Source organism: Malaya genurostris, chromosome 2, assembly GCF_030247185.1.
Source record: "Malaya genurostris strain Urasoe2022 chromosome 2, Malgen_1.1, whole genome shotgun sequence".
NCBI lineage: Eukaryota > Metazoa > Arthropoda > Insecta > Diptera > Culicidae > Malaya > Malaya genurostris.
In genome coordinates this window covers 10,753,495-10,897,673 of record NC_080571.1, presented here as the reverse complement: position 1 = coordinate 10,897,673, position 144,179 = coordinate 10,753,495, and the positions used below count along the sequence as shown (strand labels likewise).

The window sequence follows — 144,179 nt, the reverse complement described above, 5'->3', positions numbered from 1 at the left end:
TTTTCATGACATTATTCTAATGTCCGTCGTTTTAAGTGGCAATTTGAGATTTTAATCACTCATTATTCGGTAATGTCGAAACTGCAAATCGGATCGAATGTGAATCTAAAAGTGTAACAATCAATTAAACATTCCATGATATGTCGAAGTGATTTCCACTTTAGAGTTTAGGGCAGTGTTGGTGATTGCCGATAATTTGACAGAAGCTGCTACATTGCTATCTATATTGTAAACAACATTTTCAATCCTGTAGAAGATGCTACAAGAACTCGAGTCTCTCAATGCATGAGCCGTGAGAGAATTTTGCTACATTTCTTCGCTCCACTTCATACTCTGAGTATTTCACGCCCTTAATAAAAATTACAGTCTATACAGGTCAACTGCCTGTATAGAATCGGATCGCGAAACGAGAATGAGCGACCGTTTGTTGCTTCAGAGAGAATCTCCACAGCAGCGTGCTAACCTTTGATTCTCAGAAATGTCATCGAGAGAAATTCGCTCTCGCACTGGTGTCGATTCTATGTTAAATGAGCCATGCCGGGTTTTCGTTGTTGCGATGATTTCCGTCTCTCTTTGATGGCACTGATTCAATCGTGTGAAGAGTTGCCAGTGAACGTTCTTTGATACGATAAAAGCTATCCTTGGTTTAGGGTAATTTAAAGTACTTCTAGAGCCGGTATTCAGGAACCAGCGTAACCCAAACCGATTCGTATGGCCATATGACGAATAAATTGCAATATTTTTGAGTCCAACTTTAACGCTTTTCGGGATTGTCATCTTCTATATCGCTTTGAATTTTAAAAATTCATCATTCTACAATTCCAGAATCGGAAGTCAGAATTGGATAAAATTGGATTTATTTTAATTTAAACTTTTGTTTCTAAAATTCGATTTGGCTTTTTTTTTGAGAAAACGATTGAGCTTTGAGAAACGATTCGATACTGGAACCGGAATTCGAAATTCCGTGTAGCCGAAGGCAGATAAATTCACCTGAGTAGCTGTATAGTTTACATTTGTTTCAAAATGTTTGAAAATTAGTGTAGACATCATTTAGAAATCGTAGTGCGAATTAAATCCGAATCGGAAAATGATTACCACTAAAAATGGAATAAGTTTATTTGGTTATCGACTATCCAAATCTGCTAACCCGATAAACCTGATTAATTTATGTAAAATAGTCATTTTTATACTATCTCCGAAACCGGAAGTTGGATCTGATTGAAAAACAAGATGTTTTATAGAATCTTAAAACTTTTCATTTGAATCTTAGATCGGTTCAGCCATCTACGAGAAAAATGAGTTACACAGTTTTAATTTCGTTTTACATATAATCCTGTAGTTCCGGAACCAGAGGTCGGAGCCCAACATAATTCAGGAACCTTATTTGGGAGTATACAACTTTTCATATTAATCTGAGTTCGTAGAAAACGGTTGAGTCATCTCCGAAAAAAATTGAATGAAATTATTTGTCACACACGCATTTGCTGATCTCGACGAACTGATTCGAATGGTATATGGGTGTTATGTTCTTCCAGCATTTATTGCTGTAAGTAGCTTGAATCAATATAATTATGGAATTGCTTTCAACTCGAAAATTCTGCCATCGTCTGGTTTACAAATGGCATATTCGAACGATTATGTTGCCATAAACAAACCGTGCTAAAATCGGTCCGAGGCAAAATATCATGCTGTATACAGTCTTTTGGGTACTTAGAAACAAATGTATGTTACAGTATAAAAAATCGTGTTTTATGTTGCTCCCAAGCATTTCTTTGTCAGACAGCGCTCAAAACTTCTACTGCTGGAATAGGGGAAAAAGTCGCTTACACAAAAAATTTCGATATCTCCGTTAAAATGGACGAATTTTAACAATCTATGGCTTGTTGGATAGGTATTACCGTGCGTAATCTAAGTCTGAAAATATATTCTGTTTCAAGGTCAATTGTGACAGATACTGTCAAAAAACTAGAAATTTTGGCATAAAACTTCGTATAACTCAAAAAGTAAACATCCGATCCAAAATCCATTAAATAGCGTTCTGGGTGACGGGGAGACCTTTCATTTGCGACTAGTTTGATCAAAATCGGTCCAGCCATCTCTGAGATCTCGACCTCTTAATTGACAACACACATACAGACACACACACACACACACACACACACATACACACACGGACATTTGCTCAGTTCGTCGAGCAGAATCGATTGGTATATGACATTCGGCCCTCCGGGCTTCGGAAAAATTTTCTTTAGTTTGTGCGAATTCTATACCTATTTTTTATATTTATAAAAAAGGTAAAAAACAGCTGCCGAAATGGTTTGAAAGCAACAATTTTGATTTCGAAGACGAAGAACGAGCTGGATTGTCAACAAACATTAAAGATAAAGAATTTTTCGACCCAGACTCGTTGAAAACGAAAAAAGAACTTGCAAAATTACTCGAACTTACTCAGTCAGCTATTTGTCAACGTTGAGAAGTAATGGAAAATATGCGAACGGTAGACAATTTGATGCCGTATGAATTGAAGCCAAGGGACGTCGAACGCCGTCTCTACTCGTGAGAACAATTGCACTGCAATAATTTCGTATTCGCTTTTCTAGCTAATGCGTGAGAACTTGATTGATTAATAAACAAACTAAAAACGCGTATAAACCCATATATGTACTGGAATTTCTACCATAACCACTTTGTCCGAACAAACCCATCTACATCATTCTGAACATTTATGATTCTTTTCCTCATAAGCTTTTGCACGCTTTCGCACGTAAGTGGTTCGTCGAAAACAATTTCACCTTGGTTCCTTTTATCCACTTTTTGTCACGATAAGCGTCTTATAACCGTTTCCGTTTTTTTTTCATTTCTATCTCATGCACATACACGCTTGAAAGAATCGGGAATCCCTTAAAGTGCATAACGGTTTTTTCACTAGCTAGACAATCATATTTCCTTATTGGAAAACTCCCTTAAGTGTTCTCTTTTCTCCGGCGAAAACATTTTCTACTTGCTTTTACTCAACTTGCACATCCTACCAGGAAGGTGGCCAGCTTCGAGCACCAGCAACCGATCTGGCGATGAGAAGACGTACCAGGATAAGGAGAAAAAAAGAAAAAAAATCCCTTTTCGCTTCGACATGATTCGAGTATGATTCATGCCTCGATTGAGCAACCAGAGCAAGGAAGCATAGTGCACACTATGTACTGGCAGCTACAGAATAAGCGGTTTCGATATGGCAAAAGCAGCAGCAGCAGCGGCAGCGGCAGCTCAGTGTCAGGTGTTGCATTGCAATGCATAAGAGTACCTGTCCTGGCTGCATGCCTGCCTGTCTGCCTGCCTGCCACAGTGCGCTCATAGCCATCCGCTTTCGGCGAGTCAGCTTGTTTACTTTTGAAAGAATTATTGAATATACGATTTCTGCATTTTCAGCGGGATTCTTTCTCCTTGTTCTGGCCGTGTTTTCTTTCGCAGGACCGAACCGTGTGGTGCTCGTGAAACCGCTCACGTGCTGGTGGCGGCGGACGAAGGGCTGACGGAGACTATAGGGGATCAAAATGCATTATTCCTGTGTCATGGAGTAGACTCCGGTGTTTGTTAGAGTGTTATTATTGAGCAACCAGAGATTAAATTTATCGATGCTCGGTGAGGGGATTGAAGTTACAATATTTTCTTTTTTCTGATGGATCAGGATGTAGGCAGGCGATGGCGTCGATGATACTTGGTATGATACGATCTTAGATTAACGAATGTGTTCTGTTGGATATCAGCCTTTACTCGCTTCGCAGAAGGATGCAATAAAGTGAGCTGGTGTAAGTTTTTTTTCCGTGGATTATGATTGTCATATTTGTTAAATTTCATTGTTGAATTAATGAAGTAGAGATAGGAAAAAAAATATTTTTTTTTATAAAAAGTTTAACGACAAAAGGAAGCGATCTTAGTTTAAGCAAATTAGGGTGATCATAACAATTTTAAATTGTTTCTATATCTCCGCTACGCGACAGGTCGAGATTAGGGTTATTCTCTTGACGTGTCTCGTTTCGTGAGGGTTGTGTATGTTAACGATACCGTAATTGAAGAAACGGCCTTTGATCTTGTCACTGATTGGCTGCATCTTGCCCAGCACTTCTAGAACGGTGGATTGTTCATGCCTCTGACAGAAACTATTCGTTCGATGTCCGCTTCACTGCACTTATGACACAGTTTCTCTAGTGATATGACACCGAAACTGAGAATTTCGAGTACATCTTGCCGTGTTCGATCATTTTCTTGGAAGCCAAGTGTTTGACAGTTCATTGAGTTAAGTTTCTATTTGTAGTGCTTTTTTGTCGCTTAGGTTGTAGCTGATTATTCCAAGTTTGTTAATTTCCCATAAAAAAATGTTTTCTAGTTGACTAAAAGACAGGAAGAAGAGAAGACTAGAAGACAGGGATACTAGAAGAGTAGCAAACAGGAGGAATTGAAGACAAGAAGACTGGAAGACTAGCAGACTAGAAGACTAGAGGACTAGAAGACTAGAAGACCAGACGACTTAAAGTTTAGATGACTAGAATGCAGGAAGGCTATGCAATAAGACGATTAGAAGATCAGGAGACTAGAAAACTCAGGAATAGAAGACTAGCAGACTAGAAGACTAGAGGATTAGAAGACCAGAACTTAAAGTCTAGATGACTAGAATGCAGGGAGACTAGAAGGCTAGGCAATTAGAAGATTAGAAGATCAGGAGACTAGAAGACTCAGGAATAGAAGACTAGCAGACTAGAAGACTAGAAGACTAGAAGACTAGAAGACTAGAAGACTAGAAGACTAGAAGACCAGAAGACTTAAAGTCTAGATGACTAGAATGCAGGAAGACTAGAAAGCCAGGCAACCAGAAGATTAGAAGATCAGGAGACTAGAAGACTCAGGAATAGAAGACTAGCAGACTAGAAGACTAGAGGATTAGAAGACCAGAACTTAAAGTCTAGATGACTAGAATGCAGGAAGACTAGAAAGCCAGGCAACTAGAAGATTAGAAGATCAGGAGACTAGAAGACTCAGGAATAGAAGACTAGCAGACTAGAAGACTAGAGGATTAGAAGACCAGAACTTAAAATCTAGATGACTAGAATGCAGGGAGACTAGAAAGCTAGGCAATTAGAAGATTAGAAGATCAGGAGACTAGAAGACTCAGGAATAGAAGACTAGCAGACTAGAAGACTAGAAGACCAGAAGACTTAAAGTCTAGATGACTAGAATGCAGGAAGACTAGAAAGCCAGGCAACTAGAAGATTAGAAGATCAGGAGACTAGAAGACTGAGAAGTCTAGAAGACTAATGCTTGCTTCGTCGCTCTGGTTGTAGCTGATTATTTCAAGTTTAATTTTTATGTTACTTTTCCATAAAAAAAGGTAGCGAGGTTGGACAGCACATGAACCAAATCGATGTGGCGAAGCCGCATTGGATATTCTTTCAATTAGTTCACCACATACATTTGCCTGGTAGATACACCTATGCAATTGCTTTGATGCTTAGTAGCTAATAGTTAACAAGTTTTCTTGGAAACTCCGTTCTGAAGTTCATGAATCAATCTTTTTTCGAGAAGTACAATTATAGGTTAACAAAACGGACGTTAACGCTATCATCTTTCATTTGTCTATATTTTAAATCCATTTTAATTACGATTTTAAGACGATTTCAGGATTTGGCGAAATGACCCTTTCGGCAAAATGGCTTTCGGCGAAATGGCATTCGGCGAAATGGCATTCGGCAAAATGGCATTCGGCGAAATGGCTTTCGGCGAAATGGCTTTCGGCGAAATGGCATTCGGCGAAATGGCTTTCCGTCAAACGGTTTTCGGTGCAATGGCTTTCGGCGAAATTACCCTGATTCGTTCATTATAACCATAATTTGTTCTTGAAATAGGTAATCTGAGAAAGGAGTGGTAACGTATATTACGTCGATGATTGTCGAGATTATTCAACTGCAGAAGCTCGGGACAGTCGATACGTGATTGAAGTAAATCAGCTCTATGTCCGTTTGATAATGAAGTGACCAGACAACAGCTGAATATTCAAGTGTCGAGCGGACTAGAGAACTTGGTGATGCGAAAACACCAAACCTAAAAACTTAGAAATCACATAATCGATATGACTTTTTAGATCCAGCTTCATATCAAGAATGATACCTAAATCTTTAACGATAGACTCACGTTCAAGTATGTTCTGCAAAATGTTATAGCCGTACCTAATAAACGAGTGTTTGCGAGTAAACGACATAACGGAACATTTCGAGGCATTTAAAACCATTCAATTGCTAATACACCGGTTCACGAATAGATCAAGCTGTGACTGCAAAAATATGGTGTCGTTAGGTGATTTTATTAGATAATATAGTTTAAATTCATCTGCGAAAGATAGTTTGTGGCATTTCAATATAACATTGAGATCATTGAGGTAGAGCAAGAATAAAAACGGTCTCAAGTGACTGCCTTGAGGGACTCCAGAGCAGACTGCGTAAGGTGTTGTAACGCAGTCTCCGATTTTTACTGACATTTCACGACCAATTAGATAAGACTGTAGCCATTTAAGTAGTGATCCGCCGAATCCAAGTTTGTTAAGTTTTGCAACTGTTATTGTCGTCTTTTCTCAATTCGTCAGCATTACTATTATGGAAAGTGTTCCATTGAGTTGTTGTTTGTAGCTTTCATCGATAATTTGTATAAAATTATCATTTAGTTTTCTAATGCGTATTTAATGTTGTTTGTAGCAAGATTTCGAATATGACAAACTGCGTTTATTCTTTTCTTAGTGTTGGTGAGATCAATTATAAACTGTCCCAAAACTGCGAGAAGTTACACAATATTTTGGCTGGGTAAATCTGGGAAGTTACACAATATTTTGGCTGGGTAAATCTCAACAATAGTGCCAAGACTCAATATGATTGGAGGCATATGGTTACTTGAGTTTGGTTAGATTATTGGTATGAAAATTCATTAGACGCTGTGAACACCGTTAGTGAAATATTTGCTTCTAACATGTTTTTTGTTTTCTCAGCCAAAAACTGACAAATTAGACACTGTTCCATTGTCCTGATGAATATAAGAATGAAAACCAACGCTGAGTGGCTGTCAATGAAAAGATTAAATAATACCGAGAATACATCGGCAATGCGAAATATGAATTCAAAACCACCCGGCGAAGGCACTCCTCAAATGCGACGAGAAACGATGGTAGGTGAGAAAATCCTTTTCGCTAATATTTATTTTCGACGCCATCGAAAATCGTTCATTCAGCGTCGAAGCTCCAGGTACTGAATTAATTTTTGCCACTCTGCTACTACATCCCCCCATCGCTCTCAACCCTATCACGAGTCATTATTTCAGCAGCTCGTTTGTGGTTAGAAAAATAATTCCTCTCCAACCGTTGCGTCGGTTCAGTTCCGTCCCCGGGCTGCAGGTGGCATACGAAGCATTGAATCATCGCACAAACGAATTAATCCATATTGGAAATATTTGCTCTCGACAAAATTGTGCACTTTGAAAGAAATGACTCGGTTGGTTTTTGACGCCTAGCTTTTCCTCGGTTCGATAGCATTTCACAACGGTGACAATATGACGGGAGCTGTCGGTGAAAAATCGGAAAAAAGAGTCTAGAACCGCCCTGATGACGAGTGGAAAATGCGTTAAAACAATCTAGTGCAGGATTTAGGTTTCTGCTGAGCGTTGAAAAAGTTGTTCAAGGCCGGCCAATGAATTGCGAATTTCCGAAATGAAAAGAGACGCACGGTTTATTTCATTGATTTTGGAGTTTCGTTCTGTGTTGATTTAGGCTTTGTTGAAATTTTGATATGAAATTCTGATTCCTGAAAGATTTGTTATTAAAGTTTCAAATCATATGTTCAGTTGTTTTAGTAAGGTAAAATCGAAAGAAGGATTACAGTTTTCGAAGATTATAAGAACCCTCTCAAAACTTTCGAGAGCGTCTTTTGAATCAGAATTCGATTCGTTAGATGAAAAGGCTATATGCGGAACTTGGAAACACTTGTTCTAGGTGGTAACAAAATTTCAACAAAAAAACTGTAAAAATAAACTTCTCTGTTGTGTATAAGTTTTGAACTTTATTCAACTCCGTAAAGCCGGAAAATTACTCCCGTCTCGTTACTGGAAAAAGATACACTATTTGGCGGTTTCCGACTCCTCTCTTCTCCTACAAAACCGTTCCTGAAACGAAAACAAAAGTCCGATCCCCATTCGTTCCTCCGAACGAACTTTTCCCATACAGCGAGATGAAGCTGTTTTAAGTTTGTTTTAGGCTAAGGTATTCGCTAGAAAAGAATCCTGCCGAACGGTGCGAAAAGGAGAGGCACAGAGGCATAAGAAAATGGTTTTGCCACAGGATGTATGACTTCGCTACTCGGAACCGGGAAGCATCAACTGCGGAAGAAAATTACTCTATATGTCTTTCGGAGCACTTTAAAAATAGCTGGGAATCGTGCTGCCACGTGCTTCCCCGTGTAAATCTCCCACATGTCTCAAACGGTGTTCTCCACTCCATGCGAATTTTTTTTTGTTCTAAGAAAGTAGATACATTTCGGAAGATTTTCACTTTGCTTTCCCTTATGCTTGGTTTTGGAGGTAGAGCAGCGGACAGAAGATAATGTGTCATTCGGATTGCAAAAGAACGGCATGATTGGTCGAATTGAATTTGGTCGAATGATCATGAGTAAGCCGAGTCAGTTTAGTAGGCCGAGTTAGCGGAGTTAGCAGAGTAATCAAAAAAAAAAACGAGTAACCGAGAAAAGTAAGTAGCTGAAAAATAGTAATCAAGGAAAACGAGTAATCGAAAAAGTGAGTAACCGTAAAAAGCGAGTGACTTTGAAAAACGAGTTACCAAAAGAAAAAAACACCAACAAAAAAAAAAGGTATCAAAAGAAAAAAGTAAAGAAACAAGTAACCGAGAAAAAGGAACAACCGAGAAAAGTGAGTTGCCGAGAAGAGCAAGTAATCGAGAAAAGCTAGTAACCGGGTAAAGTGAGTAACTGAGACGAACGAGTAGCCAAGAAAAGTGAGTAACCGAAAAAAAGAGTAATCGTGAAGAGCGAGTAACCGAGAAGAGAAAGTAATCGAGCATAGTGAGCAACCGAGAAAAACAAATAAACGAAAATTCGAGTAGCCGAGAAAAACGAGTAACCGAGGAAAACTAGTAGCCGAGAAAAGCGAGTAACTGAGAAGAGTGAGTGACAGAAAAGAGCGAGTGGACGAAAAAAACGATTAGCAGAGAAAACGAGTAACCGAAAAATGCGAAAATAACCTAGAAAAACGAGATTGAAAAGAACGATTAGCGGAGCAAAACGAGTAACCGAGAAAAGCGAGTAACAGAGAAGGGCGAATAATCGAGGAAAGCGAGTAACCGAGAAAAGTTAGTAACATAGAAAAGCGAATTACAGAGAAGAGCGAGAAAACGATTAGAGGAGAAAAACGATTGACCGAGAAATGCGAATAACCGAGATTCACGAGTAAAAAAAAAACGATTATCGGAGAAAAACGAGTAATGGAAAAAAATTAGTAGCCGAGAAAAACGTGTAACTGAGAAGAGTGAGTAGCCGAGAATAGTGAGTAATCGAAAAAATTGTGTGACCAAGAAAAACGAGTAAACGAAAATACGAGTAGCCGAGAAAACCTTGGAAAATGCGCTCCAAAAAAAAACAAGTAACCAAAGAAACAAGTAACCGAGATAAACGAACAACCGAGAATAGTTAATGACCTGGTAAAAAAAAGTAACCGGGAAAACCTAGTAGCCGAGAAAAGCGAGTAATCGAGAAGAGAGAGTAACCGAGAATAGCGAAACACTGAAAATAACGAGTAGCGGAGAAAAACGAGTTGCCGAAAAAAGGGTGCAATCGTGAAAAGATAGGAACCAAGAAAAACGAGTAGCCGAGAAAAGCGAGTAACCGAGAAGAACGAGGAACTGAGTGAAGCTAGTGATCGAGATTAGAAAAGAACCAACTGAAGCGGATAATTGAGAAAGACGAGTAACCGAGAAAAACGAGTAAACGAAAAAAAACGAGTAGCGGAGAAAAACGAGTAATCGAGAAATGCGCATATCCGACAAAAACGAGTAATCATAAAAAACGACTAGCGGAGAAAAACGAGTAATAGAAAAAGAAAGCGAGTAAACGAAAAAAACGAGTAATCGAGAAATGCAAATAACCGAGAAAAACGAGTAACCAAAAAGAATGATTATCGGAAAAAACAAGTAACCGAGAAAAGCGAGTAACAGAGAAGAGCAAATAATCGAGGAAAATGAGTAATCGGGAAAAGCGAGTAACCGAGTACTGACGTGACAGAGAAGAGCGAATAATCGAGAAAAGCGAGTAAACGAAAAAAAGGAGAAAAACAAGTAATGCAAAAAAGCGAGTAGCCGAGAAAAACGTGTAACTGAGAAGAGTGTGTAATCGAGAAAACCGAGTAACCAAGAATAGCGAGAAACTGAGAAGAGCGAGTAACCAAAAGAAGCGAGTAACCGAGATAAGCGATTGAACAACTGAAACGAGTTATCGAGAAAAGTGATTAACCGAGAAAAACGAACAAACGAAAATAAACGATTAGCGGAGAAAAACGAGTAACCGAGAAATGCAAATAACAGAGAAAAACGAGTAACCAAAAAATAAAAAAAGTATTAAACGAGTAATCGAGAAAAGTGAATAATCGAGAAAAGTGAATAACCGAGAAGAGCGAGTAACCAAGAAAAGCGAGTAACCGAGATTAGCGAATAACCAACTGAAACGAGTAATCGAGAAAAGCGAGAAGTGCGAGTAACCGAGACAAGCGAATTACTGAGAAAGGCAAATAACCAACTCACGCGAATAACCGAGAAGAGCAAGTAATCGAGCAAAGTGAGCAGCCGAGAAAAACGAATAAACGAAAATTGGAGTAGCCGAGAAAAACGAGTAACCGAGAAAAACTAGTAGCAAGTGAATTACTGAGAAAGGCGAATAACCGAGTAGAGCAAGTAATCGAGTAAAAAGAGCAACCGAGAAAAACGAATAAACGAAAATTCGAGTAGCCGAGAGAAACGAGGAACCGAAAAAAACTAGTAGCCGAGAAAAGTGAGTAATCGAGAAGAGCGAGTAAACGAAAAAAAATGAGCTGTGAAAACGAGTAACCAATAAACGCGAAAATATCATAGAAAAAGGGGTAACCAAAAAAAACGATTATCGCAGCAAAACGAGTAACCGAGAAAAGCGAGTAACAGAGAAGGGAGAATAATCGAGGAAAGCGAGTAACCGAGAAAAGTGAGTAACATAGATAAGCGAATTACAGAGAAGAGCGAGTAATCGAGAAAAACCAGTAAACGATTAGAGGAATAACTGAGAAAAACGAGTAACTAAAAAGAACGATTATCGGAGCAAAACGAGTAATGGAAAAAAGCGAGTAGCCGAGAAAAACGTGTAACTGAGAATGTTGGGTAATCGAGAAAAGCAATTAACCGAGAAAAACGAATAAACGAAAAAGAAACGAGTAATGGTGCGAGATGAGTATCCGAGAAATGCAAATAACCGAGAAAAACGAGTCACAAAAAAAACGATTAGCGGAGAAAAATGAGTAACCGAGAAATGCGAATAACCGAGAAAAACGGGTAACGAATTAAGAAAAAAAACGATTAAACGAGTAATCGAGAAAAGCGAATAATCGAGAAAAGTGAATAACCAAGAAGAGCGAGTAACCAAGAAAAGCGAGTAGCCGAGAACAGCGAGAAACTGAGAAGAGCGAGTAACCAAAACACTTTATCATTCGAGTCTTCTGTCGCTATATCACGTCTGACTCCAGCTCGTCCTGTGATCCTGAAAAACGCTGCAATTGGACAAAAGTTATTTTGTTGATTTAGAAACTTTTCGGGCGTGGGTTGAAATGTGTTTGGTCTACAACCAATGAAAGATGGCTTCTCCTACGGTGCTCTACAAAGCAGTAGCAGTTTATTTTAAACTCTTCATGCAGCCTCGCGGTTCAACATATGCTACTGCATAAAGTAAATGCAAATCATATTTTGCAACGAAGTGCAATGTTTCCAAAGTTTTCCAAAGCCAACCAATGATCCCAATTGATCGTCAATATTACGGGCAATTGGAGTAATTTGACGTAAAAAAGGCAGTCATTTCCTTCACGATTTGAAGCAGTTGTCACACAAAATTACGCCTAGTACCTGCTAAGTAGTCCTGCCAACCGTTCGACCAAATCATCTCAACCCCAACGAGGACATCTCATCGCACGTTTTTCTTTCTCAAATAGTTTCTATAGTTTCCGGTTGAAGCTGAATACGAACAAAAAAAAACGCTTTTCCAACTTTTATCGCACAGCAAACGTATTTTTCTTGGCTCGGTCTGTTCCAACGAAAGGAAAGCATCGCTCACAAATTCCTGGCAATCGGAACAGCACCGAACCAAGCATGGATTCAAGGCGGCAAAAAAAAGTTGAAACAATTCAGCCGGGAATGTTGTCTTCATCATTGGCCTCTTTTCCATTTGAGTTTTTTTTTCCTTTTTCTATACACTCTGTCTAAGATATTCGGATGCTGCCGTAGTGCTGTGCTGGAAGATGTTTACTTGCTCGTGAAGAAACACGAACAACTCTGTTTCAACTCTGAATGAAGAGATTCGATTTTCGGTTCCGGGTGTAAGAGCAAATATATGCGCTGGGAACGATTTGTTAACAATATCGCCACGAACGGAGTGTGGGAGAGTTGGTTTTGTATGGAAGGAGCTTGGGTTTGGCAACCGTAAACTGAGCCACGGTACGGTAGATAACGAAAGAAAGCAATCGATTTTACTCGCTTTGAGAAACTGTTTACATGTTGAAGGTTCATTTGAAATTGTAAATTGATGCTTTATGTCCTCTTCAAAGGATTTTCTCTGTGGTTGATTGGTGGATTTAAAAGTATGGATGATTTTCTCAGCACATGAATCGCTTTCGTGAAAAAAACATATACGGCGGTTATCAAGTTGTTCTTTGTTTTTTTTATAACTATTGTAGGTCGGATTTTCATTGTAAACAAACGTTGACCGAACCAGGACACAATATGAAGAGATAATTGAATTGGATTTGATGACGCTTCCAAGGGATCCTAACAATTGAACGTTTGCTGGAGTTTCGAATCGTTCTGTTTATGTCGCACCGTGAACAATGTATATCCAAATGCTTTTGTAGAAGTTGGGCATCGGTCCAGTTTCGTATCTGATTGAGGAAGAGGCTTAAGATAAATAGATATAATAGATAAATGTCATTGAAATAAAAGAAGAAAATAACTGGACCAAGGTGACCTCCTTGGGTAATTATTTTCAAATTCATTTGTAAAACCGTCATTGTGAACGCAAGTAGGTTAGTCATCGTTACACGTTTTGACATGAAACTGTTCTGTTAGTTGGCGTTATAGTTTATGCAGAAGAAGAAAAAATATTTCGAAGCAAAGGAAATGTTCCGTTATCAAGAGATGTATTAGATATGCGTCAAAGAGATTCGAGAAGAACAACACAAAAAGAGGAAGATTTGATACTGCTTCATATTGACATGTACAGTGAGGAAGAGCAAGAAAGTTGAAATAAATCAATTCGCAAGTATAAGGAGTTCCATTCGCGGAAATCCAATCGTTCAGTGAATCTGGATGATGTATTCAAACGATTGCGTTTAACGTCAGATCCCGTAATAGAATTATCAAATAGAGTAACAACCAACGTGATTATGCAGCTGAATTAGTTTTAACACTCAAGGAGACAAAAATACTTTATTTTCATATATGGCTAAAAATGCCTTACCTGATAGAGCATTTGTCAATGATAAAAACCCAACTTTGAACACAATTAAAAAAATTAAAAAATATCAAGCAATTTAAAAATAACCTGTTTTGGAAAAAGTTTTGCTCATAACTTCGGTTCAGAAAACGCTGTTACCTGAATGCGCCAGTCATCAAAAATAGGTTTCAAAAAACTCTAAAAGATGTTCAAAGATACCAACTACGAGAAGTGAAAAATAAAAAAGCTGGAGAAAAAAAATCTGATTTTTTTGCTCTCTTAAAATAGCTGTAACACTAAAAGCGTTAGATATACCACAATAGTGTCTTCAGTAAAGCTGTTTGATATAAGTTTTTCGTCAATTTTGCCGAACGATACAGTCCTCTATTTCAACACATACGGAAAATAATTTTTGGAGCATCCTTATAATAAGAGGCACCCCAATACGACTATAAGTATAAAGCCACAAATGTTTTGTCCCCATAAATTTTTTATCCGGAGAACTGTGCAGTGGATTCAATCGATACTAAAAGTCCACCCGAAACCACATCAGCCTAGTTAAATATGATTTCGAAGTGACCATGCGTTCGTTTTATAATAATTTTGAAACTTGCATTTTAAACATGCGCAGGATGACGGGTGTGCAGATTTTTTTCCAATGCACGATAAAAATTTATTTGGATCCACTTACAGGTGTAATGGTGCCTCTTTTATATTATTCATATTCTCATATATATTACTGTATAATTCATTAAAACACTTTTTTTTCATTTTTCATAGAAACATGAAAGTTTCTTTCGGCATCAGTAATCAGTTTCTCAGATAAATGATAGTAAACTAAAGATTAAGCAATCAAAGGAGATGAAAAAAGACTAATGAGATAACAAATCTTTACGTAACGTTTGTTATATTTAATGAAAGTGTAGCGACGTGATCAGAGCCGTAGTGAGCATTTTTGGCACCCGAGGCGAACTTAAAAAGCGTCGCCCCCGTCAGTTTTTTAACAAAACACCATGAAGAAGGCTTCGGTTATGTGGCTGTGCAACATCAGTTATACAGGAGGCATGATAACACAAAAAAATAATAATATTCGGCGAAATGTCCCTTTTGGCGAAATGACCCTTTCAGCGAAATGACTTTCGGCGAAATGACCTATTCGGCGAAACGACTTTTGGAGAAATGGCGTTCGGCGAAACGACTTTCGGCGAAATGGCTTTCGGCGAAGTGACCCGATTCCCTTTAAACTACACATTGACATGAAAGTAGCTTGTGAGAAAATTGAATTGACAATGTTTAATTCAGTTTTGCAATGACTGAGCGGAAACATATATTGGAGAAGCCAAATGAATGAAAAACTAGCGAAGCCAAATGAATGAAAAACTACGCTCAGAGACAGGACTCGAACCTGCGTTCTTATGTATTCGGGTGACGGCCAGGATGTAGACCATGTTCTACCATACCATGGCGTTTTAGAGTGACTAAAAGAAGATTCAGAGTGGCGAAACGGGAGCGCGTATGCACGGAATGCATAAGAACGCAAGTCCTGTCTCTGAGCGTATCTTTTTCCAATAAATCATCTTTTCTGTTAGTTTTTCATTCATTTGGCTTCTCCAATATATGTTTCCGCTCAGTCATTGCAAAACTGAATTTAGTTATGGCGGTTTTACGTCAAAGCAACTAAAAATTAATAAATCGTTAAAATGTTTAATTGTTTAATTCTCGTTCTAGTTATTTTATTTTCGGTGAGTTGGTCTTGCTAAGTTTTTAGACCATGCAAAATTTTTATGAAAGCTTCAAAATGACCTACAAACTATTATATTACGTGTAAAAACAGGAATTGATTATAGCTGTAATGACCATGAAATTTCCGAAATCAAAATTAAATTTGATTTGATGACAAATGTCTTAGATTTGTTATTTAGCGGTTCTGTACCGCATGGATACCCGATTTGTGCTAAATGCACATAACTATTTTCATTTTTTACGTTTCGCTTTCAGCTCATCAGTGCGTCAGCAGTTTATGTTGAACTGCTAACGCCATCTAACGGTTAAACATAAACCGCTGAGCAGACGTAAAGTTCATGCTATTTACATATACACTTATCACACCGAAGTGCTATGTCTTTACTGACGTGCCGAAAGAAACGAAACTATGTCTTAGAATTGCCTGAAATTTCGAGATCTAAAATTTCAAAAATAGTTTTTTTTTTTACTCTGCAACTTCGAAATCGATTTTGTTTGAATCCAAAGTGTCTTAGAATTGAATAAAATGTCGAGATCTGGTGTTATCTCGACGTTTAAGGAAATTTTAAGATATTTGGCATCAAAAATAAATTTACAATCTCGGAAATTTCAAAATTCCCAGAGTTGATTTTTTAAAAAATAAATTTTCCGAAATGACACTAGATCTCGACGTTTCAGACAATTCGAAGACATTTGGCACCAGAAAAATATCTCTCACGCCTTATTGTGATTTTTCAAGATCAAAAAATTTAAAACTTTTATCCGATTTAGCTCAAATTTTGCGTAAGAAATTTTTTAGGTGCTTCAACTTCTGAACACTACCACTTTACGAAATTAGAAATGACCCTAAAATATTGGAATTTTAATGTACATAGCATGAAACACTACAAGGGCTGTTCGAACTATTGACGTAGGACTACACAACTATAGCCAAAATCACTGTTACTACATGGAATGAAAAGTCCCGGACCTTTCGCAGTAAAAACGTCAATAGTTTCGAACGATGTATATTTTTGTTGAGAACATCAGATGGTCAAATACCAAATTTCATGATAATCTATCCGTTAGTGTTTGAATAGCAGCTGATCGTATCAGACGAGCTTTAGTTTTCATCAAGCTATCAAAAAAGACGAGTTTCAGCATTCAGAATAAAAGTGGTACGGATACCATCCCCCGTATTCTCCAGACCTGGCCCCCAGCGACTATTATTTATTTCCAAACCTTGATAAGATTTCTCCTGGGGAAGAAATTTTCGTCGAATGCTGAGGTCCTTACAGAAACGGAAGCCTATTTTGAAGGCCTTGACAAAACTTTTTTTCTTTCAAAGAGCATCAGAATGTTGGAGGGCCGATAGGTCAAGTCCAAGTGTATCGCTCTAGATGAAGATTATACTGAGGAATAGGAATGTTTTCACGGTAAAAAAAAAATGGTGACTAAAAAGCTTGATGGAGACTAGTTAGAAACTACTTGTGAAGACTGAAAATTTTTTTAAGGAACGAAGAGCGAATAGTAAGAAGACTATAGAGTAAATTGTGAAGAACGAATAGTTAAGAGTGCAGAACATGAAGAACAAAGAGCAAAGAGACAAATGTATGCTAGAGAGTAAAAAAAAAGTAAAGAATAAACGACGAAGAATAAATAATAGCCAATAAAGAATGAATGATAAAAGATAGAGTGCGAAGAATAGTACAAAGAAAAGGAGGGTTAAAAAAGAATACTAATTAGAGAAGAAAGAACTGTGAAGGGCAAAGATCGAAAAATAAAGAGTAAAGAATGAAGCCTTAAATGAAAAAAGTGTAGAGTAAAGAGTATGGGAAAGTGTGAAGAGCGAAGATAAGTGAAACTTCCAAAGCTGTTCCTGTATTCTTTAAAGAAAATAAGGAGCATTTCGAGTGCTGAAAGCCTTACTCGTTTACCTTGGTCTGATGTTCTTCGCATAGTTTCATACCGAGTTTTAAGGAGTTTTATTCCCTAGATAGGAAGGCGACAAGATAAGTCGACTGTGATGTAATTTATAGCATTGCATTTCATTCGAGTGATTGCGCTTAGATGCGCATCTGCGGCATGTCGGGCTCGTGTAAAGCGGTTTATGAATATGCGGATAAATTTGTATCTTTCAAGAGAAAAGTGGTTGAAGAAGGAAGATATTTGAGTACTCGACCTGTTTGGTAGAGAATCCCATGCTCTATACTTGGCGGTAAACGAAGTATACAAACATACTGGAATTGGAAAGCTTATAAAACACGACACACTACAGTACACTGGTTTGAAACGGGAAATTAGCGTGACAAAAATATTTTCACTATTTAATATTAGTTTCTTGTAGTTGGTGTCTTCACAAAAGTTGTTTGTTATCAAATGGCGCTCCTTTTGATATAAAAAATTACTAGGGTGGTCCTTATTTAGATTGAAATCTGAAATTTAACATTCTTAATTGAACTCAAAAACGATTTTATTGTACAATAAAGTTGTAGGAAATTTTGAGCAACTTTGCTGAAAAAAGCACCTCTCTAGCTTTTCATTTGACCGAGTGACATCAATTGTTCGCCAATTTTCGGATAGTAATACCATTCTCGCTTAGCCATGTGTCCAGAACCTTAATTTTCACTTCCTTTTCAATACGCGACATTTTCAAAATGCAGAATTTCAACCGCACAAACAAGTAAACGAAGGAAAGCTGACAGCCAAACGCACAGCATAGTGTGATCTGAGCATAAAAACCATCACAAATACATGCGTACAACACAAATGTATGTGGATAGCTTATTTTCGATACACTCCTTATGATTTGCGAAAATATACAAAGAAATTACACGTGATGAAAATGGGACGATACTACGATCAGCAAAAATACAACAAACAATGTTACAACTATTTTGTTTAGATTTACATACTCATTGGGAAAAAATCGCATAGTTCTTTGGTACTATTTTAATTATTCTAAATAGAACCGATTTGTGGAATTTTTTTAGATGTTTACAGCTGTTGAGTTCGTTTTGTCATCGTTCATTCATCTACACCATAACCTAAATTCGGGACAAGAATTCAGGAACGGAAACTGCATTCAAGTACTAAATTAACAGATCGGCTGAAAAGTTCGTATCGTTTCTATGAGAGGGCGCCACTAGAATCAAATCCATACCATTTTCAGTTAGTACCAACATTCAAAAGAAACGTGTATAAATTTGACAGCTGTTTAATTATTAGTTTGTGAGATATTGCATTTTGAGTGAAGCTACTTTTGTTATTGTGAAAAAAATGGAAAAAAGGAATTTCGTGTGTTGATGAAACACTACTTTTTGATGAAAAAAGGTGCCGCCGATACCAAAAAATGGCTTGATGAGTGTTATCCAGACTCTGCACCGGGCGAAGCAACAATTCGTAAGTGGTTTGCAAAATTTCGTACTGATCATATGAGCACCGAAGACGATGAACGCAGTGGACGTCCAAAAGAGGCTGTTACCGATGAAAACGTGAAAAAAATCCACAAAATGATTTTCAATGACCGTAAAGTGAAGTTGATCGAGATAGCTGACACCCTAAAGATATCAAAGGAACGTGTTGGACATATTATTCACGAATATTTGGATATGAGAAAGCTTTGTGCAAAATGGGTGCCGCGTGAGCTCACAATCGATCAAAAACAACAACGAATTTATGATTCTGAGCAGTGTTTGGAGCTGTTATATCGAAATAAAACCGATTTTTTTCGTCGATATATAACAATGGACGAAACATGGCTCCATCACTTCACTCCGGAGTCCAATCGACAGTCAGCTGAGTGGACTGCACGCGATGAACCGAACCCAAAGCGTGGAAAGACTCAACAATCGGCCGATAAGGTTATGGCGTCTATAGTTTGGGATTCGCATGGTATAATTTTCATCGACTACCTTAAAAAGGGAAAAACCATCAACAGTGACTATTATATAGCGTTATTTGAGCGTTTGAAGGACAAAATTTCAAAAAAACGGCCTCATTTGAAGAAGAAAAAGTTTTGTTTCATCAAGACAATGCACTGTGTCCCTCATCCACCGTATTCTCCAGATTTGGCCCCCAGTGACTTTTTCCTGTTCTCAGACCTCAAGAGAATGCTCGCTGGTAAAAAAATTAGAAGCAATGAAGAGGTAATCGCTGAAACTGAGGCCTATTTTGAGGCAAAGGACAAATCGTACTACAAAAATGGTATCGAAAAGTTGGAAGATCGCTATAATCGCTGTATCGCCTCTGATGGCAATTATGTTGAATAATCAAAACGAATTTTGACAAAAAAATGTGTGTTTCTATTAAACGATACGAACTTTACAGCCGAACTGTTATACTCAGTCAAAGACAGGTGACGCATTTTGTTCTCTCTCATTCTCCTATTCCCTGTTGAAGTAAAAAAATTCCATGAGAGTACTAACATATACATAAATTGATAAAGTTCATTGTTCTTTGTAAAAAGTCATCGGACTTCGGAGTTTATTGGTGTACATGAATTTAATTCAATGTTTATGCTGCTTGATTAATATTTAGTCACATCGTGATCAAGCAGTGACAGGAGAAATGAAGATAATATCAATCGCATCGGCAATCAATGAGCGTCCTGGTGAGTATAATATCAAGAGAATTTAAGTTATGACAGATAGGCTCTCAGACACTCAATATATGATGATTGGTAGAGCCTGGTTGGCAGCAGTCCATTGACATTAACTTTCCAATCTTCATCGTGCAAAGTTGCTCGTTGATAGTGACATTTAGCAGCTCTGTCTCCCATCTTTCCGGTAATTTTCGGATCCCAACTAGAAAAAAGGAGTCCTCTTTTGACGCTATCCATGAAGTAATCCATTTTTCCAACTCTTCGAAGGATTGAAAATGTCGATCTGCCAGGCCGTGTGCCATCGAACGGAATAGGTGGAAGTCAGAAGGGGCGACATCTGGGGAATACGGCGGGTGGGGCAAGACTTCCTATTTCAGCGTTTCCAGGTACTTTTTGACCACGTGAGGCCGAGCATTGTCGTGTTGGAGGATGACTTTGTCATGTCGCTCTTGATATTGTGGCGATCTCCTGTGATGGTTTCACCCGGTTTCAAGCAAAGCTTCTAGTTGTTCATCTTTGAAGGTTTTTTCTCTTCCCCCACCATGTTTGTTTTCGACATCGAAATCACTATTTTTAAATCGTTGAAACCACTCCCGACACGTTCTTTTACTCAGAGCAGCATCAGGGTAAGTTTCTGAGAGCATTCGATGCGCTTCAGCTGCATTTTTCTCGAATTGTAACAGAAAAGTAAAACTTCCCGCAAATAGAGAGAATTGGGCACATAAACAGACATTTTCGAGCGTAAATAATACGAAAACGAGAACAACTGTCACTGAAACGGCGATGACAATTCGTTAGGCACTGTACACACTCACTTTAAAAGCATTATCATCTATGTATTTTGACCAGCCTCAGCCGGTACGGCCACCTATCGGAAAGCTATTTTAATAATTCTAAAAGAACCGATTTGTGGAATTTTTTAGATGTTTACAGCTGTTGAGTTCGTTTTGTCATCGTTCATTTATCTACACCATAACCTTAAACGAAAACTGCATTCAAGTACTAAATTACTGAATTCATCGGAATCTAGATCAAGAATTCAGTTAATGAATTTCGTTCTAGAATTCCGGAACTGAACTCATTTTCAGAATTCAGGCTCAGAATTTAATTCTAGGACTGAATTTTAAACCTGAATTATGGAAATTATTTCAATTTCAAAATCTAGCTTCCGGGTCCAAGCTCTTGCATGCAGGTTCTGAACTTTACACCTGGATTCGGAAAATCAATTCAAGAATTGAATTCTGAAATGGAATTCAGGAATCAAATTTTGCAACTAAATGCAGGAATTCTGACAGTAAGTTTCAAAGTACAGGTTTGAAGTTTGGATTTAAAATGTAGTTCCAGAATTTACAAATATAGTTCCATTTTCTAAAATTCATATCTTGAACTTTGAAGTTGCATTCTTAAATCGGGTTCGGGTTGATTCTGGGTTTGAAATCTAAACATAAATTAAGAAACTAAATTCAGTTTCAAAATCTAGTCAAGAAACATGTTTCGGAAATCTAGTTTCAGAAGTAGAGTCTTAAAGAAACTCTGAAACTGAAACTCTGAAATTAAGTTCAGAATTTATGTGGACGAGTATCCAGGTTTTGAATTCAGTTCCAGAATACAATCCAAAATTCACTTTTCCGATCCACACTCAGTGTTCAGAAGCTGAATGAGATTAGAAAAGCGAAAGAGAGCGCCCCTAGTCGATTTCCCCAATACCCCGAATATTAAGAGAAAAACAAACCGTCGATCAGAGTCAGCAGAATTGGCAATAATTTTTAAAACAGACTGATAAACCTGAGCAGCACTTAACAAATAAACCAAGGGCATTGCTGATAGCTTAATCTCTGAAGGAAATCAATAGAGTGCTCAAACGATTAGGAAGGAACTGACCAGACTGCTTTCCGGCTGGTTTCGAGTTATCTCATATTGAATTGCAGTATCTATCATCAACTGAACGTCACACCACATCACATATATTCAATAAAATCATCCATATACTTCACATTTCGATAAGCCTCACTTTTCGCCCCCATTGATCCACCTCGTCATCATCGTCTTCTGGAGACGAACTTTCTACGCTGCAATCGACATTTTCGGCGGCATCGCACCGTTGCAATTCCTCACTGAAGTACTCTCCCGGATAGCAATACGACGGTCGTCCGTGTCCTCCGATACACTCGTAGTATCCAGCACAGTTGTACGGATTCCGTACCAACACGTAATCCTCGACGCCGTAGCACGGGCTGGGCGTAGGAACTGTAGTGACGACGGTGGCACATTCGGCTTCCTCCGCAGGAACACATTCCAACAGATTCTGATCGAACAGGGTATCTTCCGGACAAGGAGACCGATAGGGATTGCCTTCGATGCAGATGTAGAACCAGTCACATTCGAGTGGATTGGCTACCTTAGTGCCAGTCGGTTTACCAACGCAAATATTCTCGATTGGAGAGGGCGTTGATTCGATTCCGTGAGGACACTCGACGTCCGGCGGGGAGGAACAACTTTGTTGGTCTTGATCGAACCACAATCCGAATGGACATATCTGAGCGAAACCAATTTCATCGATGCAGACGTAAAATTGATTACAGAATCCAGGATGAAGCACTTGGCGGCCGTTTTCCAAACCGGTACAGATTCCTTCTGTTGGTGGAACAACTGGTGGTCGATTTTCTCCCTCACAAGTCACTTCATCGACCGTTAGGCATGCCTGACGTTCTTCCGAGAACCATAAATGACTGCCGCATATTAACGGATAAGAAACTCCATCCACACACTGATAGTAACGATAGCAGTAGACATCGTTGGAGAGGTACGACAAATCCGGTACTCCATAGCATCGTTCCTCCGGAATTGGCGGCGCTGTTGAAGCGCCCAGAGGGCAGTAGACATTCTCTGGCTGATCGCATGTCTGACGATGATCATCGAACCACAAACCATCCGGACATATCTGAGGATAAGCTTCCTCGTCAACGCACAGGTAGTATCTAGAAATGAGTTGGTTCATCATCTGGTTATGTTTAATTTAGGATAGCACAAACACTTACTGATTACAGAAGTTCCAGTTCCTTTCAAAGCTGCCGTCGTGAGATCCTACGCAAATATCGGGAGTAGGAATAATTGGGCCCGGACTTCCCGGTCTAAGCTCACAGTTTACGTTGAGACTCAAATCACACATCTGACGTTCTAAATCAAACCAAAAACCGGGTCGACAGATCATCGGATATGGGACATCATCGACACACTGGAAGTACCGGTAACAGTAGAAATCATTCCTGACCAACCCGAAATTGGGGATATCTTCACATCGTTCGTATGGCGACGGAGTCGTCAGAAGGGGGGCCAACGGACAGTAGGTGTATGACGGCAAGGAACAGATTTGCTGGAATGCATCGAACCATAGTCCATCAGGGCATACCACCGAATAACCGACTTCATCGACACAAACGTAGAATTGGTTGCATGCCCGTGGTCCCCGAACTTGGCGTCCGTTCGGAACGTCCGTACAGATGCCGGGTGTCGGTGGAACAACCGGAGGGTTTGGATTGACTATACAAGTTACTTCTTCGGAATCTGCGCAAATTTGCCGATCAGGATCGAACCACAAATTGCCGGAACAGGTCATGGGGAACGGGGCTCCATCAATACACTGGAAGAATCGGTAGCAATAATTGGGACTCGGAACATACGAATAATTTGGAACATCCTCACACAGCATCCACGGGTGGGGAGCATTGGTTGTCGTAGTGGGAGGTCCCAGTTCACAAACAGTCTCCGTTGGTTCCGAGCAAGTCTGTCGGATTTCATCGAACCAAAGTCCGAAGCCACAAACTTGTGGAAATGGAACTTCGTCGATACAGGTATAAAACTGATTGCAAGCTCTTCGATTCGGTACTTGGACAGTGTTTTCTACTCCAACACAAACTCCGACCGTCGGCGGTGGTCGTGTTTGATCACCTTCGATTGAACAGGTCACTTCGGTTGAATTACGGCAGCGTTGCTGGCGTTCATCGAACCACTGTTCCATTGGGCAGATCATTGGAAACGGAGATCCACTCACACATTTGAAATAGCGATAACAATATTCCGAGTTACGAACGTACGCATTTTCCGGAATACCTTTGCACAAAGCATACGGACTATCGGTCACGGGTGGACGCACCGGAGCTAGTTTGCAACCTACACGGCCAGCAAGAGAACACGTTTGCCGATCTTCGTCAAACCAAAGTCCAACGGGACAGATAATAGGCCATCCGATTTCGTGAACACACAGGAAATATTCATTGCAGAAAGTGTGATGAGCGGTCAGAACCCCATCATCGATTCCCTCGCAACTACCGGAATGATCTGGAGGTCGAACGATTGGCGGATGGATTCCGTCACATTCTACATACTCCGATCGATCGCACGTCTGTCGGTCTACATCGAACCACATCCCATCGTGGCACACAAGTGGAAACGGAGTTCCTCCGATACATTGGATATACTGATAGCAGTAGTCTTCGTTCCGTACGAACCGGTAGTCGAATATTCCGTTGCATACCGCAAATGGATCGGGAGCTGGAGTCGTGGGACCATGAGAACAATCTACGATCAGTGGATTGTTGCAGCTTTGATTGGGTTCATCGAACCAAAGCCCCATCGGACAAATGGCGGAGAATCCAATTTGACCTACACACAGATAGTATTGATTGCAGTGCAGGGGATGCTCAACCATCACCCCGTCTTCGATGTCCGAGCAGATTCCCGGAGTAGGGGTTACCGGCGGAGGTGAATCATCGAGTTCACATAATACGGCTTCCGGATCTTCACAACTCTGAGTTTCTTCCGAAAACCACCGGTTGTCCGAACAGATCAATGGGAATGGAACTCCACGGCGACATTGATAATACTGATAGCAGAATTCGTCTCCAGCAACGTACGACAAGTTGGGAACACCATCACAGCGACTAAATGGAGTGGTAGTCGTTTCCGGCGGTATCGGTGGTCCTAGTGGACAGTTCACTACCGCAGCACGAACACACGTTTGACCGACCGCATCGAACCATAAGTTCATGGGACAAACTTTCGGCCAACCAACTCCGTTGACACAGACATAGTATTTGTTGCACGCCGTAGGATTGGCCGTTAGGGCATTGTTGGGAATGAAATCACAGACGTTTGGTGTCGGGGGATCAGTCGGTTCTCCGGGATTCAAATCACACTCCACACTGCTTCGATGGTCACACACACCTCTTGTGGAATTGAACCACTGATTATCGGGACAGATCATCGGAAAGGGATACCCATTCACACATTGGTAATAGCGATTGCAGAACCGGTCACTTGGTACCAATGCAAAATTATCTTCCATTTGACAACTAACAACTCCTGCTGGACCATGCGGACAGTTGACGTCTGCAGGATCCCTGCAAGTCCGACTGTCGGTATCAAACCACGTTCCTGATGGACAAACAACCGCAGCTCCCACTTCACCAATACAGATAAAGTATGTATTGCAAAAGTATGGATGAAGCACCAGTTCATTATCTTCGATTTCGTTGCAAATTCCCGGCACTGGAGCCGGTTTGGTCGGCTCTTCTACATCACACGTCACCAGATTCGCGCTAAGACAGCTTTGGGTTTCCTCGTCGAACCAAAGATCTCCATTGCATCTCATCGGATATGCAAATCCTCCCACACATATAAAATACCGATAGCAGTAGTCTTCATCCTTCACAAGCGAAAATTCTGGACGGTCTGCACACAGCTCTTCATTTTCGGCAGCGATGCTTCGAACAATCACCAATACTAGAGTAGCCACCGTCCATGACACTATCAAGGAAAAAAGTTTTCTGATTACCAGTCTGTTCACCAAATAACCACTTACCTTTGATAACTCGATTCATGTCTGACCTACAAAACGAAACTGACCATTACCGCACAATCCAATCGTACTTAAATAGTCCCCCGAGCCAATGGCTATGGCTTATCGTGTGAACTGCAATTGATAGAAGATGACATAAAACAATCCAACCCAAAAAAAAAGATAAGCAGTTGGTCGTTGTAACCGAATCGTCCGGATGTACCACCTTCCCGTCGCATTACGTACCTTCGGAGCATTCAAACTTGATTTCCCCGTAGGGTTACCACCTCGGATGCATCCCTCATCCTGCGGCAGCGATTTTATTTGGGAATTCATTTGCTTTTCCGGTATATCGAATCAAACATGTTCCTCATTATTTATTAATTAGATCTTTCTACCGAAAACTCAACCAAGCGGAAGAGGTGCGCATTGTTTTGTCTGAGTGAGCTGATGCTTTGATTAGCAATAATGTTTCAGCCGATGAGTATTATGTGCTTATTAGTGGAGACTTGTGGTTTTCGAATTGTGGAATCTGTTTTCTCAATGGAAAGGAAACTCTACATAACAGATCGGCTGAAAAGTTCGTATCGTTTCTATGAGAGGGCGCCACTAGAATTAAATCCATATCATTTTCAGTTAGTACCAACCTTCAAAAGATACGTGTATAAATTTGACAGCTGTCTGATTATTAGTTTGTGAGATATTGCATTTTGAGTGAAGCTACTTTTGTTATTGTGAAAAAAATGGAAAAAAGGAATTTCGTGTGTTGATGAAACACTACTTTTTGATGAAAAAAAGGGCCGCCGATACCAAAAAATGGCTTGATGAGTGTTATCCAGACTCTGCACCGGGCGAAGCAACAATTCGTAAGTGGTTTGCAAAATTTCGTACTGGTCATATGAGCACCGAAGACGATGAACGCAGTGGACGTCCAAAAGAGGCTGTTACCGATGAAAACGTGAAAAAAATCCACAAAATGATTTTCAATGACCGTAAAGTGAAGTTGATCGAGATAGCTGACACCCTAAAGATATCAAAGGAACGTGTTGGACATATTATTCACGAATATTTGGATATGAGAAAGCTTTGTGCAAAATGGGTGCCGCGTGAGCTCAGAATCGATCAACAACAACGAATTGATGATTCTGAGCAGTGTTTGGAGCTGTTATATCGAAATAAAACCGATTTTTTCGTCGATATATAACAATGGACGAAACATGGCTCCATTTCCTCTCTTCCTTATCCTTTATTTATCTCTGTGAACGATGAAGATGGAGCGGCAGGCAATGGTGACTGTCAAGCTGTTGAAATGTTTAATTTGAGTTGGAATGGTATTAATTTCCAACACCATTTCCTAAGCAACTCTTATTGGTCAATCAGTAGAAAACATGCTGATATCAGACTTCAATTCACTAAGATCATCGTCACAACGCAACGTAACGCAAAAAAAGGCATGCAATCCATATTTGTGGAATATTAACTGGAACAATTATAGGGGAGATTGAAGCGAAAATGGCTGACATGGAATGTTATATGCTGTTCGGAAGCTACAATTTTCAGTTACAAGTTTTACATTTGGTTTGAGATACATTAATGTATTGCATCTAGAAAATATCATTTCATCTCAAAATTAAAATTGCGAGAAGTGCGGTTTTTGAACAAAATTGTTGGTACGTTCTCGAAAATAATTTTGAGCTTCATAAAATCAGTAAATTATTGTAAAAAACAACAATTTTACGACTCAGTCCGAGTCTAGTAACTAGTTTTACCCTACCAAAGAGTGGTCATTTCCATCCCAAATACCACTAGCACCATTCTATACAGCACATCTTAATTAGCTGAAAACATTCACCATATTTGTTCCTAGAAATATATTTTATGACCCAAAACTTCTGGAACTAGCAAATCCTTTTGACGAAAAAATCGACACGTTTGCACTCACCGATTACTGAGGCTGAAGTAAGTGGAAGAAATGTCAAATGAACATACGCTGATTGTAGTTAATGCTCGGGCCCACGTAGAGAGGGCCTATCCGAAGGGATGTGACATTTAGTGTTCGAATTATTGCGAGCGGCTAATTTAGCCCCGGTCTCCTCTATCCAAACAATGCTCTATATTTCGAAATCAATGCATCTGCTTAAGAAGCTCAAGTGTTCGGCATGATTTTTTGTAATAACATGGTCTACAATATTTTATGAGCCCAAGTCAGATCTTCATTCACGTTATTTGCATCGTCAGTCTAAATGACGATTCAAATACTTATCGTCCTGTATCTCCGGGACCGTAAGTCGGATCCTAATAAAATTCAGGAATTTTGCATGACATCATCAAACCCTTTTAATTTAAGTTTTTGAAACTTGTTTACATCATATAAGAGAATACGAATTGGATAAATTTTGAGCCTAATTTAAAAGTTTTTTGCCTACGATTTTTTGCACCGTCGTTCAAAACGACGGTTTGAAGTTTTGAACACCCATCACTCTGTAAGTATCATTTTAAGGCTTTTGAACTCCATTTCCAGTATTCTCAGAACCGGAAACTTTTAACAGATTTTCGATATAATAACTTTACTGCTTGGAAACATTGCCACGCATCGATTCAAAGTAGATGAAATTACATATTTTAGATAATTGGCGGTCGTCTATTCAATTAATAACGAGCAATATCCAAATTTCCCTGTTTTACAAACCATTATCGTAACTTCCCCTAATAGAAACGACGGTTTCGTATGTGTAAGCTTTCCGTTTTCATGGAAATTCCGCTCTGCAATGTGTGAGTGTGTTTCCATTTCAACAAAGCTCCCTCAAAAAAAAAAACAAGAATCAGTATCCAATCGACTTGCTGTTAATGCCGTAGAGAAGATTGCTATACACGTCAGCAAGGGGATCTTTGTTTTGTGTTCAACGTTCTGCTGTTTCTTAGCTTTCGATAAAATCGCAGTACGGCCTCGACATAAAATCAGCAAATGAACATTGAGCGTACGTTAGAAGAAAATTAGAAGAGCCGATTTGCGAGCTCTGCCTCGATGTATTCATACATCAACACATTACATCAGATTTCTACGATACTGTCTCGCTTGTATTCTCATCCACCAGAGTTGCCATGGACGGCCGATGTACGAAGTCAACAACTAAACACATGTTTCCGTATGCTGCACACCGTGTTCGGTTCAGCAGCCTGTTGTGTTTAGCTCGAGACATGAAGTTCAAACACGTATCCTATACACTATGTTACGCTACGGTTCGGGTTTAGGTTTCGTACATTGGTTCGCGTTCTCGTTTTAAAAACCAGCAAAAACACAACCGAAGCTAGGTTCTCAAGTAACATTTTTAATAGTAGTAAATACTTGTAGCTATCTACCATGCTACATCATAAATTTTGTATTAAAACTTTAAACTCCACGAAGGGCTACTGAAAAACTCAATGAAAGGATATTCCTGCCAAGTAGACCAGACATTCTTCATAAGGTCTATAAACCAAAGTAAAGAATCTGCATAAACCATCAAATTCAAGAAAATTTTGAAACCAGCTTTACGATCAACATTAAATTTTTTCGGATGAAATAAATTCCGCTTCTGTCATTTTGATAATATTTTTCTTGAATATATGTTTGTCATGTCGGTCTTGAAAGCAGAAAAAGTGTAAGTATAAAAAGAGCTCCGGCGAAACATAAACATAAACATAAAATGAAGTTTTCTCAAATTTTTGGAAAACTCACGATTGCTTGCCTCTCTCGTACCCGCGACGCCGGTTTTGACGTAGTCAGGAACATATCCGTCTCGATTTTCAACAGAACGGGATTAAAAGGTAAACCACAGTCGTAAATCGATCATCTCTTCTTGTGCTTTACACGGAACTGGACGTCGATGTGAGAACCTTCCACCAACTTCCACATAACAATGAACGGTATAAAGCCTCAAACGTCCATTTCGGTTCCTACGCAACCATCAGTAGCAACAACAGATTTTCAGTAATCACTTTCAACTTCTGAATACTGGGTCTGGGTCTTGTAAATTTACTCCCAAAATACAGATGCATAATTTAAAACCTACATGTAGGAAACAAATACGGAACTTCGATTCTGGAACTAGATTTGGAAACTGGATTCAGTTCCTTATTTCAGGTTCGGAATTCAGATTCTAGAATAAAATTCGGATATTGAGTTCAGTTCCAGAATTCTAGAACTGAGTTCTTGATTTAGATACCTATCCTAAATTTTGCAACTGAATTCTGATCATGTCCCAGGTTCCAAATGTAGTTCTTGAATTCAGTTCCAGTCCTGGAATTCTGGTTCTGATGTACATGTAAGTGATGACATTAAGTACTCAACAGTTGTAAACATCGGATAAATTACTAAATTTTTGTTTGAGCTGTTAGTAGAATGTTGTCACTAATAGTACTGTTGTTGTACCGTTGAATTCCACTATGTTATATCACGTCATTACACTCTCACAAAGTCACTATTTTCACAGTCACTATTTTTCCGAAAGTGTATAAAACGTTATAATACAGATACGTATTTCGGAGTGCTATTTGCATCCTTCTTCAGTGTATCGGTATTATTATAAAACCGATACACTGAAGAAGGATGCAAATAGCACTCCGAAATACGTATCTGTATTATAACGTTTTATACACTTTCGGAAAAATAGTGACTGTGAAAATAGTGACTTTGTGAGAGTGTAATGACGTGATATAACATAGTGGAATTCAACGGTACAACAACAGTACTATTAGTGATCGGATAAATTGCACCAATCGATTTTTGTCGTGAATACGACTTACGTTACTATGGAGCGCCTTTTCAAAATTTACCCTCTGAGAGAGTGATAAAGTTTTGATCGATTTATTTGCAGTTGCAGCTTGCAGTTGACTTAGCAGGAAGTAAAGTTGGTGCATCATTCCGGTTCGTTCAGATCCAGAGCTCAGTTCCAGTTTCAGTATAAAGAATTCAGTTCAGTACTGAATCAAATGTGAGACGCTTGCAGAGTCAATTTCTTCTCTGGTCGTTCGCTTTGGAGCAAAACACAACGAAAAGTGGACAACGATGGGGAACATTATGAAAAATTAGCCTTTCTAATGGCTCCAGATGTTATATAAAGAACTATAAAGATTGCTTCTTGGTAAATCGAAGATAAAAGTCATCAGTTTAGTGCAAATCTGGAATAATTTGATTAGCTTTGTGCATTTTTCGCAGAGCAAAATCGCACCAAACGAGTGCAAATAAAGCCATCATTTTACTGCTCGCTTTTTTTCACTGCAATATGCAAATCCGAAATAAAATAATCGACATCAAATTTTTTCATTATTTTTTTTACTATCATTTGTTTCGGGTTAGTCAATTGTGTGGTAAAAAATATTTGTCACCAGTGAGTCAATCTTTAGTATAAATACTCCGTCACAATTCAGGAAGCGAAGCAGTTAAAGTTGCGAAATTCGCACAATCAATTAAAACGAACGATTATCATTTTTAGTAGTATTCACGTCCTTCAGTTATGTCTGTAACATAACTCACCCACCTTTTTTTTTAGAACCATTAAACCATTTCCAAAGAACTACGCGAAGTTTTCCTGTTAACCAGCAAAAAATATTGTTGTATTTTTTGCTCATTCGCACCGCGTGGTAGAAAATGCTACACAGAAAGAAATGATGAAACTTACACGGCATGTAAATCGATAGTATTATGAAATAGACGTTAGTTGAAACGAAAATCTGATTTAAAACCATGATTGATGTAAAATTATATTATTACTCATTTAGTTTTTCACTGAACAAGACTGTATATTTACAAACCGCTTAGTATTGTAATGTAATTTTCCATTCAATTGCCTGCTCCAAATATGTGCATGAAAATAAATGTAAATTTACAAAATTTTTTAAGCTGTGTAGTAATCAACAAGTCAAACTTTAGTGTGGAAACTACTACTTAGTTCATATTCTGGAAGCGAAGTCGTAACGTCACAGTTATGTCACAGTCGTTCGTGACGTCTGTGACATAACTGATCTGACCTACTCGTCTTTAATTTTTATGATAATTATATGGGATGTAAAACTTCTGTGCATACGTTTTAAATCACATCTATGGATTGTGTTGTTATAAATTTTTCAAATGAGAACTCGTCGCTGTAACCCAATCTTTATCGATTGTTTTTCCGACTTCACGAGTTTGGAATTCCGTTTATTTCAAATATTGATCTACTCTCTGAAAAAATTTGAATTTTACAGGTGACTTAATCCCTCATACGATGTAATTCATAAAGACTTAATGTTAGATGAGCTTGGATTTGAATTCAGAAAAATTCCTGAACTCTGTTTTGTATTTACACAGAACTTAGAACCTTCATGCAGGAAACAAATACGGAACTTGAATTCTGGATCTAGATTTTGAGACTGGACTCAGTTCCTTAATTCAGGTTCGGAATTCAAGTTGTAGAATCAAATTCGAAAATTGAGTTCAGTTCTAGAATTGAATTCAAAAACTGAATTCTTGATTATGTTCCTTTTTCCACATGTAGTTATTGAATTCAGTTCCAGTTCTGGAATTTTTGTAAGTGATGACATTAAGTACTCAACAGTTGTAAACATCGGATAAATTGCACCAATCGATTTTTGTCGTGAATACGATTTACGTTACTATGGAGCGCCTTTTCAAAATTTACCCTCTGAGAGAGTGATAACTTTTTGATCGTGAATATTTCTTGTTGTATCTAACGCATCAACATAATTTTTGCTACATGCCATCAGAAATATGATCTTCAATTTATGATAACATTTTCAGTTGTTTGACATAATCACAAATATTAAAAAAAAATTTGAAATGTAGTATCATAGAAGAAAACTGATAACGCCTTTCTCGTACTTCGTTAGATATAAATGGTTAACACTCGATATATTTGCAGTTGCGGCTTGCAGTTGACTTAGCAGGAAGTAAAGTTGGTGCATCATTCCGGTTCGTTCAGATCCAGAGCTCAGTTTCAGTTTCAGTATAAAGAATTCAGTTCAGTATTGAATCAATTGTGGGACGCTTGCAGAGTCAATTTCTGCTCTGGTCGTTTGCATTGGAGCAAAATACAACGAAAAGTGGACAACGATGGGGAACATTATGCAAAATTGGCCTTTCTAATGGCTCCAGATGTTATATACAGAACTATAAAGATTGCTTCTTTGCAAATCGATGATAAAAATCATAAGTTTAGTGCAAATCTGGAATAATTTAATTAGCTTTGTGCACTTTTCTCAGTGCAAAATTCGCACCAAACGAATGCGAATAAAGCCAGCATTTTACTGCTCGCTTTTTTCACTGCAATATGCAAATCCGAAATAAAATAATCGTCATCAAATTTTTTCATTTTTTTATCATCATTTGTTTCTCGTTATTCAATTGTGTGGTAAAAAATATTTGTCATAAGTTAGTCAATATTTAGTATAAACACACCGTCACAATTCAGGAAGCGAAGCAGTCAAAGTTGCGAAATTCGAAATTTATTTTTATGAAATTTTTCTGGAATGCAAAACATCCATGCATAATTTTCAAATCACATCTATGGATTGTGCTGTTATACATTTTTCAAATAAGATTTCGTCGCTGTAACCCAATCTTTTCGATTGTTTTTCCGACCTCACGAGTTTGGAATTCCGTTTATTTTAAATATTGATCTAGAGTTAATATAGAGTGTCACATTTTTCTGTACATAAGCCGTAATATTTTTTCAAAACCGGGGTAGAACGACAGCATACCAAAGAAAAAAATTCCATTTTTGAACACACACTTCGAAAAACCCCTGTGATTTTACATTTTATTTTAAATTGATCACCAGACCATAGCTTTCTTAGCAAATTTTTCGACTTCAATCGATGTCACGGAGTGGTTTAACACTTGCCCTTCTCGCACCGTATAATATTGTGTTCCCGGAAAGGATTTGTAATCGAGTTTCACGTAGGTTTCGTCGTCCATGATTATGCAGTTCAAATTTCCAGCAAGAATCGTATTGTACACCTTTCGAACCCTCGGCCTGATCGATGCTTCTTGTTCCGGACTAAGTTTTGGTTGTTTCTGCTTCTTATAGGTTCGAAAATTCAAACGTTCTTTAGCACGAAGAACATTTGACTTCGAAGTGCCCACTTTTTTGGCCACATCCCGAACTGAAACCTCCTTCTTTTGCTCGAACGACTTCAGTATACGCTTATCCAGCTGATGGTTAGCAGGACCTTTTTTCGACCCGTTTTCGGTTTATTTTCAAAGGTGTTATCCTCACCGAACTCCTGATTGCATTTCGCACGGCATTTTCACTTACTCCTTCCATTTTTGATATCTTTCTCAGTGACAGTCTGAATACTGATAGTGACCGCCGCGACTGGAACCGAGAATCATTGGGTTACAAAGTACGTCTGTTAATCGACTGATCTACAGAAGCACACATCTGGTTGGTTGGTAAAAGGTGCATTTGAATTCATACAGTCGCACCTGCTAGCCGAATGCAAGTTACAGTCGAACCCAATAAAGTGTATGTTAATCTAACATTAACTCATTACAAATTATTATTATTATTTATTTATTTCGGTTTTAACCTATTTTAGGTCATTCGTCGAACTCATTACAAATGAAATTTTACGTCATTTGATGAATTAGGTCTTTATAAAATTCATCGTATTAGGGATTGAGTCACCTGTAAAATTCATTTTTTAATGTGCATGTTTGAATGAACAGTATCACGTAAACAGTTATATTTTTTATTCGGCAAGCAAATTGTATATTAGAATAAATTTGTAACGTATTCTGAAAAAAAAAACACTTCTTCCTCATTGCTGGTCTCTCGATAGTTTTGCTAAATTTGTTGCAAATATGAGACAATCAAACTTTACGTCATAACGAATGAGCGGAATTCGTCGGAAGCTACTTTTTGACCGGTGCAGGTGGCAACCCTATGCTCCCATTTACCCCAGGAGAACTGCAAATTTAGGGTGTTCCGCCAACAGCTGTTCGAGTTCATTATGTCACTGACCAAATCAAACGCAGGATTCGTTTTCGATCACCATGCACAAAAAACCGAGCCAACCGACTTCAACCGACGACGATAGATAGATGGATAGCTGGCGTGGGGAATTGGTTGAAGGCTTTATCTTTATGGTAGTGGTAATAATGCTGATTAACCCTCCCCCCATCCAATATCGGAACTGCACCTCATAAAGAACTGTCAGACAAACGAACCACTTGGATAATCCACATGTGCTGGAAGATATTTCAAATTTGCAATTAAACGATTGGACTCTCGTCGTTCCATTATGATTGGATCCTTAGTTTATCGGGATTGGAGTACATAAACTAGAATTGTTGCGTAAGTGAGTACCGTATCCCATCGGGGCACCCGTAATACTGTTTTATCGTTCTCGTTCAAGTCGAAGTCTCGATGTCTCATTCGTTTCTCCCACAGCTTTCCACGGAGGATGATGATGATGTGAAAATACCAGCACCATTCCGATCCGTACGGCAGCTAACGAAGCCAACTAATTACAAACTTTCCCTATAAAATTATCCCAGGGCTTTATTTTCCGAGTGCCCCGAATCAGTCCTGGGGTTTGGGTTCTACATTACGAGACCGGTTGTCGTGAGTGAGTATTCCCCTTTCCGGCCTGTGTGCGTGGATTTAATTACTAGGAAAACGGGTACTGAATAGGTACGCACAATAGATGTGGTGAACTTTCCTAATGCATTCTAATCCGGTGCCGTGAATAAATGATGGAACGTATCGGGATACGGCCGTAGATACTGGAACGAAGCAGCTAGCATGAGGAGTTAATCCGATGGTGAAATTTTGTTATGCTAAACATAAGCGATTTGTTATCCATGGCTTTGCTGCTGTGAGGTAGTGCCAGTCGTTCAACAATCGTTTAAATGTGGTACTTCTTCCAATCATTTGTTATCCTAGCACAGTTCTTCCGAGGGTAGTGGAATGGATGAATAAGCAACTCCTGGTTCTCTGAGAAACATTTCTCGAAAGTTAATGAACTGGTCCATTAGATTGGAGTCAGTTCGTTGCTAATGTGTATTGTACCTGTCTGGAGCTTGGTGAAATAATCGTTCGTTTTGCCAGATGTAATCAAAATTGTGGTGCTAGAGTGTGGTATTATTTTGTCTCTTGATTCTTCTTGCCGACTCTTGATAACTAATTAACTAGCTGAACTTGTTTCCCACACTATGTTTGGATGAGAAAGTTTGTTTGAACGAAATAGTATGATAAAGTTGGAGTTTTGTGTTTGAAAACACTTATTGTATAAGTTTGTGTTTTTTCTTTATATACACGTTTTTACATAACATATCAAAAAATTAACCAAGCGAAGTTTTGCATTTTTGAGTAATAATTTGAACTGCTCTGCACTGACGAGTTTAAGACGAAACGTAAAGAAAATCAAAAACGGTTATGTGCCCTAAACACAAACATAGCAAAGCAAAGCCTTGGTATTACATTCCTGTAGTTGAATTTGACCTTCTGTTTCAACAGACTTCGCTGCCGATTCAAAGAACAAAATAAGTATAAAGCGTGAAACGCGCAGGTCGTGCTTTCATTTGGACTTCGATCGTCGGGAGCAGCAGTTGCCAGTAATGAGAGCAAATCTTTTGCGTGGTACAACACCTCAAACGCTCAGGTCCTATAACCAGTTTCCCTTCAAAGAAAATCGATTGCATAATCCTGTTGCTGGTCGTTTGTATTGGAGCAAAATAAAACGAAAAATGGACAGCAATGGGGAACATTATGCAAAATCAGCCCTTCTAATGGCTCCAAATGTTATCTAAAGAACTATAAAGATTTCTTCGCAACAGTGTTTAATATCGTTTATATCCAAACAGTGTTTAATATCATAGAGAATTGCACAGTTTGGCTCTTCTGAATGCCAGAAATTAAACCCGTACAGGCTTTAGATAGTTTTTTTTCACTGAAATAATAGGTAATCGATATCAAAATTCTGTATGTTGCTATTTAGAACTATAATTGTATACTCAAAGAAATATGTGAAATTTTCCTTCACTATACTGTATACAGCCCATTTTTTAACCAGTTGTGGTTTGTAGTAGAACCTTCTGCTGATTTGCTATATAAAATGCATAGCATCGACTCAGAAGCCAAATTTGACTGTCGCCAACGTGTTGATTATGGCGCGATCAAGGCATCCCCAAGCAAAATACAAAGCTTGCTACCACAAGCGGAAGAAGCAGGAGACTCCAACGGAACACATATCAGTATCGCACCCATGGACAACAGGTCAGCTTGGAAATAGATGACGGAACTCAGCGGTATCCATCGAAGTTCGAACTCAACTCGTCACTCTCCATCACGAACGCCTTCATAAAAAGTTCTTTTAAGAACCACCATTGTTTTATCATAAATAACTGTACTGTTTATTGTGTAATATTCAATTGTTTGTCAGAATGTTTTATTGTAACTAATCTGTACTTCAGTTTAGGTGTATCGGTTCAAATTCTAGTCGTGAGAAAGAGGGAAGTTTGCAGGAAGAAAGAGTTTTTGCATGAATATACTTCGGTGTTTTAGTTCTCATATCATTATTTTAATAACCGTCGTTTCAATCAGCAGTTTAACCCTGTAATGTCGGAACTGAAAATCGGATCGAATTTGAATCTACACGTGTCACAATCAACTGGACATTCCATAAGATGTCGAAGTAATTTCCACTTTAGAGTTTTTCGTCATTATTTACGGTACTTCCAGAGCCGGTATTCATGGACCAGCATAACTCAGAACAGTTCGCATGACCATAAACTAATATGACGAATAAATTGCAATAGTTTTTAGTCCAATTTTAAAACTTTTTTGGGATGGTAATCTTCTATATCGGTTTGAATTTTGAAAGCTCATCACCCAGTAATTTCAGAATCACAAGTCGATATCGGATAAAATTAACCAATTTCGTATGGGACCATAGGTCTTTTAATTTGAGTTTTTGTTAATGAAATTCGATTTATTTTTTTTAAAAAGATTGAGCTTTGAGAAACGATTTCACACCGGAACCGGACTTCGAAAATCGGTGTTGTCAAAGTCTGATAAATTCACCTGAGGAGCTGTATAGTTTACATTTGATTCAAAATATTTGAAAATCAGATATCTTTGAGAAATCGCAGTGTGAATTTTTGGGTTCCTGAACACCGCTAAAACTGAAATTAGTTTATTTGGTTATCGACTATCCAAATCTGCAAATCCGATAAACCTGATAAATTTATGTGAAGTAGGCATTTTTATACTAATCACCCTGTATCCCCTAAACCGGAAGTTGGATCTGACTATAAAACTAGATGTTCTACAGGATCTTAAGACCTTTCATTTGAATCTTAGATCGGTTCAGCCATCTACGAGAAAAATGAGTTACACAATTTTAATTTCATTTCACGCATCATCCTATAGCTCCGGAACCAGAAGTCGGATCCGAATGACATTTAGAAACTTTGTTTGGGAGCTTACGATTTTTCATATGAATCTGAGTTTTTTGAAAACGGTTGAGCAGTCTTCAAGAAAATTGACTGAAATTATTTGTCACACACACTTGATTTGTTGATTTCTACGAACTGATTCGAATGGTGTATGGGTGTTATGTTCCTCGAGCATTGATTGCATTAATTATGGAATTGATTTCAATTCGAAAATACTGCCATCATCTGGTTTACATATGGCATATTCGAACGCCAAAAACGAACCGTGCTAAAAACGGTCCGAGGCAAAATGTCATGAAAAAAGATGATGTACACAGTCTTTTTGGTACTTAGGAACAATTGTTTGTAACAATATAAAAAATCGTGTCTTACGTTCCTCCTAAGAATCGATTTATCATACAGCGCTCGAAACTCCTTCTACTGGAATAGGGGGGATAGTCGATATCTCCGTTGAACGTAAACGGATTTCAACAAACTATGGCTTGTTGGAAAGCTATTACCGTTTAAAATCTAAATCTCAAAACTTATTTACTTTACAAGGACAATTGTGACAGATATTGTCTTAAAGACTGAAAATTTTGTCATAAAACTTCGTATAACTTAAAAAGAAAACATCCGATCTCAAAAATATTCAATAGCGTTCAGAGCGACGAGAAGACCTTTCATTTGCGACTAGTTTGATAAAAATCGGTCTAGTCATCTCTGAGATCACGACACACACATACACACACACGGACATTTGCTCAGCTCGTCGAGCTGAATCGATTGGTATATGACACTCGGCCCCAGGCTACGGAAACTTTTTCTAAACTTTGAGCGAATTCTTTACCTATCCGGATCCGGTTTATATGTATAAAACAAGTTAAAAATAATTATTGAGCTTTTAGGGAGTGTATCGAAAATAAGCTATCCAGATACATTTGTGTTGTACGCATGAATTTGTGATGGTTTTTTATGCTTAGATCACAGCATGCTGTGCGTTTGGCTGTCAGCTTTCGTTTGTTTACTTGTTTGTGCGGATCAAATTCGGCGTTTTCAAAATGTCGCGTATTGAAAAGAAAGTGAAAATTAAGGTTCTGGACACATGGCTAAGTGAGAAGGGTATTACTATGCGAAATTTGGCGAGGCGGTTTGGAATTCATCATGCCAGTGTTAAAACCATTATTAATAAGTTTGGGGAACACTATTCTTTGGATGAGCTACCAGGAAGAGGCAGAAAACCCGGTTCTTCCAATCCGAAACTGGACCAGAAAGTGGTATCTCTAATCATGAAGAACAAATCAATGTCGATACGTGATTTGGTCATAAAAGCAGGCACGAGTGTCGGAATGATCCAGCGTATCAAGAGGCGAAATCACCGGAAGATCTACAAGAAGCAGAAAATATCGAAACAAAGTGTAGAACAGAAGAAGCGCGCATAGACAAGGGTCCGAAAATGTTGCAGTGTCCGGATGCATGCGTTTTGATGGACGATGAGACTTATGTAAAGGAGAACTCGAAATCTATCGATCTGAGTGTCTACAGAAGAGATTGCTGCCTTTTTATAAGAAGCATAGTACACCTTCACTGTTTTGGGCGGATTTTGCGTCGACGCACTATGCCAAAATCATTATCTTGCGGAAAAGGGTATAAATTTCGTTGAGAAAAATATCAATCCATCAAATTGTCCTCAGATTCGACCCACCGAACGTTTCTGTGCATTCGTGAAGAGGGTCTTCGAGAAGACTGGTAAGGCAGACATGCAGGTGTTCAAAAAATTTGGGCTCAAGCGTCCAAAAAATGCGATGCAACACTTGTCCGGAACTTGATGAAGAACGTTCGATCAAAAGTTCGAAAATTCGTGAAGGAATAACTTAAATTTCATCCGGTTTTCATTATGCTCAAGTTTAACCTCGTACAATAAATGATCAATTTTTAGTTTGAATAAAATATCGTTTTTTATCATAATTTGAAAGAAAAATTTGTGGATAGCTTATTTTCGATACACTCCTTAAGCTTCTATTGCACCAAATGTTGAATACGTTAATATCATATTGGAATACTTCAGCATCAACAGCATTTTTTATTTGCATAACGAGCTTCATGTCATCTGTATATACAAGTACTTTTAGATGTTTGAGTAAGAAGGAAATGTCGTTTACGAACAAGATACAAAGAAGAGGGCCGAAATGTGAACCTTGGGGAACACCTGAAGTGACATTTATTGATTTGGAGTATGTGTTTTGAGAGCGTACAATTTATTTACGTTTGGTGAGATATGATTCAAGCCATTCCAAAAGTTTTTGTTCAATGCAATATTTTTTAATTTTGAATAGTATTAATGGTATGTCAATTCTATCGAGAGCTTTGCTGAAGTTAGTATAGAGAGTTTCTACCTGATTTCCATTGTCCATGGCTTCCAGTTATATTATCTGATGGTCCCGTACGGAATATCTGAATTTCATCCGGATCCGGTTTCCGGTTCCGGAATCACAAGGTGACGAATGTTAAAAATTTTCAAGCAGTCAAATAAGCGGCGACCTTAAAATGTAACTCTTGAAACTTTTTCGACATTCGAAATGGTTGATTACCGAGCTCATTTACAGATTGATAAATATAATCAGCTTGTAATGCTCAGTTCATCATTGATTCGATATACTGTGGAATGTCACCCGATACAAATAAAAAGTACGTTCAATCGGAGCACGAAAATGGTTATCATGAAACAATCAATTATTCCAATTATTTTTGTGCTCCGTTTGATGATAGTATTACAGTGACAATCGAAAGTGAAATCGTCGTTAAATGAAGTGTACTTTCAAGCTAGCACTACTCGCACATGAAACACACTTCATGGAAAAACCCATTTGGCAGTGGTCCAGTTGCTTGATGAAGTGCATGGGCAGTGGAAAACTTTTTTCTCTTCCGATTGTTCAGCAAAAGTTGTGATTTCTTTCTATTGCTCGAGAGTTTCCTCCTTAGATTTACAGTTTGTTTTTGGCACTATCTATTGCTTCTCGCGAAAAGATTTATGTGTTTCGCTTCAGCTGGCTTGACTCATCTCAATTAATAAAAGTTTTGGCAAAGGGAAACGATCGAAAACAAACTGGCGATGGACGGGTCTGCAGTTTAAAGTTCAAGTGGCTGGTATCTACTGTCAACCGGATGACACAGTCGGAACCGTTGACCGATATGACCACAATTTGTGGTCGATTCGTAATTTACGACCGTCACCGGTCACTTGAGAAAGTTGGATGTTGTCAGCGCGAGCGGAAAGTTCGTTGGTTCGTCGATGGTTATTGTTTTGTTTCGGTCTATTAGATTTTATACAGATTTTTTTATAGAAGTTGTACACTTGGACAGAAGAACGCAGAAAAGTTTTATCTGGCTTGTGCAAGGCAAACACGGGGTTGGTGATAGATACAATGGATAACAACAATTGATAGACATCTCATACTTATATGCTAGTCGCATTCGAAAATTCGTCATATTTTTTAAAAAGGCCCAAACTTAATCTATAAGATAGAGTAAGATCTGCTGTCTCTGCCTAATCGATTGACACTAAGATTTGATAAGGGTATTCGGTGATTTTTGACGAGAGCTCACGGTGAAGAAATTACTGATTTTCAGTACATTTATTTTAGATTACAATAATTACGCGAAATTTTAATCAGATAAACGGTTACCGCGAATTATGTTTTACAGAATTCTGTTAATAAACACATAATTTATACGGTAAATCTGCATAGTCACCGCAAGTACGAAAAAAATCCTTTTTACATATTTTCTATCAGTGTGGAGAAGTCATGTGGTTGTTATTCAATTCCTCTGAATAAGGCAAATAAAGATGGTTTTCAAGAGCTTACTGATTATGAAATTATAAAATGGTCAAATTTTTTGTAAATTTCTTGGCATTTAACATTTAAATATGATTTCGGACATATAGCCGCCCGCTATTTTTCACAAAAGTCATTCTGGAGGTTCAATTTCCAATCACTTTTTCAAGCATTTGAGGGCGTATTTCAGCAATGACACTTTGAATATGATGGTTTATCCATATAAACCAATGACATAATGTATTCTCACAAAAAATAATTGAGTGGCGTGAAATCACTCGCAGACGGAAACCAATTCACCAGTACATTTCTCGAAATAATGTTGACGTTGAATTGTTCTTTCAATAAGTCGATTGTTTTGGCCGCAGTATGACAAGTGGCACCATCCTGTTGAAACCACGTTTCGTCCACGTCCATATCTTGAAGGTTTGGTAACAAAAATTCATTGATCATGGCTCTGTGCCGATTTCCAATCACAGTAACGCATCGTTCTTCCAAACCGCACCAAACAGTACAGTTATTAGAGGTGTATCGGTAATTCTTGAACGGCGCACAGTGGTCCAAAACTGGAAGAAGACGATCAAAAGTCTGTACTGACTTCATTGATTTTTAAGAGCTAACGTGTCTTCGAAGAAGTTTTACAAGATTATATTACATTTCTTTTGAAAGTGGCACCTTAATTTTTGTGAAGGGGGTAGCACAAATTTCGAATAAAAATATTTTTTTTTTCACAAAAATTTCTTTTTCTATTTCTTTTTGAAGAAAAAAACATTGAAGTATTTTTGCCGTAGATATAAATAGTGCAAAAAAATTTTTTTTGAGATATATTCACTTTATTTTAAAAATATTTTTTTTATTTATCTACGTAGAATCTACCTCTATTACCTAAGTATCTACTACAAAGTGCGCGTAAACACGCATAAACATGATTATGCTTGCACGCGCAACTTAAGCAAATTGTTGGGATTTTTATTTTGTTTACTTTTTGACGAAAAGATTTTATTTTTAAACGTGTAAATAAATTGAGTTATCGCGAAGCAACACGTTATTAAGATGATATATTCTCATTTATAACTCACTCGCATTCAAGAGCCGAAAATCCGCTCAGCTTGTAGCTTGTTTCCACTTTACCAGCAGGGATGCGAGGTCATTTTTTAAATAAATCTGTGATCAAGCCAAAAACCTGTCTGTGCTAAATCTGTGCACGTGTCCCTGTTTCTAAATAACTAATCGGAATCATTTTGGTAAGCAAAAAAAAGGTCTCACTATTTCCTAACGCTCTGTAATTTTTGGTGCTAAACTGTGATCAATTTAAAAAATCTGTGATCGATTTCAGAATCTGCATAAATTTGTGACCATTTTCAGAAATCTGTGAAAATCTGTGCCATTTTTCAAATCTGTGAAAAAGGTTGAAAATCTGTGGAACACAGATTAATCTGTGAATCTGGCATCCCTGCTTACCAGTGCGGTTTGCTGGTGAGCTGTGGTTCTTTTAAAAAGAGCTGTGAGCTATCAGCTCTTTTTAAAGATTCGATTCACTGGAATAGCTCAGGAACGAATTGCCCATCTCTACGCTCACTGCAAAAGTAAGTTACAGAAATAGCAGATGCGTGACACCCTCCGTTTATTAATCATGCATGGTTTCAGCACGACCATAGTGAAAATGAGTTTTGTAAAAGTTTGCTGCATTAAGTTGCATATTGCGCTTCGGTACAAGGTTTCCTAGGTAAAAATAGGTAAAATAATGTATAACTTTTTCAAAAAAGAATAAACCTATACATCACCTTCTACAAAATTATGGAATTTTATATTTTCTACATTTATTCCAAACAAAATATGTAAAAAAATAACTTGAAACAAGTTATGATTAGAAAACTAGTTTTAAGGGGGTTGTCATAATTCAATAACCTAAACTAACTTTGGAATGGCCTAAAAAAAGTTCCATCGAGTTCCACTTAGAATATTTTTATAGTATTGGGCATATCTTTTCCTAAAAATTTTGTAAAAATCAGCTGCATAAAGTTGCATAATTCGCTTCGGTGTAAGGTTTTATCATAGGTAAAAAAAGGTAAAATGTTGTATAACTTTGCCAGAAAACAACAAACCTTCAAATATTCCAAACAAAGTATGCATAAAAAAATAACTTGAAACAAGTTATGAATAAAAATTGATTTTAAGAGGGTTGCCACAAAAAAGCTTTGTATATTCGAAACGGTGCGACCTACACTTTTGGTATATATGACAAAGTAAATTAGAACTATTGAAAGTTCTAAAAGTTTGTCGAAGAAAAAAAATTTCCATCTCTTCAGACAAAAAGGTAAGGTTTTATTTTTTGTCAAGGTACGCCATGAACAATTAATTGATTCGAACCACTGTGCGGCGTGTGCTTGTTTCCACGATTTGGAAGCATTGTTCTGAAGTTAACCTATTCATGATGATTTGCCAAACAATACTGAGTAGAGACGTCACTAGTCTTTGTTATAACAACTTTCAGACAATAGAGTAACCCCTATTGAAAAATTAAGCCCCCAAACATTATATAATAGTGAGTTTTACGATCAGGACAGTTCGGAAAATGATTTCGAAGAATTTTATTCAATCAACATTATAGAAAAATTCTGTTAATTCTGAACGTGAGCAGTTTTGCGCGTTTGTGACATTGTTAATGTGACGAGTTTGCAAGAATTGAGAAAAAACTATAGCTTTTTTGAAGTTTTTACTGTTGTTGTGAACGCGAAACAATTACGGAAAAACGAAAATATTTTATCTTGCGTCGTGTTGATTTCATGATGTTTACTGCTTTGAAACATAAGAACGTTGTATGTTAAATGTTAAATAAAAATCATTATTTCAAATTCACACATTATTATTTAAGGGATAGTCAATTCTCAATGCAAATATCATAGTAGATCTTAATATTTTCCGAATTTATGGAAATCAGAATCTGTAGAGAATGCATATGAGATTTTTATTTTCTTCTGTTTTTGTTCTTCTGCTATTAAAGGATTACACCACTAGAATTTTCAAAAAATCGGATTTCGGATTTTTTTTTCTTTGCAAAAACTTATGTATGATCTTTAAAATAATATTCCAAAAGATAAAAAGCGGGAAAAATTTCAAGACGTCTTAATTTAACTTTAAACGCATTAATCTCAGAACCACGTTTTTTGAGCTGGCCAAGTAAATCTTGACCTATCGATTCAAAAATTTTACAGAATATTCTCGATAGTTATTATCTCCACAGAGGTACGTAGGAGTTTTCGAAAATTATTATTATTTTTTTTTATGAACAATTTTATGATTAAAAAATGCGGTTTTATTTTCAAATGGCTGCCATTTTACAGATAATCAATCAATTAAAAGACCTCTACGTGCCTCTATGCACTCTGTAATATGAAATTAGAAAATGTTTTGTTTTTTGTTCTAGATCGAAAATTGCGGAAGCTAAATTTCCGGCTGTCAAAATGCAGCACTTTCGCGGAAATGCCACAAAATTTACCCTGGGGTAAATTTCTCAGGCGAAAACGACATAACATGGAATTTCATCCGAGCTTGCATGACACAAGATCAGAGCATACCAATTAAAGCTTCAAATCGTTTTATGGCACTTTTTGTCTTGCTGTCCAGCAACAACCTATGCTACTAGTAGGACTGAAACGTTAGCTATAATTTCGCTTCTATTTATAGATTCGCATGCTTCCAACAGCTTCGCTTTCGCATCGATTGACCAATCAGAGCGATGCTTTCCCTTTGATATATCGCTTACTCCTTCAAAACCGTCGTCTATGGCAGGGAAATCCGATATGTCGGAGATTTTTAGCAGACAAAATAGGACACTGCTCGCTACCAATAAAAATTTCAATAATTTAAAAAAAAATCGTGGGAATATTTCTAAAAAAATGAAGTCGTGTTCGAATGGATTGTCCGTTGGTTTCAACCTTGCGTGAGACATAATTCTGCCCACTGGGAATACATATAGGTACTGTCTCAAAACTTCACTTCACTATAAACTAAATTGATAATAAATCTAGTTTTTATAAGTGGCATGAAGTAGAATAGAAATATAGATATCAATATCTAGGTATGTTTAAAGAAACCGTTAAGAATATCAAGTCGAGAATTATGTGTCTGGGTGAGACCAAATATATTATATATCAACATGGATCACTTGAACGAATTCAATACAAATCGAAAAAGACATCACAGTAACAGCATCTCGTGACGGAAAAGGCTATTAGTTCAGTCATGTTTAATAGTTTGCGTTTAGCGTACACCCAGAAGTGAAATGTCAAAAATAATTGAGCTGATGCCTACATAGAGGTGTGAAAATTTTCATATTTAAAAATTTTTTCTGACGAAAATAAATATCGCCTATAAATAATATACAATTGCACAATTTTAGACCTATCGTCTTCACTTTCAAGAGTTATGAAGAAGTGTTTAACTTTATTCATGAATGTTATGGATAGTGCTGATAAGACGAAACCTATAGGCTGTGAAGGCAATGTTTTACAGATCACTTCTGATATGTAGAACAAAATTAAAATGAAATGAACGCCCAAATAACATTTTGTATATCAATAAATACTTGTAGCCGTCTTCAATGCTACATAATAAATCTTACATTAAAACTTTAAACTCCACGAAATCCTACCCAAGTAGCAATTCGCAACTAGTGTGTGTCATGTCTGCTTTAAATGCAATCAGTAAGAATATATTAGATTTTATTTACGAGTTTGAGGCTTTTTCCGAACGTAAAAACTTCATGCGCTTTTGTTTTTATCGCTTAATGTATGGATAAAAATGAGAATTTTAACTAATCACCTTGAAATAAATGTGGTTTTTGCGAAAGTCTCTATGATCTATGAAAATTCATCGTAATTTTTGTATAAAACTATTTCGTGGCGTTAAAACTTGTGCATACGTTCTGAAAATGAATCATATTTCCTCGTTTTTGCATTTCGAAGTTTATTTGATGTCAATTACACTTAACCTAAGACGCAATAAATCAAATAGCTCACAACAAATGTGTCATAAATGTACTTAAGAACCCTCAAATTTGCTCTGAGTGAAACTTTAGAAACTATGATATTACTTTTCAAAAGGGACACTTATTATAGTTGTCAGGTATTGATTGAAAAATCAATTACAAAACTCCTATAAATTAGAATCAAAATCATGAGGCATTCGATTTGTTACTTGGGCGGTGTATTACAAGTTACTTTGATTGCGATATATTTTCCATTGCGTTCATGACATTGAATTTAAATTAGCTACACATTATCTTTTCTCTCAAGGAAAGTTAGAGTGTAAAAGAAAATTGTCATTTTTATAAATTGTCTATGAATTAAAAGTGCATATACTAAGCGATCTTCCCCTTGCTGTGAACTGTTTTGCGAATAGTTCAAACTTTCAGGCAAAATTTGAAGTTTCGATATTTATTTTCTGAAAAGTAATTGAATTTCTTCCAACAGACAAACCATTCCAAACTTCGACAAATAGAAAGTTTGTTTAGCTCTGAAAAGATGTTAAGAAATAATATGATAAGTGCAATACAGTAAGCAAAATAACAAGTTATACATTTTTTACTTTTACTTCAACCGATAGCTCTCGTTGAGGCGTTTATTCATATACTAAATTGTTTTGTTTTGAAGCATTTATTTATTTATTAAATAACCTGATATTGTTTATTTCTATCACCGTAACCGTAATTTTTTAAAATCAAGAAATTGTAGTACATAATTCGGAAATGTTGGTAAAATTCTGGAACTAACATTAAGATTAATTTGTTTAGTTCTGCGTGCACATTTCACACATATTTATATAAATAGGGATTTTTATAAAGACAAAATGTTCTCATCCGAGTTAGTATCAGATTGCGATTCTAAGCCGTATTAACTGCTTTTCGTGCAGTGTATATCGAGAAATATTCCATATAAAGGGTGATTTTTTAAGAGCTTGAGAACTTTTTTAAACAATAAAACGCATAAAATTTGCAAAATCTCATCGGTTCTTTATTTTAAACGTTAGATTGGTACATGACATTTACTTTTTGAAGATAATTTCATTTAAATGTTGACCGCGGCTGCGTCTTAGGTGGTCCATTCGGAAAATCCGCTTTTTTATCGACAAATTTTGTTCAGCGATGAGGCTCATTTCTGGTTGAATGGCTACGTAAATAAGCAAAATTGCCGCATTTGGAGTGAAGAGCAACCAGAAGCCGTTCAAGAACTGCCCATGCATCCCGAAAAATGCACTGTTTGGTGTGGTTTGTACGCTGGTGGAATCATTGGACCGTATTTTTTCAAAGATGCTGTTGGACGCAACGTTACAGTGAATGGCGATCGCTATCGTTCGATGCTAACAAACTTTTTGTTGCCAAAAATGGAAGAACTGAACTTGGTTGACATGTGGTTTCAACAAGATGGCGCTACATGCCACACAGCTCGCGATTCTATGGCCATTTTGAGGGAAAACTTCGGAGAACAATTCATCTCAAGAAATGGACCGGTAAGTTGGCCACCAAGATCATGCGATTTGACGCCTTTAGACTATTTTTTGTGGGGCTACGTCAAGTCTAAAGTCTACAGAAATAAGCCAGTAACTATTCCAGCTTTGGAAGACAACATTTCCGAAGAAATTCGGGCTATTCCGGCCGAAATGCTCGAAAAAGTTGCCCAAAATTGGACTTTCCGAATGGATCACCTAAGACGCAGCCGCGGTCAACATTTAAATGAAATTATCTTCAAAAAGTAAATGTCATGTACCAATCTAACGTTTAAAATAAAGAACCGATGAGATTTTGCAAATTTTATGCGTTTTATTGTTTAAAAAAGTTCTCAAGCTCTTAAAAAATCACCCTTTATTTGAAGTTGTTTGGTTCAGTTTACTGATTGGGAAAACTGTCATATATGCATTTGCCACCGCACTTGACTGTGATGTACCTCGTGAATCGCAAGAGTGATCCATATTGATATATAATATATTTGGTGAGACCCACATTTTTGTCCGGTTTAGCCCCAAACAGACAATTCATTTTCGAGACGCAATAAAATTTTAATTTTCCACGTATTGGAAAGCACTCAATAATCACTAGATTCAGAACGATATGAACATTTGAAAACAATATAAATATAAACAATATCATATGTTATATATTCATAAAACTCGAAAAATTTCAACAAGAAATTTTCAGTAAAACACGTACACAATTTGCCACAAACGATTGACCTCCAACTGAATTGACTTAGTGCCATCCAGCTATCTGACGCCTGTCTGTCACATGAAAATATGTTCACAAAGTTAATCCTTGAATCGAAATAATTGCTGGTTAAATAAGATATTTAAGCTGTCCGGTTTAACCCCGTATCCGGTCTAGCCCCGGTCTCCCCTATTTTTCTCTTACATCTTCACAGTCGTGCATCAATTGTTTGAGCGTGTTCATAATACAAGTGGCATTAGTGAAACTGCCTTCGGCAAAATGGCCTTCGGCGAAATGACCTTCGGCGAAATGGCCATCGGCGAAATGGCCTTCGGCGAAATGGCCTTCGGCGAAATGGCCCTCGGCGAAATGGCCTTCGGCGAAATGGCCTTCGGCGAAATGGCCTTCGGCGAAATGGCCTTCGGCGAAATGGCCTTCGGCGAAATGGCCTTCGGCGAAATGGCCTTCGGCGAAATGGCCTTCGGCGAAATGGCCTTCGGCGAAATGGCTTTCGACGAAATGGCCTTCGGCGAAATGGCCTTCGGCGAAATGGCCTTCGGCGAAATGGCCTTCGGCGAAATGGTCTTCGGCGAAATGGTCTTCGGCGAAATAGCCTTCGGCGAAATGGCCTTCAGCGAAATGGCCTTCGGCGAAATGGCCTTCGACGAAATGGCCTTCGGCGAAATGGCCTTCGGCGAAATGGCCTTCGGCGAAATGGCCTTCGGCGAAATGGCCTTCGGCGAAATGGCCTTCGGCGAAATGGCCTTCGGCGAAATGGCCTTCGGCGAAATGGCCTTCGGCAAAATGGCCTTCGGCGAAATGGCCTTCGGCGAAATGGCCTTCGGCGAAATGGCCTTCGGCGAAATAACTTTCGGCTAATCATTCCATAATTTGACCATAAATTCAATACCCACGTGGAGAAATTACTAAACTTTGCGATGTATGAGCGAGTTTTTTATATCCAATCTGGTATGCGTTAATCGTCCCGCTGAACGACCACAATTACGTTTAATCTGGGGGTTAAATAATCGATATAAAAAATGTATTTTCATTGAATTTCTAATAGTTTAGTGATACTTTTTTATATCGTTCATATAAACCCGGCTTAAACCAATTATGGTCATTCGCAGGGTAGAGCCCGGAGTAATACGATACGAATACGATCGACATGCGAGTCACTTGCACTTTGCATGTTTGCATTAGTCTTCGGCAAGCTGAATTGATTTCAATACCTAAATGGAAAACAAACCCAAATCGTAAAGAAATAATTGAAAAAATGTCGAACTTTCATGGGACTAATATGCTAGTAACATATGACACAAATTGCATTGTGTATAACTTTCAATCGCTGCAATCACCTGTCAAGTACAGATTAGTACTTGAGTAACGGGTTTTACTAGCCCCTAGCAAAATGTTTAAAGTCATTATAGTTCATCCAAGAATAATGAACTTCTTCGATTTCCAGATTGCAGTCAATGTTATAACGATTGATTTCGTCCGGACAACCGCTTAAAGCGCCGGTTAAATATAATGTGTGTAGTTTCGTGCACGATCAACCGATTGCTCCGCCCAATCGATGAATTCGGTCCATCTCGCCGTCCGACCATCCACTTCAGCAAAATTGATTTCAAAATAAATTGAACAATGAATGCATTCGCTTGTTTTCAATGGTGTACTGTTGGCTGACTGCACCACGAGCATCGTCGGCACTCGAAATCAATTGCTCGGAACGGCATCCCATCGTTTTCCCGCTCAAGTATGACCACCGGTTTGGAAGTGGGCAGGGGGCAGGCAGCGGCATCGGAGAAGCTTTGCCGAATTCAGCATTAATACTTGTTCACTTTCTCATCGTAACATTGACTGGTGAAATTTATTTGGTCGGCACGTACCGCCTCAGCTCTTTTCCCTTCTGGACATCATCATAGCTAGTTTAGTGAGTGTGTAAAATTGGAAACAAAAACCCACCCAGTCCGGACTCCTGTCCGTAGCTTCGAATATCGATCGAGTGGATCAAAACTCAATATTTGTTGTAGTGGCAGCAGTACTGAGGGCAGAACTCGGATGCTCCTCTCTCATCTCCTTGTACGAGGGGTCCATCGATGGGGATAGCAATCCAAAACCAGCAAGATTCAAACGCGAGTGCCGTGGGACAGTGATAAACAAAATATAATACGATAACGAGATCTCCTCGGCGGTCGATGTTTATAGAAGGGAATCCTAGCCGCACCAAATGCATGTGGTGTCTTGTTTTCTACACTTGCCGCAACCGGTATCGGCTTCCTCGCGTTCTGCTCCGAAGAACAGCGATTTTTTCCCATTCGAATCAATAACGGTGCCCACGGAACCTTCGGTGGCGTCGTTCGTTGCAACATCCAATCGCAGCTGTAACATGAAACTATAACTAATGTGCGCGGGTGAGGAGAAAGGAGATTATCGAGGGGAACCATTTCGGTTTTCCCATGTTGCCGGTTTGGAATCCACCGAGCTTGAATATTGTTCCTTTTTTTCACGTTTGAAGTTGTGGAAATGATTTGATGAGGGATTTATAAGGTTAGTGATTACACTATTCGTATGGTGTGCGAAATTATTGGCATATATTTTGCAGATATACTGAATTTTAAATTTCTGTTAGCACTAATTAATATAAAATGGTGGAATAAGTAGAATCATTATAATTTTCAAAACCAATCGAGCTAGAATATGTTGTTTGAATATGCTACATGGAAAATCCCAATTCAACCACATTATTGGTTGATTTTCTGAATTCGATTGGCCAAAATTTGGTACTACTAATCGATTGTTGTTATTCCTAAGCTGTCATTTTTATTTTTAAACTAGTTTTAAAATATACTCAGGTCACATACTGTTCAATTTCTGGCTCACATACTGTTTGAAAAACTGGCGTTTCAATTGAAACTAAATTCTGTTAGTTGGAACACGAATCGGTTTTAGTTATTTCATTCATTGAAATTTGTTGAATCTATTCAAGCAATGTTATTGATTTGCGATGGTAATCAAAATTTACATACTTGTTGATATACGATATGATTTTTTCAAAGTTCGGTATGTTGAGATATATGGAATAAATGTCATCTGTCATCGCATTGTTTAATTTTTGTTACGAAATCATAATTTGTTTCAAATCGAATGTGCACAATTTTCACAAATACTATAACAATCGATGTCGTTTCAATTGACGTTTTCAAACAACGCGAAAAGATTTCAACTAAACAAATGATAGATTTTTCATTGCGATTCTTAATTTGCTTTCTGCTGTCTCCGGAATTTGACAGCATTCAAAACAACACATTCCTCAAAAACTTCAATATATGCAAACGAAACACCTTATTGGTTGAATAAAAAAACCTGTTTTAATCCACCTAGTGATGTAATGATACTTTTCTCATATTACTCATGTTCGCAATGTTTTGAAGGAAACCAAATAAAACCGTTTCTGTAGCAGCTGTTATTTTAGTATTCAGCAGCTCAAACTGAAATATATTTGTTTTGTGTAAGTAAGGTTTTTGATTTATAATTCACTTGACTTACAATAAGTGGTTTTACCCTAGGTTACCCAACTTTCTCACCGTTGCCATCACTCGATCTTATTTTCGTTTCCCTTCTTCAATTATAGTTTGCTACATTTCAAAACTATTATCGGTAAATAGACTACTTACAATTTTTACTGAAAACAGATCGTCAGCAGATTGTTTTTTATGTTTCTACTTTCTTTTCCTATGCTTTCTTCCTATCCTATTTCTATTCTTTATCTCTTTCCCTTTTAGGTGTAGCTGCAGGTAAGTTGAGAAGCGAATGTAAGTACAACGCGTTTCCACTAATAATTATTTCATTTTTACTTACAGATATCAACAACCTTGCGATCTTTTTATCATTACTTCAAATTAAATCAAATTATAATTCAATAATTCAATCTACTAAACTTTTCTACCGTCACGTAACAATATAATTGACACAGGCTCGCTTCACGGTTTAATTTTGTTTTTATTTTTTTTCTCTACCTATCAACGAAGCATAAACGTCAGTCGGGGATACGTTTAGCGCATCAACTTTGTTCCCTTAACGCTGCGTTTAGCGATTCTATCGCCAGTGTTGCCAGCGATGTTAACACCCAAAAATAGATTATTTTTGCTACCAACATACAATACCTGCAAAAAAGAAGAATTATATACTTTAGCCAAAGGATTTTGTTCATTTCTACATAATGTTTTCATTTTTATTGCACATTGTTGTATAGAAACACACTGTTTAAATCACCAGTGTAGAACATATTCCGGAATTGATAATCTGATTATGAGTTCTATGAGTTCGTGAAACCTTTCATTTGGATCTTAGTTTGAAAATCGGTTCTGCATCCTGACTCAAACGGAGTCAAACATTTCAAAAATCTTACAAATAATACAGATTACATCCAAAGTCCTATTTTGTAGTACAAATCAGTCAATTATAACCTCTAAATATAGTACGACATAGAACACATCGGAATATCATTCTTAGTACCATCAACTTATATAAAAAAAAACTAATACAATTAGTAACATTAATATAGACGAACAATTCACAAGAAATATTCTATTTTTTCCTGATGTTTTGCTGTGTGTGAGACACAAGCGTGCAGCTCGCTCCTTTCCAAAAGCGTGAGATCTTCAGCGTTTCTCTTCGACAACCGTTGCACAGATAAAGTTCTATAGTAGCAGATATTTTGTTCTCTTCTTCAGAATGCGTTCTGATTGGCTGGTGTTGACATGGGTCAAATCTGACAGGATTTACAATGCTCTTGCAATACATATTTAAGTTGAAAGAATTCGAATTTATTGCTAGTTAGATTATATTAACCATTCTACAAATTACTGAGCTATGAGTTTTCAAAATTATGATTGAAAGTCTAACGCGGAAGCTAAATGTCGCTTATAATATAAATACCGTCGACTCGGGTACGAGAAAAGCAAACACGCGTTATTATCTTTATTAGTCGTTGATACCAAACATTCCAAATACTTTAGTTTTGAATTATTTGTAATTATATCATACAACTGAAAATGTCCCCAGTTCGGTTTTACATCTCATCCAAGTCAGTCGATAAAACAAAACCGCTTACGTTGGGGACAGAAGAAACCAAGTACAGTATTGTGTAGTGAACAATAGACCTCGAAAATGAGTGAACCAAACGAACAAAAGCTACCACCGACACGAAAGAATACAATTGTTGTTGACTTCAGGCAGTGCAAAATTCGACCTGCGATACGAGAACTTGAAGGTTTGCTTAAGGAGCAAATGCATCTTGACATTAAACGTATGCATTTACTTCAATGCAATAAGACGAATAATGTTGTTTATATCCAGTTTTATAAAGAGTTGAATGCAATTCAATTCGCAAAAGACAATAACAATGTGCACTATGTGGAGCACGAGAACATTAAGTACAACATTTCAGTATATATGGGAGATAGTGCTATAGAAGTGCGTGTGCATGATCTTCCCACAAGCGTCATCGATCCTTATATTCGCCAAATTATGTCCCAATACGGAGAGATTCTGTCTATCGAAAAGGAAACGTGGAAGAACTTTTTCCCCGGTATTCTAAATGGCGTACGTTTATTACGCATTCACTTGAAGAGGCCTATACCTTCTTATGTGATTTTCGGTCAAGATACAAGAATTCCGTGCAAATCACTTGTTACCTATCACAATCAGATGGCCACATGTCAATATTGTCAAAAGCTGTTCACTACGATAAGCCATGTGATAAACTGGACAAGGAGACAACTATACCAAAGGACAACGGTGCTTCCTTCACACAAACCCAAAGCAACCCCAGTACACCTGTGACAGCCACCAACAACAATGAAGCATCCCCTTCAACGAAACCATCCAACGTATCCCCTATAGAACAAAGTACATTAGCTGCTGTTAACAACTTACCCTCCAACCAACCAGCAATTGCAACCAATATACAACAAGGTGCATCTACAGCAAGTAGCAAAGAAAAGAAGACGGAAATCGACAACAATACCATCAATGCGGCAATGGATGACGAGACGAACCACAAACGAAGTGCCCCTCAATCCTCGCAGGAGGGAAATAGAAGCTCCTCTCCCCCTAGAAAAAGGGTGACAACGAGATCCAACTAAAAAAAAAAAAAATTATTTAAAAAATCGGCTCAATCGGCCACGTAAAGCTTGGATGACGAGACGAACCACGAACGAAGTGCCCCTCAATCCTCGCAGGAGGGAAATGGAAGCTCCTCTCCCCCTAGAAAAAGGGTGACAACGAGATCCAACTAAAAAAAAAATTTAGTTAAAAAATCGGCTCAATCGGCCACGTAAAGCTTGTACGCAAATAGGCCTGAATAAAAAATATCTTTTAAATAAAAAAAAACTGAAAATGTTATATTTTCGATGGATGATGTTTGTACGATATATACAACAAGAGATATTCACGATCAAATACTTAACACTCTCTCAGAGGGTGAATCTTGATAAGGCGCCCCATGGTAATCCATGACAAAACCGGTTGAAAATTGAGTGCACTTTTTTCCTTTTTTTGCACATTTTACCCTGTTACTCCCGAGCTAAAAGTTTGATCTGGATAATATTCAATAACAGATTCTAATTTAAGATTATGAAAATCGGTTTAGCCGTTTCTAAGAAATTGGAGTGATTTCCGGTTTTGAGTACACGATCACTTTTTTAGACACTTCCGGCATTGTCAAAATGAACTAACCGAATCTCTTGATAGCGGCTTGAATGTATTTGATTGAATTGAAACACAAACCTGAGAATGAAATTTTTATGTCTGTAATTCCGGAAGTCGTATCCGGAAGAAACTTGGTAAGGTTATGTGGGGTTATAAGACACTTCATTTGAACCTACGCTTGTGAAAATTGGATGAGCGGTCTCTGAAAAAATCGATTGCACGTTTTTAGTTCATTTGCACATTTTACCCCGCAACTCCCGATCCGGAAGTCGGATCCAGATAAAATTCAACAACAACTCATGGGACTATAAGGCCTTTAGTTTGAAGCTTAGTTGAAGACAAAACCAAGAGACCTTTCATTTGAATGTAGGTTCGTGAAATTTGGTCCAGCCATCTCCGAGAACATCGAGTGCACATTTTTGTTACATACACACATACAGACACACACGCACAGCTATTTGCTCAGTTCGTCGAGCTGAATCGAATGGTATATGACATTCAGCCTTCCGGGTCTCGGTTAAAAAGTCGGGTTTCACAGTGATTGCATAGCCTTTCTATATGAGAAAGGAAAAAATAGTTTAATCATCGACAAAATCAAAGACTGCGACAAGGATTGTCGATAAATAAGCTATCCACGTACATTAATGCTGTACGCATGTATTTGTGATGGTTTTTATGCTCACATCACAGTATGCTGTGCGTTTGGCTGTCAGCTTTCGTTTGTTTACTTGTTTGTGCGGTTGAAAAATTGGCGAAGCGGTTTGAAATTCATCATGCCAATATTAAAACCATCATTAATAAGTTTGGGGAACACTATTCTTTGGATGAGCTAACAGGAGGAGGCAGAAAACCCGGCTCTTCCAAACCGAAACTGGACAAGAAAGTGGTATCTCTAATCATGAAGAACAAATCAATATCAATACGTGATTTATGGGGGTGTTTCCCGCGGACCCTCACGGACCGAAGAATGCGGCCAACATAGAAAATTACCATCGCCATCTGGAATCATCTCATCCTAAATTCAATTCACCGGCCACTACCGATCGCCAGATACTATATTACATAATGATACTACTCTAGTTTTAAGTTAGACGATAATTAAGATTAGTAAATACCCTTGGCATCTTAGAGCTTAAGCAGTGTGCCTTAATATTATATTATATTATTGAATAAAAAAATACGTGATTTGGCCAAAAATGCAGGAACAAGTGTCAATGATCCAGCGAATCAAGAGGCGAAATCACCTGAAGACCTACAAGAAGCAGAAAATCTCGAAACAAAGTGTAGAACAGAAGAAGCGAGCGGCAACAAGAGCCCGGAAATTGTATTCGCGTCTTTTGCAGTGCCCGGATGCATGCGTTTTAATGGACGATGAGAATTATGTAAAGGAGGACTCAAAAATCCTTCCATGCTCACAATACTTTACTGTCGTCGTTGGGGAGAATGTGAGCGATGCGGACAGATCAATTCGAAATTCGGTCAAAAGGTACTGGTATGGCAAGCAATATGTTCCTGTGGTTTAAAGTCAACCATTATTTACACTACCGGAACTATAAATGCAGAAATCTATCGATTTGAGTGTCGCCAGAAGAGATTTGTGCCTTTATATAAGAAGTATAGTACACCTCCACTGTTTTGGCCAGATTAAGCGTCGGTTCACTATGCCAAAAACAATCTCAATTGGCTTGCGGAAAAGGGTATAAATTTCGTTGAGAAAACTTCGACCTATCGAACGATACTGGGCAATCGTAAAGAGGGTCCTCAAGATGACTGGTAAGGCAGTTGGGAACATGCAATAGTTCAAAAAAATTTGTTGGCGAAGCAACAATTCGTAAGTGGTTTGCAAAATTTCGTACTGGTCATATGAGCACCGAAGACGATGAAGAGACGACGTCCAAAAGAGGCTGTTACCGATGAAAACGTGAAAAAAATCCACAAAATGATTCTCAATGACCGTAAAGTGAAGTTGATCGAGATAGCTGACACCCTAAAGATATCAAAGGAACGTGTTGGACATATTATTCACGAATATTTGGATATGAGAAAGCTTTGTGCAAAATGGGTGCCGCGTGAGCTCGCAATCGATCAAAAACAACAACGAATTGATGATTCTGAGCAGTGTTTGGAGCTGTTATATCGAAATAAAACCGATTTTTTTCGTCGATATATAACAATGGACGAAACATGGCTCCATCACTTCACTCCGGAGTCCAATCGACAGTCAGCTGAGTGGACTGCACGCGATGAACCGAACCCAAAGCGTGGAAAGGCTCAACAATCGGCCGGTAAGGTTATGGCGTCTGTATTTTGGGATTCGCATGGTATAATTTTCATCGACTACCTTGAAAAGGGAAAGACCATCAACAGTGACTATTATATAGCGTTATTAGAGCGTTTGAAGGACGAAATTTCAAAAAAACGGCCTCATTTGAAGAAGAAAAAAGTTTTGTTTCATCAAGACAATGCACCGTGTCACAAGTCGATAAAAACCATGCTGAAATTGAACGAATTGGGCTTCGAATTGCTTCTTCATACACCGTATTCTCCAGATTTGGCCCCCAGTGACTTTTTCCTGTTCTCAGATCTCAAGAGAATGCTCGCTGGTAAAAAATTTAGAAGCAATGAAGAGGTAATCGCTGAAACTGAGGCCTATTTTGAGGCAAAGGACAAATCGTACTACAAAAATGGTATCGAAAAGTTGGAAGATCGCTATAATCGCTGTATCGCCTCTGATGGCAATTATGTTGAATAATAAAAACGAATTTTGGCAAAAAAATTCTATCAAACGATACGAACTTTTCAGCCGAACTGTTAGTTTAGATTATGCTGTGAAAATTTCAGAATGATTCATTGACTTTAGCGGTCGGGAAAGTCTTTTCTCTGAAGGAAGAATTGCATAGCTGAAAACGCCGTCTTTCAACTTGTTCATTGAATATCTCGCCTTCAAAAGCATGGATCAAAAATCTATCCTGATGATGTCTAGATAATTTAATTTAGATGCGATTAGTGCATTGAAACATATATGTTGTCGCGATGAAAATGAAGTGAATGATATTTTTGTTAAGGTAAATCGATTTCTATGGCGGCGCCATTGTTTTCTGCTCTTGTTTCCTGGTAACGTAACGAAAGATGAGAGAGAATGTGATGTAGTCAAACTTGTAACCGAAAATATCAAAACTTTCTTGGCCACCCGGCCACATCGAGAGTCATATTGCACATTTGCGAGAGAGCATGGAGAGAAATGTAATACGCATAGCGAGCCACGTGGTTATACGCGACCTACTGGCCTCAGCCCTTAAGTTTAAAATGCAAATTACTGCTATCAAAACGAAAACAAGATAGAGAAGGGTACAAACATTTTCTCTGGAGAATTTCCGTTTCTTCGACCAATAAATAGCACAAAGAGATTCGAATGACAAAGTGTTCTGAGCACGCAAATCATTTAAAACACTCATGTATTGAAATTAGTCTGTTCATAGCTCGAAATTTTATCTATCAACCCTCGTAAACCCTTCAATACCATATTGAAATTTACTTTTCATGAAATGGTTAAGTTTTTTGATTAAGGAATATCCACAAGTGACAAGTGAAAAAAATGTATTATATTTTGAGGACTTGTTTTACGCAGCACAAAAAAACGTTAAAAAACAGAGTAGCTTTGAAAATCCGCGTGAAAAAAGCATAAAAAATCGCGAAAAAAACTGTTTTTCGTATGCTCGCGTTTGTGCTGAATAAACTGACACAATTAATTGATAAGTAATTTTGTTAGAAATCCAATGCGCACCGATTGGGTAGCCGTTGGATTGTCTGTCATGTAGCAATAAAGATGCGAGGTGGAACAGATTTTAGTAAGTTGTTCCGGCTCGAGAAAAAAAATTCAATTCCTTCGATTACTCTAGAAAGTTTTTTTTTATAGTTATGTGTGGAAGATTGTAGGTTGTACGGACCCTGCCTTAGAACCCTTTTACTTTGCGGTGAGTACGATATCTCAAAATGAATGAATCGATCCATTCTCATTTTGCAGGTGTTGTTCTTAATTACTATTGTTTGTTCAAAAATTTGGAATCGATTCATTTTGAGGGGAGCGGGTCATTTCGCCGAAAGGGTAATTTCGCCGAAAGTCGTTTCGCCGAAAGGGTCATTTCGCCGAAAATCGTTTCACCGAAAGGGTCATTTTGCCGAAAGGGCCATTTCGCCGAAAGGGACATTTTACCGGTTAGCCGGCGCAGCCACATAACTGAAGCCAAGATGGCTCGGCGGCATAAAGCCGCCGGCTGAGGTGGCCGCCGACCCACTGTCGGAAGCGGCGGCCTCTTGCATACAAACCTGTAACAGCCTCGTTCGCCCGGTCTACTCGAAGCTAGGTTTCTTTGCTTTAGTTAGGTCCGAACGAGCGGTAGCGAGGTCGGACAGCACACGAATCAAATCGATGTGGCGAAACCGCATTAGATATTTTTTCACTTAGTTAACGGAAAATACCACATACATTTGCTTGGTAGATACACTTATGCAATTGCGTTGAAGTGGCTAATAGTAAACAAGTTTGCTTGGGAACTCTGTTCTTAGGTTCATGAATCAATCTGTTTTCAAGAGTACAAGAATCAATCTTTATTCAGGAAGTACAATTGTGACCCATTCGGCGAAATGTCATTTGGCTTTCGACGAAATGACCCTGATAAGTTTTTGAGGTAGCGTTTTTGAGCGTTTTGCGTCAGGGGTCGTACAATCTATAATATAACGATTAATTTGATTTTCCTAAACTTTACAAAACATGTACTATTCGATGCTTTTTAATTCATTGAAATAAAATCAATTTCACTCTTCATAAGGAAGGGCTTCTTTTCTCGAGTCGGAAAGTATGTAACCCCTTAAGTTATGTTGCTCTTTCTATCTACCTTTTCTATTTTGTACTGTTTTTATTGTTTTAAATATAATCGTTTATTTTTTGGTGATTATTTTCGAATATATTAGCAATGCTTGTTTTTTCAATTGGGTCCATTATTGTCAGAGAGTTATTGTTAATAACTGATGTCCATCTATTTATTCATGTTTGGTAGCTGTAAGTATAAGAATTTTTTCGCAAAACAGCGTTTTGTTTTCTTTCGGAAACAAAAAAGTAATTAGGCGTGAGCAGTCAAGTCATAACGACAATCACCGTCCACCTACTCAATTTGAAGCAGTCTTTGGATCATAAAGTTCGTTCTTGAATTTGTCCGTCGTGGCTTTCGGCGGATGAAAAATAGGATAACAGTCAATGGAATGGTGAAAACAAAGATGCCGGCTGCTGCTGGCTGATGGCAGTAATGATGATGATGACGAAGACGATACCAATCTTAGGAGGGAGCAGTTTAATGTGGCTGTTAATAAATTTTGAGAAATTGCACAAACCTCCACACCCTGCCCTGTCTAGTTCCCGATCCTCCTCCTACGATGAAGTAAACAAAACGACGTTTTTGCCGCTCGTGCTTCTGTCCAGAATCGGTATAAATTATGCGATGACATTAAATTAATTAAAAGTCAATTTAAGTTCCTAGAAAGCGATAACAACAGCTGCACGGTGCGGGAATACTTGATGGTAAAGTTTAAAGCTCTTACGCTAAATGGCTAGGTGCCTATTTGTCAGTATCCGTCATCGGAAAATTATACTTCGGTCGGTTGTTGGTGCCGTCGATCCCAGCAGTGCAATTAGTTTCGAGAATAGGCTAATGCCAGTCTACAGTGAATTTACTGAGAATGGTTTTGAGTAGAATTTAATAGTTTGGTTTCGGGACGAACGAAGCTGACATGACTGTGTGTGACAGGAGGGCTCAGAATGAACAGTTTTCATTGTTGCCTGGGCGAATATAGCATGATAGTTTAGTCCATCGTCATTTACGCAGCTTTCCAGAGTACGATTTCCATACGCGAATTTCAGTATTCAGAACAAAGTAATCTTGCACTGTACAAAGGAACAAATATATGGTGTAAATTTGTGCGGCTGCTTATCGGCTTAAAATGAACTGCTAGATGGAAACGGCAGTTCATTTTAAACTGCTCTAAGCACTAGTGAGCCGAAGGCGAAACGAAATTTGTGCTTATTGTACAAACCACAAAACTCCTTAAATTTTATATTGTGATGATGGTAACTTCGTTCAAAATGCAACCTTCAATGAATCATTGATTTTGGTGGAGTGAAATTGGAAAATGAAATGTGAAATTGGTTGTATTTTCTACTGAAAACTTCAGATTAAACCAACTTTATTGCAAGTTAAAATGAACGAAAAACATCATACATAAAAATAAGATTACATGGATTAAGTAGGCTAGACCCTTTTGCATGTATAGAGGCAATGTTATAAAACGCCTGCTGCGATTTGCACTCTTCCGTAGGTTCATCCTAACACGAATGAAACATTATTAAAATATAAAAAATTATTTCAATCTACCTAGTGGTGTAATGATATCTTCCTCATAATCGTAAATATGAGAAAATAATGCAAGCTAATTTTCAGATTTCCAGATTCTCATCGCATCGCTATTTTACACTGATGCTTGAAACTTTTAATACTATTTTTCTAAAAAATATGGAACCAAGCTCAAGGTTGTAAAAATTCGTTTTACTATCCCTGAGAATTCGTTAGTTTTTTTACAGCCATAGGCCAGCTTTTACTACTGGAACCGAAAATCGGGAATGGAGATATCCAAAACATTACTGTTTTTACCTTTTTTTATAAATATAAAAAATAGGTATAGAATTCGCTCAAACTTTAGAAAAATCTTCCGAGGCCCGGAGGGCCGAGTGTTATATACCAATCGATTCAGCTCAACGAACTGAGCAAATGTCCGCGTGTGTGTGTGTTCTCAACTAAGAGGTGCAGATCTCAGAGATGGCTGGACCGATTTTGATCGAACTTGTCGCAAATGAAAGGTCTCCCCACAGATAACAGATATACAGGCTCGAACAAAGTTTTTCAAAATCCTGTGTAAATTTCAAATTTGCTATACGTTGGAAACACTAATGCCACCTACTCGACTGTTCGCCGCGATCTTTCAAAACGTTCCACTACGTTCCGGAACGATAACAAAATCCTCCTGCCTGTTGTAGAAATATTCCAACTACAACAATTTTAACACTTATCACACGATTTCCCTAAGTGTTAAAGACAATTTTATTTCCATGTCGCATAAATCACACGAGAATTCGATCGGAATAAAACAAAAATAAACTTGTCATTTTAACCAACAGTAAAACAAAAATCTAGCGAGAAGTGAATGTTGCACCCAAAGTTGTGTCTCATGTGAAAGCGGCACCCAAATAGTGGGGGCACCTCGTGTCGATCGTTGTGTTCGCCATGCTGATTGAGCAAATTTTACACACAGTTTATATGTGAGCCTGTATATCTGTTATCTGTGGTCTCCCTGTCACCATGAACGTTATTGAATGGTTTTGAGATAGGATGTTTACTTTTTGAGTTATTCGAAGTTTCTGTTCCAATTGACCTTGAAAACAGAATATGTTTTCAGACTTAGATTCCGCACGGTAATAGCTATCCAACAAGCTATAGATTGTTAAAATCCGTCCATTTGTAACGGAGATATCAATATTGTTGTGTAAGCTGTTACATACAATTGTTTCTAAGTACCAAAAAGACTGTGTACAGCATCCTTTTTAATTTCATTTTGCCTCGGCCCGATTTTAGCACGGTTCGTTTTTGGCAACCTAATCGTTTGAATATGGCATATGTAAATTAGATGATGGCAAAGATGGCAGCATTTTCGAGTTGAAAACAATTGCAAAATTATACTGATTTAAACTACTGACAGTGATGAATGCTGGAAGAACATAACACCAATATACCATTCGAATCAGTTCGTCGAGATCAGCAAATGCATGTGTGGAAAATAATTTCGCTCAATTTTCTCAAAGATGACTCAACTATTTTCTGCAAACTCAGATTCATACGAAAAGTTGTATGCTTCCAAACAAAGTTCCTGAATTACGTCTGGATCCGACTTCTGGTTTCTAAGGTTCCTGTAGGATGATATGTCAAACGATATTAAAATAGTGTAATTCATTTTTCTCATAGATGGCTGAACTGGTCTAAGATTCAAATGAAATCTAAGAACCATCTAAGATTCAAATGAAAGGTCTTAAGATTCTATAAAACATCTTTCTTTTTTGTCAGATCCAACTTCCGGTTTAGGGGATACAGGGTGATTAGTATAAAAATGTCCATTTCACATAAATTGATCCGGTTTACCGGGTATGCAGATTTGGAAAGTCGATAACCCAAAAAAACTTATTTCAGTTTAAGCGGTATTCAGTTTACGATTCGGAAATTTAATTCGCACTACGATTTCTCAAAGATGTCTGCACTGATTTTCGAACATTTTGAATCAAATGTACAATAAACAACTCCTCATGTGAATTTAACTGACTTCGGCTTCACTTATTTTCGAGTTCCGGTTCCAGTATCGAATCGTTTCTCAAAGCACAATCGTTTTTTCAAAAAAAAAAAACATATCGAATTTCAAAAACAAAAATTCAAATTAAAGTATTTATGGTCCCATGTAAAATTATGAATTTTATCCAATTCTGATTTCCGATTCTGGAATTACAGGGTGAAGAGTTTTTAAAATTCAAGCCGATATAGAAGATGACAATTCCAAGAAGGTTCAAAGTTGGACTTATAACTATTGCAATTTCGTCATTTTTATTTTGTGGTCATACGAATCGTTTTGGGTTATGCTGAATACCGGCGCTGGTAGTAGCGTAAATAACCGTAAACTCTAAACTGGAACTTACTTCGACATCTCATAGAATCGATCCGGTTTGCAGCTTCGACATTACAAGGTAATGAGTGAATAGAACTTTAAATTGTCACTTGAAACGACGGTCATTGAAAAAATTTCATGAGAACTAAAACACCGAAGAATATTCATGCACAAAACTCATGCGGATTGACAAAAAGAGGTATTATCTCACTGCTAGGTGGATTAAGCACGTTTTTTCGTAACAGTTTGATTTTTTCAACAGATCCATAGGACAATAAGCATTCATTTAAAGATTGCAAAAATAAGTTCAGCGGTGTCAGAGAAAATCGGTTGACTTTTTATATTCTTTTGCACATTATACCCCATATACAGAGATGTCCATCTCCTCTGTGTGACGAAGAGCAAGCGAAATTTCTCCCCTCACATTGACAACTTCAACTAGAGCTCTTCTCTTTCACATAATATGTCACCACTGCTGTATAAAGTGTGCACGCATCATGAGTGTGTTTGTTTATTTTCTTCTACCTCTAGCACTGAATCGCACTAAAGTTCTGGAGCAGAGCTATCAAATTCTCTGAGGTGGATGCAGATATTTTCACTGTACACGTGTACACGCCGGTGAGCACTCAGGTGTATGGTTTGCGTAGTAGAAGCGTGGTGCACGCAAAATCTGCAAAAAAACAACAACTCATCGTTGAACTTTCGTTTTTCCTTGCAAAGTTTTTCATAGCAAGGTCAGATCTACCCTCTATTAATTGAAGTTCACAGAAGTGTTCGCTCACCATCACACGCCACTTGGGTGTATTTAGGCGAGAGCATGAGAGAGCGATTCACGCGAAAAGAATGTGGTTCTCTCGCCCTAGTTTCTTTCAACACAAGCACACATTCAGCGTTTTCCTTTTTGTGTGGAACCATCCGAATGCATCCGCAGTGTAGAAATGAAACTTACACACTGGTGTATCACTCTAGTGAAATGCCATCACTGCCCGTATATCCGGAATCGGCAATCGAATCCGGATAAAATTCAATAGCAGGTTATTCAATCATGAGACCTTCCATTCGAATCTTAGTATGCGAGAATTATTCCAGCTGCGTCCGGGAAAATCAAAAACCTACACTTTTACCATTGTTTTTACACATTTTACCTTGCTATTTCGGATCCGAGTAAAATTGTTACATTTTAATCAAAGTTTTGTAAAAGTTGTTGACTTTTTTAAATTCTTTTGCTCATTTCATCTCGTCAATCCGTAATCAGAGGTCGAATCTAGATAATTACCCTTATTCTGAATAACGACGTATCGTTTTTTCGATCGTATTTCATTCGTATCCCTAATAACGCTAGCAAAATCAAAGGTAGCTAGGATTCGACCGAACCATATTCGTTCGAAAAACCAATACGTCGTTATTCAGAATAAGGGCGAATATTCAATGGCAGGCTATGGGACCATACGACTTTTTATTAGAATCTTAATACACTGAGGTCTCTTTTCGGAGGAGTTGGCATCACTAGAAGTGCGATACGATGCCTGGATGTTACTTTCAAAAAAAAAAAAAAGTTTTATTTCAATGTGTATCAGGTAACTTATAGTAAAGCAATTGATCGAAACAATTATTTTGAGTGATACTGCAACTGTGAGAAGTGTGTGTTGTTCAGTGAAAAAGGTTATTATTGAACATTACTGATTCGCGAAAATGAAAAATGAAAAATGAATTGTGAATTTATCGCTCAAAATTAAACGATGCCAACGATCCGTGAGTGTGTATTTTATTTTATGGTTTCAGTAGTAGTGTGTCATCTAGTGAGATCGTTCCTTAGAGATATTTTTTTCTTATTTACGATCTTTTTATATTTCTCCCTACTAAAAATCGGGATAGACTAAACTCCGTCGATTATTCGGGAAACGGTTGAGCTTTTTTTCTTCGGGTTAAACGGTAAGTTTGAGACGCGCGCGGGAAGTCAAGAAATTTTTTTTTTGCGACCGTGCTTAACTAGGACGGATGTAAATATAGTTTAGAGTGCGAGGAGAATTCATTTGTTTTTTTTTTGGTTTTGGTTAGATAGTAGATAGCGACATAATTTCGTATCGCGTTTTTTGTTCGATTGATGATGATCAAGTGATATCATTCTAGTATTACGGCTGTCTATTACAAAAAAAAAACAGAACACAATGAATTAACAGTTCGGCTGAAAAGTTCGTATCGTTTAATAGAAACACACATTTTTTTGCCAAAATTCGTTTTTATTATTCAACATAATTGCCATCAGAGGCGATACAGCGATTATAGCGATCTTCCAACTTTTCGATACCATTTTTGTAGTACGATTTGTCCTTTGCCTCAAAATAGGCCTCAGTTTCAGCGATTACCTCTTCATTGCTTTTAAATTTTTTACCAGCGAGCATTTTCTTGAGGTCTGAGAACAGGAAAAAGTCACTGGGGGCCAAATCTGGAGAACACGGTGGATGAGGGAGCAATTCGAAGCCCAATTCGTTCAATTTCAGCATTGTTTTTCGTTGTTGTTTTTGATCGATTGTGAGCTCACGCGGCACCCATTTTGCACAAAACTTTCTCATATCCAAATATTCGTGAATAATATGTCCAACACGTTCCTTTGATATCTTTAGGGTGTCAGCTATCTCGATCAACTTCACTTTACGGTCATTGAAAATCATTTTGTGGATTTTTTTCACGTTTTCATCGGTAACAGCCTCTTTTGGACGTCCACTGCGTTCATCGTCTTCGGTGCTCATATGACCAGTACGAAATTTTGCAAACCACTTACGAATTGTTGCTTCTCCCGGTGCAGAGTCTGGATAACACTCATCAAGCCATTTTTTGGTATCGGCGGCACTTTTTTTCATCAAAAAGTAGTGTTTCATCAACACACGAAATTCCTATTTTTTCCATTTTTTTCACAATAACAAAAGTAGCTTCACTTAAAATGCAATATCTCACAAACTAATAATCAGACAGCTGTCAAATTTATACACGTATCTTTTGAAGGTTGGTACTAACTGAAAATGGTATGGATTTAATTCTAGTGGCGCCCTCTTATAGAAACGATACGAACTTTTCAGCCGATCTGTTAAATGTATGAATTGATCGCGAACCTTCTGACATCTGGCTGTCCGGGGTTCTACGAGTTTCGGAAGAAATTTCGTATTTTAGTAGGAAATACACATTAATACAAAACGAGATAAAATTGCGACCAATTCTCGGTAGCCGGCAATAAACACATGATAATATTAATAGTAATAAAAAGATCACATTATCTACCAAGATAATGATCTACACCACTCCTTTTCTGTGACACTTGTGATGATGCAGAGAATTCCTCGGTCATTAGTAGCAACAAGTGTTGAACTAACGTTCTTTCGTGACCATCTACGTTATTGATCAGTACATGTTCTAAGTCAGTTCAGGTTGCACGCTGAGCACGATCTACGACTCCCTAAGTATCATGCATTTGGTTCAAAATATGTAATTTCAACTGGTTTCTGATCAATCGCGGGAAACTCACGGGCGGTCAACTAAGCTAAGCTAATAAACTAAGGTCTCTTTTTGTGCGGGAGATACATATCGCGTAAAAAAATCGCGCAAAAAAAAACTGCGCAACTTCGGAAATCCGCGTAAAAATAATCGTTGAGCCTAAAGAAAAATTTTGTTTTATGTCAAACATCTAAGAAATGCTTTTTACGTCCAGATCTGGTGTAATCTCAAAAATACATTTTTTTTGTAAATATCGACTTTGAGACTAAAAATCGAATTTGAGATCGCGTGACTTCGGAAACTCGCGTCAAAAAAACCGCAAAATGGAAGAAATTTTTTCTCGATGTCAAAGGTCTTAGAAATGCATGAAACGTCCAGATCAGGTGTAATCTGAACATTTTCTTTGAAAAAAATCGAAATTGTCAAAGAGTTGACTTAAAAAAAAATTGGGAAAACACTAGATCTCGATGTTTTATGCATTCTTAAGACAAAACTAGAAAGCCGCATAACTTCGGAAATCCGCGTAGAAAAGCCGATACTCTGGAACCGGCAATCGAAGCTGGACAAAATTCAATAGTCGGCAGTAGAACTGTGAGAACCTACATTTATTGAAATCAGTTGAGTGGGTTTTGGGAAAATCAAGTGCACTTGTTACCCATTTAATCGCGTTACTCCGCAACCGGTAGTCGGATAAAATTCAATTGCAGACAATGAGACAATGAGAGTAGTGATATCTGATTTTGTCAAGTAATCGATTATCTCGTAACCGGTTAGTTGCTCGGAAGCTCGATTATGAACCTATTTTAATCCACCTAGTGGTGTAATGATGCCTTTCTCATGTATATTATTGTGGTATTCTATTCAAAATATTTCTCTTCGATTTTTGAAAGAAACCAAGAGATTGTTTGTGCATAACATACATAATAAAACAGTGCTTTGATTGCGTTGGTCATCCTTAAGAAAACGAAGTGGGTTCACTATTAAATGCACTTCCGGCACCGGAATCCGAGAACCGGTATAATCAAAGTCGTTTCGTACGGCCACCAACTAACTTGACGTACAAACTACTAGTTTTTATTCAAATTTTAAAGATTTTATACAATTTTGCCATCGCACTCTACATGACGATTTAAATATTTGTTGTATCCGAAAATATTCAGTAATTTTTGGTAGGACCATAAGACCTTTCATTTCAGCCTAAGATTGAGAATAAGGGTTTTGAGCCCAGTTTACAACATTTTTACGGTTTTTGTTCCGCCAGTTTAAGGGACGGTGTACAATATTGAACACACTTTACCCTATAACCTCTGAACCGGAAGTTGGATCCGGATGAAATTCAGGAATTCCGTATGGGACCGTGAGACATTTCAAGTGTGAGTGAAATCCATTTCGGTATATATGACCACTATTCCCGGTGCTTCCGGAAACGGATACCGGGAACCAGGATAGCCGGAATCGGTTGGTTTAGTTGCCTACTGATAATGAGTATCGATTTGTGTAGTTCTGAAACCAGTTTAGAAATTTTTTTACGTGTTTTGTTTTGCCGGTCTAAGTGACAGTGTACAATATTGAACACACTTTACCCTATAACTCCGGAACCGGAAGTCGGATCCGGATGAAATACAGGAATTCCATATGGGACCATGACATTTTTCATTTGAATCTAAGTTTGTCAAAAATCGGTTCAGCCATCTCCGAGAAAACCTAGTGAGATTATTTGACACATACACACACACACACAGACATTGCTCAGCTCGATGAACTAAGTCGAATGGTTGGCCCAATTTTTACTTGTCGGTTATTCAAGTGATTGCATAACTTTTCTATATAAGAAAAGCAAAACCTGTTTTAATCCACCTAGTGGTGTAATGCCTTTCTCATTTTTATTTTCATATTACAGCAGAAATTTCCCTTCCGGAACTGAAAGTTGGATATCGGCATAGTGACATTCGATTCATTCAACTATGCATCCTACACATTTTTTTACGATTCTCTATGACGATTTGAATTTTGGAAAAAAAAGTGTACCGTTAGTCGTACTTGGATGAAATTCAGCAAATCATTTATGGGAATATCAATGGTTTATTTGGTTACAGAGTCTCTTGGTCAGCAAACTAGAGAAAATCATCAGCCAATGTAAAGAGGTAGCTTATAAACAAAGTATTCCTGAAATTGACGTTTTCATACTGAGCACCCTATCTCCGGAACCGGGCGTTTGATCCGAATGAAAATTGGGATATTCTTATGGCATCTTAAGAACTTTTGTCTGCGAGAAAAGTGAGTGACATTATTTTCACATTTTTTATGCATATCACATTGTAATTCCGTAACTGGTAGTTGGATCCAAATTAAATTCCGGAACTTTGTATGGGACCATAAGACCTTTCACTTGAATATAAGTTTGAGAAGATCGGTTTAGCCATCTCTGAGAAAATTGAGTGACATTATTTTCACATTTTTAATTCATTATTTTCACATTTGTGGTGCATATCACCCTGTAACTCCGGAACCGGAAGCCGAATCCAAATGAAATGCAGGAACTTTGTATGGAAAGTGTCCTAAAGAGCGTTTAAAAGTGGCGAGACCTCAGACTGATTTCGGTTCGAAAACAGATTAAAAAAATCTGGCATCCTCTACGAGCAGCGCGTTGATTTCTTCTATTGTATCGATGATACGAAATAAGTTTGATATAAAAATCCCATCCAAAAGTAAATCGATATTTCATTATATTGGAATATCAATTCCTCAATCTTTCGTTTTCACTTACAAAGAACTGTTACGTCTGATATAATCAGTGAACAACCCGTAATTTTTTCCACAAGACGCCACTGTATTCAACTCGTTGTGACTACCGATATTATTCAACCTGTCACTGGATATAGAATCATGCATCAATTTGAGTATATATAACAGCGTATTTACACTATCTTATTACAGATTTTAAGAAAAAATCTCAAGTGGCACTGTTTTTGGCCCTTTCGATTGCGATATTCAATGCAGTGCGGTTCGAATACCATACAGCATTGTTCTAGTGTGTCATTTTTTTAATTATAATATTAAATCAAAAATTATTAATATCAATTTTCAAAATAATTGCATAACCTTTCGTTATGAGAAAGATAAAACTATCCTGCTGTGGAAAAGTTTTCCTGCTACCATCAGCCGGCAAAACACCGGTGATGCTATTTATATCGTATCCGTTGATTGTTAAAAGGCTTTAAGTGAATGAACGAATATAAATAATAAATTGACAAGTTGACGTTTTCAAATATAGGCCGAATTGTTGCAGCCCGGACCGTTGCTTGCCTGGGATTCGTTTTTCTCGTGCATCATATTCGGGTAATATTCTCTTGCATGCCACTACCGAAGGATTAGTTCGCTCGGTAAAGCTTGAATGGCAGAAATTAAGCTCAGAGGGGATTTGTTGTAGCAACTTTCCATCGTCAGCTCGGTTGCTGTTCCGGAAGGGTGGCCATGAGTGTTTCAATTACGTATAAAACTCCCACTATTTACTAATTTAGTAATTAAGCTTGTCAATCCTACGTGACATTTGGTACCCGAAATCCTAAATAACAGTTTCAAACCGTAGCAAACTGGCAACACGGATGGCTCACATCGTATAGAAACATTGAAATCATCAAAACAATAGAGGAGAAGTGAACTGCATTCACGTGCGCCACAAAGCTTACATTTTCAGCTTGTCATTTGGGACGGAAATGAAGCTGAAAAAGAGAACGACTGATGCTTTCGTGAACGTGAACCCGACCCCGCCCGGCCGGGCCCCGACGAGGGGGATGTCGTGCACAGGATCGGTCTCGTTCACAAACCGGATCCAAACATTGAAGAGGTATCCCAAAGGGGGAGGGGGGAAACATTGACAGAAGCTGTTATGAATATTTGATTGAATTAAATTTGTGTATATTCATTTGACCGCAATGTTTACATGATATCAATTAAGTTATCTACGTTTGCTCGATCTGTTCCTGCTTTTGTGTTTGGTGCGCGAGTGGGTTGGCAATGCACCATGCTTTGATGTTTTTTTTTTATTTCTCTTCTCCCTTGTTAGCTTCCATTTAGCGCTCGTTTGTGGTAGCTTATGCAGAATGGCCGGAGAATTCGTAGTGCTGCTTTGCTATTGAATTTCAAAAGCGGATGTATCATGATAGTGTCGGAATTCTGTGCAACATGGCAGATACCGGTTGCAATTTTTCATTCTGTGAAAACAAAAGAGTCACGTAGTGTGTCTCCGCCGGTTTCTTGTTTCCAGCGTGCGCATGGTAGTTTGATCGCACTGTGAGTGGGACGAAATCCATGGCATACTTTGCAAAGGTTTGACATTTCCGAAGTTTCTTAATGTAGCGTTTACACTATTGCTGGTTGCCAGCATGCTGGTGCCAGTGTACTGCCCTCTTAGGAAAAAAACGTTCAACGGTGGTCCTTCGTTGGTCTAATACTTTGGATCATTGGACCACAGTTGAACGTTTTTTCCTAAGAGGGCAGTACACTGGCACCAGCATGCTGGCAGCCAGCAGAAGTGTAAACGGGGCATAAATGGTTTCATTATGATTCGGTTACTGTCGAGCTCAGAATGACGGACTTTGTTGGAAACTTAGTCCATTCAAACAAATTTTCATCCCTGATACATTGTTAAAGGTATGGTTTTCCGACATCTTCAACAGCAGGTATCGAATTAAGGCAAAGGCACTATAAGAAAAACCATTTTGTTTTCTTTTTGTCTTCGACTTATCAATGCATAAGCAGTTCATGTTGAACTGCTAACATCATCTAACGATTCAACATAAATCGCTAAGCTGTCGTAAAATTATTTATTTTGCTAATTATTTTTTAACGAAGTACCGAAAAAATGAAACTTTGCGAAGGCTTGTTGTCGTCAGAATATAATACTTACACATAGAATAAAATGTATTTACACCATAGAATTCTACTATAGGTATATTACGTCACTATACACATTCTGTATGTATCTCACAACACTTTTAAAACATGTATAATAGACGTCACATCACAGATACGTATTTTGAATCCTACATGTATTCATCATCAGTATATCAGGTTTCTAAATAAATTGAAAGAATTCTGCAATGTTGTTCCTTTTATATGAAACAGAGGTAGATAGATTATTAACAACAGGTAGAAATACCTTGAAAAATTGTTTAGGGTAGAAAGAGGTTAAGTGTTTTCTATGTTTGTTTGTCCCCTGTGTGTGTCCCCTGGGTAGTAACTTAAAAAGCCAGGAAGACATATATTCTTGGGTTCTGTTTAGTAAAGAAGTGGAGCTATGTTTGAAAATCTCTAAACTTTCTGCTGTATCTAATTTCCATGGGTTACAAATTTGTCTTAAGATTTTTATGTCATTAGTAGTGGCAAAAGACATGCTCTGCTACTTTTGACTTGAATTGGTAGGATAATCCTCTTTCCAAATCCTTGGATGCTTTCCTTAGTTCTGCTAAGAAGTGTATCGATAAGTAGTTAGCATTCAAACAGTTATTACTCTGAAATGGCCTTATTTTTTGCAGCGTGTTTTGCGGTGACATGTTTGTTTACATGTCAATAACAGCTGCGCAATCGATTGGTTTCGGTACGGTTTATCGTTTTAATGATGAGTCGAATTGATCCGGAAACGCGAAAGAAAATTTTGCACACTTGGTGCTCAGAAAGTGGTGTTACGTGCAACGAACAAAAACCGGGTGAATGTGCACCACACCAGTGTCAAAAATATTTTCTAGAAGTTCGGTAAGACCCTTTCCATGAAGGATTTGCCCCGATCCGGTAGGAAAACGGGTCCCAGCCAGCCCGGCCGGGACTTAAAAGTGGTTGAGTACATCAGGAAAAACCCATCGGCCTCGACGCAGGATTTGGCCAAACAGTTCAACACCAGCATCGGGATGATTCAACGGATCAAAGTTAGGAACTCCCTGAAAACGTACAAGAAACAGAAGACGCCGAAAAAGTCCCAGGTACAGCAAGTTCAGGCCAAAACAAGAGAGCGAAAACTGTATAACCGGATTCTACAGAATAAAGACGGATGCATCCTGATCGGCGACGAAACCTACGCCAAGGAAGACTTTCGAGCGCTGCCCGGACCGCAATATTATACGAAATCGGTGTACCAGGACCTGGACGACGCTGACACCACCGTGGCGATGGAAAAGTTTGAGCTGAAGGTGTTGGTCTGGCAAACAATTTGTACCTGTGGTTTGCGGTCGTCGACTTTCTTCACGGAAGGGCACAATTAACGCCAATTTGTACGAGGAAGAGTGTTTGAAGAAGAGAATGCTGCCACTGCACAGAAAGCATAAGGCTCCTCCATTCTTCTGGCCGGATTTGGCTTCAGCCCACTACGCCAACTCCGTTCTACAGTGGTTGTCAAAAAATAATGTGGAAAAGGACATCAACCCACCGAACTTCAGTATCTTCAGTAAATTGAAAGGTATTGGGCAATTGTCAAGCGGCACTTACGGAAGGAAGGTACAGTGTCCCAAAACATGTAGGAGTTCAAAAAAAAAACTGGACAGCTGCCACCAGGAAAGTCACAAAAGTAACTGTGCAGAATTTAATGAAGAATGTCAAGTCCAAAGTGCGACGTTTCACAGAAACTAGGATTTTCTTCAATATAATCAGTGAAATGCATAAAAATGTAATTTTTCTACAAAATGTCGAAAACTGATGTAAAAATATGTTTTGAGTTGTGAGTGATAGTTTTTTCAACGATCTCAATTTCTTATCAAGGATTGTTTGGTTTGAGCGCTCCGGATATCCATCGAGCTTTCCAATTTAGAAAATAAAATTTGTCTCTTTTATTACCGCATCTTCTCTGAGAGGTAAGGTCAGCAAAATGATGAATTTTACAGGTGACAGTATTCTACAAACGATACAATTCACAACTACTTAATTTTTCAAATGACGCAATGTTCTACTTGCACGGAATTTTACATGCTGTGCCACTGTAAGGATTTATATTTATGAATTATTCAATGAACAGACATGAGCTATCGATGTTTTGTTTTTTTTTATTTCATTCGAATTCAAGGCATGTAATTTTCAAATCACACAATTTCACATGTTCTGGAATATAAATTTGTATGAAACACGACGCTCCATTTATGTGGATCTTATAAGATGTAAAATTACAAGATTTTTTCGAACTGTGTATGATGGAATGCTGCCATTATGTGTTGGTGAAAATGATTGGAAGTGTTTGGTATGACACGGTCCGTATTGGTTGGATTCCTATATATTTCGAAAGTTAAAGATTTTGCCTTCCTGACAATGAGAATAAGTCTAAGAGAGTTAAGCTGTTGTCTTCCTCTTCATCATAGGTAAATTTAATATTTTTATATGAATGATCAATTATTTCTAAGAAATTTGATAAAATGTTTCGATTGATGATGCAAAATATATCATGATGATTTTTACCTTCGATTTTCAAAGAAAAAAAGTTCTTTTAACTGTTGGCTAAAATCTGACACTCGAGCAGTTAATTTGATGTTGCCAAAAATAACCCTGCTCTAGAGCATGGTTATTTTTGACAGATCGATTATTATTTTCCGACACTGAAAAAAATCTTGCAATGAAAATTCTAGTATTAATGCTTTAGTTGAAATTATTCCCAGTGGAAAATAAACCCAAATAACTTTCCGTCCGTCAAAATTTTGAAATGGGCCGCAGTTTTAGATAAATTTAACTACTCGACACAAAATAATCACTCAAGTGTCAGATTTTAACCAAAAGTTAAAATTAACCACGAAATGGTTCACAGCCTAGGTATTCGAAACAAATATTTTTGACAGTAATTGAGTCGTCCCATTTTAACAGTTCGAACTACCGCATTGGGTTGGATCACATAGATGTCAAGAAATTTTTTTGCATTAAAAAACACTGCAATTTATCGGTTACGTCACATATGAGATCACATCTCTTGAACCGGAAATATTTACCTTAACGCTTCCAAATTTGATTGACATTGTTAGCTTTCAAAAAAGTTTACCGAAATTCGTTGAGTCCTTCGAGAAAGTTCAGTCAATGAAACATTTGCATTTAGACGGTTACGTCACTTATATTACTATATCTTCAGACCGGAAGAGACAACCATTGATTTTCAAACATCATCCAAAATTCAATAGTAGCTTTCAAACGAGCCCTAGACTGATAGAAATCGGCTCTGCAGAAATTGAGCAGTAAAATAAAACAACGCGTTTTGACGGTTACGTCACTTATGACATTATATCTTCGGAACTAGAAGAGAAAACCATTTGATTTTCGAACCTTATCAATGGCTCAATAGTAGCTTTCAATTGAGTCTAGGCTTGTTGAAATCAGTTCAGTCAGCAAAGACAAAATTAGGCAGTAAGAAAACAACGCGTTTTGTCGGTTACGCCACTTATAGCCAGAGATGTCCATCTTCTCTGTGTGACGAAGAGCAAGCAAAATTTCTCCCCTCGCACTGACAACTTCAACGAGAGCTCTTCTCTTTCACATGTATACACCACTGTTGTATGAAGTGTGCACGCATCATGAGTGCGTTTGTTTATTTCCTTTTACCTCCTCCACTGAATCGCACCAAAGTACTGGAGCAGAGCTAATAAATTCTCTGAGGAGGATGCAGATAATTTCACAGAGGTGTACACGCCGGTGAGCACTCTGCTATATGGTTTGCGTAGAAGAAGCATGGGGCACGCAAAATCAGCAAAATAAAACAATTTATCGTTAAATTTTCGGTTTTCATTGCAAATTTTTCATAGCACGGAGAGTAGATCTTCTCTATTAATTGAAGTTCACAGAAGTGTTCGCTCACCATCACGCGCCAGTGATCACTTGGGTGTATTTAGGCGAGAGCACGTGAGAGCTATTCGTGCGAAGAGAATGTTATTCTCTCGCACCAGCTTCTTTCAACACAAGCACGCACTCAAAGTCTGTCTGTCTGGACACTGAGAAGAAGTGCGCTTTCCTCTTTGTGTGGAGCGCAGCAAATGTATCCGCAGTGTATAATTGAAACCTACGCCCTGGTGTATCACTCTAGCGAAATGCCATCTCTGCTTATAACAATATATTTCTGGGACCCGAAATCATAGGCATTTGATCTTCGAACTGGATGCACAATTCTACAATAGCTTTCAAACTAGCTTAAGCGAGTTGAAATCGGCTCAGCTACCTCTGAGGAAATTGTGCAGTGTAAAAACAACGCGTAAAAAATCTTTGAAAAGTGCACGCGCATACACACACAGACAATTTCCGATCTCGTCAAGTTGTGTCCAAATGGTATATAACATTATTGGTCTCCGAGGTTCCGTTTGGAAGTCGGGGTTTTTAGCAATACTATTTCCTTTCTATAGAGAAAGGCATAAAACGGCAACACTGATCTTACAAGCTAGTTGTTGTATGTTCGAGCCCCGGTCAGGAAGGATTCTCAGTATTAGTATGATCGCAGCACCACTTATGCAATGATTCTGTACGCTATGCAAAGTCTATTGAAACAGAATGGTCAAATTTCACAAAACGAATGGTATACTAAGATTATGCTTTACTTTGACTGTATGAGACCACGAGATCGTAAACTTGGCTCACGACAACGGTCGGTTACATGGTTGATGCGGTTCCGATTAAAAACTATTTCAATAATAGTGGATGGGGAATTTTATCTAACCCGACTGTGGGTCTAAACTCGCATCTATCCGATCGGTACTCTTACCAAAATAAATTTCGTTTAAGGCGAAGGAAGTAAACATCAGTTCTATTCTTTTATGAGCTCAAAATTGAAAAAAAAAATTATTTTGTAATTCATATACTGCCCTAAAATTGAAAAAAATATATTGATTCTAATAGACGGAAAATGAAGTATGTAACCCATTTTTTGGAATAAAATTAGTGTTTGTTTTGTCATTGTTTTGTTTTTCCTTGCGTATAAAACTTTCTGTTTTGAGGAACTTAGAAGATGCATTTTTTATTTTGTTTCCTACTAACAGACATGATTGGGTATTCCTTAAAAAATTACGAAATCAAACTGCCATTTTGTCACTAGATAGCACTCTGGGACGTGTACTCTGTACTTACCGTAAGCTTTTTCTTCGAGTTCGATAGCACGTTTCGAGGAGGTTTCGGATTATTCATATGCTATCTTGAAGCTTAGTAGATTCAAGCGAAATTTTTATTCTAGAAACTATTTCCAGCTAACAGCTATATACAAAATTAACAACTTCATATTCACACTGACGAACTCGATCTACGATATGCTTCTTTTTATATACAACATTCGTTTTGTTTGTACACACTGCAAACAAATAACTACAAGTTTTTTTAAATAAAACAAACAGCTCAACTCGGACAATGCCCGAACAACTAGCTCGGTCTAGTTTCTGCAAATACTTACGTATAATTCATCACCCTTCCATTTTACATACTTTTTTTCATTTTTTGTCCACTCACTCGCCTCCTTTGATTAGCCGCTCTGTTACGTATTCTACCTATGGAATACCATAGTTTTGATTAAGTTTCCTAAACTTTTGACGGAACGTAGAACCCTTTGCTTAATGAGAGAAAAAGGAAGTTCAACGTTAACCGCATTCTGCATTCCCGGGTTCTGATGGAAGTGCATCGTTTCACCTATCCTCTCCGATATGCACTGCGGCATCTATATCGACAGCTAATTCTGGTGATGTACGACAGGACCGAACACAGAGCTACCAATCCGGCACTGGACAGCCACTGGCAGGAGCTGCTTTTCACTGTGAACGAGTGTGGAAAAGAAAGAAAAAATGGTATAATGTCTAACAATGGTATCACGGGACAAGTTATGGGAAAAACGGATTTATGAACTAGCTGTTGGCGATGTAGCTCAGTCCCGATAACAAAGTGAAGTCTTGACACTACACGCTGGTTGTGGGACTTGACCTTCTCGAATGCATCATGCTGACATTTTTTTCTCGATTGATTGATGAGTAGAAAACGTCGTCTGATGTAATTTTAGTTAATAATGCGTTCAAATTGCCTTCAATGTTAGTGTCTTTGGAACGGATTTGATAAGTAGGTGGCTGAAATTGATCTTTGAAATCGTTGCCATGCCATTTATATACACTATATAAATTGAAAATCTCGATACATGGATATTTTATTGGGTAGGTTTCGACAAGTCGGTGTCTAAAGTTTTTGTTTGGAAGATATTTTATACTTAGTTTTGGTAACCAGCACTATAAAAGTAATTTCTAAAGTGCTTTCCTCACAAGAATTCTTTTAATTTATACTAAATTGATGTTTGAAGTACTTCCTGATTTCCGATTTAAAGATACTTTTCAAAAATCGCCAAACCAATTTTCAAACCTGATAGAGACGTAGATGTCTAAGCTGAAGATTTGAGAACATTTTCATGCACATCCCGAAATAAGTAATAAATCATCATACCTAACATACTACAAATTGGATGAAACATAGTACACGTCGTCAGCATGGCAAACCATTTGCTTCGAACGGGTGGTCAGCCAAACTCGATTTTAAAAAGGGCGGATATACTTTTCACATGTCAGCATTTGTGTCCGAAAAAGTCTAGCTTAGCTTAGGATTTTCTTAAAATTATACATTGAAAGAAAAAGATTTGTGCTGATTAAAAAATTGTAATTTGATTCGTTTTGTCATTTTTGTAATTTTATTTCTGTTATTTTGTTTATTTTTGATTTCTTTTGTCATTTTAATCATTTTAGTAATTTTAGCAATTTTAGTAATTTTAGTAATTTTAGTAATTTTAGTAATTTTAGTAATTTTAGTAATTTTAGTAATTTTAGTAATTTTGGTAATTTTAGTAATTTTAGTAATTTTAGTAATTTTAGTAATTTTAGTAATTTTAGTAATTTTATAATTTTAGTAATTTTAGTAATTTTAGTAATTTTAGTAATTTTAGTAATTTTAGTAATTTTAGTAATTTTAGTAATTGTAGTAATTTTAGTAATTTTAGTAATTTTAGTAATTTTAGTAATTTTAGTAATTTTAGTAATTTTAGTAATTTTAGTAATTTTAGTAATTTTAGTAATTTTAGTAATTTTAGTAATTTTAGTAATTTTAGTAATTTTAGTAATTTTAGTAATTTTAGTAATTTTAGTAATTTTAGTAATTTTAGTAATTTTAGTAATTTTAGTAATTTTAGTAATTTTAGTAATTTTAGTAATTTTAGTAATTTTAGTAATTTTAGTAATTTTAGTAATTTTAGTAATTTTAGTAATTTTAGTAATTTTAGTAATTTTAGTAATTTTAGTAATTTTAGTAATTTTAGTAATTTAAGTAATTTTAGTAATTTTAGTAATTTTAGTAATTTTAGTAATTTTAGTAATTTTAGTAATTTTAGTAATTTTAGTAATTTTAGTAATTTTAGTAATTTTAGTAATTTTAGTAATTTTAGTAATTTTGGTAATTTTAGTAATTTTAGTAATTTTAGTAATTTTAGTAATTTTAGTAATTTTAGTAATTTTATAATTTTAGTAATTTTAGTAATTTTAGTAATTTTAGTAATTTTAGTAATTTTAGTAATTTTAGTAATTTTAGTAATTTTAGTAATTGTAGTAATTTTAGTAATTTTAGTAATTTTAGTAATTTTAGTAATTTTAGTAATTTTAGTAATTTTAGTAATTTTAGTAATTTTAGTAATTTTAGTAATTTTAGTAATTTTAGTAATTTTAGTAATTTTAGTAATTTTAGTAATTTTAGTAATTTTAGTAATTTTAGTAATTTTAGTAATTTTAGTAATTTTAGTAATTTTAGTAATTTTAGTAATTTTAGTAATTTTAGTAATTTTAGTAATTTAAGTAATTTTAGTAATTTTAGTAATTTTAGTAATTTTAGTAATTTTAGTAATTTTAGTAATTTTAGTAATTTTAGTAATTTTAGTAATTTTAGTAATTTTAGTAATTTTAGTAATTTTAGTAATTTTAGTAGTTTTAGTAATTTTAGTAATTTTAGTAATTTTAGTAATTTTAGTAATTTTAGTAATTTTAGTAATTTTAGTAATTTTAGTAATTTTAGTAATTTTAGTAATTTTAGTAATTTTAGTAATTTTAGTAATTTTAGTAATTTTAGTAATTTTAGTAATTTTAGTAATTTTAGTAATTTTAGTAATTTTAGTAATTTTAGTAATTTTAGTAATTTTAGTAATTTTAGTAATTTTAGTAATTTTAGTAATTTTAGTAATTTTAGTAATTTTAGTAATTTTAGTAATTTTAGTAATTTTAGTAATTTTAGTAATTTTAGTAATTTTAGTAATTTTAGTAATTTTAGTAATTTTAGTAATTTTAGTAATTTTAGTAATTTTAGTAATTTTAGTAATTTTAGTAATTTTAGTAATTTTAGTAATTTTAGTAATTTTAGTAATTTTAGTAATTTTAGTAATATTAGTAATTTTAGTAATTTTAATAATTTTAGTGATTTTAGTAATTTTAGTAATTTTAGTAATTTTAGTAATTTTAGTAGTATTAGTAATTTTAGTAATTTTAGTAGTTTTGGTAATTTTAGTAATTTTAGTAATTTTAGTAGTATTTTTGTCATTTTTGACATGTTTGTCATGTTTGTCATGTTTGTCATGTTTGTCATGTTTGTCGTGTTTGTCATGTTTGTCATGTTTGTCATTTTTTCATTTTGGCATTTTCCGTCTAAATTTAAGTCTACAGTTTATTTTTTTGAAATTATGCTAGTCAAGTAAATTTTGACATTTCTTCTGTCTTCTGTCTTCTGTCTTCTGTCTTCTGTCTTCTGTCTTCTGTCTTCTGTCTTCTGTCTTCTGTCTTCTGTCTTCTGTCTTCTGTCTTCTGTCTTCTGTCTTCTGTCTTCTGTCTTCCGTCTTCTGTCTTCTGTCTTCTGTCATCTGTTTTCTGTCTTCTGTCTTCTGTCTTCTGTCTCCTGTCTGCAGTCCTCTGTCTTCTGGAAGTCGCTATCGTTGCCTTTTTCAAGTATCCTCAAAAACCATTTTCAAGTATCTTCTCGACAAATTCGTTCCGAAATTACTAACATTTTAACCGGAAGTCGCCAATTTCAATGTCGCAAAGACTTTAAACATTGTTTTCCGGTATTTACGTATTATCATAAACACCACCATTGAACCAGGTTTTTAGGAGAAGTCTTCGTTATTTGTAATTTACTTAATAAGCGTTTACATAAATCAAATATTTCGTAGCAAAAAATAATTTGTAAGCGAGGATTTGAGAGAAATACGAACTGATTTTCAAATGATCAGTGAGCTCAACTAACTCATACAAAGCGGACATGAAAGGGAAGCGGACATGAAAGAGAAACCTTGGCTCGGGCGCGTCATTTTTCGTCATGACAATGCTCGGCCACTTGTTTCGGCTCTGGTCAAAATCTATTCGAATAATAGCGGATAGTAAATTCTGATTTTGCATTCTATATTTCAGATTTGACGCCACCCGTTTTTTTCTTGTTTTGATCGATGTTGCACCCTATTATTACGGAATACGTTTCACTTACAAACTGACTCGATTCTTTCTTGGAAACTAAACATGTACAATATAAACAATATTAATTTCTCATAGCCAAGACACAGAGGTTCAAATTTCTAAAGTCTTCTGGGAAACGTAATGAAAGTTTGCATTCATTGGTGTTATCACATAGAATTTTAAAAAAAAGTTGTTTTTGTGTCATGCCTTAGCCAGTTCTGTAATCAATTCCAATTACGCCACATTGAAATAATCTTTTTTTCCCTTACCATATTCTGAATCAACCGAATCACGAAACATTCGACGCGTTTCGACAAGGATTGCCACAAAATAGTTTCGAGCTTCATATATCTTCACAAATCGTACCACGAGTAACCTCATTTCCGTTGAACCATCGAACCACCGCGGACTGGGTTCCAGTTCCCGACACAATCGTTCGCAGCCCAGAACCACTCCCGGTGAATGTAAAATTCATTACCCTCCCGAGTGGGGATTAATGTTCTTTTTTTGTTGTTGCATCCTCTGGACCACGGACTCGCCTCACGAGTGGGGAGCTCCTCCCGAAACTTACCTAACAGCATTGCCACCCGGTTATCGATCGCCGGTTGCTCCCACTGAACGATGCTTTCCTTTCCGTTCCGCCACAGGACCGGCGAAAGGCTTGCCACACATTTGATCCGCATCAGACCGTCGATGTAGTGTTCCGGCTGAACCACCATACTGAGCCCTAGGAAGCTGACAATGAGCCCATGTTGATTGACCAGTCGCGGATAGTTGATAATGCAGCCAGGATTCACGACCAGCTGGTCATTCAAGTACCATTGCAGGGTCGACGCCGGGTAGGAACGCCCGGAGGTACAGTTCAGTTCCATCCGTTCACCGATATGATAGGATCTTCGCTCGCTGCCATTGATGTGGGGACCATCTTTCGGAACATCTGTGAAACTTTTGACATTTTAGAATGCAATTCAAAGTGCTACCAGCGGGAATCCAAAGCTTACATATCACATCCATTCGGCCTTCACCAAGAACCGAGTCGAAGTTGGGTGCCTCGGCGGAAATCTCGCACTGATAAACGCCGGACGATTTCAGTGACAGGCTTTTTAGTAGGACCTTTGTTCCGTCGGATTTGTTCGGATCCACCCGGATGCCATCGATTTTATAGTTCTTGATGGGGTGATTCGCCGAGGGTACGTAACGGTAGAACTCTTCGTTGTCTTTGTACCACTTGATGGAGTACAGGCGTTCTTCCTCGGCAGCCATCTCCGTCAGGTCGGTTCGTTGCTGCTGTCCGCTCAGTTCGTACTGGCACTCGAGCAGTGCTGATTCGCCACGAAACTTGTAGGTCGGGATGCGAACCGTCGTAAGGCGCAGAGCCAGTGATTCTGTTGGGAAATATATGGAAAAGACGGAGGAAAAAAGATTTTTAAAGTAGACCATTAATCATTGCGCTTCGCAGAAGCTGAAAAGATTTAGCTCATTTTCCTCCGACGCGGCTGCTGAAAACCCGGGAAGAAAACGGGATGGCGGATCGGTTTTAATGATGTTCTTCCTGCTGGTGTCAGTCATCTGTTAGTAATATTGCGGTACTGGGAATTTCTGGTTGTAGAAGGGGTGTCGGTCAAGGGAAGGGGGGGGGGGGGGGGGTTGGTAGATGGAAAGCGAAAATAAATTGTTCGAAAGCTTTCGAACGAGGTAACGGCCTGAAGCTATTATATCGCCATGGTGAGCTACTTACGAAACTTTTAACACCACTTTAGAAGTGAAGGCAAGTTGGCGCTCGTTTTGTTTCACAAACTACACATTTTTTTGCCAAAAGTTTATTGAATTATGTTTAGGTGTGCTTTGTTCCACTTGGAATGTTGTTTTTTCTCACCAATTATCTGTGAGTCTTGAGCTGGGTTAATTAGCCTAAGATTTTTTTTTAAATTATTAAGTAATACCATCGCCTGCTTCATTTTGATTTAAAAGTTGACGAGTCAAACTAAGTACAGGGGTTTTGCTTGAATGCTTTAGCATAACAGTAAATATTTCAAAAGCAATGAAAGCATTCCTTGTTTTTATTATTATCCCTTATAGTTTGTTAAACATTGCGTTTAAAAAGCTTTGGCTACTGAACAGTGTCGTCTCCACTACCATTGAGAATTGCTTGATACCTTTCAGACATGATTTAAAACGCGTTTTTTTACATAGCTCGTTGGAAGAGAACGTCAAATGCTTAGAATTTTCTCAAAATAGCGAACAGATTGTCCTGTTGGTTTGCTTCTTATGATAACTTAAACATTTCGGAAGAGTGTTCTGTCAACTTGATACGGTTTCACTTGTAAATTTTGAGCATTTTTGGAATATTTAAGTTCCGAGTAATCAAATCCACGCTTTGATTAGCACTCCTAAACATGAGCTTCTACCGAATGATGACATTAGACCAATCGAAACTGATACTGTTTCCCAACCAAACACGCTCCATTCGAAACCAGTAATATCATCTTGTAACGATGCTTGTGTTGAAATATGGGACTAAAAACGACCAAATTGAAATTATAGAAACTCTCGAGCTAGTGAACAAGTCTGAGCGTTTGTAAGTATTTGATTTCCTTTTTGGATGTTTCTTGAAAAATGATATGATTTAATTCGTTCAACTTTTTCAGCGAAATTGTCAATTCGTAAAAGAGTTAAGCTATATCCATTTTCATTTTGTAAATTTTTAACTATGGATTTCATAGTAGAATCACGATAATGTTGATGTTGCCGTCGAAGAGCATTCTTCAAACGAATGAGCATTCTTTTGCAAGCAATTAATTAATTAGTTTAGTCTTCAGTGGTCTATAAAAATCATAAAATACTGCTTACAATCTCAAAGTCGTTCTCGAAACACCTTCAATGAAGTCACGTTGGAAGTGAAAACCTTTCATTAAACGGTATACATTTTCGAGTCGAGTACAGAAAAAGTCTGTGAATGTGTATGTGTGTGTATATAATGGAATGATAGGAACGATTTTTAAAATTTTAGATTCAAATGAAAAGCAGAGCCGGTGAAACATGTTAAGCCCAGGTGGGTAATTTTTCGTACCAGGGAGAACGACCCACTATTTTGAAGTATTATTTAGTCGATTTTTAAATATATTTTGTTTAGATATAACTTTGCATGAGACGCGTAAATTCGAAGCTTGAAGCGTTTTAGATATTTTGTTGTAAAACAAAATTGCATATTCAAGGGTTAAATACAATATCAAACAACAAAATTTCTGCCAATATTTGTTTGGAATATTAAGTCAGCAGTTTTTTAGGTTCCGTATAAACTTATTTGTGTTTGCAAATTTTCGAAATTATTTCTTTGAGAATTTTGGTTACCCTCATCGTTTAGTTGGTTGGAGTTGATGGTGAAAGATGTCTCGCAAGAATCGAAAGCAATGTCTTGGCATTACATTCCTTCTGTGGACTTTGGCTTTTCTGTTTCAACAGACTTTGCAGCCGATTCATAGCATACAAAATCATTTCATGGCTAGTACTACGATCCTACTGACACTATGAATCATTCCACGTCGGGGCTCGAACATATGACAACTGGTTTAAAAGACCAGCGCCGTATGCATTGAACCGCAAACCCGGGCGAATCGAACGGTGCACAAAACAAATCCAGCCGCTGATGTGCATAGCACATTGTTAAAAAAGTCCCGGGACCGACTGAGATGACGTTTGTAATGTTAAACTATCATCATCGTTCAGAATACAAGTGTTTTCACATCAATCGCACCACAAACACTGAGCTTACCAACATATAAGTGATGTTACTTTTTGATTTACGAAAACTTAAAAATAACGAATTCCGTTTATTGATAAAACATTGCTTCCTGTAAGGAAAAACCGGGCCAGTCCAGCAATGGTTTAAGAAGTGTTGCCCGCACTCAAATTAAAAACACCTGGACTTTTTGGACGATGTGGAAGCAACCTTCTCTACGACAGTATCGAACCGCACAGAGTGCAAGTCGGTTCGACACTGAATTTTGTTTTCTGTGAGTAATTTTCTCAAATGCGCACTCATAGAAGAGCAGAAATCATATGGAAACCGTGAACTTATGTATACGAAACCGTCATATCGTTTAGAGGAATGACAACGGTTTGAAAAACAGGGAGAATTAGACATTGTTCGTGGTTGAGTTGTAGATGTTCAAAACCTAACCACTGTCTATATGGTTTTACTTCTATATTTTGAATCTTATGTGAAGATAAAGAATGGAAAGGTGAGACGTGACAAGGTTGATTTTAGTAAGCAGAAATCTTTTACTAACTTAACTTTCGCAAGAGGAGTTGATCTTAAGCATCTCATCAATGCAAATCACTCGAGTCTCTGGTATGCCGGAAAGTACCGATAAAGGTCTTCTACCACTTACTATCCGAACCGACAAAAGAATAGTTATCAGAAGTTGTTACTTTCTACTTGCGGCTGCATTCTCGTACACAATAAATTCTTCACTATCTCTAATAGTGAAAAAGTAAAAATAGCATGATGGGTTTCTATCAGGTAGCGGTGAGTGCAGCGCTACTGAATACCGCTTACAACCTAGGCTAAACAGCCAGCACGCTGTGACTCTGGGGGCATAAGCAATAGTTCGAACAAATCTTTCATTCTGATGTTCAACTAGCTGTAACAGTTCGGCTGAAAAGTTCGTATCGTTAAATAGAAACACACATTTTTTTGCCAGAATTCGTTTTTATTATTCAACATAATTTCCATCAGAGGCGATACAGCGATTATAGCGATCTTCCAACTTTTCGATACCATTTTCGTAGTACGATTTGTCCTTTGCCTCAAAATAGGCCTCAGTTTCAGCGATTACCTCTTCATTCCTTCTAAATTTTTTACCAGCGAGCATTCTCTTGAGGTCTGAGAACAGGAAAAAGTCACTGGGGACCAAATCTGGAGAATACGGTGGATGAGGAAGCAATTCGAAGCCCAATTCGTTCAATTTCAGCATGGGTTTTCGTTGTTGTTTTTGATCGATTGTGAGCTCACGCGGCACCCATTTTGCACAAAGCTTTCTCATATCCAAATATTCGTGAATAATATGTCCAACACGTTCCTTTGATATCTTTAGGGTGTCAGCTATCTCGATCAACTTCACTTTACGGTCATTGAAAATCATTTTGTGGATTTTTTTCACGTTTTCATCGGTAACAGCCTCTTTTGGACGTCCACTGCGTTCATCGTCTTCGGTGCTCATATGACCAGTACGAAATTTTGCAAACCACTTACGAATTGTTGCTTCGCCCGGTGCAGAGTCTGGATAACACTCATCAAGCCATTTTTTGGTATCGGCGGCACTTTTTTTCATCAAAAAGTAGTGTTTCATCAACACACGAAATTCTTTTTTTTCCATTTTTTTCACAATAACAAAAGTAGCTTCACTCAAAATGCAATATCTCACCAACTAATAATCAGACAGCTGTCAAATTTATACACGTATCTTTTGAAGGTTGGTACTAACTGAAAATGGTATGGATTTAATTCTAGTGGCGCCCTCTCATAGAAACGATACGAACTTTTCAGCCGATCTGTTATAGAGATTGAGAAAAATATCCATACAGTGAATAACTTAATGTGTATAACGCGACAGCAAGTAGAAACTGACAACTTCTGGTAAATTTTCTTTTACCGGTTCGTATAGTAAATGGTAAGAGACCTTTTTCGGTACTTTCCGGCATGCCAGAGACTCGAGTGATTTGCATGAATGAGATGCTTAAACTCGACCCCTTTGGTTGAAGGTGAAAGTTAAGTCACTAAAAGATTTCCTGCTTGCTCAAATGACTATTGTCACGCCTCACCTTTTTGTTCTATATCTTTACATCCTTGCTCTACCTTGAGTACTAGCATTTTATAATTATGATTTTATTTATTATTCTCAGTTACAATAAAACTATTTTTATTCATTTAGGGGTTAGCCAAATTTTGTGCTAGGGCACATAACCGTTTTCATTATTTTTACGTTTCGTCTTTGACTCATCAGTGCAGAGCAGTTCAAATTGAACTGCTTAGTGCTAAACTCGGCAGTTCAATTTGAACCGCTATTTTTATTGTTATAAATGATACTAATATTACTATTATTTTTCGTTAGAAATTTCAGGTGGGTAATTACTCACCTTTGGAATTTTCGGGTGGGTAGTACTACCCACCGTACTCACCTCTTTCACCGGCCCTGATGAAAGGTCTGTCAGTCCAATAGACTGTTTTTGAAATGTTTATAAAAATCGGTAGGAATCTGTGAGTTCTGATAAAATCTGTGTTCCTGTGACAGAGAATTTGTGTGGAAAAATAGGCAAAAAATCTGTAGTTTTACAGAAAAATCTGTGAATATGCTAACTCTGCTTCCAGTTCGAGAGTAACGGGATAAAATGTACAAAAACAAAATGGAACATGAGTACACTATAGGTAAGCCCTATAGTTCCATAGCCTGCTATTGAATTTCATCCGGATTCGTCTTTCGGTTCACTGCCCATACTTGCATATCTGTCCCATTTGTCGAGAAAAAGACGATCAAAATTTTATTTCCCATTTTTTTGATGTATTGTGTCACCTAATTCCAAATCATGGTATTATTACATGAAATATCGGTAATACACCTTTGCTATTCCAATATTGAAACAAATGAAATTATTGAAATTTGCATTGAATGGGATTGATATGCGGGTACTTTGCATATGGGACAGCCATGAATTGATAGTTTTTTCACATTTCATTTAACAAACCCTAAACTTTGATTACAATTTCTGAGAGTATATTGAAGATAGATTTCATTCCTCAAGCGAACTCAAAATTGGCGAAAATTGATATGGGACTGATATGCGAATATGGGCAGTTCAGGAGTGGGGTGAAAGACCGTTCAAACAATTTTCACAAGCTGAAGTTTTCATCCGGATACCTAAAGTGTAATGCTGCCTTGCTCATATCGAACATGTTGTCTTATACAATCCTGTGATATTCTTCAAAATAATTTTCTTCGATTCTTTAAAACAAAAAGAATTGTTTGTATAATTTGATTTGACTCCAATTTAGAAATATTTTTACGTTTTTTTGTTCCAGCGCTTTGAGGGCTGAGTCCAGTAGATCGAGTATAGCCACGTGTCTCGCTCTGCGTATTACATTTCTCTCCCTGCTCTCTCGCATATGTGCAAAATGACTCTCGATGAGCCGGGTGGCAAAAAAAGTTTCGATATTTTCTGTTACAAGTTTGACTCCTTAGAAAGTATGGATGCAACCAAAAACCGCTGCCATTTCGCAATGTTTCAGAATCTGTCAATTTTTATGGCTACGTCCTGTTGCTTAACACTCTTCTCTAACCACTTGTGCAGTTGTTTATTCGTTTCCATTAGTTCGTTTCGAAATGCGTGGACTTTCAGCAGACCAATTTCGCAAAATTATGTACAAATGTTGCACAGAACGCGGACTGTCACTGAGAAAGATAGCAAAAAATGGAAGGAGTAAATGAACAAGCCGTGCGAAATGCAATCAGGAAGTTCGGTGAGGATAACGCCTTTGAGGATAAACCGAAAACGGGTCGAAAAAAGGTCCTGCTAACCCTCAGTTGGATAAACGTATACTGAAGGCGTTCGAGCAAAAGAAGGAGGTTTCAGTTCGGGAGGTGGCCAAAAAAGTGGGCACTTCGAAGTCAAATGTTCTTTGTACTAAAGAACGTTTGAATCTTCGACTTTATAAAAAGCAGAAACAACCAAAACGTAGTCCGAAACAAGAAGCATCGATCAGGCCGAGGCACAGTGGTTCATATCAATAAAAACGTGGACATAAATCAGTAGCTGCCAAACCGTTCTTTTAATGAATATAGTTGCTTTGAAGAAATTGTTTACAAATATATACCGCGTAATTTGATCCTATCATTAATTGTTCATGGCCTACTTTGACAAAAAATGTAACCATAACTTTTTTTTCTGAAGAGATAGAAATTTGTTTTCTTCTACAAAGTTTTAGAACTATTAAAAATAATTTACTGTGTCAAATATACCAAAAGTCTAGGTCGCACCGTTTCGGATATACAAAGCGTTTTTATGGCAACCCCCTTAAAATCAGTTTTTTATTCATAAATTGTTTCGAGTTATTTTGTTATGCATACTTTGTTTGGAATAATTGTAGAATTTATAAAGTCGCATATTTTTGTTGAAGATAGTGCATAGGTTTGTTCTTTCCTGGCAAAGTTATGCAACATTTTACCTTTTTTTTACCTAGGATAAAACCTTGCACCGAAGCGAAATATGCAACTTTATGCAGCTGATTTTTACAAAATTTGTAGGAAAAGATGTGCCCAATATCATAAAAAAAAATCTAAGTGGAACTCGGTGGAACTTTTTTTTAGGTTTTTTAAAAGTTAGTTTTAATTACTGAATTATGGCTACCCCCTTAAAACTAGTTTTCTAGTCATAACTTGTTTCGTGTTATTTTTTTATGCATACTTCGTTTGGAATAATTGTAGAAAATATAGAATTTCATAATTTTGTAGAAGCTAATGCATAAGTTTATTCTTTTCTGGAAAATTTATGCATAATTTCACCTTTTTTTACCTAGGAAACCTTGTGCCGAAGCGAAATATGCAACTTAATGCAGCAAACTTTAATAATACTTATAGGAGAACATGTACCTTATCCAATTTATTTTCCAATGAGAATATCTTGAGTAATATTCGTGTGACTCATTCTCACTATGGCCATGCTGAAACCATGAATGGTTAAGAAACAGAGGGCGCACAGTGGTCCAAAACTGGAAAAAGACGGTCACAAGTCTGTACAGACTTTCACTGATTCTTAAGAGCTAACGTGTCTTCGAAGAAGTTTTACAAAATTATATAACGCTTCTTTTGAAAGAAGCACCTTAATTTTTGTTAAGGGGGTAGTACCGATTTCGAAAAAAAATAATTTTGTTTTTGACGAAAAATATTTTTTTCTATCTCATTTCAAAGAAAAAAACATTTCAAGTATTTTTGCTGAAGATATGAATAATGTAAAAAAAATTTTTTTGAGATATTCGCTTTATTTTAAAAACAGTTTTTTTGGATTAACCTGCGTAGAATTTATCTCTATTACCTAAGTATCTACTACAAAGTTAGCATTTAAATGAGTAACTTTTCCCAATACTTTTTACAACCTAATCAATCAACTAGGTAGTTAATGTTACCTAATAAATTATTACAATATGTCACTTAGTCGCATTGCATTCGATAAATCAGTATCAGTCACGCTATCGTCCGAGTTTTCCGTATCGCTAATTTCTTGTTCTGTTGTAAGTTCTAGCATATCAATTGCTTCCAGTGACAATTTCTTTCCAGTTTTGATAGGTTTGTAATAAATATTCAAAATCAGTGGGTCAGACGCTACTAGGAGTCTACAAAAAACATCTGTCATCGTTTTTTCACGGCTGTTTTTCCTCGTGCCCAAGTTTGGATTTTTTTTATTTGTTGATTAATTTTTAACTTTTTTCATTCAATAAACTATAAAGGTTGTTTTATGGAATCGCTTATTTGAAACCTAAGAAAAAACCGTACATTCATGCCTTGGACGAATTTTTGTATCTTTGTTATATTTTACAGGCTGTTGAAAAAAGGCTTTGTGTGAAATACCCCATGGATTATTACTATATATGCTACGCACGTATGCAAATATATGAAAGATATTTCTATACTATTTCCGACTACCAGTCTGGACGCGCGTAAACACGCATAAACAAGTTCAAAATTGTTGCGATTTTTATTTTTTTACTTTTTACAATTGACAATATTAGAATAAATCTAAGTGGAACTAGATGCAATTTTAGGCCTTTTCAAATTTAGTTTTAATTATTGAAAATCCGAAAAATTATCAAAACTTCAACACATATTTAAAAAATAGAAAAATGTTTTCTAGACAAAATATGATAAAGTATTGTTAAAGTACAAACCTTTACGAAGAGATTTCATGTTTAAACGTGTAAATAATTTGAGTTATCGCGAAGCAACACGATTTTTAAGACGAGATGTTGATCGGGCGACGCTCACTGCAAAAGTGAGTTACAAAAATAGCAGATGCGTGACGCCCTCTGTTTTTTTACCATTCATGGTTTCAGCATGACCATAGTGAAAATGAGTCACACGAAGGATTTTCAAGATATACTCATTGGAAAATAAATTGGATAAGGTACATGTTCTCCTATAAGTATTATTAAAGTTTGCTGCATTAAGTTGCATATTTCGCTTCGGCACAAGGTTTCCTAGGTAAAAAAAGGTAAAATTATGCATAAATTTTCCAGAAAAGAATAAACTTATGCATTAGCTTCTACAAAATTATGAAATTCTATATTTTCTACAATTATTCCAAACGAAGTATGCATAAAAAAATAACACGAAACAAGTTATGACTAGAAAACTAGTTTTAAGGGGGTTGCCATAATTCAGTAATTAAAACTAACTTTGAAAAGACCTAAAAAAAAGTTCCACCGAGTTCCACTTAGATTTTTTTTATGATGTTGGGCACATCTTTTCCTACAAATTTTGTAAAAATCAGCTGCATAAAGATGCATATTTCGCTTCGGTGCAAGGTTTTATCCTAGGTAAAAAAAGGTAAAATGTTGCATAACTTTGCCAGGAAAGAACAAATCTATGCACTATCTTCAACAAAAATATGCGATTTTATAAATTCTACAATTATTCCAAACAAAGTATGCATAACAAAATAACTCGAAACAATTTATGAATAAAAAACTGATTTTAAGGGGGTTGCCATAAAAACGCTTTGTATATCCGAAACGGTGCGACCTAGACTTTTGGTAAATTTGACAAAGTAAATTATTTATAATAGTTCTAAAACTTTGTAGAAGAAAAAAAATTTCTATCTCTTCAGAAAAAAAAAGTTATGGTTACATTTTTTGTCAAAGTAGGCCATGAACAATTAATGATAGGATCAAATTACGCGGTATATATTTGTAAATAATTTTTTCTAAGCAACTATATGCATTAAAAGAACGGTTTGGCAGCTACTGATTTATGTCCACGTTTTTATTGATTCGAACCACTGTGCGAGGGCTCGAAAGCTGTACAATACGATTCTTGCTGGAAATTTGAACTGCATAATCTTGGACGACGAAACCTACGTGAAATTCGATTACAAATCCTTGCCGGGACCACAATATTATACGGTGCGAGATGGGCAAGTGTTAAACCAGTCCGAGACATCGATTGAAGTCGAAAAATTTGGTAAGAAAGCTATGGTCTGGCAAGCAATTTGTAGCTGCGGTAAGATTTCGAAACCCTTCATCACCACTGCTTCAATGAACAGCGAAATATACATAAAGGCAGTGTTGGTGATTGCCGAAAATTTCACAGAAGCTGCTATATTGCTATCTATATTGTATACAACATTTTCAATCCGGTAGAAGATGCTACAAGAACTCGAATCTCTCAATGCATGAACCGCGAGAGAATTTTTCTACATTCCTTCGCTCCACTTCATACTCTGAGTATTTCTAGGCCCTTAAAAAAAATTACAGTCTGATAATGATCGTTGCTGTGTGGAATTTCCCAAGAGAGAATCGAAAGTTGACAATTATCGCAGAAAATCGAGTCGATGATTCAACTTGATGATTCTCATACTAGGTTGCAATATTTCAAAACCCTTGTGTGGAGCATTCACAGACATTTTCATAGACACAACTTATACAAAGATTATATGCACATAGTTAAAATAAGCGACAATAGTGAAATGATTCAATCGCAATTATCAACTGCCTGTATAGAATCGGATCGCAAAACGAGAATAAGTGACCGTTTGTTGCTTCAGAGAAGATCCCCACAGCGGCGTGCCAACCTTTGATTCTCAGAAATGTCATCGAGAGAAATTCGCTCTCGCACTGGTGTCGATTCTATGTTAAATGAGCCATGTGGGTTTTTTGTTGTTGCGATGATTTCCAACTCTCTTTGATGGCGCTGATTCAATCGTTGAAGAGTTGCCAGCGAACGTTCTTTGATACGATAAAAGCCATCCTTGCATAAAGGAATGTTTACAAAAACGACTTCTACCCATGATACGAAGCCACAAGGATCTTGTTGTCTTCTGGCGAGATCTTGCTTCTTGCCACTACTCGAAATCAACGGTAGAATGGTATACTACCAAAAATGTCACTTTCGTCCCAAAATACATGAATCCACCAAATTGCCCACAACTTGGACCAATTGAGGAATTTTGGGCATTAACGAAGGCACATCTTAGGAAACATGTCTCGGCAGCCGAAACCATTCAACAGTTCGAAAAAGATTGGAAAAAAATTGTCAAAACTTGTCGCCAAGAAGTCTGTACGGAATTTAATGAGGAACGTTCGCAAGAAGGTGCGCGAGCTAGTCTACAATGACTAAGTAGCAAATGTTGAGAATAATATTCTGTTGTTGTAGTCTAATATTATCAGTATATCGAATAAAATTTGAATATCTAGCACTTGTGAATTATTCACAGCGAAATCAAAATGCGTCCACACTTCCTGAGACAATCTTTAAATGTTGGAGATAAGTTTTGATTTGTATTGATGGCTAATTTCAAATTGTTCGTACTTCATAAAAATAATATGTAAACAGAATTGATTATTTACTGACGTTCAATATGCGATGCGGACATGTAAGAATAATTTAACTCAATTATCTAACAACTTCCTGAAGTAATTTGTCTTTATCCAACCTTCATATAAGAAATACTACAAGTTATTCTTTCAAAAAATCTTAGCACTGTTTGTATATCTCGAGTAAATGCAGTTGACGACGTTTTAAACGATGTCAATCTTTCAAATACTTAGAAACCATAGCATCATTGAACAAAAGGAAAAAAAGCAAATTTTCCTAATCTCAGTCCTCGAGGGTAAAGGATCCTCCTAATGTGTTTTGATATACACTCAAGTTTTTTTTATTCGGGGAATACGCACCGCATAAGAAAATTGCATGTAAAGAGACTTGAGTGTATATTTTGAGCTTCCTGTTTGTTCATTCTTCAACTGCGTTTGCTTAATTTTAAAATGAGTTACCGCTTAATTTTCTCGTAACAGTATTGAAGTAATGTCTTCAAATACTCGTGTTCAACATTTAATTGGTATGGATAAATAATTAAGCTAAGTTTAGGATGACTACACGTTGTAACGTCATTATTACTATCACTATCCTATGGTAAATATTGAAATTTTAATACTTATTAAAAGCATACGACGTCAACTTCGACAACGATTACAGAAGGTAGTATCCAAGTCGTAAAGTGTGCTGAGATTGTTCTACCATTTGAACCAGTGAACGAAAACCACTAATTGGAACCCGTTCAAGCCCTGGTAGCGGAGCTCCGTTCCGACAGTATCACCGTAAAACTGCGCCAACAAACTTCCACAATCAACAAAGTTTCACACCGCATACATACTAAGCGTCTATCCTGAAAGTATCCGATTTACTGCTCATCATCCCGGTATCGAGAGAGCAACTTACTAAAAATCTTAACATCCATTAGAACACCCGGCAGTTCCTACTCGGTACTGGTGCCCATCCACGGGAAAAACTAGGCGAAGAGCGAAAACTTTCGCACCACGGCGATAAAACTGCCAGTCCCAAGTGCCATTATCGGATGTGCTTTTCCGTATGTACCTATTATATAAGTATACATAAAGTTGCATGCCTCTCACAGTGAATCGTACGCCATCCAAATTGTCATAAAGGGGCTCCCACACCTGAAAGTTTACGGCATACTGCTGCGATGGATGGCATAGATTATGAAGTCTTTTTCGCCTGTCGGTGATGCTGCGACGGTGCTTGTGATGTTCGCTTCCCTGAGTCTAGAAGTAACTCGGTAACCGGCGGGTGCACTCGGGAACTTTTTCCCCGTTTCGCTTGCATTTCGATGCTTCATATCACGTTACCTGTCCGTCTGCCTGATGGGCTGACACTCACTTGGACTGGCAACATAAACATAACACACACACACCCACCCATCGGGAAGCAACACCCGACACCTGAAGTGCCATTGGGAAGTGTCGCGAACACACTGTGACACAATCGCAGCTCGCGGCACTGACATCCGAAGTGGAATCCCACTTGACGGTCACATCGACCGTAATAATAAAAGTAATTACTATTATTAACCCGGGTGTGAGGTGTAACGTTATCGCGGGTACTGCGAGAGAATCACTGCTCAAATGTTTACTCACGAAAGGAAAATACGTGGAATCGAGTTGATTAGCATTTATGTTGAAAGTTATGGATCAACTTTGAGTTAGCTAAATTTGCCCTTGTATTTACTGTTTGTTTTTCGATGAACGATTTTATTGCATACAAATGCCTCAGTTGAGGTGAATGTCAATCAACCGCGTTGGTGATTAACTTTTACTGTTCATATGCATCATAACCAATACCAGCAATGCGGGGCACTTTACTGGACTATACTTTGGGGTCGTGTCATGATAGTTCTATCTTCTCATTAACATGTTATTGTTATATAATGACGTGTTTTGATGACATTTGAGCCCTCTATTAATCACAAATAAAAGAAAAACTAATTTCGTTAACTGACCAATCAAAACAACCGAAACATCCTCATAAGGAAATCACCATCGAAATTCGTGGTAATCTTGAATAGTCAGTATTCTTCTGACGTGAGTTCCTCAAACTTTATTTTGGTACGCGTTTTTAAAATCTGTGTATCGAGAATTTGATTCCTGAATCATGTTGTATTGAACGGCACAACTTTGTTCTGGGAGAAGGAAACAGCGTGATGGGTTAGTCGTTGCTTTCACGCAGCATACCTGAGTTCGATTCTCAATCCCGCACATACGGTCCTCTAAGTTTTGGTATGAGAGGCAAATGTTTACAAGGTTAAAACCGCATTAATCGAAACCAGAGAAAACTTGATTCTTACACTATGTAATCTCATCTATACATGATAAAGTTTGGTTAAGATTAGTATAAAAAATCTAGTTTGCCAGGAGGTACAGTGCTTCGTTTTCTATATAGAACTACAAATTAGAAATTCAAAAAAATGATCACGTTTTAACACTTGTCGAAAACAGCTTAGCTATCTTCGACAAAATTGAGTGATTGTGAAAAAGTGCCCGGAGACTTGTTCACCAAATTGTGCTGCATGGTGGTGAATGACGAAACTTATGTCGAGCTCAACTTTTGTCAAAACACTGGTCAAGCACTGGTCAATACTGGTTTTGTCAAAATACAGGTCATGTTCGTTGTTAGGTCGAAATTAGAAAGAAAAAAAAAGATCGAAATTTGCAAAGATGTTCTTGATCTGGCAGGCGATTGGCGGATATGGTGAATAAAGCGTTTTATCATTTCAGGAACAGTTAACGCCATTGTCCAAATACCATGCGCGCGGATGGTTTTAGGAAAATTTCGATGGAAAATTTGAAAAATTTGCTATAACCAAAAACATGCAGACCTTTGAAAAACTTGTATCTATCTGCAGGGTGAAAATGGTTGAAAAAATCGGAGGATTTTCCGAGTCTTATCAAAAATAATTCATAAAAATGAGTGTTACAATTATTTGGAAAAATAATCTATTACAATTATTTGGAAAAATAATGCGATCACATGACAAGTTTTTTTTTCAAATAAACCTTATGCTGGCTACAGGATTTACATTCAGATTCATTTTCACGCTTTTCATGGAAGATCAATGAATTTCCTATAACCGATGTCGTTGTATTTTGACGATTTGGAAGTACTAAATGATATACAAATTATTTTGCAACGATGTCAATTCCATTTATAAACAAAATGATGTTAGTTTGTAAAGTTTTCTAAGTTTTCCACAGAACAAGATCAATTTTTCAATGAACTGAAGAAAATCCGCTTCAGTTTGAATGTGTGTAATAATTGTGAAAGATCACAGAAAACACTCACTTTTCTAAGCTATTTTTGATAAGACTCGGAAAATCCTCCGAACTTTTTAGTCATCTTTGTGCTACAGATAGATAAAAGTTTTTCGAAGGTCTGTATGCTTTTGGTTTATACAAATTTTTCAAAATTTTCATCGCAAATTTTCTAAAACCACCCGCGCGCATGGTACTTGTACCAAAATTGCATAGAAGAGTGCTTTAAGAAGTGTTTCTTGCTATGCAAAAAGAATCATCTCTTTTCTGGTCTAACCTAGCATTCTGCCACTACGCTTCAAACGTACCGAGGCTGCCCATGGTGAAGATGCATGTCACAAAAAATTGGAAAAGTGTGTTTACTGAGGGAAGAACTCGGGTTCCAGTTTATTGCTTTATCCTAAACAATGATAGAGCGGATAATTTAGAAAAGTGTGGTGCTCTAGAGGGTGATATATATGCCGACCCATTGTTTTCAACGAATTGTATAGCGCATCTTGCCGAAGGACAATTGTCAGGTGGCAAGCTTCTTGGGATGGGGATGATCTGGGTCGCATTCAACCATTTCTAAAATGGGGAGCGGGTCATTTTGCCGAAAGCCATTTCGCTGAAAGTCGTTTCGCCGAATGTCATTTCGTCGAAAGTCGTTTCGCCGAATAGGTCATTTCGTCGAAAGAGTCATTTCGCCGAAAGGGTCATTTTGCCGAAAGGGTCATTTCGCCGAAAGGATCATGTCTCCTGTATGTTATGTCTCCTGTATAACTGATGTGGCGCAGCCACATAACCGAAGAACTGAGTCGGCCGCCGACCCATCGTCGATAGCGGATATTTTTTTTCATTTTCACTTAATAAAGGGAAAAATACTACATACATTTGCCTGGTAGATACACCTATGAAATTGCTTTGATGTAACTTAGTAGCTAATAGTCAACAAGTTTTCTTGGGAACTCCGTTCTGAGGTTCATGAATCAATTTATTCAAGAAGTACAATGGTAGGTCAACAAAACGTGCGTTAACGCTATCATCTTTAATTCGTCTTTATTTTAAATCAATTCTAATTAAGATTTTTAGACGATTTTATTATTCGGCGAAGTGGCATTCGGCGAAATGGCATTCGGCGAAATGACCCTGACCCCTAAAATATCGATGAAGATCTAGATCAGGGAATACGATTCTAGTATGGATTTTATCCGTGTGATACCTCAATTCTTTCATCATTGTACTTGTAACGAAGATTGTCCATTCCTATTCCTATTCCTATTCCTATTCCTATTCCTATTCCTATTCCTATTCCTATTCCTATTCCTATTCCTATTCCTATTCCTATTCCTATTCCTATTCCTATTCCTATTCCTATTCCTATTCCTATTCCTATTCCTATTCCTATTCCTATTCCTATTCCTATTCCTATTCCTATTCCTATTCCTATTCCTATTCCTATTCCTATTCCTATTCCTATTCCTATTCCTATTCCTATTCCTATTCCTATTCCTATTCCTATTCCTATTCCTATTCCTATTCCTATTCCTATTCCTATTCCTATTCCTATTCCTATTCCTATTCCTATTCCTATTCCTATTCCTATTCCTATTCCTATTCCTATTCCTATTCCTATTCCTATTCCTATTCCTATTCCTATTCCTATTCCTATTCCTATTCCTATTCCTATTCCTATGTGTATTCATATTAAAATTTAAAATTATTATATTTATAATTATATATTTCAAGTCGTTTAACTTTTTTCGTATAGAAAAGCTATGCAATTCAACTAGTTGAGAAATCAACTAGTGAAACTTGGCTCAAATATCAAATATTAATCGACTCAGTTCGTGTAGTTTAGTAATGTCAATGTGTGTATGTGTCAAATAATGTTACTCATTTTACTTAAAGGTGGTTTGACTGGCTTTCATGAATTCAGATTTAAATGGAAATCTTGTATAAGACCAAAACATTATTTAGTTTTATCCGGTTCCGGATGCGGAAGTACAAAGTGATGAGTGTTTCAAATCCCAAAAAAAATTAAATTGAGCTCAAAAATGTTTCTATATATAATTCTTGTTAGAAATTGACGAAACGGGTCCACTTCGGTATACCGGTCTTCGAATTCCGCTTGCAAAATTACTGCAAATAGTAATCGAAATTACTGAAGTGGAACACACTTCAATATCATGGAAACCGCTGACAAATTTTTACCAACTTAGACTTAGACAAAATGTGTTATAATCTCGTCTTTTATTTGGATCCGATTTCCGGGTTCGGAGCTACAGGTTGATGAGAGTTTAAATTTATTTTAAAGAGTCATTTAGTGCGACGGTGGGAAAAACGTTGAAAGTTTTCAAAATTGGGCTTAAAACTGCTACAATGTTTTGTTGATGTCAGATACAGGACATACAAACTGATTTCGCCTTTACTGGATTCCATTTCCTGGAAGTGTTGGCAATAATGTCTAAAATCATCAAAATAAAACCCGTAGTAAAATAAATTATTTATTTTACTTTAAAACAAATGATTATCAGTTAAATACAAGAGCTTGACTATATTTAATGTACTTTGATGACTAAAATATTTAGTCGACTGTACAATATACTGTTTTCTCAATGTTCAACTGATTTCAATGTTTTTACAATTGAAAAATATCAGAGAAAAGCAATTAGATTTGTTGTTACCGACCCTTCCATAAGTTCACATCGACCATACGAACAAATTTCAGTATATTGTTACTAATCATTGAATGAACTGTGAACAAACTTTTTTCAATGAATCATATAGGTTGTCCAGTATCGGAACAATAAAAGAAAACTCTTCAATTTTGCTCTTATTATTCAATATATTCTGTATATGATAGCGTGGATTCATAGAAATACTACAAATTTAAAATGTTTACAAAACAGTTTTTATGATTTCCATTGCATAATACTACTACGTTTGCCTAATACATTTTTACAATTTCAAATACAATTTAAGTTAATTTAAGAATATATGAGAAAATAAAGTGAGCTCTATTGTAAAGATATTGACCAGTATTTCCGGTACTTCCGTAACTAAAAACTGGAGACCGATGCGGTTCATTCCATCTAATATGAACTATAAATTGAAACAGTATTGAGTCAAATTTAAAAGAATTTCTATATTTTCTGCAGCTGAAATTTTAAAAACTCCTCACCTTGTATTTCTATAGCCGGAAGTCGAATTGAAATCAGCAGTCATTGTATTTGAATTTCATTTTAGTTTATTTGGGCATAGACTATCCTCATCTAAATTAAATAACCAATTTAAAGAATTCGCTTCTCATCACATGGTTACTTATGTAAAAAAATACTTCTAAAATTGACATGTTTACTCTAAGCATCATGTACCTTCGAAACCGGAAATTAGATCTGAATAAATATATCGGGATTGTTTTTAGAATCGTAAGATCTGAATAAAATATCGGGATTGTTTTTAGAATCGTAAGACCTCCTAGTTAAAACTGAGATGGTGTAAATCAGTTGAGCTGTTTATTATTATTGTTTTCATTTTTTAACAAACATCAACCTGTAATTCCGGAATCGGAAATCGGATCCGGATGACATTCAATAACCTTTTTATGGGACTATAGAAGTTTCCATTTGAATTTACGTTTTTCAAAATCAGCATCATTCTCGAGAAAGCTAGTGACATTATTAACATTTTTTGGGTGGTGATATGCAATGCTGTATTTCCAGAACCAAAAGTTTGATCCTTTTATTTGAGTCTAAGTTTGTAAAATTTTGGAACCGGAAGTCGGATCCAAATGACATTCAAAAGCTTTGTATGAGAGCATGATACCTACAATTTTAATCTAAATTTTGTCGTAAATGTACAATAAACTGTATTGTACCCTAGAAATTTTATTGTGATCAACAGTTTCTGGCATCACTGTACCAATTCAGCGTCTGGTGCAGTTAACGTGGATCGGAATGACGGTTATCTGTATTTATTCTGCAAGTAATACTGTAAAATTCAATTATACAATTCTTTAATAAAATACTTTTATTAATGAGCGCAAGAATCAAATACGTTCGATCGTTACACGGGTAGAAATCTATTGCCGGTACCATAGTTTTTTAATCATGAAATCATGAACCATGTCTTCTCATGAAATTTCATGAGCAAAATGATTGATATCATGAAAATTTTCATGAAAGATGTGTTATTGTTCATGACATCAATCGTTTTGATCATGAAATCATGACTTATTATTCATGTTAAACATGATTCATGATTTCGTGATTTTTAATCATGGTTCCGGAAATAGATTTTTATCCGTGTAGTGAAACGTAATATTGCGAGGGAAGTGAATTTATAGGAAGACTAAATGTAAGCAAATGGATTGAAAAAGTATCTTACTTATGAACTTGAATAAAGCGAACTTTTAGCTGTGAGTTGCTGAGAAACGAATCACAACTTCGAAGACGCTACACTGCGTTCATTAAACAGGTTTGAAGTTCAAATGGATGTCACTTACGGTTCCGGTAATATAATGGTATGAGTAACGTAAACGTCAAAACTGATTATCGCTCAATTTTCTCGGGTATGGATTATCCGATGGCTCGTTAGGAGAGTTATTTTGTCGGTTGCATCGAAATTCCATGCTTCGTGATGTATTTGAAATGTATTCAGCAATACCGTCGTGGTAGAGTAATATCATCAATAAAAACAGCTATTAATATTTACATGCATGCTGCGATGAATAGTAATTATAATGAAAAAAACGTGATTAATCCACCTAGCAGTGAGATGATACCTTTTTTTTATCAATATACATGTGTTTTTGCATGGATATTCTTAGGTGTTTTAGTTCTCATGACATTATTTTAATTATCGTCGTTTTAAACGGCAAATTGAGATTTTAATCACTCATTACCCTGTAATTTCGAAACTGCAAATCGTATCAAATTTTAATCCTAACGTGTGACAATCGATTGAACATTCCATGTCGAAGTAAGTTAAAATTTAGAGTTTTTCGTCATTATTTATGGTACTTCCAGAGCCGGTATTCAGGAACTAGCATAACCCAAAATGATTCGATTGACCATAAGTTAATACGCCAAACAATTTACATAAAATTTATAAACTCATCATCTGTAATTCCAGAATCGGATAAAATTCACCAATTTTGTATGGGACCTTAAGTCATGTAATATTTGTTTTTGAAGTTCGATTTGGTCTTTTTTGAGAAAATGATTGAGCTTTGAGAATCGATTCGATACTGGAACCGGAATTCTAAAATCGGTGTAGCCGAAATCAGTTAAATTCACCTGAGCAGTGTGTAGATTTGAATCTTTGAGAAATTGTAGTGCGAATTAAAATTTGGGGGTACATTCCGAATCCAAAAACGAATACCGCTCAAACTGAAATAAATTTATTTGGTAATCGACTATCCAAATCTGCAAACCCGATAAATCTGATTAATTTATGTGAAATTGACATTTTTATACTAATCACCCTGCATTTTCTAAACCAGAAGTCGGATCTGACTAAAAAGTAAGAGGTTTTATAGGATTTTAAGACCTCTCATTTGAATCATAGATGATTCTTAAATTTCATTTGAATCTTAGATCGGTTCAGCCATCTACGAGAAAAATTAATTGCATTATTTTAATTTCGTTTCACATATCATCCTGTGGTTCCGCAATCAGAAGTCGGATCCAAACGTAATTCAGGAACCTTGGTTGAGAGTATACGACTTTTCATATGAATCTGAGTTTGTAGAAAACGGTTTAACCATCTCCGAGAAAATTGAGTGAATTTATTTGTCACACACGCATTTGCTGATCTCGACGAACTGAGTCGTATGGTATATGGAAGTCATGTTCTTCCAGCATTTATTGCTGTAAATAGTTTAAATCAATATAATTATGGAATTACTTCCAACTCGATAATGCTGGTATCATCTGGTTTACATATGCCATATTCGAAAGATTATGTTGCCAAAAATGAACCGTGCTAAAATTGGTTCGAGGCAAATTGTCATAAAAAAGGATGCTGTACACAGTCTTTTTGGTACTTAGAAACAATTATATGTAACAGTATAAAAAATCGTGTTTCATGTTGCTCCCAAGCATTGCTTTTTCATACAGCGCTCAAAATTCCTTCTACTGGAATAGGGCTTACACAAAAATATCGATATCTCCGTTAAAAATGGACGGATTTTAACAATCTATGGCTTGTTGGATAGGTATTACCGAGCGAAATCTAAGTCTGGAAACATATTCTGTTTTCAAGGTCAAATGTGACAGATACTGTCAAAAAACTGAAAATTTTGACATAAAACTTCGTATAACTCAAAAAGTAAACATCCGATCTCTAAACCATTCAATAGCGTTCTGGGTGACGGGGAGACCTTTCATTTGCGACTAGTTTGATCAAAATCGGTCCAGCCATCTCTGAGATCTCGACCTCTTAGTTGACAACACACATACAGACACACACACAGACATTTGCTCAGTTCGTTGAGCTGAATCGATTGGTATATGACATTCGGCCCTCCGGGCCTCGGAAAATTTTTCGAAAGTTTGAGCGAATTCTATACCTATTTTTTATATATATAAAAAAAGGTAAAAAACCATATCCAATCACAAAGCGTGCTATGCAGCTGATTATTACCCTATTTAGCTTGAATATCATACACAAAAGTAACAGGAGTGCAAGATTTTGCTACGCCGATTCAAACGCATCATTCAAACGTTGCACTTCTGTTACTTCTAAAAATCAAATTTATGTGAAATAGCGTTTTATTAAGTTTAATCTAAATAGTGCCTGAACATCATTATCAACATCGACCAGTTGGGAAAAAAATTATCAATGTGATTACGATCCAAACTAATTATTTTCATAAACCCGTCCGATCTTGTTCATATGTGATTTTTTTCCACAATGCTCAAAGCTGATCAAATCGTCCAGTGATTTGATCTTACAGGAATCAGTGGTGATAGTAGCTCAAAATCACTACCAATTTTGAGTGACGGAAGATCAGTATTGATTTTGAACGATGTGATTCAACGATCACTGATCAACTGATCTTAAAAGGGTTGGATCAGTATCAAAGATCACTTTATGTATAGGGAAAGATCACAAGCGATCATCTTTGCTAGTGATTACGATTTGATTCGAGAGTATCTTCGAAGTTAACAGTTTCACTGCCTGTGACGTTTAAGAATTCAACTGCAGGATCTTTTACGTATGGATTCTCAGCGAAACGTTCTATCAAATGAGCAGAAAAATCAAACTCGAAATATTTTTTGAATATATTCCTGATTCTGTTTATACATTCGACATAAAAGGTAATTTGAAATGTATGTGTGAGATCAGTTTTGTAGATTTTTAACTTTTTTGTGTTCATTTATATGCCAGTTTTAATTTTTTTTCTGAGTCGGAAGCTGGATCTGAATGAAAATCCAGTAACAACAACTTCGTGAAAATCGATCGATACCAGTTCCATTTTTAAGTTATATACCACAGTAATTTTAGCTTTATACATCGTGAATAAAATAAGCGACAACAACAAAAAAGTTCTCTGATGCCTAATACACATATTCAAGTTAACATGAATAGACATCAATAAAACATAATTTTCCTAAACTTTTTAACAAAAAATCTCTGCGTGTGATACTGTTTGAAACGTAGTAGATTTCAAAAAACTATTGAGCGTTATATGAACGGCCTATAAGTGCAACTAATCGGAACCCCCTTTCAGTAGCTGTTGAATACAAAAACCAGAAAATAATATTTTGTGTACCAAAACCGGACTAAAACTGGAAGCAGAAAACGTTTAAAGTCATTTTAATGCAAGAACTGGACAAAAAACTTTGAATGAATTAACCGTATAAAAACTTAGCCGGCAATTTTCATGAAAACTTTACAGGTTGTGCACTGTTTATGTGGTATGATATCAAACGTAACAGTTTGTGTAAGTGAAAACTAAAGATTAAGGAATGGATAATCGCCTGTGTTTTTCAATACAATAAAATAGCGATATATTTTTGGATGGGAATTTTTTATTAAACGTCTCATGATACAAGAGAAGAATTCGGTCCGCTGTACGTTGAGCAAACCTGTCAATTACTTCATCAATAAAACCGCTTCGAAGTTGCAACTGAAACAGCAATTTGTTTTCAACTACCATAAGCATAGGCTACTGAAACCTCTCCTGAAGGTGTGCATACAAGCTCTTACGGAGCCAAATGTGACAGAGAACAACAAATCTTAGAGCTGAGCTGAGTAATTCCTTCTTTTCTTGAATCTATGCAGGAACTCATGTGCACGGCAAAGACACTAACACAGTGACAAGAGATACTTGAAATTTGTTGTTAGAGGTAAATGAAATGTGTGTAAATTTCGGCGCACAAGACGAAGTACTCGAGTTCAGAGCGCCACGTATAGACCACGGCAACGCGATATGAAAAGATCATTTGGCTGTCATTGACCAGCAAGTGCAAGTAGTTCAGGGTGAGTTTGTGTATAATATAATTGAGATTACTAGCGTGATTACCATATTTAATTCTAGATCATATTTGAATGTTTTTATGTATGACCACGCAAACAATTTTAAATAAATTATAAGGTGCCATTTGAGCCAATTTGTTCTGATGTTAAATGAGCCATGCCGGGTTTTTGTTGTTGCGATGATATCCGTCTCTCTTTGATGGCACCGATTCAATCGTGTGAAGAATTGCCAGTGAGCGTTCTTTTATACGATGAAAGCCATCCTTGAGAGCAGCTAAAGCTCTTCGCCTGCGCATGGTTCTCTTCTGCGAATGAGAACAAATTTGTCACAGCGCAATGAAAAGAGGCGTATGCGTAAGATCTGCTGCTACTATGTGTAATATACAGTTTCCACAATTTAAAATATAATCGCAATTTAAGTTTATACCATTTTTTTACCAATTTTTTCAATTCACGGTGTTCGGTTTTTTTGATTCACAAACGGAAATCTTGATTCACATTTTCGTGCGCAAAATGGGCTTATTTCCAGCTCTGCTTCATACCATCCCTCCTAATACACTGTTAGATCATAAGTTTATTTTTACGAGCTCTCAATTATATTCAAATCCAACATTTTTATCATCCGAAAGAAAAACTTTGGAGGAAATGAAACAAAGTTTCATGCTGCATTTTTTTTGTAAAAAGTTTGTAAACAATCATTGAGAAGTTTATAACCAATTTAATGAAATATGATTCTGTGGTCGTTGAGAAGCTTTGAATGACTCTGTAACCATAAATTGTATTGTTTTTCTGTAATACTTTTCATTCGGCACCGATTTTTATAGACATAGATTCGATTGAAAGATCTAGTTATTTCATATGGTGCTATTGAAATTTTATCCGTAACAGATCTTTGGTTTCGGAGTTACAGAGTGAAGTGTGTTTAATTCTTCGAACCCGTAATTTAGAGTAAATAAAAAAAAAAATCTTCGGAATTCGATCATAGCAAACTTTTTTGATTTCCTTCAAGTGTCGAAAAAAGGTATTTTGAAGTATGCCACAGTTTCATATGTATGAGAATATGAGTGATATGAGAGAGGTTGGACATGTTCAATTTGTTTCTTATTTCTAGCCATTTTGTGTACTGTCCCGTTCCTATGGAAGTTTTTATATTTTGCTCCATACTAATTTACATATTATCCTCAGGACTATTCCGATTACTAGTCAATTCATTAAGCTACGATTCCCTGGGAAATAGGAAACAGTATAAAATGATTGCCAATCGACTATCGGTTGGAAGAGACAAAAAAAAACCACATATGCTGAATAGCGTGTATCGTCTCAATAATATCGAATTTATATTCCGAAATCCTTAGGGCTTAGAAAAGTTCCACCACTTTGCTATATGTTCATCTCCAACCAACTTACCCAGTATATGGTAACAAATTAGTGCTCAAATTCCAATTCCCTGAGGATTTTGTCGTGAAAACTTGAAAACAGTGAAACACGCCCCCGGTACGTGCACTTTGCCCCTCACGCGTACCCCTTTCTCAGCTACAATTCACGACATTCCGACAAGTTCCTGGTAGGATTTTGCCTCGATTGTGAATGGTAACCTTTTCTCAAATTGTGTCCCTTTCGTTGAGTTGAAAATTTCCTCCACGACATCAAATAGCTCCCAGCACCGAATAAACAATATGAATTGTCCCGTACCTTTTGGGTACGGCCTCGCACCGCCGCGATAACTCACCATCCACCGCCAATACGAACCCCGCACGACAATAGACAAAAGCATTTCTCAAATTACCTGATATTGTAAGTAATCCCAAAAGCATTCCAATGAAGCTCCTCATCGTTATTCCGTTGGTTCGACTCCAAAGCACTCGCCGGAGCCCGCCGCTGTCGCCAGTTCCGGCAAGATGCCGACGATAGCGCAGGAGCTTCTTCGCTTTGTTCGGCATTAAATTAAATTTTGCATCCACGCTGCTTCCTCCTCGGCAGCATCGGCAGCATTCTTCACCTTTGCCACCCATTCCTGCTGCCTGCTCCACCCACTGCTGCCTGCTGGTATTAAAACTCACTGTGCGATATTCCGCTGGCTTCTCTCACTTGGCACGGCTTGCTATGTCACTCTTTTGATATGTACACTTGCGGGTGTGTTATTGCTTTATGCTTCAGCACACGGTCGCTGATCTTCGCTTAAATGTTTCGCAAAGAAGAGGGGGGTGCCATAATCGCAATCTGTTCGGGTTTCACTGCTCATTTCATCGGCACTTGCACTGATTTTGATGATGGCAGCAACAGTTTTAGCTGTTTGTTCGAGTGATTCCGTGTGGTTTGTGTTTTTGGAGGAAACAATTGTACGAGCTAATTCTGGTAAATTTCAAATCGGTTGAAGGTTATCTGGGAAGTAATATCTTACAAATTTGTTCCAATCGTTGCCATTGGATGGAAATGGGACCTTCAGTCACAAACCCAGTCCCGGCAACGGTAGCTATTTTCCCGCATATTTCGCTTCCGAATAGCCCCGATTATAAGCTTTCCCTTTGCCACCCATCCCATCCCATTTCGTGCACCCGTAGATACCGGGGGAAAAAACCGTTCGCCAGCTGGCACGAGTCTAACGACGGCTAACTCCGGTCCCAACTTGGCAGCACGGTCCCTGGGTTGTTCGGAACAACCAAAGGATACTGCTGATGTGCAACAATAAAAAGTAATCACAATATCCGCTATTTCGTTCGGTTCGTCAAAGGATCGCTGGTTTCTTCCACCAACCCCCCCCCCCGTCCGGCTGTGCTGTTTCATCCGGAACTGTAGAAGGATTTTCTTCCCTGTTTTTCTGGGTGTTGCTTTACCCAACGGAAATTTGTGTACCTACCGTCGTCAGTGGCGGCAAAACGGGAGGGACGCTTCGATTGCAGTGATAGATAGTCTGGGTGGGTGGGTTCGCTTCGTTCAAGAATTTGTCCCCCAGTAAAAACAATGACAGTAATCAATTGGAAACTGATTAACTCGTGAATATAATACTGCTTTGATCATGCACGAGAGACGTGCTTTTTTTACTAGAATAAATTTGAATGAGAGAGACTTACTGGACAACAGAACTTGAGTGCGAGACATAGAAATAGAACAAAGGAAATCAATTAGTTTTGGATACTTCTAGTGGGTAAAACAAGCTTAGTTCATTTTTCAGTAAAATGGACCATATACGATACTATTGCAACAGAACAAAGTTCATTGCTAGAAAATTATTTTCGTAAAAAAGTTTACGTTATTTGGGATTTGATTCGAAAAAAAAGTTTACGTTATTGGGAATTAACTTCGTAAAAAAAATTTTGTGTAATGAAAGTGGAAACAGCTCATCATATGGCTATTTTGGAAACGGATGTGAAGAGTAAGTAGAAGAAAATGAAGTTTGCGCTCGTTTCAAAATCCAAGATGGCGGCTTCCGGTTTATTGATATTGCTAACAACTGCTAACAATATGTGTATTTTCGGAACGGGATTGATAAGCAGATGTCGGAAAACGATGTTTGAGGTGGTTCTGAAATTCAAGATGGCGACTTCCGGTTCTTGATATTCCTTGAAAACCCTTACAGTATGGGTATTTTCGGAAAGGATTTGATGTGGTGCCATAAAAACGATGTTTGTGATCGTTCTGAATCCAAGATGATCACTTCCGGTCTATTGATAGTCTTTGAAATTACTCACAATATGAATATTTTCAGAAACGATTTGGTATGAAGGTACCCAAAAAGAAAGATGTTTGTGATCGTTTTGAAATCTAATTCATTCCGAAAATATCTATATTGTAAGGGTTTTCAAGGAATATCAAGATACCGGAAGTCGCCATCTTGAATTTCAGAACCACCTCAAACATTGTTTTCCGACATCTACTCATCATCATCAATCCCGTTCTGAAAATACACACGTTTTTTTTTTACGTTTTCCGACATCTACTCATCAATCCCGTTCTGAAAATACTCATATTTTAAGGGTTTTCAAGGAATATCAAGAAACCGGAAGTCGCCATCTTGAATTTCAGAACCACCTCAAACATCGTTTTCCGACATTCACTCATTAATCCCGTTCCGAAAATACACACATTGTAAGGGTTTTCAAGGAATATCAAGAAACCGGAAATCGCCATCTTGGATTCCAGAACAACCTCAAACATCGTTTTCCGACATCTAGTCATCAATCCCGTTCTGAAAATACACACATTTTAAGGGTTTTCAAGGAATATCAAGAAACCACCGGAAGTAGCCATCTTGAATTTCAGAACCACCTCAAACATCGTTTTCCGACATTCACTCATTAATCCCGTTCCGAAAATACACACATTGTAAGGGTTTTCAAGGAATATCAAGGAACCGGAAGTCGCCATCTTGGATTTCAGAACCACCTCAAACATTGTTTTCCGACATCTACTCGTCAATCTGGTTCTGAAAATACACACATTGTAAGGGTTTTCAAGGAATATCAAGAAACCGGAAGTCGCCATCTTGAATTTAAGAACCACCTCAAACATCGTTTGCCGACATCTACTCATCAATCCCGTTCTGAAAATACTCATATTTTAAGGGTTTTCAAGGAATATCAAGAAACCGGAAGTCGCCATCTTGAATTTCAGAACCACCTCAAACATCGTTTTCCGACATCTACTCATCAATCCCGTTCTGAAAATACTCATATTTTAAGGGTTTTCAAGGAATATCAAGAAACCGGAAGTCGCCATCTTGAATTTCAGAACCACCTCAAACATCGTTTTCCGACATTCACTCATTAATCCCGTTCCGAAAATACACACATTTTAAGGGTTTTCAAGGAATATCAAGAAACCACCGGAAGTAGCCATCTTGAATTTCAGAACCACCTCAAACATCGTTTTCCGACATTCACTCATTAATCCCGTTCCGAAAATACACACATTGTAAGGGTTTTCAAGGAATATCAAGGAACCGGAAGTCGCCATCTTGGATTTCAGAACCACCACAAACATTGTTTTCCGACATCTACTCGTCAATCTGGTTCTGAAAATACACATATTGTAAGGGTTTTCAAGGAATATCAAGAAACCGGAAGTCGCCATCTTGAATTTCAGAACCACCTCAAACATCGTTTTCCGACATCTACTCATTAATCCCGTTCTGAAAATACTCATATTTTAAGGGTTTTCAAGGAATATCAAGAAACCGGAAGTCGCCATCTTGAATTTCAGAACCACCTCAAACATCGTTTTCCGACATCTACTCATCAATCCCGTTCTGAAAATACTCATATTTTAAGGGTTTTCAAGGAATATCAAGAAACCGGAAGTCGCCATCTTGAATTTCAGAACCACCTCAAACATCGTTTTCCGACATCTACTCATCAATCCCGTTCTGAAAATACTCATATTTTAAGGGTTTTCGAGGAATATCAAGAAACCGGAAGTCGCCATCTTGAATTTCAGAACCACCTCAAACATCGTTTTCCGACATCTACTCGTCAATCCCGTTCTGAAAATACTCATATTTTAAGGGTTTTCAAGGAATATCAAGAAACCGGAAGTCGCCATCTTGAATTTCAGAACCACCTCAAACATCGTTTTCCGACATTCACTCATTAATCCCGTTCCGAAAATACACACATTTTAAGGGTTTTCAAGGAATATCAAGAAACCGGAAGTCGCCATCTTGAATTTCAGAACCACCTCAAACATCGTTTTCCGACATTCACTCATTAATCCCGTTCCGAAAATACACACATTTTAAGGGTTTTCAAGGAATATCAAGAAACCGGAAGTCGCCATCTTGAATTTCAGAACCACCTCAAACATCGTTTTCCGACATTCACTCATTAATCCCGTTCCGAAAATACACACATTGTAAGGGTTTTCAAGGAATATCAAGAAACCGGAAGTCGCCATCTTGAATTTCAGAACCACCTCAAACATCGTTTTCCGACATCTACTCATCAATCCCGTTCTGAAAATACTCATATTTTAAGGGTTTTCAAGGAATATCAAGAAACCGGAAGTCGCCATCTTGAATTTCAGAACCACCTCAAACATCGTTTTCCGACATCTACTCATCAATCCCGTTCTGAAAATACTCATATTTTAAGGGTTTTCAAGGAATATCAAGAAACCGGAAGTCGCCATCTTGAATTTCAGAACCACCTCAAACATCGTTTTCCGACATCTACTCATTAATCCCGTTCTGAAAATACTCATATTTTAAGGGTTTTCAAGGAATATCAAGAAACCGGAAGTCGCCATCTTGAATTTCAGAACCACCTCAAACATCGTTTTCCGACATCTACTCATCAATCCCGTTCTGAAAATACTCATATTTTAAGGGTTTTCAAGGAATATCAAGAAACCGGAAGTCGCCATCTTGAATTTCAGAACCACCTCAAACATCGTTTTCCGACATCTACTCATCAATCCCGTTCTGAAAATACTCATATTTTAAGGGTTTTCGAGGAATATCAAGAAACCGGAAGTCGCCATCTTGAATTTCAGAACCACCTCAAACATCGTTTTCCGACATTCACTCATTAATCCCGTTCCGAAAATACACACATTGTAAGGGTTTTCAAGGAATATCAAGAAACCGGAAGTCGCCATCTTGAATTTCAGAACCATCTCAAACATCATTTTCCGGAATCTTCTCTTTAAACCCGTTTCAAAAATACCCATATTGTAGTAGTTTCCATGGAATATAAATGAGCCGGAAATCGCTTTCGATGTATGTCAAAACCTCTTTTTACGAAGTAGGTTCGTAGAAAAAGTTTACGTTATTTGGGATTTGGTTCGTAAAAAGAGTTACGTAAAAAGAGGTAACGTATAAAAAGTGTTCGTAAACGGAGGTTTGTGTGTATTCGTTAAAATTGTTAAAATTCACAGTGGTTCAGTATAACTTTATTTGTTGAAGTACCATGTCAATTAAGTGAATTCCCCGAACAATTAAATCCCGTAATTCAATTACATATAAAAGTGTTGAACAAACGGAAGAGCACTAGATTTAGAGCAAAATGCAAAGTCATGGTTCTACATTCCGATACGGAATTTTACATTCAGTTTCAACAGATCTCGCTGCGAACTCGTAACTGTATAGGACTTTTGTATGGCCAATTTTACGTTCCTACGGTCACTAGGAGTTCTTCCAAGTCAGAACTCGATCATACGATATCTAGCGTGTTAGACCAGCGGATCACTCAAACATCATCTAAAAAAGTTAAAAGTAACTTTTCTCTTACTTTACAATGGAGCGCCTTTTCAAAACTCACTATGTACAAAAATGGGTAATTTTTTCCATATCATCGGCAATATGGTCAGCAATTTATGATAAAATTTTCAGCAGTATAAGATAATCACAAATAACTCAAGATTGATGTTTTGTATAATGTTTGGTATGAACAAGCATTAAGGTGAAATTCAGTGCCAAAATAAGGTGCGCAAGACTTCAATCGCATAAATTGAACGAATCATAGCACAAAATGTATCGTGCAAAGCCGACACATAGAAATGCGGAATAATATCAGTGATTCAACGCAGTGAACTTATGACTCGTTTTGTTCACTAGAATAACCAGGCACTAACTATGTATGGTTATAAACCAAGAGTATTTTGAATTGACTAATTGACTAATTGACTAATATGATTTTTAATTGACACATTTGTGCATGTTGTTTAAGATGGTCAATTTAGTCATTGAATCATTAACCAAACTGTTCTTATAGTTGATTTTTTCGTCTATTGCGAAATTGTTCATTTTATGTTACACATAAAAACCTTTGGCATGATGACAATCAGTGAGGATTTCAAATACTGTAGAATTTTGCAGTTGCTTTGGAATTCAGATCCTCTTCCAGAATGTAGGATTCAAATCTGCTGAGTTCCTGAATTTCAATTTTGGATCTGAACCAGGCACAGAATACAGTTCCAGTATTCGATTCCCATTTCTTAAATTCATGAACTTTGTTCCTGAGCTAGAATTCTAAAACTGAATTCCGAACCAAAATTAAGGTCTAGAACTTAGTTCAAAATATCAGTTCCGAAAACCGGTTCTCAAATTTAGTTTCAGATTTCAGGTTCAGAATTCAATTCAAGAATTTAGTTGCGTGATCCTGAATTTACCCATGGATCTGTACCTGAACTAGGATTTATCATATAACTAGTCTAGTTCCACATTTTGATCCAGATCCAAGTATTGGGCTTGCAGCTAAACTTCATATGTTACTAGTCTAAGGCTAGATTCTGGTCTTGAATTTACCCTTACAATGTTACTGATTCAGATCCTGTATGTCCCAAATCATTGAAATGGAATTGGTAACGGTCACCGGCTCAGGCCCATATTTGGAATTGGTACCGCTTCTGTGCCTGAATTTACCGTACTACAGGGACAGATCCAGCAATCTCCAATCTCGATTCGAACTTCTATCAGTAACATTGTAAGGCTTTCGCATGTGAGTTGAAAGTACTCATCTTTCATGTTCGGTTATGTCTTTATCATTACCCACCCGCCAGTTTTCTAGTAAAGGCTCACTTTTAGTATCTGGAACTGAACCCTAATTCTAGATTCTGGAATTAGCTTTGCGGAGTTCTTTTCTTGAGAATTCTGCTTCAGGAGTTCAACTTCAGAAGTCTGGCACAAAACAAAAATGGATTCTAGATATGAATTCTGGAAGAAAATTTATAATTTGGATTCCGAATCAGAATTATAAACTTGACTTCTAAATCATCATTTAGTTTCTGTACTCGGTCCATATGCTTCCTGAGATCAGTTTCAGAACTATGGTTCAGAATTCAGAATCTGCATGCTGGAATAGAACTCGAAACCTGGGATCTGGAGCTAAATTTTCAACCTCAATTCAGGTTTGAAATTCAAGTTCAGAATTCATTCCTAGAATTATACTCGGAATCTGGGTTCTGAAAATGTGTTTAGATCCAGAATTATACAGCTAAATTCATGAACTGAATTCTAGATCTAAGTTCGAAACCAGATTTTCGCAACTAAACTCGGAACCAGTCCCAAGTGCAGAATTCAATAAACAATTTAGTTCCAGTTTGTGAATGTCTCCAGAAGAGATTGATAGATTATAGTTCCGGTAGTGTAAGAAATGGTTGACTTCAAACCACAGGAACATATGGCTAGCCATATCAGTACCTTTCGACCGAATTTATCCACTTGAATCGACCTGTCCGCATCGCTCACATCCTCCCCTACGACAACAGTGAAGTATTGTGGACCTGGAAGGGTTTTTGCGTCCTCCTTTACATAAATCTCATTGTCAGTTCGCTTTCACATCTCATCCAAGTCAGTCGATATAACAAAACCGCTTACGTTCGGGACAGAAGAAACCAAGTACAGTATTGTGTAGTGAACAATAGAACGATCTTGAAATGAGTGAACCAAACGAACAGAAGCTACCGCCGACACGAAAGAATACAATTGTTGTTGACTTCAGGCAGTGCAAAATTCGACCTTCGATACGAGAACTTGAAGGTTTGCTTAAGGAGCAAATGCATCTTGACATTAAACGTGTGCATTTACTTCAATGCAATAAGACAAATAATGTTGTTTACATCCAGTTTTATAAAGAGTTGGATGCAATTCAATTCGCAAAAGACAATAACAATGTGCACTATGTGGAATACGAGAACATTAAGTACAACATTCCAGTATATATGGATGATAGTGCTATAGAAGTGCGTGTGCATGATCTTCACTCAAGCGTCACCGATTCTTATATTCGCAAAACTATGTCCCAATACGAAGAGATTCTCTCTACCGAAAAAGAAAAGTGGAAGAATTTTCTTCCCGGTATTCTAAATGGCGTAGGTTTATTACGCATACACTTGAAAAAGGCTATACCTTCTTATGTGATTTTCGGTCAAGATACAAGAATTCCGTGTAAATCACTTGTTACCTATGACAATCAGATGGCCACATGTCAATATTACCAAAAAGCTGTTCACTACGGTATGCCATGTGATAAACTACTGGACAAGGAGACAACTACACCAAAGGACAACGATGCTTCCTTCACACAAACCCCAGTACACCTGTGACAGCCACCAACAACAATAAAGCATCCCCTATAGAACAAAGTACACCAGCTGCAGTTAACAACTTACCCTCCAACCAACCAGCAACTGCAACCAATGTACAACAAGGTGCATCTAGAGCAACTAGCAACGAGATCCAATTCAAAAACTAACAACGAGATCCAATTCAAAAAAAAAAAAAAAATTAAAATCGGCTCAATCGGCCACATAAAGCTTGGACGCAAATAGGCCTGAATACAAATATTTTTGAAATGAAAAAAAAACTCATCGTCCATCAAAACGCATGCATCCGGACACTGCAAAAGACGCGAATACAATTCCCGGACCCTTTTTTGCTGCTCGCTTCTTCTGTTCTACATTTTGTTTCGAGATTTTCTGCTTTTTGTATTGACATTGATTTGTTCTACTTGATTAGAGATACCACTTTTTGGTGCAGTTTCGGGTTTTAAGAACCTGGTTTTCTGCCTCTTCCTGGTAGCTCATCCAAAGAATAGTGTTCCCCAAACTTATTAATGATGGTTTTAACACTGGCATGATGAATTCCAAACCGCTTCGTTAATTTTCGCATAGTATCCTTCTCACATAGCCATGTGTCCAGAACCTTAATTTTCACTTGCTTTTCAATACGCGACATTTTGAAAGCGCAGAATTTCAACCGCACAAACAAGTAAACAAACGAAAGCTGACAGCCAAACGCACAGCATGCTGTGATCTGAACATAAAAAACCATCACAAATGCATGCGTACAACACAAATGTATGTGGATAGCTTATTTTCGATAAACTCCACATTTATTTTCCATTTTCATTTTTTTTTGGAAATATATACGTTTTCTTTGCTCCATAACGACGGTTTGGTTAGTGCTTTTGAATGTTCATGTCGTGCTGAATTCATTGATTGTTGAGTGCTTTCGATAACATGGAAAAAATTATTACTGTGCCTCGAAAATGAATTGTCTGAGCGGGACTAAACAGGATAAAAAAGTGGGGCTCAACCGGACGCCTAATTTTTACATAGAAATTTTTAACGGATTCTAGAAACATAATTCAATATTTATACCTACATTTGTATTCTATTTCTTATCATTTATTAGAACCTGATTTACTATAAACTTAAGCAAAACGTTCATTATATTTAGCGAAAGAATCAAATAGTCTTCAATAAGGACTCTAAAGTCAGTTTCAATATCAATTATTTGATTCATTGCAGGATCTTAGGTTAGTCACTTCATCACAACTTTTTACGTACTCTAATGGATATTTTTGGAAATCACAAATTGGGAATTGAAGTTGAAGGCTGAAAGTGAAACTGCACAACGGTATAGATAACTTGGGTAAAAACCTGGTTGTAAAGGATACTTTTTTCAATTTACAGAAAGTGTCCTGTTTAGACCCGGTGTCTCTTATCATTAATATTATTATTGTTATTATTATTATTATTATTATTATTATTATTATTATTATTATTATTATTATTATTATTATTATTATTATTATTATTATTATTATTATTAAAATCAGTGTTGGTGATTGCCGAAAAGGCTATACCAGGATAAGTATGTGAAATCTGCCCCCAAATGGAATTCATATTCTTAAACCACATTCGAAAGTTCATAGACTGGGAACAATTTTCTCAAAGTTTCAACCCTTCAACTGCCATATTGACGGAGCTAGGGTGGTTCTGTTGATTTTTATTTTGTTTCATTTTTTAAGAACCCGCTCCTCCGAAAAATTTGAAAAAAATCAAGGCATTATAAGGAAGGTTTACTATTTTTTTCAAAATTTTTGAAGATGTATTTCTTCCTTTAAAAAATACTTGAAAATTACGAAACATATTTTTCCCCCTTCCATTTTTTGCACCACCCCGGATATTTTAGCGATAAATAAAAAAATTTTGGACATGTTACAGTGGTATGTTTTCATATTTTAAAAAAATGTGGACGACCACTATATTTGATTTTTCTAAAAAATAATTAACAGTCGACCATGCGTCCCCATCAAGTTCTGATAGAAGGAAACGCATGGTGCTTTCTTCTAGTAGTTTATGAAACTCAAGCGCCTGACCTGACTATCAGAACAAAGCACCTTGATTTTTTTCAAATTATTCGGAGAGACACACCTGATTTTTTTCAAATTATTCGGAGGAGCGGTTTCTTAAAAAATCAAATAAAATAAAAATCAATAGAACCACCCTAGCTCCGTCAATATGGCAGTTAAAGGGTTGAAACTTTGAGAAAATTGTTTCCAGTCTATGAACTTTCGAATGTGGTATAACAATATGAATTCCCTTTGGGGGCAGATTTCACATGCTTATCCTGCTATAGCCTTTGACAGAAGCTGCTCGATATTTATCTATATTGTATACAACTTTTTCAAACCGGTATAAGATGCTACAAGAAGTCAAGTCTCTCAATGCATGAACCGTGAGAGAATTTTTCTACATTTCTGCACTCCACTTCATACTTGGAGTATTTCACGGCCCTTAGAAAAAATTACAGTCTGATAATGATTAGTGCTGTGTGGAATTTACCAAGAGACAATCGCAAGTTGAAAATTATCGCAGAAAATCGAATCGACTTGATGATTCTCATACTAGGTTGCAATATTTCAAAACCCTTGTGTGCAGCATTCACATACATTTTCATAGACACAATTTATACAAAGGTTATATTCACAAAGTTAGAATAAGCGGCAATAGTAAAATGAGTCTATCGCAATTATCCACTGCCCATACAGAATCGGATCGCGAAACGCGAATAAGCGACCGTTTGTTGCTTTAGAGAGTCCCACAGCAGTGAGCTAACCTTTAATTCTCAGACAGATCATCGAGATAAATTTGCTCTCGTACTGGTGTCTATTCTATGTTATATGAGCCATGCCGGTTTTTTGATGCTGCGATGATATCCGTCTCTCTTTGACGGCACTGATTGAATCGGGTGAAGAGTTGCTAGTAAGCGTTCTTTGATACGATAAAAGCCAACCTTGTTTATTATTATCATTATTATTATAGTTATTATTATTATGATGATGATTATTATTATTATTATTATTGTTATTATTATTATTATTATTATTATTATTATTATTATTATTATTATTATTATTATTATTATTATTATTATTATTATTATTATTATTATTATTATTATTATTATTAACCAGGGAAACTTTCTGACCCAATGTTCGGGATTGGTAATCGAACCCAGGTAGCATGCATGTAAGGCATCGACTAACCCATCACGCTATACCCGTACTCAAAATTATATTCTTAAGATCTTAAATCAATCCGTAAAATTAAACCTAGAGACTTTTCTTTCTGGATCGAATACGGAAAAATGAGTTTATCCGCTATTTGAAAAGAAAATATTTCAAATGTATGGACTTAGGTAAATAAAACGAGTGGCAGCAATATCACCTTTCATATTTCTTTATTTGAAATCGGTTCCAAAACAAAATTATGACAATTATTCAATTCGGTGAAATGATTCTCGCTGGAAGTAGTATTTGACAAAACGAAATGGCCTTCGGTATTTCGATAGAACGACTTTCGGCAATGAAATCCTGACCCTGGCTATTCTTTTGGTCGTTGATTAATTATTTGTTGCTCAGATCAGTGTAATTCTCTTCATTTTTATTAAAACTGCTTGTCACTAAGAGTCAATTTCTGGGAATCTCGATCAATAGAAAAAATTAGGAACATCATCAAAATAATATGCAAACGAAACTTCGATATTTCGATAAATCGTGCAATTTTTATTTCCTCGAAAACTCGACTGACGACGTATACACAAACAAGTGAGACAACAGCTTCTACAAATTACCCATATGAGCCGTGCTGGAAATCTTGACAGCCTTGAACGTGTCAAATCTCTAAATAATTTTCGTTTTAAAAACCAGTGTTTCGGTTTTCGATTCATTTTTCCACATCAATCTACATTGGTCGTTTATTCTATTTCAGAACAATGTTGCACTCAGCTGCAGTAACGTCGACAGCAACATTTTGATTGAGTTGTGTCACGCGTTGACATATTCTCATTGGATTGTAATGGTTTTATGGCACCTGTGACATTTGTAAGTACAATGGTTAGATAGCAAAAAATTAATGCTCAACGCAGCAGCTACGATTGTGAAGTTTGCATTTAACATTTGATAATAACATGTTGTTCTCATGCTGATATTAAACGCTTTACAATGAAATTCAACCCGTGCTCCAACTCATAATGAAGCGGGCGTTGCTCGAAACATGATGTTTCTGGATTACAATAGACCGCCTGCGGTGCTGAGGTTTTCAGTGGCAACCGCCCTTTCCATGACGGCAATGATGTTCTCCTGTCTTGTTTGCCTCAGAATGTGCTTTAATTTTGGGGAATTTTCAACGATAAGTTCTATTGTTAGAAAATTAATAGTTGATGAAAACGTATCGTCGCAAGCGAAGAAAACAAATTCAAAGATCATTATTCAGCTGAGGATATCATTTCTCTGCACTGAAGAAGTGAACGAGATCAAGACCATAATTTATTATCAATGCGTAAACGCCAATTTTCCCGGAACATCTCAATTACAATATCACTGCTCCCATGGAAAGCACCGAACAACCAACGGACCATCCCAAACCCAAAACATAATCCATCCACTCTCGGAGCCAAGTAGCAATTTCCGTTTCGACGAACCCCGCCTCTCACAAACAAACAAGTTGCTTCCGGTGGGTCCTGATCTCGGTAGTCTTTGTCAAGGCTTCTACTAGACGCAGCACCAGTGGCGCAGTGAAGATACACCAAACATCCAACCACCCACCCACCGACCAGCCATCAGCCGTTCGAAGTCGACCGGTTGGTAGGAAAATCAGCCGGACCGGACCGAGGCAGTTCATGGTCTCAGCACTGGCGAACGGTTGAAGCGGGCGAATCTGTGTTCCGAAAGCGTTCCCGTGTGGATTCGGATGACACGTTGCCATCATCGTTTGCGAAGCTTTATGCTCCCGGTGTGCCGGTGAGCGTTTTCCACTGGCTGAGACCGCAGCCGTGTCTTATCACACTAATCATATGCGGCTTACGAAATGACAGGTTCTTACGATTATTTCTTCTGGTTGGAGGCTCGAGCATTAGTGCGTGCTCGTCGCGTCCTATTCAAACCCGCAATTACTGCTGCAATAATGAGCATGCAAGTCGGTTCTGACGCAAGCTGGATTCCGACAGAGATCAAGTAATTTAAAGATAAAAGTTGAGCCGAATAAATCCTTTTGCTGTCTAGTTGGAAGAACGTAATTAAATGTTATGAAGTTTTGTGATTTACAGTGCTAAACATTTCCGTTACAAAATTACAATTTGGATAAGGTCAAGTAAGGAAAAACTGATTCGGATTTTTCAAGTATTCAATTCAAAATCGTTATTTTTAATAGAAGGCGAAATTTTGATTTTCGAAGCAACCACTCCATCGAAAAATTGGATGTTGCAGGCATTGTTAGGAAGGTGTGCATTTTTTCAAACTTTTTTAAGATTTTTTCAAACTTTTTTAAGAGTTCCGAAAAAATATTTACAAAATTTGAAACTTATTCTGCCACACATCCAATTTTGGTACCAGTATTGATTTCTTAGTAATAAATAAGTATTGTGTTTTGGGACTCATTGAAGTACTTCGTTTTCATTTTTATCAAAAATAAGAAAACCACGTTTTCAGGTTTTTTTAATTCCTGGATTTTGTAAGGAGTGTATCGAAAATAAGCTATCTACATACATTTGTGATGTAGGCATGTATTTGTGATGGTTTTTTATGCTCAGATCACAGCATGCTGTGCGTTTGGCTGTCAGCTTTCGTTTGTTTACTTGTTTGTGCGGTTGAAATTCTGCGTTTTCAAAATGTCGCGTATTGAAAAGGAAGAGAAAATTAACGTTCTGGACACATGGCTAAGTGAGGAGGGTAGAAAGTGGTATCTCTAATCATGAAGAACAAATCAAAGTCAATACGTGATTTGGCCAAAAAAGCAGGAACGAGTGTCGGAATGATCCAGCGTATCAAGAGGCGAAATCACCTGAAGACCTACAAGAAGCAGAAAATCTCGAAACAAAGTGTAGAACAGAAACAGCGAGCAGCAACAAGGGTCCGGAAATTGTATTCGCGTCTTTTGCAGTGTCCGGATGCATGCGTTTTGATGAACGATGAGGCTTATGTAGAGGAGGACTCAAAAACCCTTTCAGGTCCACAATACTTTACTGTCGTCGTTGGGGAGGATGTGAGCGATGCGGACAGGTCGATTCAAGTGAACAAATTCGGTCGAAAGGTACTGGTATGGCAAGCAATATGTTCCTGTGGTTTGAAGTCAACCATTTTTTACACTACCGGAACTATAAATGCAGAAATCAATCGATCTGATTGTTTTCAGAAGAGATTGCTGCCTTTATATAAGAAGCATAGTACACCTCCACTGTTTTGGCCGGATTTAGCATCGGGTCACTATGCCAAAACCACTCTCAATTGGCTTGCGGAAAAAGGTATAAATTTCGTTTAAAAAATATAAATCCAATCCAAATCCAAATCAATCCAAATCACCAAATTGCCCTCAGCTTCGACCCATCGAACGTTACTAGGCAATCGTGAAGAGGGTCTTCAAGAAGGCTGGTAAGGCAGCTGGGAACATGCTCAAAAAAAAAAATTGGACTCAAGCGTCCAAAAATGCGATGCAACAATTGTCAGGAACTTAATGAAGAGCGTTCGATCAAAAGTTCGAAAATTCGTGAAGGAATAACTTAAATTTCATCCGGTTTTCATTATGCTCAAGTTTAACCTCGTACAATAAATGATCAATTTTTAGTTTGAATAAAGTATTGTTTTTTATCATAATTTGAAAGAAAAAATTGTGGATAGTTTATTTTCGATACACTCCTTATTAATTCAAGTTTATTTTTAGCACATGCGAATTGCCGGCTCTTTGTCGTCAAAAGGTGAGATAACTAAGTACTCATAAGTTCTTATCTCATGCCTCCCGTGATGACATTTGGGCAATAGAACGGCGTCAACTGGGTGCTTTCGCCTTCTGCGTTAGTAGCAGAATGGGAGGGTGTGCATTTTTTTTGTATGTAATGAATCATTTAAAGGGGGGTGATAAATGATGAAAAAAATAATCATTTTTGCGATTTTTTTTTTCAGAATTATCGTTCAACAAAATAAATTCAAATGTTTTGCATGACAAAAAGCACTATTCGAACAACATTTTGTCATGTTTTCGTGGAAAAATATTGAGAAATGAGTCGGTGAAGAGGTCCACTGTATCTCAGCGCAGACTAATCAGAAGTGAACAAACCGAAGCAGCATAGTAGAAGTTTTTCTAGACCCCAAAGTTACTGTTTCATGTTTTTAATGTTTTTGCCTTTCTCATATAGAAAGGTTATGCAATCACTTGAAAAACCGACTAGTGAAAATTGTCATATACCATTCGACTCAGTTCATCGAGCTGAGCAATGTCTGTGTGTGTATGTATGTATGTATGTGTGTGTATGTGTCAAATAATCTCACTAGGTTTTCTCGGAGATGGCTGAACCGATTTTGACAAACTCATATTCAAATGAAAGGTCTCGTCCTATACGAAATTCCTGAATTTCATCTGGATCCGACTTCCGGTTCCGGAGTTATAGGGTAAACTGTGTTCAATATTGTACACCGTCACTTAAACTGGTGGAGCAAACATGGATGTTGGAGCCGTTATTCCCAATCTTAGGGTCAATTGAAAGGTCTTATGGTCCTACCAAAAATTACTGTATATTTTCGGATACAACAAACATTTAAATCGTAATTTAGAGTGCGTACTAGTAGAGTTTGTGTGTCATGTTAGTTGGTGGCCGTACGAACCGACTTTGATTATACCGGTTCTCGGGTTCCGGTCCGGAAGTGCATATAATAGTGAACCCATTTCGTTTTCTTAAGGATGACTTACGCAATCAAAGCACTGTTTTATTCTGTATGTTATGCATAAACAATCTCTTGGTTTCTTTCAATCGAAGAGAAAAATTTGAATAGAATACCTCAATATTATATGTACATGAGAAAGGCATCATTACACCACTAGGTGGATTAAAACAGGTTTTTAAATTTTTGGTGGTTGTTCAAAGTCAAAACTTCGATTTTTCACGAAAAAAATTCGCCATTTTGTAGCTGCTAAACCTCCCCAAAGTAACAAACAACGAAAAGGAAAACGTTGGGGTCTGATTTTTTATATGTAGAAAATGTGTGCAAAATTTGAAAGAAATTGGTGCAGTAGCTTTTGAATGACGATGGACACAGGCTTTCAAAACCTGCTTTCGAGGAAAACGCATTTAAAGTTTTTGCCTTTCTCTACAGAAAGGTGTTAGAATTGCTTGAAAACCCGACTTTCGAACGGAGCCTCGGAGACCCATAGTGTTATATACCATTCGACTCAGTCCGACGAGATCGGAAAATGTCTGTGTGTGTGCACTTTTCGAAGATATTTTTACCGCTCAATTTTCTCAGAGACAGCTGACCCGATTTTAACAAACTTATGCTCATTTGAAAGGTACTGTCGGGCAATTGATCAAGTTCGAAGATAAAAATGACTGTGACTTTTGATTCCGGAGATATGATGGTATAAATGACGTAACCGACAAAACGTGTTGTTTTTTTACCGCGCAAGTTTCTCGGAGATGGCTGAACCGATTTTAACAAGCTTAGACTCGTTTGAAGGCTACTACTGGGTCATTGATCAAGTTTGAATATCAAATGACTGTGACTTTTGGTTCCGGATATATAATGGTATAAGTGACGTAACCGACAAAGCACGTTGTTTTTTTATCGCTCTAATGTATATAAGGGTGCCAATATTTTGGGATCACCTCTAATTTAGTTAAGCGCTACTGTTCAAAAGTTTAAGTACCTCGAAAAAAGTCCCCATGCAAAATTTGACCTAAATCGAATATAGGTAAGGGGTGCTACCCTGCGGTTAAGGTTCGAAAATTTTCGATCTTGAAAAATTACCATAGAGGGGAGTATATGAGATTTCCGAAATTAAATTTTTTTTATGTCAAAAGTATTGAAATTGCATAAAACGTCGAGATTAAGTGTCATTTCAAAAAAAAAAATTGTTTTCAAAAAATCAACTTTCTGGAAATCTCGACGTTTCCAGCAAATCTAAGACTTTTAGCATCAAACAAATTTCATGTAAATGGTGATTTTTCTAGATCTATGAAAATTCAAAAATCAAAATCAAAAATTAGTGTCAGAAATTATTTCATAAAAAGATAAAAAATCATGAGACTATTTTGCAGAAAGAGAAAGGCATTATCACACCACTAGGTGGATTAAGAAGGGTTGTCTATAGAATCAATGGGAACAATTTGTTACTCAAGGGAGCCCGTAGGGTCTAATATTTTCAAGAAAACATATTTTTTCTTTTATAATTTGTTATAATGAAATATTTCAAGAATGTTATGTCAAGTTTTTAAGTTATTCGAAGCAGAAGTCTTAGGCCTGTGCACCGAGGTCTTACTTCTTCGCAGTATGAGATAAGCAAAGATAAAGGCCCATAACTTGCAGAGTTTTGTTCCGATGCCTATCGCCTATTTCACAGAATATTTTTTAAATGTTTTACTATAAGAAAATACAAAGAAAAAAATAAATGATTTTTCAAAAGTGTTAGACCCTACCCGCCCCTTAAAACGCGAAAGTTATGGAAAATCCTTCTAATAGGAAGATATTAAAAACTAGGAAACTTATTGAAAATCTTTCAAAGTCGAGTATTTCGTCTTGACGTTCTACTGCTAAAGTGTATTAAACCCCTAATCAGTTCGCTTTCACGTCTCATCCAAGTCAGTCGATAAAACAAAACCGCTTACGTTCGGGACAGAAGAAACCAAGTACAGTACTGTGTAGTGAACAATAGAACGACCTCGAAATGAGTGAACCAAACGGACAAAAGCTACCGCCGACACGAAAGAATACAATTGTTGTTGACTTCAGGCAGTGCAAAATTCGACCTTCGATACGAGAAATTGAAGGTTTGCTTAAGGAGCAAATGCATCTTGACATTAAACGTGTGCATTTACTTCAATGCAATAAGACGAATAATGTTGTTTACATTCAGTTTTATAAAGAGTTGGATGCAATTCAATTCGCAAAAGACAATAACAATGTGCACAATGTGGAGCACGAGGACATTAAGTACAATATTCCAGTATATATGGAAGATAGTGCTATAGAAGTTTGTTACGCATGCGCTTGATGTGGCCTATACCTTCTTATGTAACTTTCGGTCAGGATACAAGAATCCTGTGCAAATCACTTGTTACCTATGACAATCAGATGGCCACATGTTAATATTGCCAACAAGCTGTTCACTACGGTAAGCCAGCAACTAGCAACGAAAAGAAGACGGAAATCGACAACAATACCATCGATGCGGCAATGGATGACGAGACGAACCACGAACAAAGTGCCCCTCAATCCTCGCAGGAGGGAAATGGAAGCTCTTCTCCCCCTAGGAAAACGGTGACAACGTGATCCAACTCAAAAAAAAAAATATTCAAAAAATCGGCTCAATCGGCCACGTAAAGCTTGTACGCAAATAGGCCTGAATAAAAATGTCTTTTAAATAAAAAAAAAATCCCTTAATGTGACTTTAAATTGTCAACTTCTTTTTGATGAAAACCGTCTGCAGCATTCTTTGCAATTTATTTAAATAGTATTTTGCATATCATACTTAAATAGTTGGATTCATAAGGCATAATAAGTCTTATATTCAGATGTGTGCAATCTCAAAGCCGGATTGGCGGGTCTTACAAGCCAGTTATCATATGTTCAAGCCACTACCTGGATTCATAGTGTCAGTAGAATCGTAGTACTAGCCATGCAATGATCCTGTACGCTAAGAATCGGCTGCGAAGTCTGTTGAAACAGAAAGGCCACAAAAGGAATGTAATGCCAAGACTTTGCTTTGCTTTGCAATATCGTACTATGTTTTAAAGGTGTGATTGGCTGGTACAGAAGACTGAAGGTTTGGAAGTTTTCGATACGGTAAGAAATCAAACATTGAATGCAAACTAGAGTATAGGTGAGGTTAGAAAATGTCAATTGTTCATACAAAACTGAAGAACATAAACTAAATACGCGTCGATTACTTGCCAATTGCAAGGGATCCAAAGTCCTTCTGTAATGTTTGAATCCATTTGATGCAAACATTTCATTTAGGCAGTAATTTTCCTCTCTACATAACACCAATTTGCGATGATTAGATACATTTGTCAGAGTTGTTTATGCATAGACCGTTCTGACGGGATTCTATGCAAGTCGCCAAAAAGTATTGAAATTGACCGTGAAAATGATCAAAGACTTGAAATAGTCTTTTCCGAAACAGACTTTCCTGCCGAATGGATTTTTTTCCTTATTTTCAAGTTGGAGAGTGGTTTGACTAGAAGAACAGTTTTAAATAAACAAGATATCTCCAGTATCAGAGCTGCAACCCTGCAAAAGGAACAACCCTCGACTGGTAACTTTTTTACCAGAATATTTTGTATCTGAGTTCTAATAGTAAATATTTGACGCAATAAACTTCTCATAGAGTAAATGTAACATTCCTAAAGCTTGCACGACGAACAGTAACTTTTCTCGATATGTTGTATCAGTTTGCACCTAAAATGTTTTGAACACAACTTGTGTTCAACTAACAAACTATCTAATTGCGCAAAACTGTAGGAAGCTTCAATTATTCGAACGATCAATTAATTCACCGATTGTTGTTTTCAATTTGTGTGCTATCCGGTAGCATCTCCTCCCTTAATTGCCGAACGGAACAGGCAGCCTTCGACTCAGAAAAGGTCACAAAATTACCAATGCATTCGCAGACACACATGGAACGACAAGTTAATTGTTCCGGTACTAATCCGGTAGCAATCCGAAGCGTTATTTACACACTGTAATCACTCGAACGAAGCCATTCCGATAGGCAAACCGTGAGCCAACCTCTAACGTTTCAGAATTTTCCCTCCGGGGACAAGGTTCGTGAATGTATGACTCAATGGTAGTCCAACACCAACCACCGGGCGACTGCAGCGTCCGTCAGGTAACCAATTAAATCGCCCGGTGCGCGACTGCAAATGGTGAAACTTGTCACGCGTCCTTGCTTACAACGACCGAGCGACCGTCTGTCCCGTAGTTCGCACTGACCCGGCACAGCATATCAAGCAAGACCAGACCGAAATATCACTTTTTTTCGATTTGGATTTCAATTTGCACTTTCTTTCTGTCCCGTCGTGCCCAGCGGGGCGTCGAAATCACTTATTTAAATCCGGAGTCCTACTATGTTTGGCGTGACAATCCGAAATCGATATTCACGGGATTGTTCTCCGAGGAAGGACAAATTACAAAAAAAAACGAAAATAGAAGATTCACCGTGTTCCGTCCGAGAAATATGACGGTCCTATATTTTTCTTTCTCCTACCCACATCCGCTGCAACACTACCTACTAACCTAAAACATGAACGGCACCAGTGCCCAGGTAGATGGCAATGGACCCCTTCTTCATTAAAGTTTTCTTCTCCTTCTTCTTCTTTTTTTCTGCTGCTTCTCTTTGTTTATATGCAAAATTTCGATTCCGACTGGAGATGTCGGTCCGACTCGATTGTTTACAATGATTGTCCAACAACAAAACAAAAATCCGCGCCCTTTTCCACTCGCGATTCGAATGAAACTGGTACGATGAAATATGAATAACCTCGACTTCCGACGGTTCGACTATCCTGGCGGCACGAAAATTTCCAGTATGAGCAGTAAACGGGAGAATGAGAGACAGAGGGAAAATGAGAATGAGACTTACTCAGTTAATTTGTACATTCGAGTTTTCCAGTGAGACGATGAGAAAATATGAATCGAAAGGGAGAGAGTTTTCTCCGGCTGAACTTTCACTGGAACGGTGCATTGAGAAAATGTGCAGTGGTGAATATGGTGTGGATGCTTCGGATTTCTTTGGAGTACTTTTTAACTAATATGACGGAATTTGTAACTATGGAAAAGATTGAATAAAGCATTAAAATTGATTACAAAGCTTTTGATAGTAGAATTTTCATCGATCTGTCAAATTCTGCCTAACAGTTCTGTAAACGGTGTAAACCTTAACGGATGTTTTGATGAATTCAATGTCTATTCTGTTTCAAATAGATTTAAAATTAAAATAGTGATCGATTTTTTTTCTATCGATGCCGCTTCACTTTCTCCATTTAACTGCAAACAATTGAAATAAAAACATATGGGAAATAATGAAAAAATTGTAAATGAAATACAGACACATTCCCGGAAATATGGTTATTGCCGGGAAAGCACATGAAATCCGCTCCCAGAGGGAATTCATACCATTATATCATATTTGAAAGAGTTTGGATTGGAGACAAATTTCCCAAAATTTCAACCCTTCAAATGCCATATTTACGGAGCTTGGGTGATTATATTGATTTTCGTTTTATTCGATTTCTGAAATGACCTTGACTATCTATCAAAAATTTTGGAAAAATAGGGTTTATTATAGGTATTGTCAGTCAATTTTAAAAAGATGTATTTTTTGCATTAAGGCCATCGTCCAAGTACCATGTGCGCGGGTGGTTTTAGGAAATTTTCGATGGAAATTTTGAAAAATTTGCCGAAACCAAAAGCATACAAACCTTCGAAAAACTGTTGTCTATCTGCAGGGTGAAAATGGCTGGAAAATTCGGAGGATTTTCCGAGTCTTATAAAAAAAAACTCTGAAAAATGAGCGTTTTTGTGATCTTTCACAATTATTTCAAAAAATAATGCGATGATATGATTTTTTTTACAAATTGAAATTTTTGAAATTCGTTGATTTTCTATGAAAAGCGTGAAAAGGTTTTCCAAAAATGTGTCCGGATGTGATCTTTGTAACCAGCATAAGGTTCATTTGAAAAAAAAAAATATATATATCATTGCATTATTTTTCCAGATAATTGTGAAAGATCCCAAATACACTCATTTTTCAGAGCTATTTTTGATAAGACTCGGAAAATGCTAAGAATTTTTCAGCCATTTTAGTCCTGCAGATAGGTAAAAGCTTTTCAAAGGTCTGTATGTTTTTGGTTTAGGAAAAGTTTTCATAATTTTCATCGAAATATTTGCTAAAACCACCCGCGCGCATGGTACCTGCACGATGACCTTAAAAAATACTTTGAAATTTCGAAACATATTTTTCCACACGTTGGATTTTAATTTTATCACTCTGAATTTTTTAGAATTAAATGAAAATTTTTGAACAAATTTTTTCTTAAATACGGAATTAATTTTAAATTAACCCATCAACCATGCGTCGCCATTGAAATTATATTAAAAGAAAACGAATGGTTAATAACCACTAGAAATAAGCATCATGCGTTTCCTTCTAATTGTGCTCTAATGAAAACGCATGGCTGATTGTTAAAAATTGTTGGAAAATTTTATTGAGTATTTTTTAATGGAAGAAATGCGCCTCCAAAAAAAATTAGAATAAAATATTAATCTTTCTGACAATACTCAAAACATCCCTTATTTTCTATAAATTTTTCTGTGGAGCTGAATGATTCAAAAGACAAATAAAATGAAAATTCGTCAATATGGCAGATGAGAAATAAAAAAAATTGAGAGAATTACTACCAGTTAAATCACTTTCAATTGGGCTGAATAACAAGAATTGCGAGCATTCAGGGGTTTGTTGGTTTGTGAAAAATGCACATATTTAAATTTGCATTTTTTGGAAAAAAAATCTATTAATCTGTAGCAGAGCGGAATGAAACAGTCTCTAGAGCCCAAATGTAAAAATACCATACTTTTCTTGATCTTAATTTTATGATGTAATTGGAAAAACGCTGGAAGTAATTTTTGCGTTTGAGCCTCTCGAAATGATGACTTGATGAAAAACTTCTAATATCCAATTTGAAAGTGAGAATTTAGTCTGATTATTTTCATTTTCGTTTACTAGGTATATTGCAATTGGCCATTCATCGTCTCATTTAATCAGAAGCAATCAGAAGACTTAGGTGTGACAGTAGTCTAATCGAACGCTTGAAACTCGTCCACCAGAGTATCGATCGACCGCTCTCATTCATATCGGTTAAGCTGCGGATCCCTAGCGATTTCGAAAATTTAATAACTTCTCCGGACTTCTGGCCATCCGGTGTGTCTATTGCTCCTTTTTTAGAGCAAGTACCCCTACGAAGACCGAATGCATCACGACCTCCACCACGACAACAAAATGTATACAACTACACCCAAGTACAATCTCCTCGATCATTCCCAATTATTTCTCAATCGATCCGTCGTCCGTACCCTCGCTCACCGGTGCAGTACCCTCCAATGCCTTATCGGTATCCAACTCGACAAAGCCAAACACTTGTTTAGGAATCTACTATCAAAATATCGGAGGAACGAATAGCTGTATCGATCAATACCGTCTAGCTTGCGCTGATCGTGCCTATAAACGACTGAATAAGGCGCTCTACTACAGGGTGATTTTTTAAGAGCTTGAGAACTTTTTTAAACAATAAAACGCATAAAATTTGCAAAATCTCATCGGTTCTTTATTTTAAACGTTAGATTGGTACATGACATTTACTTTTTGAAGATAATTTCATTTAAATGTTGACCGCGGCTGCGTCTTAGGTGGTCCATTCGGAAAGTCCAATTTTGGGCAACTTTTTCGAGCATTTCGGCCGGAATAGCCCGAATTTCTTCGGAAATGTTGTCTTCCAAAGCTGGAATAGTTACTGGCTTATTTCTGTAGACTTTAGACTTGACGTAGCCCCACAAAAAATAGTCTAAAGGCGTCAAATCGCATGATCTTGGTGGCCAACTTACCGGTCCATTTCTTGAGATGAATTGTTCTCCGAAGTTTTCCCTCAAAATGGCCATAGAATCGCGAGCTGTGTGGCATGTAGCGCCATCTTGTTGAAACCACATGTCAACCAAGTTCAGTTCTTCCATTTTTGGCAACAAAAAGTTTGTTAGCATCGAACGATAGCGATCGCCATTCACTGTAACGTTGCGTCCAACAGCATCTTTGAAAAAATACGGTCCAATGATTCCACCAGCGTACAAACCACACCAAACAGTGCATTTTTCGGGATGCATGGGCAGTTCTTGAACGGCTTCTGGTTGCTCTTCACTCCAAATGCGGCAATTTTGCTTATTTACGTAGCCATTCAACCAGAAATGAGCCTCATCGCTGAACAAAATTTGTCGATAAAAAAGCGGACTTTCCGAATGGACCACCTAAGACGCAGCCGCGGTCAACATTTAAATGAAATTATCTTCGAAAAGTAAATGTCATGTACCAATCTAACGTTTAAAATAAAGAACCGATGAGATTTTGCAAATTTTATGCGTTTTATTGTTTAAAAAAGTTCTCAAGCTCTTAAAAAATCACCCTGTATAACTACCAACGCAACATCCAGAACTATGTCAACGATCAGAGGAATGAATCGGGATTACCAACTCATATTTTTTTTGGTGAACTGGATGCTTCGACCCCTTCTGGTGTTTGTGGCCTATTCCGCAGCTACTTTAGCAGTGTTTTCTCCAAAGAAACTTTGTCTACGCAGGATATTCTCTTGGCCACCAGCAATGTTCCACTCCGTCCATCGTTTGGTCCTCATCCTACGATTACGACTGCTGACGTTAACAATGAATTATTGAAACTAAAATCATTCTTAAGTTCCAGCTCTGATGGTATTCCGTCATTAGTGTTGAAAAAATGCTGCAGAAGTCTTCTTGTACCTTTGACAAAACTGTTCAACCTATCTCTCCAGCTTGGATTTTTTCCCGAATCTTGGAAAGTCTCTTACGTTTTTCCCGTTTATAAGAAAGGCGATAAATCCCTTATTTCAAAATATCGAAGAATTTCTGCATTATGTTCAGTTTCATAACTATCTGAAATAATAATCCTGGACTTCATAACTCACAACTGCTCCAGTTGCATATTTGATACTCAACACGGTTTCATGCCTAAACGGTCTACGTCTACAAATCTTGTTCTATATACATCATATATCATTCGATCTATGCAAGCGCAACATCACGTTGATTCCATCTATACAGATTTCACTGCTGCATTCGACAAGATTAACCATCAAATTGCAATTGCAAAGCTCGACAGGCTTGGATTTAGCGGCCCTTTTCTCAATTGGATGGAATCATATCTGACTGGTCGTTACTACATCATTCATCGTGAGTTCTGGCGTTCCTCAGGGAAGCCGTCTAGGACCATTCATATTTCTGCTATATCTAAATGATCTGAATTTCGCATTGCAATGTATGAAGCTATCATTCGCCGACGATGTCAAGCTGTTTCATCTCATCAAAGATCTGAAAGACTCAAATTTCTTGCAGTCACAGCTGGATGTATTTTCCAACTGGTGCAACGTCAACAGAATGGTCCTGAACAGCTCTAAATGCTCCGCTATCTCCTTCTCTCGTAAACGAACCACGATCACGTATGATTACACTGTTTCGCAAGCTGTACTAAAACGGGATCAATTAAGGATCTAGGTGTGTTATTGGATTCAAAACTTAGTTTCAAAGGTCACATAGATTATACCCTCTCTAAGGCATTCAAGATGCTAGGTTTCATCTTTCGCATCTCAAAGAATTTCATTGACATATTCTGCCTGAAATCGTTATATTGCGCTCTAGTTCGTTCTACACTGGAGTATGCTGTTATTGTTTGGGCACCATATTACCAAACTGATAAGCTGCGCATTGAAACTGTTCAGCGCAAGTTCATTCGTTTTGCTTTCCGTCGCCTGCCCTGGAGAGATCCATTGAATCTCCCAAGCTACGAAAATCGATGTAGGCTCGTACACCTCGATTTGCTATCTGTCCGCCGTGATACACTGAAAGTTGTTTTCGTCGCGGACCTCATCCAATCTCGAATTGATTGTGCAGATCTCCTACAACAGCTAAGTTTTGACATTCATCGGCGTAATTTGCGGTTTAATCCCTTTCTCAGAATTCCTCGTGCTAGAACTAACTATGGCTTTAATGAACCGTTTTCGAGTATGTTTCGCGTATTCAATACTTGCTCTGATAAATTTGATTTAAATTCATCTCGTAACACCATTATACCCGTTATCTCCGAATCTTTTCCCGCTAGTTTTATTTAGATAATTAGACAATAAGTTAGGTTTGTATTTTGAATAAGGGTAATTTAAGATTTCGTTATGTATCAGTTGGATAAATGTTATCTGTTGCTACAAAGATGAGAAGGTTTTATGCCTGCTGGAGAAGGAGAACAAAAATCTCAGCTCTAGCGGGCTTTTCCCTTGCTCCTAAAAAAAATAAACAAAATAAAAAATAACGTTAGTTTTATCCTCTTTTCTAAATTAACACAAAAAACAGAATAATGGTTTCACTTCGAGAAAAACAGTACCATTATTCAATATATTTTAACTCGATCATTATTCAATGTTTAATCCACGCTATCAAAAATCTGTAAGAATCTGTTTTTCTTGCCAAAAATCTGCAATCTGTATATACAGAATATTGGTCACAAATTTATCTGAAAAATCTGTAGAATACATAATAATCTGTATATGGGCAACCCTGTTTACGAGCCGCCGCTTTAGTTCATAAATGGAGGTTTTGGTATACTCACAAAACCGGGAACTGGAAGTCTAAGTTTATTAAAATCGGGTCCGATATATCTAAGAAAAGTAGGGGTGATTATTTAAGAGGCATAGGACTTGATTTTCAAAAAAATAACACAAAAAATTGGAGAAAATTTATGAAATCTTTATGAAACAATAGAACGATTTCAAAGTTATTTATCCAGTAGTTTCAGTCAAGTCGTCAAAATATGAACTCCATTCGAGAATGAAGGTGCTCATCAAGTCGTGCCGCATCGTGATGGATGATGAAATCTTCGGCTAGACGGGTTTCTGTTAACTTCGTTGTTAACAAAGTTTGATGTTTGAATGAAAAAAATATCGAAATTTTCGAATATCGAAAAATTTTTATCTGGCAGGTATTTTATGTATGCGGGTGAACTCTTTTTATTACCTTCAGTGCTTTTTACACGAAAGTGTGTCTTAAAAAGCGTCTCTTACTTTGCATAAGGAAGCACGAAGGATCAACTCTGATTTGGCGTGTTTTAGCATCCTGCCGTTACGATCGAAACGTGTTGGAGTGATATCGAGCCAACGGAATTGATTTTGTGCCAAAAGATATGAACTCGCCGACCATCCCGAAACTTCACAATTCTGATTATGTGTCGTTAGCACAAAAACGGATTTTTGCAAAACCTATAAATATCAAAATAGCACGAAGTTTCACATTGTGCAAACTATTTTGATTCCTGCATGCTGTTCATCACCGACGTCGGCCACATCCGAATGCAGATCTACTTGGAAAAGAAGGATTGTTGATTCAATGCATGTTGCTACTAGAAACCGAGGAATCCTCTGCATTTGTTGTTTGTTAATCAATATTCGAACATTATTATCATGTGTTTCTTGCTCTGGGTAGCCGGCTACCGAAAATACGTTGCAATTTTATCGTGTTTTGTATAAATATGTACTTACTACTAAAATACGAAATTTCTTTCGAAACTCGTAAATTTTCGGATTGTCGGGAGGTTTGCTATCAATCATCGCTATCTATCAGTGTAGTGTAGCCCGATTTCTAGTTAGGAAAAATATAAGAAAATGTGCACTCGATTTTCTCGGAGATGACAGGACAGATTTTCACAAACTTAAATTCAAATGAAAGGTCTCTTGATCCCATAGGGTGCTGTTGAATTTTATCCGGATCGGACTGCCGGTTCGGGAGTAACGGGGTAAAAAGTGCAAAAAAATGAAGAAAAAGTGCACTCGAATTTCTCAGAGACCACTCATCTTTAACTAAGATTCAAATTAAAGGCCTTGTAATCTCATAAGTTGCTATTGAATTTCATCTGGATCCGACTTCCGGTTCGGGATTTATAAGGTAAAATGTGCAAAATGAACTAAAAACGTGCAATCGATTTTCTCAGAGACCGCTCATTCAATTTTTATTAACTTAGAGGTCTCACGGTTCCATACAGAATTCCCGAATTTCATCCGGATGCGACCTCCGGTTCCGGAGTTATATGGTAATGTTTTGTATATTGTACACCGTTACTTAAACCGGTGAAACAAAAACCGCAAAACTCCACAAATCGATACCCATTATCAGTAGGCTGCTAAACAAACCGATTTTGGCTATCCTGGTTTCCCGGGTTTTCGATTAACGACGGTAGAAAATAGTCATATGCTCAAAAGTGGATCTCACTCACTTTCCTCAGAGTAGGCAGAACCGATATTTTCAATCTTAGGATCAAATGAAAGGTTAGGTCTTATGGTCCTACCAAAAATTACTGCATATTTTCGGATTCAACAAAAATTTAAACCGGCATTTAGAGTAAGATGGCAAAATCGTATAAAAACTTCAAAATTTGAATAAAAGCTAGTAGAGTTTGTACGTCATGTTAGTCATGTTAGCCGTACGAACCGACTTAGAGGGAGGGAGCGTAGCAAGTGTCATAAACAAGAGGGGTGTCATGGAAAAATTCATATAACTTGACAAGAATCGATACGTTTTGAAGATCGTAGAACCATTTTGCATACCTTAGATATGACTATATGGGGGGTGGATGTAACAAGTGCCTTTAAATAGAGGGGTGTAATGTTTAAAACGGCATAATTCCGAAACTACTGAACGGATTGCCACCAAACTTGGCACAGATACTTCTTGCTCTTCTGAGATGTTCATAAGCGTATTTCTATGGGGGAGGGAGCGTAGTAAGTGGAGAGCTCATAAAAATTTTTGTCTAATTTGACGAGAATCGATACTTTTTTAAGACCATAGAAACATTTTGCATATATTATATATGATTACATGGGGGGTGCCTTTATAAAGGGGGGTGTAATGTTTGTTATGGCATAACTTCAAAACTACTTAACGGATTGCTATTAAACCTGGTACATGTACTTCTTGCTCTTCAGATATGGTTATAAGAATATTTCCATGGGGGAAGGGAGCGTAGCAAGTGTTCTTAACAAAGGTGGTCATTAAAAATATTATCTAATTTGACGAGAATCGGTACTTTTTTAAGATACTTTTTGCACAATTTAAATAAGATTATAAGGATATTCTGTTAGGAGAAGGTGTAGTAAGTGCCATGTTTGTAACGGCATAACTCCGGAACAATTGCACGAATTGCTATAAAATTTGGTACAGATATTTCTTGCTCTTCAGAAGTAGTCATAAAGGTATTTTCATAGGGGAGGAAGCGTAGCAAGTATCATTAACAGGAGGGGCCAAGAAAAAAAATTCATAAAATTTGACAAGAATCGATATTTTTTGAAGATTATTATTATTATTATTATTATTATATCGTTTATTTATACCCGGCTTTAACCAAGTTGCGGTCGTTCGCCAAGTTTGTATCATTTGAGGGGGGATTTGGGAGGTGTGGGGGGGGGGGGGTTTAGTGAGGTTCGGAGAAGAGGAGGGGAGATTTTTACATTTGTGTCGTTCAAATTACATTGTTTTGTTGTTGATAGTTACATTTTTTTGATATCAGTGGGATGAGTCGAGAAAAAAAAGGGGGGGAGGGGGGTACCACGGTTAACTGTTGGTTTCTTGTGAGACAGAGAGAGAGAGATGTAGAGGGGGTGAAGATAGAAGAAGCTTAGACTTGAGTTGAATCGCGGTGTGGGTCTGCTGCGGACGGTCCTGGTTGCTGGTTCGCGGTATCCATTGTAGTGTGGCCACGGACGACGCCCCCAGGGGAGTCCCTATGGCGGGCGGCCCACGGCTGAGATGAAAGTAGTTATCGGTGTTCGGGGCTGTGTTGGCAGGGTGTTGAAAATGTTCGGTTTGGGTGTTGATCGTGAATGTGTTTGTGTGACGATGTGTTTTGTCTCCTGTTGGCGTGTTCGGCCGGCCTCTCGCTGTTCCTTGTTCGGTCCTTGGGTTGTCATCCTTCAGATGTGCAGGCCCGCTGGGGGTTGCTGGTGGTTGTAGGAGTGGCCGCGGAAAACATCTCGGGGGGAGCCGGCCCCCCGCAGATGGCCCGTGTGGTTGATGCTGAGTCTTCGCCGGAGATTGAGAGATAGGAAGATAAGAGGAGCAGAGAGTTAGAAACGATTGAAAGGGCGGGAAATTGCGGGGTGAAAGGGTTTTGGGGAGGAGGTTAGGGAGGGAGTGAAGCAGTTCTGGTGAGATGAGTTGGGAGGGATTTATAGTGCATTTAGGAGTTTGGCGTCTTTAAGGAAGAGGATTAGGGTGGTTTCGGAGACGGGGTCGTTGGAAAGGGCGTTGCGGATTGAGGAACTAATGTTGTATTGTGACCTTAGACTGTGGAATTCGGGACAGGTGGTGATGATGTGTTCTGCCGTGAGCCTAACGTTGCAGTGTAGACAGGAGGGAGGGCTGCCGTGGGCGATACAGTGTGTATGCGTGAGGCGGGTGTGGCCCACCCTGAGCCGTGAGAGGGCCCTTTGTTCCCTACGGTCTGGTCGATCAGTCCATCGGACCAACTCCCCCTTGATTTTGGAGAGGTATCCTCCGGATGATCTCCAATGCCCTAAGAGATGTTCCTGGAGCCTTTCCCGGAAGCTGGTAATCAGATCTGCGGAGGGGACCTCCGATGTAAGTCGTGGTGACAGTCTGCCCATGGCCGCCAGCCCATCTGCTTTCTCGTTTCCCGGGATCCCGCTGTGTCCAGGGATCCAACACACTGTGATTTGGTTGTTACTGTATGTTTGAATCGCCTGGACAAACGGGTGTCTGGATCTTTCGGCCTCCAAGGCGGTGATAACTGCCAGGGAATCCGAAAAGATCACAGCCTCCGATCCCGGGGGGATCGCTTCAATACAAGCATAGATGGCTGCGGCCTCCGCAGAAAAGACCGAGCATTCCGGGGGTAGACTCAGGTGCAGAGAGAGATTTTGTCCCCACACCCCTATTCCTGTGCCATGGACTGTTCGAGACCCATCAGTGTAAAAGGCTGGGATTCCTGTAAACCGGTCAGCGCAGATTTGGAGGAAGTTACTTATTGCTTTAGCTGGGGGGGGGGGTTTGGCTCCGAGGGAGAGTGCCAACGAAGTGTCGGTTTTGGGAAGGTCTGGCTGGTGCCAGGGCCTTTTCCAATCCCGGTGTAGGCGAGCCAGTTTTGGGAGGTTGCTTCCTGTGAAGCTTTTGTGCAACCTTTCAGCTATCTTTTCCAGAACGCAGTCTTCCTCACCGTAAGTTCTCTCGAGCCACCCCAGTGCTCGGCGGAAAATTATCCATGCCGAGTACCAGCGGAAAGGCAGTACGCCTGATTCAATGCATGCGGCTACTGCTGGGGTGCTTGGAAGTAGATTTGAGGCATATCTGACGGCTGGGTGGGTGAGAGAATCTTAATCAGATTCTCTCTGCCTACTGCCGTCGCCTCTATCCCGTAAGTAATTCGACTCCATACCAGTGACTGCGCAAGAAGTATCCCTTGGTGTCTATTCCACCTCGGGTGCCCAGTACTTATGATTCGAATCAGTCTTAGCCTAGATTCGCAATCTTTTTTGACTAGTCCGAAGTGATGCGTGAAGTTCAGTTTCCGGTCGAAGTTAATGCCGAGAATTCTGGGGTATTTCACGAATGGCACGTGGACTGTTCCTATTTTGATTGTGGAATCGGTATCTCTATGTCCCCCTCGACAGAAGTGTGAGAGGGAACATTTGTTTGGGGCTATGTTAAACCCCACCCGGTTTGCCCAACGAAAGATTGCGTCGGCCGCTTGTTGGGTAATTTTTCTAGTTGCTATACGGGAGTTTTCGGCACTGATAATCACAATGTCGTCAGCGTAAACGAAGATGTATATTTTCGCTGGTAAGCAACTGAAAACCGAGTTCATCCCCACTAGGAAGAGGGTAACGGCCAACACTGAACCCTGGGGGACGCCGTTGTTTTCGACAAATGTTTGTGAGAGGGATCCACCGATGCAGACTTGGAAGTTCCTCCCTTGGAGGAAGTCTTGCAAATAGGTACCCATTCGTCCGTTTATACCCCAGCCAACCAGTTGTTGAAGGATCCCTTCCCGGTTGACTGTGTTGTATGCCTTTGCGATGTCAATGCAAAGTGCATCAACGTGGAAGCCCTGGTTAATTTTGTACAGAATTGTATCGCAGAGTGCCCCAAGGTGGGCACCTGTCCCTTTACCCTGGCGAAATCCAAATTGCCTATGGTCTAGTAAGTCGCGCTCTTCTAGAAGATTGACGAGGCGTCTGTTTACTAGTCTCTCCATTGTTTTTCCTACGCAGGAGAGAAGGCTAATAGGACGGAAGTTGCTGGTAGAAAAAGACCCCGCACAGCCTTTGGGGATTGGAACAGTGATAGCTGTTTTCCAATTGTTAGGGATTTTTCCGGAAGACCATACATTGTTTAAGAGGTTCAAAAGTGTAATACGACCTAAGGGCGGAAGATGCCGGAGCATATCATAGTTGATTTCGTCCGGGCCCGTCGATTTACCTTTTGCGGAGTTAAGAGCGAAGTTAAGCTCATCTGCTGAAAAAGGTCTATTCCATATTTCGTTCTGGTCAGGTTGGATTGTTATCGGTGGGTACTTTCTGAATCTGCGCATATGAAGAAAGGAATTAGGGAGCGCTGCGTCGGAGGAAAGCGATTCGAAGTACCGCCCGAGATGTTCTGCGATCTCGTTCGGTTCTGAAGTATATAGCCCGTTAACTTCGAGAGAGAATCCTTTTTGCCTTCACTTTCCGCGTAAGGCATTGACCCTCCTCCACAATTCTTTAGTGGAAGTGTCCGCTGAGATGCCATCGAGGAATCTTTTCCAGCTGTCGGCTTTCGCCTTGGCTATGATTTCTCTGGTGGCGTTTCTTCGGCGACGAAATTCTTGCGCCTTTGCATCTCGTGAGACGTGATCTGGTGGGGTTTTTTTCAAGGCTCTGAGCGCCTTTCTACGGGAGCTCACCGCCGCTGCCACTTCAGGAGACCACCAGTGGACAGCCCTTTTGGGCGGGTGGCCACTGGTTCTCGGAATATTTGCTTTCGCCGCCCTGAGGATGATGCTTTCCAATTCCTCTACTGAGGCGTCCCGGTCCCGAGGGACTAGAGCTTCGATGCTTTCTTCGTACTCTTTCCAGTTGGCTCTGTGGGTGATCCATCTTCTCCTCCGCGACGCGGGTGGGGGACGTTTGTTCAGGGAGATACATATCGGTAAATGGTCACTGCTTCCGGTGTCCGTCCATGTTGACCAGCCGCAAGAGCTGATCAACGACCGAGACGCCAGTGACAGGTCCAATGCCGATGTGCAAGTGCCTCTGAAAAAAGTCTGACTCCCGTCGTTGAGGATTACAGCGTTACAATCTTCGGTTGCGCGCAGGATTTCTACTCCGCGTTTACTACATCTCGCCGAATCCCATGCGCTGTGCTGCGCGTTAAAATCACCCAAAACAAGGAAGGGAGGGGGGAGTCTCTGGAGGAAATCCTTCAGTTTCCCACCCACTCCCCTCACCTGATTCGGGATATAAACCGACGCCACGGTGCAAGGGGTTGAGAGCTGTATAGTAACTGCCAACGCGAGGAGACAAGTATCGATTTTACAGACTTTAAATGGAATGTCGTTTCTCACGGCAATTCCAATGGTCTGGTAGATATTATCCCCAGTGGCCGCATTCCAGGAGTAACAGTTGGAAAGCCAGGGACCTATGTCCCTGGTTTGCCTAATGTGGGTCTCCTGGAGTGCGATCACGGCTGGGTTGAGGGTGGATACAAGGAGTTGGAGGTCACTCAGGGCGTTCGCGAGGCCATTCATATTCCATTGAAGGGCGAGCGTAGTCTGCGTTGACCGGTCCTGTGGGTCGGTCGAAGCAGAACAGTTGCTTGACCTGGAAGAGATGTTAGATGGTGCTATTGAATTATGATGGCTGGTGGGAGGAAGAGAGAGAGAGAGAGTGAGAGTGAAGGGCTAGGGGAAGTACCCCTAAGACAGTAGTAAGACAGGGCATGAGGGGGGGTGGTCCTCCATGCCGCCGGTTGTTGTCGTGTAGACGGGGGTAAGATATAGCGATGAAGGTGATAGAGCTCTGCCGTCCGTGGGTGGGCCCATCGAATGTTGCATTTGATGGATGCAACTGTCAGTGACGGGGGTCAGATGTTTCTTGCAGCAGGCTGTCACCTGCCAGGAGCAGCCGGGGATAGGACTGCCATATTTTTCACGTGTACGTCGTCTCTGGATGTTTCCCGAGACGGACCGATCCGTCCCCCCGTCCTGGACCCCGTTACCCACCGAAACTGGTGGGGGGGGGGCAGGTGCAGGAGGGCGGCCGCATTGTGTTTTCTCGGTTCTTGGCTCGAGTTCATTGGCCGGTTGTGGTTTCTTGGGCGGACGGCCCGCTCTCGTCTCCGACCGGCTCTCTGTGGAGGGCTCAGGGGAGCTCCGCTGGTCATCCGAGGGGGGGGAGGTGGTGTTAGGGATGTTTTGTGGAGGAATTTCGGGGCTGGTTGTGTGGTGTGTAGGTAAGATGTTGGGAGAAAGGTTTCTGAGTTCTGATACTATGTTTATAGGGTGTGTGGTAAGGGGTATTGGTGTATTATACATTTTGGGTTTAAAAGTGAAAAAGTGGGGTGGGTGTGTTGCTTTTTGAAAAAGGGGAGTTTATTCCGAGATTTCCATCGTCATCCCTTCTGGGGTGGGGGGAAAGTCACTAATCGAGTCCAGGGAGGAGGAAGAAGAGTATTGGGGCTGTGAGATGTCATTGTATGGGGCTTGGTTTCGGACGCCGGGTGGGCTTGCACTACTCGATTTTTTCCCTTTCAGACCTTTGGTTTTCTGGCCTTCGGCCGGTTTCGCCGATGGCAAAGTCATGGTTTCATTACGGTTTCCCTTTCCTTTGTTTTTGCGGGGGAGCTCCGCTGTTACAGTCTTCTGTATTTCTTGGTGGTCAACTGGAAGAGCTGCCACCTTTGCCGGAGAGGGGCCGTCGCTGTTTTTCTTGGCCAGGGGTGTTTTGCTGCGGGTTGGTCGGGAGGTGGTCTGTTTACC

The 144,179-nt window shown here is 37.7% G+C and overlaps 2 protein-coding genes across 10 annotated transcripts; both read right to left on the bottom strand.

The window, feature by feature from the left end:
- Positions 1–22,036: 22,036 nt before the first annotated feature.
- Positions 22,037–25,960, bottom strand: LOC131429864 (uncharacterized). The gene is made up of 3 exons (XM_058594286.1): positions 25,940–25,960; positions 23,118–25,884; positions 22,037–23,057 (listed from the first exon to the last, which is right to left on the bottom strand). Exons 1-3 carry the CDS (start codon positions 25,956–25,958, stop codon positions 22,070–22,072), a joined length of 3,774 nt encoding a protein of 1,257 aa, XP_058450269.1. The 5' UTR covers positions 25,959–25,960; the 3' UTR covers positions 22,037–22,069.
- Positions 25,961–78,491: 52,531 nt separating this feature from the next.
- Positions 78,492–129,816, bottom strand: LOC131427476 (uncharacterized). Of its 9 annotated transcripts, none has more exons than XM_058590697.1 (5): positions 128,975–129,816; positions 108,898–109,493; positions 83,776–84,159; positions 83,346–83,711; positions 78,492–79,069 (listed from the first exon to the last, which is right to left on the bottom strand). In XM_058590697.1, the coding sequence occupies exons 2-5, from the start codon at positions 109,121–109,123 to the stop codon at positions 78,948–78,950; spliced, it is 1,098 nt and encodes a 365-aa protein (XP_058446680.1). In that variant the 5' UTR covers positions 109,124–109,493; positions 128,975–129,816; the 3' UTR covers positions 78,492–78,947. The 9 variants fall into 9 exon arrangements, with proteins under 9 accessions (XP_058446680.1, XP_058446681.1, XP_058446684.1 ...); XM_058590698.1 differs by having other exon boundaries at positions 108,898–109,463; XM_058590701.1 differs by having other exon boundaries at positions 108,898–109,288; positions 129,107–129,816.
- Between the last annotated feature and the right edge of the window lie 14,363 nt (positions 129,817–144,179).

Coding starts and splice junctions, on each gene's coding strand:
- LOC131429864 (XM_058594286.1), bottom strand. Junction 23,058..23,117: donor AACTGGAACTTCTGTAATCA/GTAAGTGTTTGT, acceptor ACTCATTTCTAG/ATACTACCTGTGCGTTGACG.
- LOC131427476 (XM_058590697.1), bottom strand. CDS start 109,123: ATGGGTGGCAAAGGTGAAGAATGCTGCCGATGCTGCCGAGGAGGAAGC. Junction 84,160..108,897: donor GGGATTACTTACAATATCAG/GTAATTTGAGAA, acceptor ATTTCCCAACAG/AATCACTGGCTCTGCGCCTT. Junction 83,712..83,775: donor AGGCCGAATGGATGTGATAT/GTAAGCTTTGGA, acceptor AAAGTTTCACAG/ATGTTCCGAAAGATGGTCCC.